Source organism: Cinclus cinclus, chromosome 3 (genome assembly GCF_963662255.1).
Source record: "Cinclus cinclus chromosome 3, bCinCin1.1, whole genome shotgun sequence".
NCBI classification, from domain to species: Eukaryota; Metazoa; Chordata; class Aves; order Passeriformes; family Cinclidae; genus Cinclus; species Cinclus cinclus.
This window is the reverse complement of record NC_085048.1, coordinates 115,573,320-115,715,172: the sequence shown is the minus strand read 5'-3', so window position 1 is coordinate 115,715,172 and position 141,853 is coordinate 115,573,320. Positions and strand designations below refer to the sequence as shown.

Here is a 141,853-nt window from a genome sequence, read left to right as displayed (position 1 = left end):
CTTTTTTGTGTGCTTTTGTGTGCTTTTGCATTCAGGGGCAGTTGTTCTGCGCTTTACAGTGTGTAGCGATGGTGATCTTGGAAATCTGGGGTTATATTTCTTCTTTGGCTCCTGCAAATTCTCTCATGTCTGCCTGTGTTTGGGAAGGCCGTGCTGGGGCTGGGGGAGACCCTTCATGCTGTTTGTGCTGCAGGAGCTTTGTCCTGTGTCCTGAGCAGTGTTTGTTTCAGGTGCTGTACGACCAGAACGGAGCGCTGCGAAGGGAGCTGCAAAGGCTGCGCCTGCAGCTGCAGGAGAGCAGGGCTGAGGGAGGGCTGCCAGCAGCAGGTAACACGCAGGAGGGCTCGGTGCTCATCCTCTCAGCAAGAACAAAGATCCCTCTAGATCCAAGTTTGCAGGGGAGTGTGGGGAGGTTTGTTGTGCCTGAACTGCTGCTGCCAGTTCTGGTACTGGGCAGCCATGGGAGGGAAGAAGGAGAACATGGGTGGTGGGGAGGAGGGAGATGGAGGAGAGAAGGGTTTTCCAACTTGAGAGCTGGTGATGGGACTTGTGAACTAGGCAGCTATGGGTGAACTGGCAGATTTTCAGTGTTGAAGATATTGGGGAAATAATGCAATAAAGAGGATGTAGTCCCAAACTGTGCATTGGAAAATTCAAGCTGAACATTAGATAAAAGCTCCTGGCCAAGAGGGGTGATGCAGCCCTGGGATTAGTTGCCAGATAGAAGGGGCATGTCCACCTTTTGGGGTTGTGTGGACTGGATGAAGCTGCAGCCATTCTGTTCTTTTAAGCCTGTCTTGTAGGTCTACCCTCACAGGGCTTCTCTTCCACCACGCCCCTCTCCAAGCCTTCTTGTTCCTACTTCTCTATTTACAGAAATGTCACTCCTAGTGGAGCAGCTCCAAGAGCAGCTGCAGGACCTGAAGGTGCAGCTGGAAACCAAGGTGAGTGGGGTGGGGGGAGATGTCCTGACTGCTTGGTGAGCACAACTGCTGCAGTGTGACTGGTGAGACATCTGCTCCACTGGGGTTGCTTTAGAGAGAGTTCAGGCTGGGGAGCAGGGTGGTACCTCATCACTCTTGTGGGGTTATTTCATGTGCTTCTCCAGCCTGTCTTAGCTGGTAGGAGGATTTGGAGCCTTTGCCTCACTGGCTGGCAAAGGCTCTCTGACATGTTTGTGTGGGCCTTGTGAGGAACCAGAGATTGCTCAGTGTTGCTGTCACAGTAAAACCAGGGACAGGACCAAGAGGAGAAGCAGCCAGGTGTCTCCTGATGTAGGGACTGTATCAAAGCCCCATCATCCTTGGCTTGCAGCACACTTCTAACCTGCTTGCTCTGAGTGTGAGCCCAGCCTCCTCTGTGAATGCTCATGGGAGAGGCCTCAGTTTCCACATTTACTCCTTTTGCTGTTGAACTGAGAGGTCAGTGATGCTTGCTGGGTTTTGTGTTGCAGTACTGCAAGAGAAAATCCTAAGCTTCCATGCAGGTGATGGGACAGTTCAAGGAGCAAAAAGCTGCCTACAGATCTGCCTGCTTTATAGTCCTGCTTTTGTGTGCACACCAAATCCTGGAGTTTCCAGTGTTCACAGGGGAGTTGTGGGGAGCAGCGGCTTCTCGCCACCACATCCTGACAAGGAACCACTCTGCAGCGGAGGAAGGATATGAGGGGCAGTGGCAGATGATGCCCTGACCTCTCCCTTCTCCTCTCTGGGATTCCTTGCACACAGGAGAATGGGGAGAACCGTGCTGCTTCCTGGCTAGAAATGGGACCCACTGTTTTCTTGTTAGAGACTGCTTCATGAGACTGATTGCTGCCCTAAGTTCAGCAGGGACCAAAACTGCCTGAAGAGAGTCCCCTGTTGAGTGGCATGAATAGGTCAATCTAAATTGGAACTATTGGAGGAGAGGAAAGCTCTCAGGAGCATGGTGCTAATATCCCAATCCTATCTCCTTCCATGGAGGAAGAAATGAGGAAGAAATAGAGTTAATGTGGAAAAACTTTGAGAGGGAGAGGAATGACAGTGAGGAAAGCTTCAAGGCTGAGATGTGCAAGATGGAAGACCAGAAAAGAGATCTTGAAGAAACAGTTGCAAAATACTGGGCTATAATTAATAGCCTGAAAGAGCAAAAATGGGAATGGAGCCTGGAGCTGGAGGAGAGGTTTGAGATGGAGCAGGCCAGGGTGGGACAGCAGCACACAGAAGATATTTGTCATCCAGGGCAACAGCTGGACCAGGACAGAGAAGAAATAAAGACACAGCGTAGGGACAAACCGAGCCTGAGGCCTGGCACCATTCTCTTTCTGAGGCTAAGGAGGAGATTGGGGGTGCACCTCCTGCTCATACCAGAATAGGTTGGGCTGATTTTTCACAGGGCTGGAGAGCTGTTTTAATTTGGAAGAAAATCTGGGCAGAATTGCAAGGCTGCAGTTGTTTGAAGTGAGATATCTAAACTCCCCTTACATGAGTGCTTTTATTTCAAGACTCTACGTTTCCCTACATATTCTACAAGGTTGTGTTAGAGGCAGTGCCCAGAGAAGACTGTATCTTAAAACAGTGAGATATATAAGAGCTTTCGTTAGTCTTTTCTTATTACCTCTTTCTTGGTCCTTTAGCAAACCTGTCTCTACTTGCTAGATGATCACAACTTGCTATCTTAAAAGCAGTTAAAAATGTCTTCAATTTCTCCATATAGGTACAAGAGACTGGCTTGTGAAAGAATGAGGTTGTCACTGAAAAACTGTTTATCCTCTCTTCCTCTGCCTCTGCCCAGCTGTGTCTCCCTTTAGGAGCAGTGTTCCCCTTGGCAATATGCAAGCAGAGGATTTTGGTAGGTCATTATCCCTGTTTTAGGGTTGAGATATGGGGTAGGTAAGGAAGAAAGGAGGTGATTTGGCTGCAGTCTGTGGTAGACCAGGGAAACAAACCCAAGTAACAGGAATACAAGGCATTTAAGCTAATATATCTCTGGTGAATGGCAGAAGGACTGACTGTAGTGTGGAGCTTTCAGAGCTGCTGGAAAAGATATGATGGGTATGAATCTTTGAGAAGTGCAAAAGGTGTGGGAACTTTCTGTGAAGTTTAACAAATTGCCTTGACTTTGCAACATAAAAAAACGTTTGTATTGCATCTCCAGCAAATGAACATTCAGAGGCTGGCTGAGCTTTTCAGGCTGTGATATCTAACCCAGGTCAGCAAAATGGCTTTTATGTTTAGGAAAGATGCAGAGGTTGAGCATAACCAAGAGTTGTTATGGAGTGAATGCCAGCATGAGGACAGCTGTAAGGCTTTACTGCAGCAACACTGGTGTGAGAGGAGGTGATGTCCCAACAATAAAGGCTCCAAGATGAGGCCTTCAAGAGCAGGGCACTCAGGACAGGCAGTAGAGGAAGCAGAAGAAAGACAACCAAGTCTCTGTGGAAGCAGAGGCAGCTCAAGTTGTAAGGAAAGGTTAATGATGAACATGCCAAGATGTGTGAAATGCTGGCTGCTGGGTATAAAAAGATTTAAAAGGCACCAGGATTAAAAGGGAGTTATGCAGAGACAATGAAGCTGAGGGCTCTGGTGTTGAAAGAGACAAGGTGTCTGGAGAGCTGTCCTCTGGGGAAAAAGGAGCTGATTCCCTAAGTCAGATGAGCAGGTAGACCAAAATCTTCTGTTGCAACTTGAACACTGAAGGAACAGAGAAGAAATAAACAGTTGTATGATGGACACACCAGTGCAGACAGTGCAGATGTTTGTTGTAACAAATGGCCTGTTCAGTCTAGAAGCTGGAGCCAAAGTGGAAAGCACTAGTCAGGGAAAAATGGAATCTTGATAGGCAAGGGGACGTGCTTAGCAAGGAGGCAGAGAGGACACAGTTAAATGCCTTCAAATGGCAGACATCTCAGGACATAGACCTGACCTGCAGGGCAAGAAGAGAAGGAAAAAAGCTCTGGGAGACAGAATGGTGTAACAACATAGGAGGAAACCTGACATTCAGAATATCAAAACAGAGCTGAAGAGGAACAGCTTGAAACTGGAGCTGAGGCAGCTCAAAGATGTCATGCAGTAGTTGGAAAATGAACCTGGAGCTCAAGAGAGTGTCAGGCTTGAATGCAAAGGTAGTTTGAAGAACTAACATGCTTCTGCAAAAAAAAAGCAGATGCCTTGTGAGACACAAGGCTGCTTAACACCATGTAGAAGCTGAGTGCTGTAACTGCAGCTGTGTTCTCTCTGGATATTCTAACAGCAGTGATGTTCTGCTGCTCACATGAAGTGGACTATGAATTAGGATACTTCCAATTAATAGATATTACTTGAGCACATGTAGAAAAATCCAAAAGCTATATTATGTCTTTTACTGACCGTGGGAGTGTGATCAGGGAGCTGAGGTGTGCTCCTGTGGCTGTGGCTGGCTGCACATTCATCTCCTCTGCCTCGTACATGGATGTTGGAGATGCCACAGGAAGCACAGCATTCCAAATTCTGATGTAAAACTCAGAAAGCAGCTGCACTGAGGTGGGCAAACACCACATGGACTGGTCCTTGTGCTTCAAGAAGGGAGGAAGAACTTCCTCACACAGCTCCTCTGCGTGCCACAGGCACTGCCACAAACTGCAATGCTGTCCTCCCTGCCAGGATGGATGCTCTGTTACCCTGCTCCTTCCCTTGAGGAATTTGGGTCCTACATGGCCCTGGTGTTTAGCAGCAGTTATTGGATAGGATTGTCCAACATAGGACTAAGCTTCATTCCCACAAGTGCCAGTATGCATGGGAGAATGGGAGTACCTGGAGTGGAAGGAGCATGGGAGACTGGGAGTACCAATAGTCGTGGAAGGATAATGAGGCCACCTTGGATTTGGGGTCACAGCTGTTGTGTCCAGCACTGTAAAGTCAGAGAGGCCTCACAAAAAAGCTGATTCCTCCAGACATGGCTTTATTGCAATTGAGGGGTTGGCCTCACCACCTGTTACCCTGAAATGAAGTCTTGGTGTGTCTTGATAAATCAGTCACTTTGCATCCACAGGACTGCAAAATAATTTTAGCCAGCTGGAAGCCACATAAATTCAATGTGATGCTCTTTGTCCTTATTCCCCTTTATTTGCCTTCCCTTGAAGACCTGCTCCTTCTCTACTATTGTCTCTTGATTGTCCCCACATGTTTTGCCTGAGTTATGGGAAGTTTTTTTTTCTCAGGTTTTTTTTTAGTCCTTGCTGTCATTGGAAACCAAATTGGAAAAGGTCAGGGAGGCACCACAGAATGCCAGAATAAATGGGGCTTGTGCATAGTTTTCTCACTCTGCATCTCACCCTGCATAGGAGACCTGTGCTGGCTGCTGGAGAAGAAGCTTGCTGAAGAGTTAACATGGGATGGATTAGGAAGCTTTAGATAGGTACTGGGGTCACCCACTGAGCCATAAATCTGGGGATGGACAGGTTTCTGGTGTGGATGATCCCAATCTGCTGAGCTGTCCCTCCCATTGTTTTTCATCCCTTGATTTTTAGGCCTCTGAGAGCATTACAGGACTTTGGATGTCCCCAGGCTGTCTGCCCTGGGCTGGGGCAGAGGCACTTGACTCACTCCTGCATCAATTCAGGCCATATCTGTTTTGGATTGGCTTTGCCTCCTGTTGCAGGCCAAAACCAGATGTGGGATTACCCAAAACAGGCCCCTCCTCTGGGGCGCTGTGCTTTGCTGCTCTCTGACCTGAAGCTGATCCTATCCCAGCAGGAAAAACAGGAGTGAGTTGGGTAGAGACAAGGTGGAGGAGCTGGCTGAAATAGCAGTTTCCAGCATTGGTAAGAAGCCATAAACTCCAACTGCCAGGCTCTCGGCTGAAGGATTTAGAAGGACAGAAAGTGCACGTGTTCATAGAGGAAAGCAAAAATGTTTGTTTCAAATGTTGAAACCCAGTCTTGATTTGAAGAACCAGCTTCATCTTATAACTTGTCAAGCAGGGAAAATGTGTGTGACAAAAGCCACTGAAAGTCTTCCAGAAGGGGAAAGTCTTTAATGACTTCTACTACTTTCTTTTTACTCTTTCTCCCTGAGATTTCTCACTCCCAGTCTCAAACCCACATGGCTCTGTCAGTCTTTGTCATTGTCACCCCAAGCCTCTTGTGCATGATTTTTTTTCCTTCTTTTTTCTTTTTTTTTCCTTCTTAACCTTTTCAGAGTGAGAAGGGCAAGGAGGAGCTCTCTCACCCGGATGTCAAGATGCATCAGCTGGGCTGTGAACCCCCTGAGCACAAGGCTGGTCACAGTGATGGCCCCGGCACTGCCCAGCTACAGAGCCACAGGCTTCTGGAGGCTGAGTGGCTACGAGGAGCAGAGACTGCTGCAAGGCTGGAGCACCACCAGAGGCATGCAGCATGTTGGATGGAGATGGAGCTGCTCCAACAGCAGCTCCAGGCCTCACAGGAAAAGGTGGGTGTCCTTCATTGGGTGGAGACTGCTGAGTGGTCTCTGTGATGTTGGTATCCGAATCCTGCCTGGGGCTGTGCTGGACACTCTCCCCCATCAGAAAAAAAGTTGTCCTCTTCGTCTTTGTGGGGGACAAAGAATTCTCCCTGCTGCTTAGATATTGCTGAAGCCAGTTCAGGTGCAGCTGGGGAGAGGTCTTTGCTTGCTTGTCCCTGTGATATCCCCTCTGTCCTTGTCCTGTGTAGGCTGGCTGGGCAGAGGGGATGGAGGCTGAGTGGAGGTGGCTCACACAGGGTTCCTGGAGCTGTGGTTCCTCATGGCTCAGCTGACAGAGGAGCTGGAGGAGTGGCAGAATGAGGTAAGGGTTGAGAAGGGATGTCAGCAGCCAGCCAGGGCTTGTTGAGGGATGGGAAATAAGGTGATCAGAACAGAGTAACGTGGATCACCAGGACAGAGAGAGGAAAGCCAATGTGAGAAACCTTCCAATGTGTTAATATCCCCCTCCTGCATTCTACCCTGGGGACTGGCTTTCCAAACTACAGCTTACCCATGCCAGGCGTTCCTAGGCAGCCCTAGTGCAAAGTTGGACCAAACCTGCTTCCCAGTACCAGGTTTGCCCTTTGCTGGTGACAGGAAGCAGAAGACATGCAGTACAGGACATTTAGCACATCACAGCTGGCCTGGGATGTATCCAAGAACCCGAGTGACCAGCCCCCTGTCTCTTGCCCTCATGGCAGCTCTTGGCACTGCGATTCACTCCCAGAGAATCCCTCCAACAATTCCTGCTCCTTGCTACTCAGCAAGGTGAGCATCTCTGAGTGAAGGGTCTGTTTCTCTTCCTGCAGCTCTCAGTGCTCTCAGTCCCTTGCTTTGTAGGCTGCCCAGTGAGCACCACTCCATGGTCCTGCAGCTCTGCTGTGCCCATGCTGGGGTGAGAGCTGAGGGTGCTGTCTAACCTCTCCTCTCCCCAAAACACAGCCTGAGTCTGTCCCGTTGTTGGCTCAAAGCTGTAAGCAGCCGTCAACCTTTCTGTGTTACAGCTTTTGGAAGCCAAAGCAAGCCTGAGCCTGGCCCAGGCCCAGCACACTCTGCAGTTGCAGCAGGCCAAGGCCCAGATAAACAAAATGGTGCCAAAGAAGCAGTTTGAGCAGCTGCAAAACACCTTGAGAGAGGAGCAGTGCAAGACTCAGCAGCTCCAGGAAAGCCTCCAGCAGCAGGCCGAGCAAACATGCAGGCAGCTGGTCAAGACCCAGGTAAGCAGGGAATTGCAGGAGCTCACAAGGGTACTGTGAAGGGAATACTGTTGGCCTGGCAGCCTGGAAGGCAGCTGTGGTTGAACCCACCAGAGGTTTGGGTGGAAGATGCTAGATATAAAGTACCCACATGGAAAATACACTTACTTTCAAATTCAGCCGCAACTTGAATTATTCATGAATCCTCCAGTCACCATCCTGCACTCAAACAGGTGGATTTATCTCTAGGGCACTGAGCAACCAAGTGTTGGGTTTTTGTGAATTTGTCTTCTGAGCAAAGATGGGGCAAATTAAAACCAAAGGAATTATAATCAGCAGGCACAAGGACTGCATCCAAGGAAACTTTGTCTCTCCCTGAGCTTTCCTGGACATGGCTAGGAGAGGGGAGGGCAATGGCTTATTTTTATAGAAAACATTGCTGGAAAATCTGTGCCGTGTCTTAAAACGGGTTTGGTGCAGACCTAGGGAAGGTTGTGCTGTTCTAGACATCTGTCCCACTGCTCTTTGTATCCTGCACCTCTGATGAACCCCCCTGCTCTGACTCAAGGAGTGTGAGGGTCCATGAACAATGCCTTGGGGAAATGCACAGTCCAGGGTTGCCAGAGGCCAGGAGAGTGCTGGGACAACCCCAAGACAGGTTTCTTGCCTACTGCAGGAGGAACACGAGCAGCTGCTGCAGGCAGCTGTGGAGCAGGCAGAGGGGCTGCAACAGAGTCTGAGGAATGCTGAAGCTGTGCTGGCAGAGAGGGCAGCTCAGCTCAGAGATGCCCAGGTGAGTGCCAGAGGGGCTGGTGCTGTGTGTCCCTGCCCATGCGGTCCCCTGCATGGGATGCTGAACTTGAAGCCTCCTGTCTGTCCCTGCTTTAGGCCCAAATCTCTAGGAACAAACTATTGATTGAAGAGCTCTGTGGAGAGAAGAGGAGATTTGCAATGGCCCTGCAAGCTGCTGAGCTGAAGCAGAAGAGCATGGAGGAGAAAAACCAGCTGTTGGAGGAACAAGCCTCAGCTCTGAAGCAGCTTATTGGAAAAATCACACCAGCATCTCTGAGTGGGTGATGGGACATCTGCAGTGGCAGCCCCTGGTCCTGGTTGGGGCTGGTCAGGTGTAGAAAGGGAGGTAAGGCTGGGTTGGGAAATCAGCCTTGTCCTCTCTGGTCTTGCCAGGATTTTCCTGTGCAGAAAATAGCAAATGGGGAGCCTAGAGTCCTTTGAGGAAAGTGGTCCTGCAGACAGCTGAATTTTCCAACTGAAAGCAGCAGCCTTGGTGCCTTTCCCAGTGGCAGTGTGCTGTTGTGTCGTGTCAGTCTCAGGGCAGCCATCCCACAGGATTTTCTCTGGCAGTGTTTGGTGGTGATGCAGGTGCTACCTCTCTGCAAAGTTGATGTTGGAGCTACAATTACATCTTGAAAGCCAGGGCAGAAGGGCTTGCAGGTCCCTATGCCTGGCCCACTCCGAGCAGGAAAGCTGAGTTTTGGCATTAAAACGTTTGTAATGTTACAACACCTCCTGCTCTCCCCAGTCTGCTCTGTATTTCAGTAACTTTCCCCATCTGCTGCTGAACATTTACTCCTGACAGCTCCTCCTAAAGCCTGAGTCTAGGATCCAAAATCAACCAGATCATTGCCTCTGCAGTGAGCAGGACACAGCAGTGCTGTAATATCTGAGCCATTTATCCTGTTCCTGCATTCTTCCCCAGCTGTTTGCTTTTTCAGCTCCAGTCTGAGATGGGGGCTAAGCAAAGCTCTAGTCTTACCTAGGGCTAATGTTTTTGCAAGTGTTTTCCCAGCGACAGTGCAAGAGCTGAGCAGCTCCATTAGGAAAACCAAACAGGGAATGCAGCTCTTCAGCCTTGTTCTGGTTTTGTGCTAACCAGGATCTTTAAAACCCTCTGCTCCCTTTCCCACCTTTACTCCAAACAGCCCGTAGGCCCTGCCAGACCAGTGCTCAGGGATAACAGGTTCTTCAGAGGAACAGGGGCACAGACCAAGCACGTTGGGAAAAACCCAGGCCCATGACCCAGACTGCAATGAACATTCACAAAGCACCCCAAGAAACAACATTTATGGGTCTCTGATGGGGACAAGGCTTCAGGTCTAATCCTGGAAAGATCCTTGTGCAGCCTTATCTGACACTTGGAGGAGCAGTACCACTGAGATACTTAAATAACCATCACACGGCAGGGTCAGGATGGGTTTGGTTGGAGAGCCAAGATCAGAGTGCTGAATGAACACCACATTAACTCTTAAAAACCCAAAAGACTGAGGCTGAAGGAGTTCTTTATTTTGCAACCATGGAGTTTTGCTGGCTTCTAGAGCTCAGCCAGTTGGTGTCTTACTCCCAACATGCACAGTGTGAACAAAGAACCACTCCAAACAAAAATGAATTCACAAACCCTGGTTGTAGCTGTGGTGCTTGGGTAATGTCCCCCCTGCTATCCTGGATTCCCATATTACCTGCAGGCACCCTTTGCTCATAAAGATCTGTGGTTTTAAGGCATTAAAGGCTGTTAGGAGTGGCAAGGTGCCACTGCAGAAATACTGAGGTGCCTGAAGTCCTGCACACACCAGAGCTCAGCCTCCACCACGGGCAGGCCACCAAGCAAGAGCTGTCCCTCCTATCTTGCACACTTAGGACAGAACATGCTCCAGGACTCCTTGTCTGATCAACTGCTCACATTTCCAGCGGGGTAAAAAGTGCTGCACAGAAACACAGAAAAACCCTCCTTGAATTTGTTAGATCTGTTGCTGGACACAACCAGCTCTGTTTGTTGTGCTGTACATCCAGTGCCTTATGGCACCAGATCAAGCAGAGCTGCACTCTGGACCACGCAGACAGCACGTGCAAGGAGCTGTGTGTGCAGGGACAGGGAGGTGCTGCAGGGCCAGCAGCAGCAGGGGGATGTCATGGGAATGAAAGGGAAGGAAGAGAACAGACTACACTCCTGCCACAGGTACCTGGCTGTTCTTCTTCAACAGTATGGTAGTGCCATCATCGATCTCAAATTCCCCATGGTCTCTTAAGCACCGCACCTGCAAAGTGGAAGCACAGGTCTGTAAGAGTCCAATGAAAAAAAAAACAACAATCACCCCCTCCAGGTAACAGTCCTTAGCATGGGAATGTTGTTTCTAGTTGGTCTAGTTAGTTAAGTTTCTGCAAAAACCTCTTACTGGAAAACTCACCCCACCACAAACTCCCCTCAGACTAGAAATGCCATATCTCAACATACTTTGTGCCCTCAGTAGAAGGAGTAAAATGCTGGCAGGCAGAGTTAAACACAGAAACCTGTGAAAGCTTTGGAATTCTGAAAGGTTTTGCTTGATGAATTGACTTGGGATGGGGATGAAATGTTCAAAAAGAGATAGTCAGGAAGATGTTTATTCTCAGACAGAAACCAAAAATCTTGTACATACTTCAATGTACAGGCTTTTGGGAGGTTTGATGTCCTGTGTGAGGTCCAGCCCCTCCTCTCCTCCTACTGACCTCATGTAGGTAGCCAGAGACTTTTTGTACCGATTGAACCACTCCACCTGCAGGCATTAACAGGGTTGTACCCACAGACAGTGAGTGCACACAAGTATTTACAGAAAGACGTGTTAAAGAGCGGGACTGGGGGGGGGTAAGACTACCCTATTTTGATCGTACTAAATAATTCATCAGGAGGATCGTGTGGAAAGAGGGGAAGAGTTTGAAACGAGGCCCGACTCACTTCTTCAGCAGACATGTGGAACTGGATGGTGTTGGGCAGAACGCTGCCATACTCCCACCTCAGTGCTCGGATCCGTAGCAACCGGTCATACCTAGGGGAAGAAATGGGGCAAACCCACCACCTCTGCTGAGGTGAGTGCTGGCAACATCCCCAGGCAACAGTGATATCCAGTAATCTAAACTTTTAAAGAGCAGGCAGGAGGAAGCAGAGCTTTCTCTTTGCGGTGACATCAGCAATGAACACAAAGAGAACCAGCTCCACAGCTACCTCGCTGCTCGTGCAAAAGCCACCTGCCCTGGCCGAGAGTCCCAGCACCCTGTCCCTGGAGATGCTGGAAGGAAAACCAAGGCAAGACGGACACCCCCCGCCGCACTCACAGGTAGGCGAGCAGGCAGCGCTGGTTCCGGAGCAGACAGCAGTGCCGGAACCGGATCAGGAAAATCAGGTCCGTCCGTCCCGACTTCGCTTCGGACCTGGGGGATGAGGGGAAGGAGAAAGAGGCGTAGGAGGAGAGCTGCGGGCCGAGGAGCACCGCCCTTGCTCTGCGGGACGCGCCGGGATCAGGCGCCCAACTCACACGTCCGCCTGGTTCCGCTCGTACAGCGCCCGCATCTCCTCCAGCGCCTGCCGCATCTCCTCCGTCTGCAACAGCGGGCACAGTCAGCGAGAGCGGGCGGGCGGGGCCCACGCCCGCGTTCCCGGAGCTCACCCGGAAGGGCGGCAGGTGCCCGCCGGCGGCGCGGTGCAGCTCCCGCACCAGCTCCAGGCCCCGCTCCGCCGCCATCGCGCCCGGCCGCGCGCGGGAAACCCGCCCGCGCACCGGCCAATGGCGCTAGGGGCGGGGCCGGCCGCAGCCAATGAGACGCGAAGGGGGCGGGGTTTATACGCGACCACGCCCCCTCCGTTAGCCGCGCTGAGTTGCGCCGGTCCCGACGGGCAGGGCCGACCCCGCCCGTGACCCTGGGGCGGTCACCGGAGACACCCCGAGGGGCTGCAGCGAAAACCACAATTTCTACCGCACGCCTGCCTCTTGCAAGCCTGTTTCCCCCCAGTCCTCTGCCCTATTTCTCCCGCGCCGCCTCCGGCAGCCTCCTCCCCGTGCTCCCCCAGCCCTTCCCGGTGTGTTTTCCCCCTTTGACAGACGGCCTTCAACCCCAAACATGCCAAAGCTAAAGGGAGAAAAGGGGGGGAAAAAACCAGAAAAGATGGGTGAATTTGTGGATGGGAATTTTTTTAGCCCTCGAAGCCCTGCATAGAGATTCAATGATCCACAGCTTGTCCTGCACCAGGGTTTTTGTTTGTTTGTTTGTTTGTTTGTTTGTTTTGTTCCCTCTGGCCGTGTATTTCTTATGGTTACTGGACATAAAAAGCGAGCAGCGTTTCCTGTGCAACTGCGGTCCAGATTGGAAGAGAGCACGGTGGGGCTCTCGCACCACGGCTGAGACATCTCTGTCCTGTGTGCCCGAGACATTCCCGCTGCTTGTGCTCAGGGTGATGTGACACCCGCACAGCCGAGCGGGGACCGTGTCCGACTCTGGCAAGAGTGTTTTAATGATCCCGACCACTATTTTACTTGGGGGTTTCAGGCATGCGGGCAGAAATATCCAGAAATGCTCCAGTGGTCTGCCAGCTGGAGATGGGCTTTTGGGGGGGTGCTGTTCCCCAACATGAGCTCTTTCCTGGCTGCAGTGCTGCTGCCAGATGTGTCTGCAGGGACCCCTTCCCTTCCCTTCCCTTCCCTTCCCTTCCCTTCCCTTCCCTTCCCTTCCCTTCCCTTCCCTTCCCTTCCCTTCCCTTCCCTTCCCTTCCCTTCCCTTCCCTTCCCTTCCCTTCCCTTCCCTTCCCTTCCCTTCCCTTCCCTTCCCCTTCCCTTCCCCTTCCCTTCCCCTTCCCTTCCCCTTCCCTTCCCCTTCCCTTCCCCTTCCCTTCCCTTCCCTTCCCTTCCCTTCCCTTCCCTTCCCTTCCCTTCCCTTCCCTTCCCACCCAGGCAGAGGTGCGGGGTTCGAGGAACCCGAGCGCTGTCACTGCAGGATGGTCTCGTCTGGCTCGTCATTCATCATCGCCTTTCGTGGTGATAATGGCCCATCCGAGCCTGGAGAGATAATAGCAATAAAAAGACATCCCGAATGCCAGTCGTCCCTGCTGAAAATTGGTTGTTGCCTCTTGCCGAGGGATGGAAATGTAGCTGAGCCTTGATTGAAAAATTCCAGGGAGACTGCCTTATCTTACTGCTTTGCCGGATTAAAAAGAGCCTCATACATAAAAATAGACCAAATGAATGAAGAATTTACAAACATCTATATTTTGTGTTAGGAATTGTGTTAAAATTAGGAAAACAGCTGAAGACACTGATTTATACAACTGTGACTATTTCAGGCAATGAAGGTTTACATATCACAGTTTAACAAGATAAAAGATCTCCCACAAAATACATAGATGACAGACGACTCATCTGAATTTGACATAACACAGCATCAAGTACACATGTAATGTGATGAACAGTGCCAGGTCATTCCCCAGTTAGGTAACATACAACCTCTTGAATAAGGCAATTCAAATATAAATCTTAATTCAAATCACAACATACCCAGGCAGCATGCAGGGAAAAGTCATTTATTTTGTATATTGAAATGACACAACTTGCAACATGTTTCCATTTTATGTAGTTAGAGCAACAGGATATAAACCATTCAAATAATATATATATATATATATATATTTATATATATATCTCAAGTCAACAGTTGTCTTTACTGGAATAAAGATTATCTGTTTTTGGTAAAAATAAAACTATTTAAATTCACTAATTAACAAAATGCACAGTGATCAGAAACCCAATTCTTCTCACCATTGTCTTCCCTGGCTCGCTCAAGTTTCCCTGTGACGTGGCAGCTGCTCAGCCCCGGATTCAGAGAGCCCACTGCACAGGGGAACAAAGATTCCCTGGCACCTGCTCCCCATGGCTGCAGTGTGCCACCCACGTCCCATGGACAGCAGTTCTCTCATCACACCCATCACACCCTATGGCTTGGAAACTGCTTTTCCCACCTGCCTTCCCAATAAAACACTTGCACACGTGCCTGACCTTGGGTGAGTCAAAAGTTGAATTGCTTGTGGAAACACATTCACTGGAACAGGGCTTTTATTTATTTATTTTTTTTTAACCAATTAATTCCTCCAGACCTTTATGACCAAGACATTCAAGAAACTGTGAATCTGCTCAGAAGGGGAAAAAAAAAATCTGAGCCAAAAATCTCTTTGAAGTGGTGGAGCCTAACAGACATGGCTGAGGATTTATTTCCACCGCAGCAGACCTGGGGATCACAGGAGATAATGAAGACCTTCCCTAGTATTGACAAGTTCTTTCAAAAGGGAGAGATGAAGAAGGGAAAGAAGATTTGTCTCTACAATAAAAAGAAATAAAAGTAGTAATTTCCAAAAGACTAATCTAGGCAGCTTCTCCATGGTAAGAGGCTGTGATTCCCCCTGTTTTAGTTGGATACCTGCAGGGATGGATCCTCTTGCTGAAGCATCGTGTCCCCTGCTCTGTCCCCATGTGAGGAAGGGGACATGTCTGGATGCCAGCAGGATTCCCTGTGCCACTGGTTCAGGGCTGGAGGGAATAGCTTTGGACTGAAGCCCCACAAAGCTCTGGGTGAGGGTTCCACATGTGCCACAGGGCCTATTAAGGGCTAATAAATAAATAAATAAATCATACCCATAAATAATGAAGAGGCTAAGATTGGATGCAAGGGGGTCCAAATGCCCCAAGACTGGGGATGGGATTCTCAGGAGATTTCTCTCCTTTAAGTAAGCTACACAGCAGCCACAGCAGCAGCAGCTAAGGTCTTCCTGCCGGACAGCTGTCCCAGGCTTCAAACCCCATCTGTCAGCCAGAGGAACTACAGGAGAAAATGGATTTTCAGAGTGATTGTTACTGGATCCTGTTTATCACCTTTGCAGAGTTGTCTCATGCCTCATTACTATTCTATTTACTGCTCTAGTAAAAAAAAAAAATAGTTGAATATTTCTTTGCCCTTAAAGGTACAAAAAAAAAAAATCTTCAAAAGATATGGTGAGAAAGGTCCTTTCACAATGACATTCAGAGCAAGAAGAGAGAAACGACATCTTACAGATCATTAGAGAGCTATCTTTGGCAGAATATTTCAAATAAATAATTTTTACAAATATTTTATGCAGTCATATATTTATTTTGAATAGTTCACTTTCAGCTATAGGGTTCACTACTCTCTATTGATAGGAAAACACCACAAATAGAAAAATATATGAGCTCAGCACAACTTTTAGGCTACCACGACTGTGTCCAATAATTTCAAAAGTTGTAGATTGATACCACAGAAAATATGGAACAGGTTTTCTAACAGCGTGTGTCGGGTTAGAAGGTCACAGCTCGTGGCTGCTGTAAAACACACCAGGGAGGGCGGCTGGGATCGGCGTGGGAAGGAGCTGGAGAAGCCGGATGCTGGGAGCCAGTGTCTGCCATCACCGGCCGTCTTCCCACGGGGAATCGTCTCTCTCGGACCCCTAAGGCTTAGAGATGTCGTGCTGGGTGGTGGCCGAGCGCTGGGGGAGCAGGTGTGTGACGCCGGGCACGCTGAGAATTCCCCATGGATCCTGTGCCCGGCCCTGTGCTGCGCCCCGGGAGCGAGGCCAATGCGGCCGCCCTCGCTCCCAAAGCCGCCCCCTTTCACCTTCGTGTGGGGAAAAGCACCGAGGGAGCCGCAGGCTTCGCCCTTGCATCCTGCCCCAGACCGTGTCCAGAGCCCAGCAGGATGGTGACTCTGCTGGGACCCCCGAGCCCGAGCCGTGGTGGCCCAGGAAGGAGCCTTGCCTGATCCCGATCTCCCCCCTCAGCACGTGCCACCGAGTCCACCAAACATTTAGATTTACATATTTTGCTTTGTTTATACAGCATGTACAGAATATACAGGATCGGACAATTAATTCCCAGTAGACTGGAAGTGTCTCCCAAGATGACCTCTTTTATCAACAAATATATATATATAAATTGACAGTAATAAAAGAGTCGTACCAACAAATATTATGGCTTTTCAAATAGTGTAGCTGCATTGTGCCATTGAATTTTGTGAGGAACTGTGACAGAGACAGAGAGACTGGGGGGGCTCCAGCTGCCGAGCCCGGGGGTGACCCTCAGCTTGGGGCACGAGCTGGGGCAGTGCCAGCTCACGGCACCAAGCACGGTGCAGGTGGCAGAGGGAAGGTGGAGTTGAATTTATGGCCCATGCTCCGGTTTTCTGTCTCCAGGCAAACCAGTTCTCCTGCAAACTCTCAGCCCAGCTTTGGAATAGTTTGGCTCTGTCCAGCAGGGGTCTGCCTGCCCTGTCCCTGGTGTGGGGACCAGGGGGCTGGTTGGGCTGTCAGAGGTCTCTCTTCCTTTTTTTTTCTCTCTCTCTCTCTGTCAAGGTTTGCACAAGATCTGCCCTAGAGTGCCTTGTGGTTGTGAGGGGGGACACACACAGGGTGATGGGTGACAGGATGGCTTTGGGTGCGTCAGGAAGGGTGGTCACAGCCTCCTCTCTGCCTGCCTGCCCCGTGCTGCTCCGAGGGCCACAGGGAGCTCCCCTTGGGCTGCTGAGCAGGGGCACATTGGTGGCTGTCAGAGGTGGGTGGCAGTCAGAGGAGAAAAGCAGGAAAGTGAGAACCATTCTTTCTGGAGCACATGCAAAATTCCAGAGGACAACTTGCCTTGGTGGTGCTGTCCCCAGCCACCACCCTGGCATGGAGCGCCCGTGAGGACGCTCACTGCACGCCTGCTGCCTGCTCCCCTCGTGGGCTGCATCCAGCCACCAGCTGTCCCCATCACTTCTCAGGCCCAGAGACTCACTTTGAGCTCCTCCCCTCCTGCACCCCGCTGCTCCAGGGGATCCTTGGTGTGAGGAGTGTCCAACAACCCTGGGACAGGTTGTGCAGGCAGCTCCCTGCCTGAGTGTCCCTCTGCTCCTGAGAGGGACAGTGGGAGGAGCTGCTGACATGAATCACATCTCTGCCAAGAAAGATGTGTTTCTTTCTGAGATGGACACTCTAGAAGGAGGAGCACTTGTTCAAGTGTGTGGAAATGACTTTTGAGAACTGGAGTGGTCACTCAAGCATCAAGATAATTGGGCCACTTCGTTATAGCAGAAAATACGTGACGGATCTAAATTACCCCTACTGTAGGGTGGTTTTTTTAAATAATTCCCATCTCATTTATCTCTCCTTCGAAATATTATGGCCACTCCTCGCAGGCCTCTCTGGCTGATGGTGCCATGAGCAAGCCCAGGTGTCTCCTTGGGCTGTGCCTGCAGGATGCTGAGCAGTGAGCAGCCCCTCTCTCATGGCAGCGACGTGGGGAGCAGCGGGAGCAGGTACCATGGGGAACCTGCTGCCTTTGAGATGGGTGAGGTTTCCCAAGGACTGCCTGCCTGGCAGTCTGACTGCTTTTTGCTGGGCATATCCTGTGGGCTTGTATTTGGGGTGGGAGGTAGAACATGCTGCGTCTACTCCGTGTCCTCTTCTTGCTTGATAAGCAGTGACATTCACACGTGGTGAACACCAGGTGACCAGAGACCTCTCTGGGCAGCCTGCAGACAGCAGGAGGGATAAAGATGCCCATCACTGCTTAGCGGTCTTCAGGAAGTTCATGATTTGGATTTTACAACCTCACACCAGGTCTTCTTGGCACAGAGACCCAGGATACAAAGGGCTGCATTTTACAGAACCCTGCACTTTGTGGGTCTTGCCAGCATGGCTGTGTGTCTTCCAGCAGGAGCTAGGAATTGTAGGAGAATTCACCACCTTCTGCCCTTAATCCACAAATAAAACTGCTGGATTGCTGAGCAATGTCCTCAACAGGTAGTCTTGAGAGCTCGACTGTGTGCAGAGCTGTGTCTCCTTAATGCTGAATGCATTATGGAAAAAAGAAGTAGGACAAGTATTGTCAGGGTAAAAAATAAATAACATTTTCCTCCATGCTAACACAGTGCCTGTAATGTAAGAGGTATTATTGCCATCTTTTGCTCTCTCGAGCTGCAGAAAGTAGTGTATGTTTCCTGATTAAGGGCAGGACAAGCAGGGCTCCTGCGAGGCTCCCTGCATGGGCACATTTTTCTCAAGAGCTCACAAGATGAAGGAGGCAACATGGGGCAAGTGAGTGGAGACACAAACAGACATGAGCTCGTTCTCATTTGAACGGGGGGAGTTCAACCAAGGGGCAGCTCATCCACAGCTCCTACTGCAAGGAAAGGCCAGGGCAGGGCCCGGGATTGGAGCTGAAGGCAAAGGAGGCATCTCAGCATCGCACAAAACAAGGAGAAATCCACTTGTGCACCTCCCCACATCCCTGGGAGTCACAAAACTATCGGTTTGCAAAACCTTTCAGTAATGTTCCCAGATAAGCTCTAGGACACCGCCAGCATCCAACCTTGCCCATGCCAGCACAGCAATTTCACAGGGACTTAGAATTTCTGATGATGAGCAAAGAAGCTCATCTGCCAGAACCTCAAACTTCTGTGAGCGGGGAGCCTGCCCGGGGCTGTGGGCTGGGGCAGAGGGGCACACACTCCTGGGGATGGCAGGGCCACGGATTGCCATGGCAGTTCCCATGAGGAAAGCAGAGCAATGCTGTGTTCCATGCAGGTCTCATCCTCCCATCTGTAAGAGACTCCTCTGAGCTGGAAGTAATGGAGGAGAAATAAATCCCACCTCAACAAAGAGGTTGGGAGGTGCAGGGAGAGAGCCCTGTGGCAGTCTCCCACATGCTGCAAGGGTTTAGGAGCTCTGAGTGTGGATAAGCATCCCAAGCCATTGCAACTTGCTCTACTTAAACTGCCCATTCTAAGCAAGGGCAGGAAAACCTAGAACCCCCAGTTAAAGCAAATTTGTTTTGGAATCATAGAGGCACGTTTTGGGTTGGGGGGGGGGGGGGGGGGGTGGAGTTGGAGCACCTGTAGGGCTTGATAATGGTGGAAATTCAGCAAAAAATTCTTCCACAGTCTGAAGGACAGTGGCACAAGAAAAACTGTGCCTGTGGCTGTGACTGTGCCTGGGTGATGAGCAGGAGGGGCTCAGCATGCTGGGGCTTGTGTGGAAGTTTTCCTGCTCCTTGGTTTATAGGGGGGTGTGGGGTTGTTCTTTGCCTTGAGACACAGACAGCAAGGCTGAGCTAACAAGTGTCATTGTTCAGAGCAGTGAGAAAGGAAATCTGTCCCACACAGCAAACCTGCAGGTGTGGGGCAGGAGGGAGGGACAGAGAACGCTTCTCTGCGTGGAGCTTGGGACAAGATGGAACGTGAAGAGGCTTCACAGGGGAGGCAAGCACAGAGCAAGCCACAGGCTGGATTGTCCTGAGCGTAGACAGTGATTTTGGGACCTTTAGATGGCTCCAGGCAGAATGTGGAGGACCCCAGCATCAGGTGGGGTCACTAATGGTGGGTCACTAATGGTCCTTCCCATTGCCACCTGAACTGGGGTGGGGCTGCATACTGGGAGGGGCAGAAAGCTTTCCTGGTGCAGTACAACAGGCCAAGGGCTGTTTTGGATCCAAGAGATAAAAATACTGTCTGGGGTTGGTACCCATGGACAGCCAGAGAAGCTGGGGGCTGTGCTGTATCTGTGCAGAAATCGGGGTGCATGCCTGTGCCCGTGACAGCCAGGGCAGGGGAGACATGCTGTGGCAGTGCTTGAACAAGGTTTCCAGATCTGGGGGGGGACCCTTGTCCCTTCCCCATGCCCTCCAGTGCTGGGCATCCCACTGGAATACCCAGCTCCAGCAGTGCTCCACAGCAGCTGCTTTGGGAACAGTGGGTGCACCCAGTGGGTGCTTCCACACCCGTAGTGAGGGCAGCCCCAAGCTGGCATTCCCTCTGTGAAAGGAGAAGAACCCAAGGGAGGGTGCAGAGCTTGCAGGAGAGGGCTGCGAACCACCCTGGGGGCACTGGGTCCCAGGGGCAGGACTTGAGATGCTCCAGAGAGAGAGCAAGACCCTGTGGAGACTCCTTGGATGTTCTCAAGGGCATCCCATGGGCAGAAAATCCTGCTGGTAGCAGCAAGCTCCTGTCTATTTTTGCTGATAACAGCTCCTACTTATCCAGGCAGGCCCCTTTCCCTTGCAGTTCCCTTCCCTCTGTGTGAGGGGTGCTGCTGGCTGGCAAGAGGTTCTTGGCACCTCCAGTTCCAACAACAGAAAGGCTCAAGTCCTTAAAAGGTGAGGAATCTCACTGTATTTATTGTCCCTCGGTGCTTTTTGCAAGAATACGGATGCCTCTGGATGCTTTCCTGTGCAAGTCAATTTTTTACAAGATAAACAGGCTTTTCCACAGCTGTGCTGAGCACGTGTACAGGCATCAGTAGTTGGTCACTGCGTGCTCAGAGAGGCCAGAGAGGTTCCAGGTGCTCTGCAAACACGTTTCTCCAGGTGGGCTTGGGCACCAAAGCCTACAGAAAATAATGCAAGGCTTCGTCCTGGAATGACAGCATCCAGCATTTTCTGTCACTCTCTGGCTATGCTCAGCTCTGTCCCTCCAGGAATGTAGTTGAACTTCCTCCTGAGTTATGTATATGGCCACCAATGCCGATGATTCTTACCCAAGAATTTAAAAATAGCTGTAACAATAACACAGGGGCTCTGGTTCCCCAGTCCCTGCCCGCAGCAGAAATAGTGCAGTGAGTTCACAGCCAGGCTCGTGACCGCGGCGGGCTCAAGGCTTCCCTCCTCCCCTCTGTCCTTTCAGGGAGCAGGGATGAAGATGCACAAAGCAGTCTTGCTTGGAGGTGAGGAGCTCACACCTTGGGATTGAGAATTCCTGTGTTTCCCTGGCACAGGTGGCAGTTCAGCTGGGCTCAGCCACGAGGCACTGAAGATCTGCAGCTCTTCCCTTTTTGTTTTTTGGTGCCTTTTCCAAGTGTTCTGGGATTTGCCTCCACACCTGAAGAGCTAGCAATAGGATTTGTCCAAGATGGTAAGGGCTGTTCCTCCTGCTTGTCCCCATGTACTTGGCAGCAGCCTGTGGAGTTATTTGGGTGCCTGTCTCTGGATGTCCCTTGGACGTGTGCTGCATCCATTTCCATGGAAAGGTTTGCCTTTGTCTGGCAGGGTGATGAGAGGGGGTGAGAGCAAACGGGGCAGGCAGATGGATTGAGGCCAAGGGTTTGAACTTGCTGCTTCTGGCAACATCCATAAACCCAGGCCTTTAGCAGAGATGCTCGATGTGGTCCCCGTGCAGACTAGGGCAGGGAGGCTGGATGAGGAAGAGATGGAAGAGTTCTGGCATGAGACAGGAGCTGAGCTGGGACAAGGAGTGACTGTGCCAGGGATGTGCTTCCTCCTGCTGCCTCCCAGGCAGCGCAGGTATCTTCTCGGGGAGGGCAGTTCTCTTCTGCCTTTGGAGAGGGTGGTTTCAAGAGCAGACTGTGCAGGAGAGCAGGCCTGGCACCTTTGGGAACGCCGCTTCCCCTCGCTGCTTCCCTGTGACCCCTCGGTGAGCCGCTGGGCACACTCACATCACACTGTGCACAGCCTTGGCAAAAATGCCCAAAAGCACTCAGCTGGCAGACAGCAACTGCGTGAACAGGGTTGGCGTTTAGCCTGTGATTTAGGCCTTGTCCTAAGCAAGCACTGCTCCATCATTCCCTTTGGAAAACTGTGAGCAGAAGAGTTATTTACTGCCTGCTAACCTGAGTGGCTACACAAGTCCCATTTGACTTGTTAATTACTTCAGCGAAGGCAATTCATTCTGAAGAAGAAAATGATGAGGGAAAAACACCAACGTCACCTTTCAGCAGATGCAATTACTGGGTCAGAAGAGCTGCTTTGCTTTCACAATCCAGCGCCTGGGAAAAGCACATGGACATCTCTGGCCGTGCTCTCTGCTGGGCAGTGTTGAAGGCAGTGCTTGCCTGGGGCCCATCTCCAGGGCTGGTGTTTGAGTTCAGCTGTCAGAGCTGGACCTCCCAAGCATCGCAGGGAGGGTTTATCTGGGGACAGCTCAACAGATGCTGGATGAAACACAGGGAGGAGCAACATCCCTGGGCGTTTGGAGACTTTTCTCCTCCTCGGTGCTGGCTGAGCTGTGTCGAGGCACACGGGTCTGAAATGGCCCACGGCACCTGAACTGGGGCATGGGCAAGCACCTCTTGAGAGCAGCCCAGCCCCGTGGGGTGTCTCAGATCTGCTCTGGCACCCATGAACCCTGCCCTGGAAATGCATCTCTTGCATTCTCCCTCATAGTTAGCTCGTGGCTTAACCCAGCACACTGTGAGGCTGCAGCAAGAGCAGGAGCAGTTCTATAGAGGACACAAGAAGAAAGAGCTGCTTGGTACCTCGGGGACACATCCACAGGTCTCCCCAAGCCTTGGGCAAGCCAGCACAGAAGCAGGAGGGTGAGTTGCCCTGCAGCTCTGTCCCTGGGTGTTTTCCTGCATCCCCCTGAGAATGGAGCAGGCTGTGAGCCCGGCTGCACCGCAGCACACACCGAGCCTGAGGCACCATGGAGATGGAGAGGGAGGAAGGGCATGAGATGGGGCAGGGGTGGCTGTGCCAAGGCACCACTGCCCCTGCCAGTGGCAGGAAAGTGGTGAAGGCAAACCAGTGAGCCAAGGAGAGATGGGTGCAAAGGGGAAACAGCTGGAGGGGAGAGAAGGGTTTTCCATAGAGAATATGCAGGAGCAGTACTGGATCCATCAGGAATCATTACAAACTTTATTTCTCTGTGCATTGTGTACCATTGATAAGGATCATCACAATTAGTGGACTCGCTGCCTATAGTGGTGGGCAATACACACAAAGAAAAGAAAATGAAGCCAAACAGATGAAAATGAAATCATTGTACATAAAGGTAATCACAAACCTGAACAACCTGCACCTGTGTTTGATTTTCCCCCAAAACAATGAGAAACAAAAAAAAAATTTAGAAACCCCAAAACAAATCAAAAGTGAAAAAAGGCTCGAGAAGGAAAAACCAAAAATCCCACAACTTCATATTCCTAGAGAAAACCTTACAGCAGGTTAATTAAAATTTCCACAGATAGTTCAAGGTGAGTACAAATACCCCCAGCCAGCTGGTTATGGTACAAGCATCAGACATGGTTTTCAGCTGAGTGGGAAGAGCTCACCATGGACAGGCAGGCTGGGAGCTTGCCTGGCTGGAATGTCAGGAAGCCTGGCAAAGGTCGTCAGGGCAGAAGACATTTCTCAGCACCAGTGCTCAGTGTCTCCCCTGTGCTGCACCCTGGGGATCTCTACACCCACATTTCCCAGCCTGCAGTCCTGGCATCAGAGGGGTGATGCCGAGTTACACCTCCCTGTCTCATCCTGTCCAGTGATTTTGGATTCAGAGAGTGCAAAACACGACCTTTTCCTGGGGGGATGCTTCCTGGTTACGCTCAGTGGAGTGGGAGATCTCGTACGGCCCTCCAGCCCTTGCGTTGGATTATTCTGCCTCCAAATGGCTGTGGGAAGGGACCAGCTTTGGGGACTGGTCCTGATGGCTTAACACTCAGAAACAGGGGCTGTCACTACACCTCTGGGGACACAGGGAATACCGGGGGGCCAAGGGCTTTGAGGCAGCCACCGACTCAAAAGGCAGAAGCATGTGAGGTGCTGGGAGTCAGCCACGCTTGTTCCCCTCGGACTGCTCGCCCCACTCACTCCCTGGGACCTTGTGTAAAACCCCCCGTGGGCAGAGGAGGCCTTCACACCAGCTTCAGCACGTCAGAGCACCCCCATCCACACAGCTGGACAGAGCCTATAGTCTCTGGGGCGTGGGTTTTCGTCCCCTGGAAACCTACAACTGCATGGCTGTTATTGCTTCTCATGGACCCACGCCATGAGCAGTAAGTGGGGACAGCTTTCCATCCTTTCCAGCCCCGCTAAGGGGAAACAAACAAACAAACGAGCAAAAACCCTACGGCAAAACCGACCTATCTAAAAATAAATAAAACCCAGTGAAAAGAAAACGCTTGTAATCTGCAATGCTCAACCCACATGGTTGGAAGGACTATCGCTATAGGATGCTATATACAGATAGATTTCATTTCATTCATGCAAATGTTACAAGTACCACGACAGCATGCCCGAGGAGGCGGAGGAGTGGGAGGAAGGCTCCCGCCGCTCCGTGCAGCCTCGGCTTGGGACACTGGACACGAGGCTGCAGCTGTGCACCCCCAAAGCATGGACAGGGAAAGGTGAGGGGCATGTGGGTGGGAAATGCTAGTTGTACACACGCCAGAACGAAACAAAAAAACCAACCCCAAATCAATGACGAAAACGGTTTGTGTTCTATCCTTAGAAAGCTCCCAGTTTCCCCTTGTCTTCGGTTCGGTCTCTCGCTCCTCTCCAACAGGGCCAGGGGGCCCGTTCCCGAGTGGCAAAGGCAGCTGGATGGTGGTGGGAGATCAGAACCCTTGCTTTCCTCTCCTTCCCTTGCCAACTGCTCTGCTTCTCACCAGCTACTCTGGCCTTCCTCACGCTGATGCGCCCCGGTCGCCTTCACATCCGTCTTCCCGGGGGCCAGCGGGTGGGAGTCAGCGATGGGAAGGGGCTCGGTGGCCATCGGCCACTCCTGTTGGTTGAGTTGCAGAAAAGGACCCTGCCCCTGGCTCCTGGCTGGGGCTGCTGCCTGGGGAAGGGTCCTGCTGGCTTTGGGGTCCTGCCTAGTTCAAAGGATGCTCCAAAGCCGCTTTCCATCAACAGGTGTGTGAACATGGCAAATCTCTTTTATTCTTTCTCTGTTCATTTATACACAGCTTTATATCTATATCTATACCTATATATCGCTCTATATAGATATATATAGATATACACATATTTACTATCTCTGATTGTCCCTTTAGAAGCCCTTTATGTGGCAGTAGGCTTCCAGAGATGAGAAGAATATGTACAAGAGCCAGAGGAGGATAAACAGTGAGGATGTGAGCAGCTTGGAAGTCCGCGGCCCGCCCAGCTCACCTCCGATCTCGGGTCTCCGCCGGTAGAGCAGCACTCCCACACTGATAAAAGCAAAAATGGTGAAGAGGGTGACGGAGAAGGCCAGTGTGCCAGGGGAGACTTGGAAGGCTTGTCCGTGCGCCGCGTGGTAGATGGCTGCGATGGACCAGGCCACCCCAATGCCCAGGAAAACGTTCACAGCGTTGCTCCCGGTGACGTTCCCGATGGAGGCGTCCGCGTACTGGTCCTGTGTGGCTGCTACTTTGCTGGCAAATGTGTCTGCAGGGGAAAGATGGAAGAGAAGCAGCTTCAGGAAACAGCTCAGGAAAAGAGGGCAGCTTGGGGATAAATATCAGTGGCAGCACCTGGGGGAAGAAGGCAGCGGGTAAGGAGATAGGGTACAGCCTCTTTGAATGGAAATTCCAAGGAATTAGGGGACCGTATGTTCTTCTGGACCATCAGAAATACACAGGGGGGAAATCTCAATGGTCAGAAATACAGGGCTTCCCCCAGTATGGCCCCCAGCCCCTTTTGCCTCCCTGAAGTCCACTGCCTTGTGCAGGTCCTGACATTTTGGTAAACCAGGTCATCCTCCATCCCTTGGGAAGAAAAGCTGTGTGGGTGGGTGCATGCTTGTCCAGGTGCTTCACCAGTTTTAATACCAGTGATAAAACTTGGCTGGCCATTTTAATGGAAACCCTTGTGTCAGGCAGACCAGCATGACACTGATCAGCACCACAGGGAAGTGCTGATTTTACATCCAAACCCACTCTGGATCTGCTGGGGGGAGGAAGAGCAGGCGGGATTAGCCCGTGGGTTTGTTCAGGTGAGCACTGTCACCTAACAATGAGAAGAGGGGCCTTAAACATATCTGCACTCCCAGATCACCTTGGGTACAGGCAGCTCAGCGTGGCTCGGGAAAAGAAAACAAGGAGATCATATTTCACGTTTTTTAATTCCACAAAATTTCCTCTCCGTTCCTCCCCAGCAGGCTCCAAGGGCAGATGGCAAAGTCCAGCCTGGCACAAAGATCCAGTTCCATGGAACAGGAGGGATGGGAACACGCAAGCACAGTGAGAGGGTCCATTTGCAGCAAAGAAATCAAAAGCCTGCTTTATTTTTTTTTTTAAAGAAGCTGCCATGGAAATGCACCTGATTGCTAAGGGAAGGAAAGGACCTTGATCATGGCGTAGTGACAGAGTTGTGGGACAGTGCTGATGTCTCCATGGCTCTGCAGCTGCCACTGGGGGAGAAGGGATGAGTGTAGAAACAACCACCTGCACTTCTGCAAGTTCGAGCATTGCTTTCAATGCAGGGAAGGTCCCTGTCAGTGTTGGTTTCTCTGCACTCTCCTCTGATGCCTGCCCATCTCCTGGAGTGTTCAGCCAGCACCCAGCCAACACAGCATGGCCTGGAAGCCAAAACCTAAACAAGAGCAGCCCAGTGTATCCTAAAATAGAACTTCTTAAATGCCACCTTATGTCAGCAAAGCAGGAGGGAAGATTTTCACAGTCAAACATATGAAGAAGCCCTGCAAACCTTCTGCCTCAAGTCCCTACTGCCAGAGGTCTAAAAGTTGCTCCTTCTGCTCCTTGCCCAAGACCTGTTCTTTCTTTTGCTTCTGCCGCTTCTTCTCTTTGCCTTTGGTGGCATTAAGGACAATTTCAGGATCTTTGAGCATCTGGGTGCTGATAACTGGAAGTTTGAAGGTGGTGAGGGAAGGTGTGAGCGATGCAGGGGATGGTTGGGGTGGGTCAGAGCCCCGTGTGCAGAACTCAGGCTCCACCTGCCCAGCACAGCCCATGGGAGAAGGTGAGTGAAAGGCACAGGCTCTCTTACACGAGCTGACATGGGAATCCCCGGAGTTTCACAAGCTGCATTTCAAGCAGCTCCCCGAGATCAGCAACCTCACCTTGATCCATCTGAACCTGGTCTCACACAAAGGTGTCCATGCTGCAAAGTGTGCCCCGAGTACGGACTCACACTTAATTCACCCAGGAGCAAGGTTAAAGCAGCAGATGCTTAAAATGCAGGACTGCCAATGCAAGCAGTATTTTAACCAAAGATCAATTCTGACTCTGAAAGTGGATATCACGGAGGCTGCTCACAGAAATAGGTACTTCACAGTCTTTGCAGTGGGATGATCCTTGAAATAATTCCCATGGGACTGAATCCACATCCTGGTTCTATCCTTCCAGCCCATCTGGAAGATGGAGATTGAAAAACAATTTCCACATGTACCTCAAACCTGTGCTTTTGGACCCTGCAGAGCACAGCTGGGTGGGGATGGACCTTCCCAACAAATGCTGTGGTTGTGCTCACCTGGCACCGATGTCCCCAGGGCGACAAACACGACGGCAGTGACGGAGTCCTTCAATCCAATGGTGCAGCCAAAGTGGGATGCCAGGTCGCCAATGAAAGCTGTCAGGAGGCCAATCATGAGGATGGAGACAACGAAGCAAGCCCAGCCATTCCAGTAGTCTGTTGGGGGCACGAAGGCAAAAAGGACCTTCCAGAAGACGGTCAGAAAGTGCATCACGTAGTCAAAGCAGGAGGGCAGCTTCTCCTCCCCGCATTCATCGTCATCGTCGTCTTCCCCTGGGGAAAACCAGCAGTGCCTGATTAGATTTGCTCATCTGGAGCAAGGTTGGGCTCCTGTGCCAACTGCAGCTCCCAAAATGCTGTGCCTCATGATTTGGACCCTGGAAGACCTTGACTTCCAAACATCTTACTTTCTGAGCAATCATCAGAGTGGCTCGATGGCCTTTCCTTGCCCCTTTCCACAGCACAGAGAGACACCCCAGAGGTAATGGTTTAAAAAAACAACCTGCACTTTAGAAAGTGCAGAGCCTCGTGCCAGCACCTCTGCCTGAGTTTAACCATCAGATGCTTTCTGGGACTTTGCCCCTGCCCAAAAGCCCTTCCCCCCGAGGATGTAGGAAATCACCAACCTCTTGCTGGCTGGAGCTGACTGGGGCAGGCAGACCCACTGAGAGCAAATCCTGCCTCGTAGAGGCTCCCACAGGGAAGCCCCCTTTGAGCTGCTCTGAGCTGCTTTCCACAAGCGCCTGCAATTGCTTCCAGCTCTCTGGAAAGGCAGCTGGCTTTGATGGTTGCTGAGCTCTCCGGTGCTTCACCTTACCTTTGCTGCAAACTGGGATCAAGAAATGGATTTTTGCCTGCCCTAAACCCTCTGCTGGCAGTCCTTCCCTGCTGCATTTCTCTGCCCCTTCATGTGCTTCCCTATAAGCTCTGTTTGCCCATTCCTTGATGTCTGGTCTCTCCTAGGTCAGTGGGAACTCCCTTTCTTGCTCCAGGCATTGGCACCTCACCTATCTCTGCAAAACCACTTGGCATCCAGCCTACAGGGAGTCCCCACAGTGTGGGGCTGACCCCACCAGGGAGCCCACTGGGGCTGGTGACCCCTTGCCTGACTCCTTCAGCTCTGAGGAGCTGTCTGGAGAGCCAGTCTGTGCCCTGGGCAGACTGCATGGCAAATGTGGGGCTTCCCCAGCCTGGCAGAGTGCACAATATCTCTGTTGTGGCATAGTCAGAAACTCCTCCTGCTCACACTGGAACTACTCCCAGGCTTGAAGGGGAGTACTGGACACTTTTCCAACTAAGTCAGTGGGAGCTTTCCTGCTGCCCTTAAGAAACAAGGATGAGTTTCTAAGTCACGAATGTTTGGTATTCCAAGGCCACTGTAAATCGTGTTAAAGACATCCCTTTCATTTTGTCTGGTGATTTTCCACGTCTTGATGACTTTTTTTTCTCCCACCAAGGATCTGGACCACCATGTCTCCCTGCATGGCTGTTGGAAGAAGCCCCTTAAGCAAAAGAAGGATGCAAGCTTTGGAGCTCCAAACTCACTCTGGCAGAAAGAGTACAATCAGCGCTATTATTTTGGCAGATATAAATACCTACTCCTGTGCACTGTTGTGAAGATAAGGAACAGTTTTTCCAGCCTGGAAAGCCTATGTTGGCCTGTGTTTTCCCTCAACATGCAGAGGCTGCTAATGGCAGGATATACCATGCCATGCTCGTGCTGCAGCAGGCATTTCAATCCTCTGCCAAGCTCGGGGTGGCATCAGGACTGCTATGGACCTAAATCTTTATGGAGATGATGAAACAGACTGAAAAATGAACATGAATGCCACTGTCGTAACACTCATCCAGATCTGTCTGTCATTTTGTTAAGCAGCCATGATGTCTCTCTTTTGAAGAGCTAGCCAGATCTCGTGGAGGTGACTTGAAACACAGAGTGGACTTGGATGGTGACCCAGAGGTGCATTCAGAAACAGGCCTGCAAGCCCCCGAATGTTTTTGCTGTGGAAGAAACTTTATAACTTTTGGGTGCAGACTGAAGGAGGCAAGTGACAGGCTCTGGACAGCCCAGAATGGCACAACACAACGTGGCACAGCCTTGTCTGCACCTGCACTGCCCTTCCTCAGATCTCACCTTCTGCTGGTCCATCCCCCTGCAAACACTGCCCTGAGTTGATCATTGGGTGGGAAATGGGGGTTTAATGTTTATTTTCTCAGCTGGGATGTTACATTTTGAGGTGCTGACGGGTGACTTTCACTTGGTATCCACTGTGAGCTGTGGGGAAAAAACTTGAACCCAACCTCCAGCGTTTAAGGCACTTTAAGTTATCTTGAACAAAGCTTGAGAAGCTAAAGCCTCCAGGGTGCCTCCAGAGCTCAGAGACAAACGACAAACTACTGATCCACAACTGCAAGGGACAGCTCATGTCCACCAAAATACATCCCATTTATTAAATGCTTGTTAATCATCTGTTATCTCTGATCATGGCTGTATCATCAAGACATGGGGGCAACAGGGTTTCCACATTACTGCATCTTTACATGTGTCACAGAAGTGGGATCCAACCATCAGTGACTATCTTTGCTTTAACATGGGATGCAATTACATAATTGGTTCTGGCACAGATTAGTTTAGCCATATTAGCTACAAAACCTGCAGCAAGGATTGTCTTGTATGATAAGTTCATGCTGAATGCAAAATAATGGGAGGCTCTTGCCTGGAGGCTCTGAGGAGAACTGTGCTACAAGAGGAGGGATCAGAATCTGAGAAGAAAGCTGCTGCACAGAGTCCTGCCCTCGTTTTCCAGAGGCAGAGGGTAAATGGTACTGCCATCATTTTTAATTACCTGGTGCTGGGCAGAGGTTACCTTGTATAGCAGAGTTAGAGGTAGGAAGCTCCCCCGTGCATTCCAGTGCACAATTAGCCAGATGAGAGGTAATTACCTTCCCAAGGGATTTGATTTAAACTGGTGGATTTTGCCCTAATGTGTGCACACAGCCCAGGTGGGGCTGTGAGGTTGCAACATCCATCCAGTAAGTAATAGTGTTTCCAGCTGTTAAAACAACATCTGGGGGAGACCTTCTTTCTTTCTTCTTCCACATACGTGGGAATGATAATATGTCCTGTACTGGGCATTCTGGTTAACGTGGCACTGGCACCTGCGAGTTGGGGCATTTGAGGGGAAGGCGATTCTTCAAGGGAGGGAAGATCAGATCACCCAGGATCTGATTCAGCTACAGATACCATGTGCTGCTGCACCTATGGGGCTGCTGAGCCATAATCCTCCAGCCACAGCTGGGGCAGCAGGAGTTCCAGAAAGCAGGGAGTGTCCGGGGCAAACACAGAGAGCCAATGCCTTCGGGGTTTGCACCCTGCCTGTTGCGCTGTCCTCACCGCAGAGGTACAGGGAGAACCAGGGAAGGGGAGCACTCTTGCTTCACACCAGCATCATTTATGCCACTCTGAATTTCCACACTGTGTTCACCTCTCAGATCTCTCCCACTGAACTGACTTTTCCCCCGCTGCCGTCTGCTGCCAGCCAAGGTGTTGCTCCGCCTGGTGCTATAGACACGCTTCACGCAGAAGGTTTCCTACACATGAGACAAGGTGCCCTCACAAAAGGGTTTAATCAGCTGCCTTATTTAGGCAGACACTGTAAATAACTCTGCCACCTGTTTTGCCTCCTGCTGCTCCTCTGCAGCCTGTGTTACTGATACAGCCAAGCCGAGCTGAGAGCGAGGGTGATCGTAATTCACCTGGAGCTGTGGCCCAAACTCACCCGCGCTGACAGTAATGGCCTCAATAAACTGCTCCCTCCAGCTGTTTGTGCCAACCACCAGGGCCAGGTTCGTCTTCTTAATGAGCTTGTCCACCGTGTTCTGTGGATGGAGATGCAGAGCAGAGAATTAGGGGCTGGATAGACTGGGCTAAAACCCACCAGCACCAGAGCTTATGGCCGTGTGTTCACGGAACAAGCTCAGCAGATTTTAAGCTCAAGAGCCCCAGCAGCAAACCCAAATGTAATTACTTGCACTTCCCTTTGCTGCTGCTAAAAAAGACCTCTGGAAACCTGCTCATGGATGGGAGTTTGAGCCATCTCAGAGCCACAGTAAGGGTGGCCAGTTATATTTTTATACTACAGAAAAATGGAAAAGATAATGAAGTGCCCTGGCACATGCATTCATGGCAGCTGAGCTGCACAACCATTACTTGCATTTGGGGTTATCAGCCCTTTGCACTGGGAGTGCAAGGCTTGGGGCTCACTCAAGGCTGCCTGTGAGTAGGACCAGAGTGTAGAACTCACTGTGAGAACAGGGTCATGTTTTAAAGCAACCTGCAGCATTTAGGATCCCAGTCCCTGTTTTGTGTGTAATTCCATGTACTGCCTCGCTTTGCTCCAGTACCATCAACATGTGCCTCTCAGTGCTGTGTAAACCCAAAAAGAGGGTCCTCAGCCCAGGGATGCAGGATGTGAACAGTACCTTAAACTCATAGGATTCCTCAATGATGATCTCGAGTTTGGTGTGCTCCCCCAGGACTGGGCGCCCCATCTCTGCAATCCGACGTTCTTCCTCCTCCTTGCTGGTCAGTGGCTGCTTTTCTTCATTCTCCTCTGCAAAGCAAAGAGCCCGTGGGTGAACCAGGCCCAGCTGGTCACTCTGGGTCTGGCTTTGTGTCGGAGGGGGAGGTCAGGAGGACTCCAGGTGGGAGTGTGAGTGACAGAACAGCAGAGAAGGAGTTTGTGGAGCAGCAGACAGGATAGTTTTATGAAATGCTACCAAGAGGTCTGCAACTCATCCAACCTCAGGAGGAGTCCCGCTCACCTTGGAGCTGGGGAATAGCTTATTGCTTGGTAATTGCTACCTGTCCCACAGAGATGCTGGGAAGGGGAAAGATCAGGACTAAGGCTGCTCCATTCCCCAGCACTGCACTCCAGGTCTGCACTGAGGTACGGTCAGGGCAATTCCACCAGCCTGTGGAGAACTGTCAGCAGCCCCAGGGCTCAAACACGTATGAAATCTTGGCTCTGCCTCCTTCAGAGCAGGGCTTTGCCTTGGAGAGGGGGCTGGCAGCCAATGCCTGCTGTGATGGCAGAGCTGGAGGAAACAGCACACATGTAGGAAGCCACCCACAGGCCAACACCTGGCTCCAAACCCTAAAAGAGGAGGCAGCAGAGGGACTACAAGATCAGTGAAGCAGGTCTGCACCTCCACTGTCATCTGTGCAACCCCTGGGGCATGGGGACTGCAGGCTGCCCTTTGTCACTGTCCCTTGTGCAGACCGCAGTGAACTCCCTCCCAGTCCACCTGAAGGATGGGCAGAAGGACATCAGGGCTAAAAAAGGACTGGAGTTAATCTGCCAGTGGGCAAACACCCCAGTCAGTCCACGTGAGACTGACAAGGTGCCACACCACAGGTACCTTGGATGGAGATCACGGTGCAAGGAAGAGGATGATCTCTAGCCTGGACCTTCCTGAAGACAGGTTTGCCTATTAAAGCGATCAGCAGGAGATCAGCAGGGGGGTCTGCACGCACTGTCCCCCATGCAGTTAGCAAACTCCACTCTTAAGTCACACGGGGTTAGTGCTGCTCCCTTGCTGGCTGCCCTTTGTCTGCTCAGGGGGCACTGAGCTGAGGGAAAGCCCTTCTCCTCCTGCAGGCAAGAGAGACCCACCTTGGAGCCAGAGCCTTCTAAACCTGAATTGCTTCCAGGGCTCCTGGGGGACGGCTCTGCAACGTGTGGGAGCCAGGACCTTCTCGTGCTTGGGAAGGGAAGCTTGTCTGGCTCATGACAGAGGAGTCTGGGGTCAGACCTGCTGGGTCTGGCTGCTGGGAAGGGCAGGGTCTGCACGTCTGAAGCAGCCGTGGGCTCCTGCACCTCCCGCAGTCCTCGGGCACCTGGCTCAGGCTTGGGAAGTGAGGAAAGAGCCCTGTGTGCAGGGAGGGCACAACTGGAACAAATGGAGAAGCCCACCCCTCTCCAAGACATGGAGTGAGGTTGCTTGTCACTTTGGGGGTGACAGGTCACCCTCCCCGAGCTGGGGTTAAGTGTGTGTGGCAGGCAGAGCACTCTGTGAGAGTTAATGGGACCGGCCGGGGCTCTGAGCCTTCTTACCATTCCAGAGTTTCCCTCCAGGACAGAACAAAAGCGAAGAGGAAACCAAGAGGAAAGAGCAGGGTGAGCACATGGCCATTAAGAGAAAGGAAAAGGGGGACAGGGGAAGAGTAGAAATCCATACCTGTGATGGTGAAGCCACCTAGATGAAACCAAAAATGAGAAGAAGGGGGAGAGAGAGAGAGAGAGAATAAATGAGGATTAGCATTGGCACATCAACACAGACATAGTGGTCCTTCCCTGCCCCGCTCTGGACATGGGGCCTGCTCCCCAACACACACCCCAGGGATAGTGGGGGGGACCTGAACACAGGCTTTTCAACCCACATCTGCAAGTTGCCACCCTTTGGTGTCCAATATATGCTGTGGAAAGGGTAAAGTCTGCCCTGGGGCTGTGAGTGCCTTGGGGAACGAGGGGTTTGGGTTCCCTCCCCAGCTGCACTATCCTGGAGGTGGCCAGCAAGGAAATACAAAGTCTGCTGAGGCTCTAAGTCTCCCCAAGACAGGAGGCAAAATCTGTACTGTCTCTTCAAAAAGGAGTGGCCAACTTTTCTGTCTAGCCTCAAGCACCCCCAGGAAATCCTGTTTCTGCTACGCTGGTTTAGAGGTGATGGGTTAATTTGCATGGCACAGGTTTGCATCTCGGGGTGCTGGCAGGTTTACTCTGGCTGCAACAGCATCCTCCCCCCCCCCAGAATTCTCCTTGCACCACCTCTTAATATTTATAATATTTATATATATTTATTATATATAATACTTATAATATAATATTAATAAGACTTTGGGACTCTAAGGAAAGATGGGGCATTAGGTACCAGAGCTTAATTAAACAGCACTGACCACCCTAAAAGAGAATGCTGTGAGCAAAGAAAAACATCAAGCAAAATCGATCGTCTTCCAAAAATACGCAAACCAGAAAAATGGAAAGGAAAAATGAATGCGCGCTTACCAAGCTCATTCAACAACAGGGCTGTGAAGGAGACAGAGACAAACACAGAAGAAGAAAAGTAAATGAATAATGAAATCAAAAGGGATATCCACAGAAAGACACCAGATCCCAGGGCAGAGATTTCAGATCTGTAAAGCTGCAGGATACCACTAGTGTTAAGAGAAAGACACCAAACAGAAATGTTTTGTGGATTTAAAATTGGGATTGTGGATTTAAAATAAAAACCATTGTAAATATGGGATGGATATGGGGGTTAAAAGACACACTCCAAAAAATTCATTTTCCCCCTTTGAATTGTATGTGCAAGATCTTCCATTGGTGACAGAGGCAGTTCTGCCCCGGGGGGTGGGGGACACAAGATGTCCCATGTGCAGCAGCTACTGGCTTTGACCTCCTCCAGCTGCCTGATGGGGAGCAATGGCTCTGGCAGCAGCTGCACTTTTGGCACAGACAGTGAGAGAAGAAAAGTCTGTGGCAAGGCTTGGCTCGAGGGTCCTGTTGCTCAACGTTTTAGATCCCCAAAAGGAAAGAAAAAGCCTCTCCCTTGGTGCTCTCTTGGATCTTGGGCCCCACCACAGTGATATTCAGAAATGGCCTTGTCTCTCTGAGCTCCTCCTGCCTCACTGCTTCTTGTACCAGACCAAGTACAAAGAAACAAGTTTAAAAGAAAAAAAAAAAAAAATTAAAAATTGCATGGCCAAAGCAGCAAATAGCTGCTTTGAATTGTCCTTTGAAGTTCTGTCTTGCCTTCCACCCAGCGAGCTGGCAAGCTCTCTCAGGTTTCCCCAGTTATCTTTGTGACCAGGAAGATGAGATTATTTTTTTTTCCTTTTCCTTTTATTTTTAGATAAAAATTTCAGCTGGGATCTCCAGAGCTGGGACCACAATTTTTAAACCTTGGATCTGGAAAGTAAGTTTGCTCCTGCCGGACTTGCAGGGTTGAGCCCACACTGGACCCTGCGGGCAAGGATGGAGCTGCTGAGTTGAGTCATCCATGTGTAACTTTATCCTGGCAGTACTGTCCATGCTCCACAGATGCCACCAGCACCATTTAATGACACAGATCCCACCTGCAGTGCCTGAGTCATGCCAGTGTCTGATTTTTCAGCTTTTGTTAGGCAGTCACGTAAACCAGCAGGGGAGCTGATGGAAGGGATGATGCAGCTGACTTAGCACCTGAGCTGAAGAGGAACGTGGCACGTCCCCACTCAGTGTGGGGGACCCTCTCTGTTCTGATCAAATAAATATTACAGCCTAATGCCTGCTGGAGGGAGAGCTGATGTCCCAGAAACTGGAAAGCAGCTCCAAGATAGACAGACCAAATCTTCTGCAAAGGCTTTAATAATGGTCCATCTCTTAAGTAACACTAAAACTGCTTCTTGCTCAGCCACCAGTAGTGTGCAGAACCAGACGTTGCCATTAATCCTCACTTAATTTTCTTGCAAAAAAAAAAAAAAAAAGTGCATGGGAAAATAGGTAAACTCTGTCTTTTTGGGAAGTTTGGCATTTGGTTTAGAAGTGTGATGAGAGAGGAAATCGTTTTTATTATTCCTGTGAGAAGCTATTATCCAATGCAGAGCCATGAAACTTCATTTGAACATAACCTGATTTACCTAAACTGATTGCATCTCGTGGTATTACCTACTTGGGCTGTGATTTTCATCTATTTTCAGATCCCAGCGCCAGTATGAAAAGACTAAAATTACTGCTCTGGCCATGCATTTTATTTCAAGCAAAAGCTGCTTTATCTTTAGATAAAAATGATGCAGCGTTGCCCTTTTCACTTGTCGGGGCCGGATGTTCTCTTTGATTAAATGAAGGTGCAGCAGGGCAGCACTCCCAAAATTTCTCTGGGGGCTGGTGACGCTCCCCGTGCCCTGCCCGGGAGCTCCAGGGAGGTCCCAAGGAGCATTCCTCGAGTGGGATGGAGTCCTCTCCAAACGAAAGAGGAAAGAAAACAGAGCAAAAAGGTGCAGCGGCCAAGCTTCGAAGGAGGGAGGGCAAAACGAGGAGCCAAAGTGCGAGGAGAAAGGAGTGTGAGAGTAGGGAGACACAGAGAAAGCGGCAGCGTCTCGAGAGCTGGTCTGGTTTTACTCTCACACCTTTCACTCCTCGTCGTAGCCACACGGGATCCCCAAGCACAAGGAAGAAACTGCACTCTTTCTCATACTCCTCACGGTCAAGTACTCTAAGGGTAATGAATTTCCTGTGGGAACACAAGACAAAGGCAAACACATGATTGGCGCCGCACGCGCATGCAGGTCACGTCCGCCCGGGTGCTGTGGTGACGAGAGATGGTTGGGTGGGGGGAAAAGGGGCTGCACATCCCCCCTGGGCCATATGGGGAAGGGCAGGAGCATCCTCGCCACCTGGCTGAGATCATGCCTCGGTGGTCTGGGGAAAGGCTGTGCTCAAGGAGGGGGGGGGACAGGGGGGTGGCCTTGCTCCTGCCCTTTTCCATAGGCACCGGGGATGTGAGCTCGGTGTTGCAGGTGCCAGACATGAGTGAGCCAGACAGGGACACACAGGCTGGGCTCAGCCCCGGAGCACATCCCCCACCTTTCTTCTCACTCATCTCCACCAGCCGGGGCTCCCCGATCTCTAGGTAGAAGGTCTTGTTTTTCTCATACTCCTCATCATCTATCACCTTGATTGATATCGTTTTGCTGGAACAGAGAAGAAGAAATAGAGATTCAAGAGTAAGGGGGGAAAAGGGAGGAGGAGAGACAGGGAGCAGAACAGCAGAAGGAGAAGAAGGTAGAGGAGGAGGGTGGAAAGAGCAGGAAAAGGGGGCTGTGGACAGAAAACAGTGGTTTTGGTGGCACAGGCTGGAGGGACAGCACCGTCAAAAGCAAAGGGCAGGAGCCAATGGACCGAGATTGCCTCAGGATGGGCACAGACCACAGAGCACCAGCAGCCTGCAGGTGCCACCCTCCCTGGCATGGCACAGCCTGAGCCAACCACGCCCAGAGGTGTCTTGGCAAGACACATCCCTTTCCAAAGACCTGTGGTGTAGAACAGCCCCTTGACAGCTTGCATGGGCACAAGCACTGGGAACCAGCACAGACCGAGGCCCTGGAAGCATGATGAGCAGCTCAAGCTTGGGCAGGAAAGAGACTCTGTCTCCCCAGGCTCGGCAGATTCATGAACAACACCATGATCAGCTGCTCGGTTTGGGCTTTGGAGGCTCTAATTTACAAGCTTGGAAGGGACGTTGGAGTTAGGACTTGTTCTGTGAAGGGAATGCAAAGGAAAAATGGCCTTTCTGGTTAGGGCAGGCACACGGAAAGCTTCACTGATGGTGAGATTTTTTGCTTCTTAAATTTTACTTTACAAGCAGCACATCCTTTCCCAAGCCTTCAAGATTTAGCCCTCTCCCATTAGAGAGCTGAGCAGCAATTCCCCCTCACAAGACCCAGGGGTTGCTGAATTTGCCCCTGGAACATCATCAGGACAGGTCCAAAGGCAAAGTCAGCGCTCAGAGCACGGCCACAAACACACACCACAGAAACTGAAAGCCTCACAGGAGGCTGTGGTCACCAGGAGTGAGATTTTTCTCCTCGAGCCACCTAATTAAATAAAAATTGCTCTTCGGGGGGGGGGGGGGGGGGGGGGGGGGGGAAAAAAATAGCACAGGAGATTTTCAGCTCTTTTCAGGGACTCACAGAAAAGTGAGAAAAGGGCTGAAAGCTGCTCACCAGAAGGTGGCCAAACCTGGGGTACAAACACGGGGTGGTGAACCTGTGCTACTGTGGTCCTTCCTACAGTGCAAAGTCATTGCAAAGACAACAGAGACAGAAAATCCAGTGACCTCTGCTCCTCCCTGGAGGCTCTGCTCACTGTCATGGCACTGCTGTGGGGACAGGACCTCCTCCTGGCTCTCATCTTGACCCAGACAAGAAATAAGAAGGAGTAACAGCACAAAACAAAAAGCCAAGGCAGTGCTTGCAGTCCTGTGCTTGCTGCCAGCCTTCTGGCTGGGTTTGCTTTCCCCCCACACTCCCCTGGCAGCACTGACCTTCTGTGAAGGCTTTTACTTAAACCAGCTACTCCTGTTTCTCCCTCCCTGCCCAAACCTGAATGCCCTGTCCTTTGAAGAAATGTCTCATCTCCCATCCCTGGCTCCTCTCCTCTTTCCACAAACACCCAACCCAAGCTGAAGCAGCCCCAAGGCTGCTTCAAGATATGATGGAGGAGGTTCTGCTGTTCCTGGCAGGTCCCAGCACTGAAAACCCATAAACATGGAAGAAAGCCATGCTCTAGGGGAGTGAAATTGAGGCCACACTGCTGTGATTTCTGGCTTTACCCTCTCCTTGCACATCTGCACTGGCCACCCAGAGCCCCTCTGTTAAGCTACAAGTATTTGGCAGCAGAGTCAACATTTTCTCTCATTCAGGGTAAACACCTCAAGCAGGAGGAGCAGCCAGGATGATTTCTTGTGCTGTTTGCTGTGAGTCAGAAGTGTATTAAGTTTGCCCTTCATGCTTGTAATGAAACCATTTACTCAAGAGGAAGTGATGGCTGTGAAAAGTGTAACAATGCAGCACGGCTCAGTGTAATCATATTTTATAATGAATATCTGTAATAATTTTTTCGGTTTGTAATTATTGCTGCAATAGGTTTGTATATAGGAGAAATGGTTATCAAGCAGACAGCTGATCTTGCTTTGCATTGATGAGTTAGGGGAAATTATCATGTATTAAAAAACTAATGAAGGATATAAAAATGCTCTCAGTTAAGCTTTCAAAGAGAACCCGATAGAATTACCAGAATGGCACAATTTCAGAAACGTTGCTAACAAAATCAATAATTTTCCTGACAGCTCCCATTAAAATGTACACTGCATCCTGGCCTCATGCAGGAAAAATCCCCTCAGGAAAGTTAATTAAGAGAGGTGCCTTCTTAAATTCTGAGGGCACCAGAGACATCAGGACATCAACTTTCTGTGGGTGTACTCTGGCTTGCCATGTGTGGCACTCCTCAAAGCCCCACCAAATAATTCTCCCTCACAAAAAGAAATCTGTGTGCCAATTAAAAAAAAAAACAAAACAAACAATAAATTTCTGATGCTTAGATACAACATCAACAGTACCTCACTGAATAAAGCAGAGTAATGGGGATTTAAGTGCCTCTGCCAGGAGGTGGTGGTGTTATGCAGTTTTCCAAGTGGTCATTCCGGGGGGTGTGAACAAGTGCTCCGTGTTGGGTAGACCTCTGCTCTGCTGTGTTTCTGCTGCACAAAGCTGCTGGGGAAAATGGGTAGGCAGAACAAATGGTAATTCTGCTCTCTAGGTGAATTTCCAGTCAGCAAAAATTGCTGAGGCAAATTTGTCCCTGGGATGAGACCGCAACCCTGGAGGACAGGATTGCCTCCTAACGGTGTTTGAGGAGCAGCAAGGATGTGAAAATAACACAGGCTATTCTTAGAGTGCTCCTGCTCTCCATCACAGCCTTCTGCCTGCTACAGAGCCCCTTCCCAGGATCCTGCACACACCTGGCAGGGCTTGGTCAGTGCAGAGGAGGAGGTGCAGCTGCACCATTTACCCTGCATTAGAAAATGGGGTCTACACTGGGGTCTCCCTGCTCCTGCTGGACCCTTCCATGTGCTGCTTCTCACTCCTCTCCCAGGCACAGATGTGCTGTGGCTGTGAGGATGGGCTCACATCGAGCCCCCACAGGCTTTCCCTGCGTTCTGGGATGTGGTGGGAATGAGGCAGAGCCATGATGGCTGCCTGAGGCTCACAGAGCACCCACAGCACTGCCTGCACCATCTGAGCTCCCTGCTCCTGGACTTTCCCAGCAGGACACAGAGGGATGGAGAGTCCAAAGTCCCCACGGCACAAGTAGCTTCTGAAATTTGCATTTAAGATCTCTCTCTCCCTGGGGCTGTCTCTCTGGCTCAGGGGCTCTTTCAGAACAAGCTGTGAGAGCTCATATCAGAAAACCAAAGGGACACCTATTAGCACCCTAAAACCCCTCATGCTGCATCACTGCAGGGCCAGGGTCCAGGAGCCCCAAACCCACAAGGCAGAGGGAAGAAAACCAAAGGATTAAAGCAGCCTCCAAACCATTATGCATTTTCTTCATCTCGTGGGAATCTGGGGTCAATCCAGAGGGTGTTTCTAAGCTGACCCTTCTAGACAGATGCCAAGAGTCAGCTTTGATTTGGAGCTCACACTGGTGTTTTTGCCATAATCTAATGTCTCCAGGAGCCAGGTATTTAAGCCTGACACTCAGGATCCCATGAGTGCACAACACCACAGTCCTTGGAATAGCTGGATCATTTTTTTGTCTCTTTTGACCCTCAGTCACACTGCAGGTGGGAAAGAACAGTTTCTGGAGAATCCCCCCAGCACATGAGGATAGAGGTCCTGTGTTGATATAAACCACCAGTCTTGACACACCTCCGTGTCCCTTCCTCCAGTGAGCCAGGGCTGAGAAGCTGCTGGGTTTTCCTTGCACTGGTGTTGGGTCCATCTCCTCTCTGACCTAAGAAGCCCTGCTCTGGCATGAAGACTGAGGGAATCTGTGACCCATCTGACCGTCCTCACTTCTGTACCAGAAATTGCACTTTCCCGAGTCTGCAGTCGAAGCAAGTGCTGAGGGAATTAATTTCATCTCATTTCAGTGTACTGGAAATCAAAGAGCAAACGCGTCTTGCAGAATTTCAGCTCCAGCTCTTCTCCTCTTGCAGATATGCAGCAGCAACAGGAGAGGGATGGTCTTTTTGTGAAGGTGTCATACAAAGCTCTGCACTCGCTCCAAGTGTCTAGCACTCTCCATCAGGGCTTGCTTTTAATTTCAAACCATGCTATTTCATTCAAACTGAAGAAGTCTTTTATCACAGCATTCCCCCACACAACCCTTAGTTACAACAGCTTGTGGAAAAGCCCTCTTGGCTGGGGATGCTCTAAGGAAGAGCTGCTACACCAATGAGCAATGGCAAAAGCAGGACAAGAAGAGAAGCAAAGCTTAGAGCAAAATGCCAGCTGGGCAAGGCACCCTGAGAGCAATTCCATGGATGTGCAAGGACAGGTAGATATGGAATGAGCTAGAGCAGTCTGGCACAGGGTGACAGGAGCAGGACAGAGATCAACAGTGAAATATTTCTCTACGAGTATTTTCTTGACCACAGGAGAGAAGATGAGTGCAGCAAAGGGTGAAGATGTAAGAAGGATCTGGGACTCCCAGCAATCCTGTCTGCACTGGCCTTTTCCCTCAAGGGATCAAATGGCACCAGAAATGATTGGTGAGGATCTCCACGGACCTTTGCATTCGTTTTGAACCTGAATATCTGCGCAGTCATGGCACACCTGCAGAAATCCTGAGCATATTTGCAAAAATCTTGCCATCCTCAATCTACACTGAAGTGCTTAGTTCCATGAAATGGCAGAAACTCCTCTCCTGGCTCAGACAAGCAACCAGCATTGCAAGGACCACGGGAACCTGGAGGGAATCAGCAGCCAGCTCTGGGAAGATTCAGACAGGACATGCTGCAGGACAGGGGGCATAATTCAGGGCACTTCTTGACAGGGCCAGATCTCCAGGAGCAGAGGTGTCACAAGTCCAGCTCTCTTTCAGAAACAAGGTCATTCCGGAGCTGGAATAGCCAGGAAGCTCTGCACAAAGTCACTAATGGTGCCTCCAGCAGGCCAGGAAAACAAAAACCTCTGAACACACAACCAGCTGTTAGAGCAGTCAGCAACAAGCTTGCCCACAAGAACATGGCACGCTGCTGCTGTCTGCACAGACACTTGCTCCTGAATCAACAGAGGGAATGATGCACTTCTGCAGCTTGTCACCCATCCAGCTTCCACTGATCACCCAGGAGAGCCACAGGAGCAGCTTGGAGGATGCTCAACTGCAGATTCACAGCTACAACACCCAGGCTGGGCAGTCAGGAGTGGGTTGTGCTGCCTGAGCCTGGTGCTGCCAGCCCCAGTGAACAGCACTTCCCACCCAGAGGGCCAGCAATTACAGCGAGGGAACAGCCACGAGGGACACATGTTCTGGAGGTGACACTGCAGAGCCACATCCATCGCTGCTGCCTGTCCCAGCACATGCTCCCAGACTCCCACAGAACCCTGCCACATCCATTTCTCCTATGTCTGCCTGTCAGACAGTCACTTAATTAGCTGAAGTTAGAGCTTGCCATGAGAAATGGGCACGTGGCTTGGGAAGCTCCCAGCCTCGCAGAGCTCGTGTAGTCACTGGGGAGTGCCTGCACAGAGGGGCTTGGGGGAAGAAAATTCCCAAATTATCATCATCATCATCATCATCATCATCATCATCATCATCATCATCACCACAGCTGGGCACCACCTGAGCCAGAGGGCAGGGCCCTGGTCACACTGAGGAGCCTGGACCAGATCCCTGGGCATGGCTGGAACCAACCACCGAGAGCAGCTTCCCTGCTGAAATTCCTGACAGATACTCAAGGAAGGAAGTTGCTGGGAAGGAAAAGGAGGTGATGGGGCTTTTATTCCACGAGCTGACAACAAAATTGCATGTTATGGTGAGGAGATGGCAGTCTCACAGAGAGACACCCAGGTCCATGGTGGAGGTGCTTGTCCCGGCCGCAGGGCATGTGTGTGTGATGGGGGACATAGGTGAAGGCCACGTGGACACCTGCTCAGCCAGCTCAGGGACAAACCTTTCTGAAGGACAGAAGAGGAGCAAAAATGAGCCAGATCACATGAAAGACCTTGTGCCACACACACTTTTAGCTGTGCAGCAGTGGTCTCCGACAGAGGAGAGGGTTCATCAGGGTTGCTGTCCCTGCTAAAGCGTTCCTATCTGTGTAAGATGTCCCATGAGTCACCCATGCAGGATCCTTTGCTGAACCAAGCCTTGCTGACAGGAAATGTCTGTACTTAATGAAAATTTTGCCTGCAGTTCACTGCAAACATGACAGGGAGGGAAAAGGAAAACCTGCCTGAAACGAAGCATGACGCATGCTTTGGGAAGCATGGATGTGAGCTGATCTGATGTGGCAGCTTGGTTTGCTGGTCCAGCAGCCCAAGTCTGCATGGGGCTTCACAGTCCAGTGCCTCCCAAAAGTGATTGACCAGCCTGGACACTGCTAACAAGGTGGGGGGAAGTGGAAATGTTGGTCCCTCTATACCTTCCCCCCACCTCTGGAGCCAAAATTCATCTGGCTACTCTCATTTTTTATATGCCCTCCACCTCTTTCCCCAAGGTGTCCTGAATAAATCAGACTGCAGGGCTGTGTTGTCACTTCCATGTCTGCATAAACCAACTGCTCCCCTGGCCTCGGGATGTGTTGAGTTTAAATGACAACATAAGGCTCAAATATGTAACATCGTCCTGCTCCAGAGCATCACTACCAGGAAAATCCTGGAAAAAGATCCAGCCTGCTTGCTCTTCCTTGGCCTTGCAGAAACACAAGGCATGAGAGGTGGTCTGCAGAGACAGGAAGACTGAGGGCTGTTGCTGCTGAAATAGCTGGGAGATGACAGGCACAGCTGATGCTCAGTGTCTCAGAAAATACTTTTTAGGAGCAACGATTGCCAGGTAAGATGATTTCACATGCCAGACTGAATGCTGCTTGACTCTCCTCCTAGGAAGACCATATTGAGAAGGATCTGTCAGATCAGAAATGTTATTCTGGCAAATCCTCAATGTTTGCTCTGATGTGTCTGTGAATTCTGTGCTCTGACTAATGCACTTCTTCATCCATCTGCCACACCTTGCAAGGGACCAGCTGAGCCAAGATGAAGGCTCTCTTCATCTGCCCCAAACCAGTGCCTGAGCCTTTGGCCATGCTCAAATGTTTCCACAGCTCTGGATGTGGTGACACTGGGGCAAAACTGTTTTCCTGCTTTTTCCCAATCTCATTGCCACGCATGTCTGGTGATTATGACCCACAGTCCTTAAAGCTCCCAGAGTGCCTGCTGGAGGCAGGATCCCTGAAGCATCCAACAGGAGAGACCCATCATCATCAGTGTCTGCAGCTCCAAGGACAGCTTGCACAAAGAGTGCAATACCACTGAGGACTACGAGGGAAAACACATTTGATGTGAATTTGATCAAAAACACCCCCAGCAGCAATTACTTAAGGTAGGAAAGCTGACAGAATAGAAATAACTTGTCCCCTGGCTGTGCACAGCCCTGCCCATGCCAGCTGAACACTGCATCAGTCCTGAAAAATCCAGCCTGTGCTGCAAGCAAAGGATTGACTGCCCAGGGCTCAGTCCAACATCCCTACTCAGTATAAACCCCTGCAAATCCCACTTCTAAGCCCCCAAAAACGCCCAAAATCAGGCATTTCTCCACAGTCTGCCTTTCTGGGATTTTTTCTTGACCTGGCTGGGCAGTCAGGTCTGTGGGTAGTGCAGGCAGGTAAATAAGGGGACAGGAACTTGGCACACAGTTGCTTCTTGCACCCAAATACACATCCAGCTTTTCTTCACAGCCAGGTTCCCCCTCATGACAATAATTGCTCTCACCTTTCAAATAAATATGAGTTGCTCTTCCCCGTGTGCACCTGGATAGTTGCCATGACAATGCTTCTCAAACAGAAGACATCACTCTTATTTAAATGGCTTTTTGGCCTCCACAAAATGAATTTCAACGAGCAAATGCCAGCAAAAAAAAAAAAAAAAAAAACAAAAAGGCATTTCTGCAGTTCTGCAAATCATTTAGCAAGCTTTTCTGAGTTAAAGCTGACTAAACAAAACACTGAGGACCACCAGAAATAATAGGTCAGTGTCTAACAGCGTGGCTTCAGCATCAGCAATCAGGATTCAAGGAAGCCCAAAATACATGTGCTGTGCATGAACTGCTCCAGCACTGCCACTATAGCAAGACTTCGCATCAATCCTGGCAGTGCTTCCCTCCCAGGGAAGGCACATTTCAATTCCTGCTTGCCTGGGTTTCAGGGCAAGGGAGAATTTCCCTTCTTATTTGGGAAGACACTTGACGAGGAGTCTTGGTTGTGCCCTGCCACTCTGCCAGGGCTGCTGACAGCCAGCTCTGCTGCTGGAAAAGCAGCTGTACATGGGAAAAGAAGGAGAAGACAAGGAATGCTCAGTGACAGCAGAGGGCATGCCACAAAAATTCAAAGGGCAAACATCAAGACAGAATGTGCAGGTCTGCTTTCAAGAGCAGCATCCACCGTCATTTTAGCTCCCTGCTCAGCCAGGCATCTGTCTGACTCCTCTTATTTGATGGCTGGCCACAAAGATCAGGTCCTGCTTTTCCAGACACTCCTCTGAAATTCTTGGCGTGGTAACCCAGCAGCAGGATCCAAGCCTCCTGGTGGTGTGGCTGGGATAAACACTTGGCCATCACTACATTTATCATCCCTTGCCCAGTGAAGGATGTGAGGGACTGATTTCAAGACTTGAACAGTAGACTCACACTGAACTTTTATTAGAAGAAGTTGTAAGTTATCCTCTGTCAGGGTTCTAGGGAGGCTCTAGTGGAATGCTCACATTTTAGCAATTTAAGTGACTGGATGCAGAGTTCACTCCTGGTCCAGAATCCCTTTGGCAAGTCTCCTATGCTGGGACAGTATCAGAAGCTACCTGATGATATAAAAGATGTGAAGTGTCTGGGTACCAGCACGTGAAATGCTGCCATTTTATAGGATTGAAACATCAGGGATGCTCATTTCTGAAGACCATCAGCCAAGCTGAGAGCTACAGCCATGCTGTCACTATGCCACAAGGCGAGTCCTGCAAGGGGGATGATGCAGATCCTGCATTCTTGTCCTTTCTATCCAGGGATAAGGCCAGCAAGCTCAGACAATGCCCCATAAAGCACTCCAGAGAGGGGCTGCCGCTGGCAAAATGATGCCTTAAGAAGGCACACTGTTTGGACTATTAGGTCAACAGATGACCACAAAAATCTCAGCTCTGCACAAAAGGTGCTGCTTTATGTATTCACACTGCTATTTTCATCCTTTGGGGATGGCTCTGGCCAAGGAAAAGCATGTACTAGGCTTGAGTGACAGCAGTGGGGTTTCTGTGTCTCCAGCCCAGCAAATCTTCAGACAGCTTGGTAGGTGTTTGGTTTGTTGGTTTCTTTCTCCCCTCTTCCTTTTCAATGACTTTCATCTCCAGAGGGCAGATGAAAAAAGTGTGTCAACTGAGACGGGATTTTTCCCCTGTCCTTTCAAACATCTCCAGGTTTTTAGGAGTGGCCAGGGATTCATGCCCTTACTCCCACAGAAACTGCTCCATGAAGACTGAAGGACCCCAGTGTCCTCAGGCAGGTGCCAGAAGGTGTGCAGGGCTGTGGGACCTGGGTGGAGGGTGCTGCTACAACAAGGAGCCATTCCCTGCCCCTGATGAAGGGTTTTGCCACTCTGGTGGCTGCAGCATCCTGACAAGGGCCATTCCAGTGAAATTTCCAGGTTGCTGGACACTCTGGAGGTGAGGAGTATGTAGGCAACTTTGAGAGTCACCACTCACACTGTGACTGACACGCCACCTGTTTACTGCCAAATAAATTAAGTCGTGAAATACATCCCTCTCAGCTGAAACTCTGTGCACAGAAACCCTTAGAAAGAGACACCAGGTATCCTGAAGTTCCCAGTGATCCATGGGGTTAAAGCCTGTGGTGGGAGCACAAAAGCAAACACAAGTTTGCCAAGGATCCCTCCCACTGCTGAGATAGGCAGGAAAGCAATCCCATGAGGAGCATGAAAAAATTCTGCTTCTGTCTCCAGTTACCAAGGAGATTGTTCAAACAAAGCTAAAATAAGAGGAACCAAGCGGCCAAGAGAAATGTGAGAGTGGGAGAGCACTTGAATGCTTTGTGATGGCTTTGCTGGGCAGGGTGCCTGTGATGGGCTCAACCTTGGCCAGCAACTCTTCCCTTCTTCCCAGGGGAAGATGTCCATATTTTGGTACGTATACCTGCGTGAAAATGGCCAAGAGCTTTTAAAAATGGCAGTACAGAAAAGTCCCTGCCCACAGAGGTTTCAGCCATGTGCCAGCCCCATTTCATGGCAACTGTGGCAACAGGACACAGCACTCGATGGCCTCAGCCTGAATCTGTGTGTTCAGGTTCTCACAGAAGATCTCCCTGTGGGAGCAAACTAAATCCAGCTGTGTGTGGGGCTAAAAATTCCATCCTTTGTGGCCAGCTCAGCAGCTCCAGTGTCTGTCTGGAAGACCAGAGTGCTGGCAGATACGTGGAATACAGGATGGAAAAAATCCTACTGCAGGGCACCGTGGACACACACGTGGTGGCTTTGCTCCTGTGACAGTCACAGGATCACAGAATCATTTAGGTTGGAAAAGACATGTAAGATCATCAAGATCCACCATTAAAGGTCAGAAGACAAGCACCACCAGACTGTACACGAGGACAGGGCTTTCTCCAGCCCCACCTCACATCAGGGCTGCACAGGGGCTGCCTCAGGTCCAGCTGCACATTTCTCTTGTGCTGGGAACTGCAGATCTTAGTGGCAATTCCCACAGAAACCCCAGAGCCCCAAAGCTGCTTTCCATCCCTCTGCAACCCTCAGTTAAGGCAAAGCGAGGGAAAACTTCCCAGATGCTGTTTCTCCAGCAGATCCTCATATCTTACACATGCTCATCCAGATGCCTGATGCAGTCAGGGCTGTGAGTTAAAGGCAGTGCCTGTTGTTCAGCTTGCCCACAACTTTCCACTATTTTAGAGTCTGTCTCAGCTGCTTGGTGCTTTGCCAGACTTTAGCCATTCAGAATGAAACTTTCCATGTAGAGTGGCCACCGCTGGGAGAGTAATGAGAAACCTCACTGTCTCAGCTTTGGGGAACAAAAATGCTGCTCTGCCCATGCAAATGTTTTTTTTTTTTTTCCCAAACGCTATATTAAGTAATTCTCTCTTCCTTATGCTTTTCTGCAGAGGACAAAACTTAGCAGAAGGGTCTCTCTCTCTAGTGCTCAGGATGTGCCAATTTCCTTAAATTAGACCAAGTCCTAAGATTCTAAAAACTTGCAAAATGCGTAGGCTTCTTCAAACTGGCAGCTCTAAGTCTTGGAAGATTTAATCTGCTCTGGAAACGCTTCATTCTTTCCCGGTGCCAAAACTGCATTTGCACAGGCTGTGCCCACAGCAGGGCTTTTCCTGTGCCTGGGAGCTGGGAGCTCTGGCAGCAACAGGAAAGCTGGCTGGCCTGGGTACCCATGGCAGGGGCAGTCACCGGGTTTGAGAAATTCCACAGCCACGCCTCCCCTCCTCCTTTACCGCTGGCCTCTGAGCTAGGAATGTCTCCAGGCACATGGCCTCTGCATCACAGACCTTGCATCCTTGCTGCAAGGATGACAGGCTCTCTGCAGTATTTTTGGTAGCCCTCCTTACCAGCTTGTGTAGGTAAATGGTGAAGCTCGCTGGGACACAGAACACTTGCCCTCTCATACTCAGCCTGGGATCTGCAGGGGATGATTCTCCCTTTCTGCCCATCCTGATCCTGAGCCTGGCTCAGTGAGCCATGGCTGCTGGGGAAAGCTAGAGTTTAACTCTGTCCAAAGAGCTTGGCTGGGTAGGTGGAACCTGCTCCTTGTTCTGTGCTCTCTGGCTGCAGGTGGAGTGATGCCACCAAAAAACCCCTGCTGCTCCTGAATTTAATACCAGAAGACTCCGAGGCATTTAAAGCACGAAGAACTGGAAGCACACCTCAGTATTGTGCTTGGGAGTTTCTCCCTGGTGTGGGAACCACTGGGATGGTTTAGGAGCTGTTGGGTGGAAGGAAGGCAGGAGGCAGGCCAAGAGAAAAATGGTTTCCCAGGGAGTCCTCACAGTGCAAAACTGGGGAGGGGGGAGAGAGCGGGAGATAAAAGCAAAGCCACTGTGAGCTGCCTTTGGCTCCAGAAAGCCTCCCTAGTGATGGCAACTGCAGTATTATAAAAGTAGCTTTTAAGAAGTGCTCTAAAGACACTGCCAGGATTCAAGGAAACCGTAGGAAGGTGTAGTAAGGGGAAACCAAATTGACCAAAACAACCAGCCAGGAAATACAAGGTGCTTTTTGTATCTTGCCCTTCTTCCTCTCTGACACTCATTTGCTTTTCCTTCAAGCATGGACGAGTGCTGTTGTGGGGCTATTAATGCTTTCAAAGAAGAGAATGAAATCTCAGCTGGAGACTCCATTCAAAGACAGGCTGAAGTGCCCTTCCAAATGCTCTGCAGTGCAGCTCCCCTGGTGTCATTCATCACATCAATTCACATCATCTCATCATGATATCTGGTTTCCCATTGAATATCAGGATGTCGAACTGACCATGAGCATATTTATTTACTGCAGTCAGGTAAGGATCCTCTAGTAGCCACACACAGTTAAGTTTTATTTTCTCACCAGTGTTCAGATTTTAAAGCTATTTAGGTTAAATTAAACCCTAACCTTAGCAGGGCTCAAGCATGGTGAGTGAGGGTTTCTGGCCATGTGCTGGAGTGTGATGGCTCAGAAGCTGCAGGAGCACCCCAAGTCTCAGCCTGTGGTACCATCACGTGCAGCAAAATGAGTGGGGGGGATCCCCACCAAAGCTGGAGAGAGGGGCTGTGAGCCTGCACAACGCAGATCTCCCCCTGCTTCAACCTGCAGCATGTTTTGGCTGCATTTCAAAATGGATGGGGATGAAGCTCCAGAAGTGTGGCAGCACCAGGAGAACCGGGGTGAACCCCAGCTCTGAGTGCACAGGGCTCGTGCTGGGCTGAGCCCAGGGGCAGCTGCAGCAGCCTTGGAAGCCCACCCTGGAAGTGAACATTTGTTCATGGCTGCTGTTCCCCCAGAGGAACCTCTGCAGAGCACATTAGCAAAAGTCTCTAATTTTATTGGCACTACTCAGGGAAGATGTCTGGGCATGGAAAAAAAAAACAACCAAAAAACAAACAAACCTAAACCCCAAAACCTTAAGAATTTGGAATGGTGCTGCATGCATTTTCTGAGAGAGATTTGCAATTTGCTGTCTTCTTTTCTGAGAGCTAGACAACGTATCAAAGAACATATCTGGGGTGGTGTTTTTAATTTTTTTTTTTTTTAAAAAGAACCCTCTAGCAATGGTCTTTATTGTTTTCCAATTCACAGCTGCCAGAGAGCCTGGAGGATTATTCTGCACAGAGCTATAAATGATGCCCCATATTAATGATTGCTTCCACTGATCTTTGGAGGAAAATTCCAGAGCGACTCGTGAAGATGAGATTTCCATTTCTACATCTCAAATAAACAGCTGCACGTCAAAACCCTAGAAATAGGCAGAAAAACATGTTTCCCAGCTCCCAGAAACCCAGATAGAAATGCCCAAGGTACAAATTCCAAGTGGACAACAACTCGTGTGCAGTGGGGCCTGTCAGAAAATCAGCGAACAAAAATGATTTCCAGCTGAAGAGCAGAGAACCCTGCACCACGTCCTTGGGCTAGGGGGACACCACAGCTTTTCTGGGGGTGGAGTGGGGGGGGGGGGGGTTAGAAAATGCCATTTTTTCCCACCTGAAACGGCTGTGCCATGAAAAACATCAGAGGGAGGCTGGTTTGAAAGCCAACGATGGCGAGATTTACTTCTGATTTGTAAAAGATCTGGGTACAGGCAGCGATCCCTCTGTGTTTGCCACGAGGCAGAGGCAGTCACACACTTCCCTGGTACACACCCTACCTGTGTCCCGTGTATATTTAATAGGCACAGGCACAGCCTGGAGGCACTCGGCCCCAGCACTTGCAGCCTCCTTGGGTTGGCTTGGGTTGCTTTTGCCTTTTGAAGGCTTGCAGCAGCACCGTTTCTTCCCTTCTGAAATTCGTGGCTACCAGCCAGGAACAGGTAAGGATTTGTTTTCCAGCACACTCAAAACCCTGTGAATGTGGAGAAGGGCAATGCCACGAGCAGCACAGACCTGTTTGCTGATGTGATGGGACTTCTAAATACCATGACTTTTTGTCCTTTATTAGGCCTCCTCTGTCCACTCTGATTTTGATCATTCCAGCCTCGTTTTTTTCAAACTGCAGGGAAAGGCAAGAGCTAATCAGGATGAATAATTTTTGGGCTGGCACCCTTCACCCACCAGCACACCATGGAGATACAGTGGGTGCCAGGGGAGCCACGATTTCCATTCCAGGGTTGTTAAGAGCTCTGGAAAAATGAGCAATATCCAGGCAAATCAGGACCAGCTGTGAAAGTTGCAGCCATTGGGAAAATTTTGACAAGCCTGTAGGGCTTCCCCTTTTCTAGCATGTTGATAGCTACAGGAAACAGACACTTTTTAAAGTTTTCACAACCGGGTTTCAGGAGGACCCATCAGCCTTACTAAATATAATATTTCCCTCTGTCAGCCATTATTTATTTATTTCTCTTGGCCCTGCTGTCCCCACAAAGCTGCCTGGAAGTGAGGAAACTTGGACTCACTGCACTTCAGGCTGAAGCAATGCTCTGGATCTGCATGCCAAAGGAAAACAGAAGTCAAGTTAAAAATATGCACATATTTTTGTGCATATATATTTGTGATTATTCTTAGTGGCAAGGGTTTGGGAATTTTTTTTTTTTGCTTTCAACAGAGCTGCAGGAAGGCCCTGGCAAACAAAAGAAAGAAGGCTGGGAAGTGAGGGATGTGCAAAGCCTGTTTGAGCTGTTTGTAGCTGTTTATTTAATGAAGATCTTTGCACAAGATCCATGTATTGATGCAGCCAAACTAGGTGCCACCCAAATTTGGTGAGTGCATTCAGGTGTCAGTTGATTTCCCACTCTCTCCATGCTGTTTACTTCAGCTACATGCTTGGATCACAAGTGGGTTTGTCCAGCTCCTCCACAAGAGCATTTAAAGTCCCCGAATGCCTCAGAGGAAAGGAAAATGACTGACTTTGGAGCTGGCTGTGCACAGCAGCCATTTGCACCAATTTCCATGAAATTTGCATTTCATCACTAATCACAGCTCAAATGTATGGAAAATGCAGTTTTAGTCAGCTGACTGTGAGTAAACAAAGTATCCCAGTTTTGAACCAGTGACCTTCTGTCCTGGCATCAGAAATGACATAAATTGTTACTTGGATGGCCTGGGCTTTTCCAGCCTGAAGACACCAGGACAGGCTGCTCTGCCCATTCACCCTCCTCTGGTTCCCTTTCCCTTGAAGTGATAATTTCTTCTAGGAAAAGAGGCACAGGACTCATCCCAGTGCTTCCAGAACCAATGGATTTGCTCTCAGCACCCCCCCTCCATCACTGGACAGTTCAGAATGTCCAGGGAACAACACTCAGGCAATTATGAAGCCAAACACTGTGGATCACTGAGTGCACACTGGTTTTCCTGCCTCCTGCTCTCCTTGGGACATCCATGATGGCCTGGACATTTTAGCCACGTTCAAAAAATGCATTTTGGCACAGTGTTCTTATTAGACATTAGGAAGCTCTGGCCTGCCAGCAGAATTCTGGGGACAGAAGCGGATGTTCGTGAGCCTGGGGCTGAGATATCCAGCAGAGAAATCCCAGCTCTGCTTGTGACTGACTGTATGAGGTCTCAGGAGGATGAGCCAGGCCAACATTTCGTCGCAGCCTTTGGACGAGGATGCTGAAGTCACCCAGTCAAGCTGGCCCAGGGCCCAGTGGCCAGTGTCACCCTAGTGGGCGATGGGCCAGTCCGGCAGCGCTGCAAATGCAGCCTTTTTAACAAAAGTATTGAACTGGATCAGGATGTCTGGCCTTAACAAGCCCAGATTAACCAAGGACTGACTCCACTCTGCTGCTATTTTTAGCTTCCAAAAACAGTCTGACCATGTGAATGCTCTCAGCCTGATTTGGCTCAGAGAGGGGTTTGGCACGAGCATTCCCGTCTCTGTCACTCATCCCCAGTGTCCCCACGGTGCTGATCTGCCATCTCTCCCCGTGTCAAGCCCACTCTGAGCTGTGTTTCCATCCACACGGCTGAGTGGGTGTCTCCAAACGCTGGTGGAGTGGTTCCCCAGGAGCTGCCTTGGAGCAGTGGTGCTGCCAGCCTCAGTGGGATGCTTCCCAGCAAAACCACCCGGACACGCAGGCGGTGTCTCCTCCGAGCCTCGGGTGCTCTGCTGATTTAACAAACTGCTACAGGCACTGCTGCTCAGGTTCCTTTGACTGAAAATAATGACAAAGCACCCCTCTGCAAGCAGAGGATGGCGTGGGCTCATGCACCAAAACACCTCACCAGACAGGAGACCCAATGGGACTGAAGTGGCTGTGAGGCAGGAATGGCAGGGCCACGCTGGATTTGACCAAGCAGGTGCCAAGTGCAATGTCCCAGCCAGCTGGTGGCATGGAAAGGGCTGCTGGTAGCTGCTGGTATCTGCTGGTATCCGTATCTGCCTGGAACACGCTGGAAAAGTGATGCCCTTCTGGGTCCAAGCCAAACAGCTCCAGCTCCAGCTGCCTTTGTCTCAACACCTCCGGGGCTGAGTGCTGGTACACCAGGCAGGAAAGCCATGTACCTCTTCCCAAATAGGTAAGGCACTGCACAGGCAGAAACTCTCTGATAGCGAGGTGTGAAATCCAGCACTGAGCCCATGTTTAAAAAGCAAAGGTCCTGCAGGGCTCCTTATCTCTCCTGCTCCATGAAATGCAGTCAGATGAAGATGCGAAGAAAAAAGCCATGTTCCTCCCCCCCCCCCCCCCCCCCTCCTTGTGATTCTCAGAGGAAGGCAGCGTTTTTAAAAGCATAGGCAATTACTAGTGATCTGCCTCTATTTTTTTCCCAAATCTCAGTCCTTTAGGAGGGGACAGTTAAGTTTGGATCTAGATGTGAAAATCTACTCGAAAGAAACACGTTCTACCCAACCCCAAAATTCTTCAGTGTGAACTTAAGTTCCTGCTGGACAGGGAGCTGCTGTCGCTACTGGATTTTATAAGTGGAAGGAGAAAGTTTCTTCCATTTGAATTCAGCAGGGTCGGTGTGTGGTTTTTAATTTTTTTTTTCCTTTTTGTTCAGAAGGTACAAGATGTTAATTTACTACAAGTATGTATTTCCTGCAGAACAGATGGGGCCCTGTTGTGCAGATCTGAGCACTAAGCCTTTTCTGCACCTCACTTTGCAGCTGTTGACTGTAACTCCCCAAGCAGCAGTAACACACAGCCCACACCTCAGCCCTGGACACATCTGGTCTCATCTGCCTCAGGATGGTGGTCACCAGTGGGATGCACACACAGAGAGAAAGTCAGCTCTGGTTTAGTTTAGCCTGGTAACAGCTGCCCCCAGTTCTGGGGGGTTTGGCAGCACAAGTGACAATGCCCTCACTGACACTAAAGGCTGAACTGGCTCTGTTACCCCTCCCATCCTCAAAACCTTCTTGCCCTGAAGGAAAAAAAGATGCTGGAGGATGGGAGATCACCGGAGACCCATTTTCTCAAATATGGTATTTATGATGCAAAATACGTGGATGCCTCTTTTATTAAAAATTATGCATTTCCCTATGTCTTAGGATCCATTTAATGTACCTTATGCTATTGGTATTGCATAAGCTGAATGCAATATTTATATTGCATTTGCATTAATATTGAGCTTATGCAATATTGGTATTGCATAAGCTAAACGCTTATGCATTTAGTTGATTCATTTACAATCTTACTTTCCAAGTTTGTAATCACATAGGGGCCACAGTATCCCTATGAACACGCTCACAAGATCCTCAAAATGACTGAAACTCTCACTTGTACAAAAGCACCCCCCCAGTCCCAAATCCAGCTGTCCGTATATCCTCATTAAAGCAGTCCAACAGATCACAAAAACTGTGTGGCCCTCTGGCCCAAATAAGAGAACTCCGAGGCCTTTCCTCACATCCAAGGCAAACTCTGGGGCTCCCATTTTTGTTGCACCACTCATCCTGGTGGTTTCCAGCTCCAGCCCTCTTACATCACTTGGTACTCACAGCTCGACTCAGCAACCCCAGCCAACAGACGTGAACTGAAGTCTGTGATATGACCAATCCTCTAAAAATACTGCTGTTTCACAAGGGGGAGGGCCTGGGTGGGAGAGTGCCAGCAGTTCTGCTCTGGCACATTTTGGTCTGGCCCTTGCTTGGTTTCCAGCCTGCTCAGCAGTGTGGAACAGTGATCCCGCATCCCACAATTAAACAGGAACCACTCCTTCCTGCCGTGGGGAGAATGTGCGTGACATGGATCCCCTTCATGTTTGCCATCTCCAGGACATCTGCAAAACCACTTTGCAAGTCCCTTTTTGTCCCCTGCTCCTGTCTGCTGACATCCTGGCTCCCAGGTGGGAATTGCGTGCGGGAGGTTTGGGGACACCAGGCAGGAATTTCATGTCACTGTGAAACCGGAGGGAAATGTGCTGCCTGTGCCAGGTGTGGCAGCGCTTCCAAGTCCTTCCTCACAGCCTGTTCCTGCCAAACACACCCATGCCATTTGGCTCTTCATTCCACGTCAAAAGCAAGGGCTGCTGGTGCACCAGCCCCGTGGGCAGCAGGCAGCACCCCTGGGTGTCTCAGAGCTTGACAAAACTGGACGTGATTTCCCCTGAGTGAGCAGATCAGTCATCTCACAGAGCGCTCATCCCCCTGAGTAAAAACGTTGGTTTGTTGTCCCTGCAATCCACGCACGGAGCAGTGCCAGCTGCCGGGTACCGTTCCAAAAGAAGCAGGAATGGTGGGGGAGCCCCTCTTTGTACTCCCCTCCCCAGCAGGTTCACCACCGAGCACCCCGAGCTGAGGTCACCCCAGCTCCCTGGCATTTCTCCTGCCCTCCCTCTGTCTCTGCAGGGGCTGCAGGGCAGCCCTGACTCCTCTCCCAGGAGGGGATGCTGAATTATGCCAGGGTCAGCAGTGAGGGCTGCCTCGTTGGCTCATCCCTGAGTCTTGGTCTGCCAAGACAAACCCAGGCCTGTCACAGAGGGCTCCTGGAAACGTGCCCAGGTGCTCCTCTCGCTTAAGTTTATTTCCTCTGAGTGCACACCTGATGGAGACAGAATTACAGAAGCCATACCCTCTCTCCAGGTACATCCCACACGCTGGCCCTCCATTGAAAGAACAATGAAAATGTAATTAACACCTGGCCCTTCTTCCAGCGTTGACGTTTCTTTCTTGGGAGAAAAGGGGAGTTGTGTGATGGCTCCAGCCCTGCCAATGAAGGTGCTGTCACACAGCTGAGCCTGGGGACACGCCAGGAGTTGGCCCAGGCTGTCCAAGCAGAAAGCAGAGAGCAGAGAGCAGAGCCTCTGCTGTGCCACAGCCAGCCAGGTATTCTGTCTTCCCTCCCTGTCTTCCCCACCATTGCTCCATCGCTTTTTCTGCAGCAAGGAAAACCTTTCCTGCACCTACATCAGTTGTGAGCTGCCCCAGGTGCAGAACAAGGGCGGAGTGGGGGCTGTGGTGCTGGATGTTTTGGCACAGTAAACGTGGGAGGAAACAAGCAGGTCGCAGAGTGGCCCCAAGGAGGGGATTACAGAGCTCCTGTTGCACGTGGGACTTGACGTCCAACATAGTTAATGCCTTCTTAATCACTCATAAGCCATTCTGCTCTGAAAGAATAATAATAATAATAATGATAAAAAACCCCCTCTTTAGTCTCTTTGCATTTTGTTTTCCTGTTTGTAAATCCTAAGGCCTTCAAAACACTGTCCCTGCTGAGTGAACTTCACCATTAACCTACAAAGAGCCACTGATGATTATGCCTCTGAAAATAGATTTTATCCATTCCCTCCACTCGCCTCTACTGATCTAGACACAAATGCTTAGTGATTGTTACTTGGCAACCATGGTAAAAATGTACTGAGCCACACGTGGCTACAAAAGATGAAATCACTGTCATGAAATTTCCAAAATAAGTACTGTAATACCAGAACACTTATTCCTAAGAGGAACAAACACACCTCTGTCTTATATATTGTTGTTGCTGGTTTTTTTAAATACATATAATTTTTTTATTAGCAAGGCACGTTTTTTATTCTTGCTTCTTTGTGACTTCATTCAGCTTGTTTCGCTGTAGTGAACGTCATATACATGCGGATATGGACACACAGCATCCAGGGAGGCACAGATGCCCTCTGCTGAAGCCTGGACAGAAATATGGAGTTGTAGGAGGGCTCACAGGTGAGCAGGAACCTCAAGAGGTCTTTGGTCAAAGCAAGGCCCACCCCAAAGCTAGGGCAGGGTGCTCACATGGGTTTCTGTATAGATGCATGCATGTGCACACTTTCTCAGAGCTCATAATAAAAGGTTAATCCATCTGCTTTAAACTAGAAATTACTAGTGCAGGAAAAAGCTGGGGTGGATACCAGTTATTGATTAATCAAAAGCTTGGACCTACAGTTGTCAAATGTCCAACTCAAGTCTCTGTAAATCCATTCTTCTCCTATGGATAAGCTCCTGTATCCAATGCAAGATGGTCCCATGGGCTACGAAAACCAAGATGCCACTTGCAGGAGATACTTCTCCATATAACAAACATCTGAGCTTTAGTCTTTGATAAAATATTTCCTGACGGGAAAATACACGTGTCATGGCTCTCACAATGAAGAACTCTGTGCCTTTAGACCTGACTGAAAGCTGTCCTGGGTAGCCTTTGATTAATACATGTTTCTCTGTTGGTCTCTCAATAAAGCGGGGAAGAAATGGATGTTTTTGCTTTGCTCAGAGACCCAGGGGCTGGGCTGGCTTCTGGACAGACTGAACTCCACACAATCAGAAAGATCTGAAACCAACGTACACCAAGCTGAATTTTTCAAACACGAGCCTCTTGAAGTTGTCTAACTTCTCACCAGGGAAATTTTTAATTTCAGAGATTAAACACCGTGTTTGGAGATTCAGAGGCAAGATGCAGTGCTGATTAGCATTTGTCTCAAAGCCTGATTATTCACACTGTTCCTCTTTTAGGGAACATACTTCTTTCAAGCTCACACATAAATTTGTGCCCACAGATCTGCTTTCTCCTCTGATCAATACCCATTAGTTGCAACTTTTCCTAGACTTGAGCAGCAAGGGCATCTCTTCCTCCCCAGACCAGTGCTAGACTGGATCAGCAATCTGAAATCAGATTCACCCCTGTTTTCAACACATCCCCTGAGCCCTGCATGCTGCACTGGTGCTCCTGGTGAGGACAAAGGAACACAAAGAGGTGCTTGTCCCTCTCTGCCACACTCCCCCCACCAGTGGGAAAGGCTGCAAGGGGCTTTCAGCTCCTGCAATGGGAATACCTGCTCAGGTCCCTTCTGCCTCTGTAAGTGGAATTTTATTGGCAGTGGAGAGACCTGCATCATCTCTCCCTGCAAGAAAGGGCTCAGTGAGCAGGGTCTGTCACCATCCTAGGATGTTTCCAGGCTGATGCAGGCACTGCAGCATGCTTGCAGCATGCCAGGGGTTGAATGCCCTGCTTTGCAACAGAAGAAGCCTTTCCCTGCTCTACTGCTGCATAGGAGTGAGAAGTCCCGGTGGCAAACACTGTTGTATGAGCCCCGCAAGGGGTCCAGTGTGGATATCCATGGAAGATGCTGCCGTGGATATCCATGGAGGACTCTCCCCAGGCACAGGCAGCAGGGCTGGTTCAGCCCATCACAGCTGGGGCTCTCTCCCTGAGCCCTCTGCCCCTTCCATGGCTGAGCCTGGATCCCTCTGAGCCCTGCCTTGGTGATGGGGGCTGTGCAAGGAAACCTGTGAGTCCCGGACAGATCCTTGCTGACATCTCCCATCTACTCTCAAATGCTGCTTTCCTACTTTTCTGTCTGTAACCTAAAAGAGACATCCCCCTAGCCTTCCTCTGCAAGGATTTGGAAACAGCACTTGGAAATCTCTGTGAGGTCCTTGCAGACCAGGAAATGGTGGTGAAAGCAGCTTAACTGACTGAAATGAGATGATGCCAAATAAAAATGATCTTCCCTCTTTTCTGGGTTCATCCTCCTCACCAACCTATGCCTCCCCCCTTACACTTGGCCAGCGGGTTCAGGCTTTTGGGTCAGGGCTTCCCTGATAGATGCATGGCCCATCTTGCTGGGATTTTTTACCTAGGCAAAGCCAGGAAGGAGGCTTCCCAGCTCCCTGTGGTTATTTCATGCCCTCTCTCCGAAGCCTTTGAGAAGAAACTGGCCAGAAATCCCACAGACACAGGGAAGAGCTCTGGGGCTCCCTAGCTCAGAGGAAGATGCTTTCATCTGTAAAGTGAAATGAAACAACACTAAGAAGGGAAAAGATCCATGCAAACGGTTTTAACTTCCCTGCCCAGGCCAGTGACACAAAACCAGTCTTAGACAACAATATCCCACAAAACCACACACAGCATTTTGCATCTGTTTCCTGAAGCTGGGCTCAGGGTAAAGCTAGGCTTGAAACTCTGGCAGAAATAATTACTGTTTCCTACTGGCACTTTAGAAATGGGTTTGAACACTAGCTTTTTAGTCGGTGAGAGGTGCCAAGCCATATCAAGTTTTCCATACTTAAAAGCTGATTTTTCACAAATGCACTTGTAAGAGATTCTTCATAAAGAAAATTAAAAAAAAAAAAATCCCCTGACCTTCTAAATTGCATCTGCTTTCTAAACTCACAATGCAGACATGCAGAGCTATGGGTGACTAATAGGTATTTAAGCTAGTTATTATTTTCTTCTGCAAACAGTGGCAAACCACAAAAGCTAATAATCTTGGATTTCATTATCTCGTGTGCTAAAGGCTTGGTGCTCCAGACAGCTGAAAGCAAAGGGAGAAATTAAAACTCTGTATCTCAAAAATGCAAACTGTACAAGAGCTGGTTGGAAGAATAATGACCTCAACACATTTCAGCAGGGTTAACCTGTTAGCTGACAGATTCCTGATGCTTCCTGAGTGGTTTGCAGGAATTTAATGCTTTGATTGCCCAGCAGCAGGGCAGTGTGACCATGCAGACACAGCATTGCCCCCACGACCTCCTTTTAAGTGCTGTCTTGCCTCAAGCAAGTGCCCTGAGAATTTCACACTGTATTCTCAGTGGCTTGGCAGTCACTGCACTGCATGGAGTGTGTGGAGAGCTACCTGTGCACAGAAGTGCCCACAGGCAGAAAAGCAAAGTTGTCCCCACAACCTTAATTCTGTAAAAATTCAATGTAAATCTGACATCCAGAGTTTCCTGAACACACTACACCTCCAGCCATCAAGTGTGATGGTGCTGCCTGCCCAAATCTCTCTGAGCACACAGCAGGGCCAGCATGTGCAACTGAGTGCTCCTGGGAGAACAGGAGGGAAACAGTCCTTTTAAACCATTTCCACACTGAGCTGCCATCACTGGGAGCACTCCCAGATCAGCATCACTTTCAAGATTCAGCCATAACTAAAGCCCATTTTCTGGCTGACAATATTGGCATAAAAGCTGAGCCCTGCGTGCCCCTGCTCTGCATGGATAAAGAGCAGGGGGAAGGAAATATTCCTTCTGCCTTACAGGCAGCAGGAGGAGATTTCTGTAAAATTTTAGATGTTTAGGTTGTGTTTTCCCCAGCACCTGAAAGAGAAAAAAGAGAAGTTTCCTATTTTAATTCCCCAAAAAACTGATGACCACCCTGTCTCTGGGTCAGCCCATTCTCCCACCTGCCAGCAAGTGACAGATTAAAAGAGCTACTTTCACTGCAGTTCTCCAGTCTGGCAGCTTTTTGAATCAAGATGAGACAGGCTATTTGCCAATTCACTTCTCCATAAAATGTGGCTTTCAGCTGGGGAAATGGCAGCACCCCTGGCTCCTGTGCTGTGCTGGCAGCCTGTGACTTGGGGTGAGAGACACAGCAGGGATGTGGCAAAGAGGTGGCTGAGGTATGAGTTTTGTGAGTCCTGTGCCCACCTACTTCAACACGTCCACCCTGCTCCCATTTGGCTCCTCTCTGTCCTCCTTTCTGCCTCTGCTTCCAGCTCTCTCAGGGACCAAAATCCCAGCAAACAGCCAGGCCAAGCAGTGCAGCAGCAGTCATGGGCAGGAGTGGACCTGCTTACCTTGGACAAGTGAGGATCAAATTTCCTCTGCAATGGGACATGGACACAAAAACCTGACCAAACACTTTTGTGAAGGGTCCTTTTCCATTCACCCACTTCTCTCTCCACCCTTCCCCCTCTTTCCATCCACTGGAGACAGCATCAGTCCATGTAGGGAACCTAACAGCCTGTCCCCAGACTGTGTGTGTGTGCGTGTCCCTGGCACAGGAGCCCTTATACATCCATTAGCTGAGCCAAAAGAAGGCTGCCAGAAGAAACTGGTTATATTTTAATACAGTTTATGATTTCCTCATGAACCTGGCAGCCCAGAGGCTCTGGTCAAGGCAATTTATCTTTGTGTATGGGACAACATCCTACAAAAGGTGATGAGCTGCCCCCATCTCCACAGGCACCTGGGACACACGCCGACAACAGACTAAAAAAATATGTAGCCTTGATGGCTCTAAAACTGCTCAGAGATAAAGAAAGATGTGAAGGCAGGAGGTGTTGGGAAGGCAGCAGCTGTCAGAGGAGCCAAGGGATGGATTAGTTTGCATAATTCATTCCTGCACTTCAAGGGGAGGCTCAGGAGCCAAGGTCTCCTCTTGCTGAAGTTGCTCTCCTCCGTCAGCATGCAGCAGAGACACGATCAATCATGGCCACTGCAGCTCCCCAGTGACATTTCCAAGTGCTCCATTGAGCGGGGATGAATTAGAGATTGGCCATGATGTAGCTGTGGGGTGCCCAGGTCTCTCTCCTGGACTCCTGCAGCCACCGAGCTCCACCCTCGCTCTCCCCTCCACCACATTTCCTGAGACAGATGGGATCAAGGAGATAATGCTTGTAGGTAGCTGCACCAGTCCTGATAACAAGCTATTAACAAGAGGCATTTTCCTACCCTACTGCTCTTAACAGGGGACTGACAACTGTGGAGTAAATAGCAGGCAGCAGATAAGCCCCGTGTGCTCCACTGCCTGTACGAGGTGCTGCTCCAGCCCAGGGCAGTGCTCAGCCTGCCAGCCACGTGCTGGGGAACTCTGTGGTCTGCTCCAGCACACATCACCCCTGTGCCAGCCTCTCTGTGACTGTGTCCCCCACCTCTGTGACAGCACGACACCAGGCAGGCTTTGTGGAGCACCTGGGGACCTCTAACCTGGAAGTGCTGCGTAAGACTCTGGATGTTGCTGCAAACTGCTGAGCTACTGCAGACTGGCACTGATGGCATCCTTAGATGGTGTATGGGATGTGGATGGCAGCGTGACCAATTGGGATTTGGCACCCTGAGCTTAAACAAGGTCTTGATTTCCCGTGTGAACACTTCAGCCCTACTGGCATCAGATGTTCCTCAGTAAGCACAAGAGAAATCCTTTGCCAGGCACGGTGCACTGCCCAGCTGCTCTTCACCCTCTGCTTGTCCAAGCATCTTGATCTCAAGAAGAAAGCCCTGAGCTGTGACACATTCCCTCTGAGCTCTCCTTGGAGCCTCAGCTCCCGCGAGGCGAGAGCAGGAGACCTGTGAGTGCCCTTTGCTCCAACAAGGGCAAGGACTGCTCCATCCTGCAAGTGTCTGCTCGTAACATTCCAGCCTCTGCCCACAGAGTTGTTTCCCCTGCTAGGGCCACGCTGCTCAATGACAGGCACAGCTCCCAGCTACAGCTATTTTTTTCTTTCTGGGTGACTATTTTTACTTGATGATGCCTCCGCAGGTCACACAACCTTCCACTTTGTCTCTGCCCAAGGACCCACCAATCTGCTGGGCAGCTGTTTCCACAAATGGGAAAGGAGCAAGGAAGGAAGGAAGTGCTAAGGACAGCACAGATTGAATGTGATGCTTTCCCTTCAACACCTGCCACGTCCATTCCCCCAGCAGCTTGGGGGACCTTCAGTTCCCACCATCATTACCAGGGTCACAAACCTCCTGCATGAGGTCCAGAGCACCTGGAGAAGGCAAAGGGGTGATCCCACCTCATCATCCAAGCTCAGAAGAAGCACAGACCTTCTCCAGCTGATGCAAAAGAAATCCCCCAATAAATTTAGGTGCCAGTGAATCCCTGAACATGCTAGGCTGGATCAGAGGGTCAAGCACATCAGGGATGAGTGAGAAGGCAGACAGCATCTCCAACTTCAGGGTGAGTACAAGAGGCTCTCTAAAGCTGACAGGGGGAAGACTGCTCCTGCAGGAGGAAACCAGGTGTGAGTGAATGAAGCTGCTGAGTGAGGAGGTGATGGTGGTGCTTGTGCCTGCAAGTGGAAGGTAGCAGCTGCAGTGGGAACAGGCAGTTCCCAGGGATCCATGGACTCCTCTGCCATGGAGAGGAGGCACCTGGCCCTGGCACCAAGAGCTAAAATTACCCCACTCCCAGCTGGTGCCTGGGAAAGAGCAGGATTCCCATGGCACAGCCAGAAAAGCAGAGGGCAGGCAGGGTGGCACAGTGGCACCAGAGCTGCTGTGCAAGCCCACCACCATCCCTGGGAGGGAGCAGGGCTGGGAAATGGATAAAACAGGAGGAAAGCGTGCAAATGATTAGTGACTTCCATCCAGTGGACAATCCAGATGCTTCAAAGACAGGTCTAGACCTGACACCACAGCCTCGGGTGATGGCTGAGGTTTGAGATTTTGTTTCTTTCCCTTTGGAAGACCCTGTCTGTTGCCAAATTTTTTCTACCGTGGCTGGAATCTGTCCAGGCTCAGTGTCAGCCCTGCAGGGACCTTGGCTGGAGCAGTGCACCAACCTTTCCCAAAAACACACCCGTGCACAAAAACACATCACTGCTGGGGTGACAGAACACCCCCCTTCTGCAGCTCAACTCTCAATTCTGCTTGAGGGGGCGAGTCCTTGCCAATTCACATAGCCACCTGCCAGGTGAGGGATTTAAATAGATTATGTGCATTAAACAGGGGGAAGGGGTGCTGCTTATCAGTGCAGCATGTGAGATCTAGTTTGCCACTTGGAGAAGGGCAGGTTTAAGTCACAGGCAGTGGCACTTTTGAGGTTGCCTGCTTGGGTTAGCATGAAGGCACGCATGCTATCTACACTCACTTTGTTCAGAGGCAATGTTCTTGCCAATCTCAGCAATACAGAGTGATGTAAGTGTATCATCTATTATTACTATTTTCATTCTTGACACATGGAAAAATTAATTTTCTTTTTAAAAGTGATATATGAAGAGCCCAGATTTGCCTGAATAATATACGATCCTATAATCTGGCTGCTACCCTTTGTCTGAAGCATTAATATTAGCAGAAGGCAATTTAGGATGATTGCTTTTAAGTTGTAAAGCCAATGTTCAATTAGAGCATGAAATGAAAGACTTATCACTAGTACTGGCATAGAGATTTATTTGCAGAGTATTTATTTTCAGCCACAAAGATGCTGGTTTTGTCAAAAGTGACATGTTTAGAACAAGCTGCTTTTGTCTAATATTACTGTAAAAAATGGTTTGGAATCAAACATTTTTATATTTAGGATAATGACAGCATTTTGTTAAAAAAATTCAAAGCCATGCTTTGAATTTCAGTCACCGAGTTTGGTTTCAGGGGGTTTCCATTCCTCTGCAAGCTGTAGAGGATATTGTTCACATTCTCCAGCACCTTTTGCTAGGGTGAGGGTAGTGCAAGTGATACCAGGAATATTTTAATAACCAACGAGAGCTCCCAGCAGTCTCCCACAAATCTGAATCTCTGTTGGATCCCAAACTGAACCCTGAATTAAGCCTTTGTGAAATGCTGGGGACCAGAACCATAGGCAGCCTTCCCTCCAGCAAGCAAAGAAGTAAATGTAAGCCCATGTATTGTAAAAAAAAAAAAAAAAACAAAAACCCAAACATGGTTTGGTACCTGCCAGCACTGCTAGCGGCGCATGGCAGCACAGGAGCTGGGGAGCCCTGTGTGCAAACCCTAGGGCTTTCAGGCTGCTTCAAAATGGAAATTCCCATTTTGTCTGCACCTTTGGATGGCCAAGACTCCAGACTTTCTGGTGAGATCTCAAGAGAGGCATGGGGAGGGTCAGGTTTGTGAAGATCCAGCAGCTCAGCCGGGAAAAACCGTGCACGCAGCGCATGAGGTTTCACTGGGGAGATAAAAGGGAAGGCACTGACAAACAGCCTGCTGGTCTGGAACATCATCACACAGCAGCTGCTCTGTGAGCTGCAAGTGACTGTTTTGTCCCAGGTAATGCTGATTTTCTGCACACCGTGGTCCCCAGGCCCCAGAGTCCATTTGTCCCAGTGCTTTCCAAAGGGAAGCAGTTTGTGGTTGAGGCACTGGCTGCAGACCGGTGGTTTGTGCCGGATTGCTGCAAGAATAATCAAAAGAAAAAGGAACTTTGGTGCTGCTATGCCATGAGCTTGGAAATATCTGTAGGGAATGAGCCACAGGCAGGGGACAGCCATGGTCAGGAGGGCTTGTGCCACCCAGTTCTGGTGGTGGGGGAATGGAGAAGGTGTAAATCTCTGCAACCTGCCTCTCCCTAACTCCCAATACGACCCTTAAGTGGAGCTTAAGGGATTCTGAAGCTCCTGGAGCTGTGAGAGAGCAAGGCCACCAGGGCTGAACTCTGCCTGGGAACAGAGGAGCCTTTCCCTTCCCTGGCTCCCTTGGGGGGACAGCCAGGATTCACCTGGTCCCTGGGAAACTCGCCAGTACATCTTGTTCCTGCTTGGCACTATTCATTTAGCTAAGCAGGCAGAGCTGGCAACACATTTGCGCAGAGTCCTGCACTGAATAAAAAGCCCCGATGTTGAGACACAATCCAGGGCCAGGATGGAACAGTGACCTCTCCTCTTGGCCTGGCACTGCCCTCCATGCCTGTGGGTCTATCACCAGCACACTTCTTGCCCCTCCAAAACGCACTGCTGCTGTCTCCCGGTCTGTTCCCCGTCTAGAAGCTGGGATCCAGCCTGGAAGCACAGATCAGAGTTTAACCTCTGGAGATGGCAGCCCCCATCGCTCTCCGATCCTCTTGCAACATTTCTGTAAACAATATGCATTCAAGCAGCAAACACACACAGCAGCTCTCTGCCAGCACAAGATGGCCAAGTCTGCTCAACGGAGAGGCACTGATTTTTTTTCCAAGGCGAAGGTCTGAACCTGAATTGCCACTAGGACTTTTTAGTAGATGAAGAATGGCAATTAGAAATGTTATTCATGCATGCTTTCAGATGGGTTGGCAGTTGTTTAGTTCAATGGTATGAGACGGCTAGTTAGAGCAGGACAGCTGGGCATCTGCAATTAATCTGTGCTTGAAACACACTGAAAATGAGCAATACAGTCTGGTTGGGTCTTAGGTTGCTGATACAGAAATCCCAGTGGAAAGATTAAAGGAGAGAAAGGTCATATCTCCAAGAGAAGTTTATTCCCACAAAAGAAATCTCTGGGTTCATTTACACAAAGCTGTTTCTCAAGGCTGTAGCGATTATCTCCTTCCTGAGATATTTTCCAGCTGCACTTTGCAGAGGTTTGGATGGATCCGAATTACACCTTGGTTCTGAGCAGCCTCTGGCATAAGTTTACAGTGTCAAGAAATGGAAAAAAAAGAGAAGCACTAGAAAGTTTCTTGCAGTGGGAACATTTGTCACCGAGATGTTTCACGGAATAAACCCTGGGCATGAGACCAAGAGAAGTAATTGGACTGGCCGTGCTCCATGTTTAAGATACTTGTCTTGGGCTTTTCAAATGTGCAAAGAATATCACTTCTTTCTTCCAGAGAGCAAGGATGAGAGAGGTTGATGGCATTTGTTTCTTCAGCTTGCATATCCTCTAGGCCTTTACCCCAAAGTCGCTTTGTCCCTTGAAATGCCGCCAGCGTGAAAACCTGCTTTTTATTGCTGTCCTGAAAGCCCTGCAATGCACTGAGCTGCCTGCACAGTGCTGACAGAGCAGGCAGGAGCAGGCAGGAGCATGCCCAGGTGGGAGGATGCCATGTGGGAGTCATTCTGCAGCACGTGGCAAGTTCAGCCCCAGAGTCGTGCAAGGACAGCGTTCCCAGAGATGCTCCTCACCACATGCCTCGGGATCAGGAGAGCCAGCAGAGATGCTTCCAGTGTGCTTTTTGCTGGCACCTCCCCCCAGCGATCCATCTGTGACCTCAGTCCCAAGGGTGTCTCCAGACTGCCTTTGTGCACAGCTCCCATCCCTCCCTGCATTCCTGACAGCTGAGAAAGGGAGGGGAGGACTGCCAGCACAGGGAGAAGCCAGCCTGGAAAGGTGTCTGCTTCCCCACTCCCAGCTTGGAAAGGTGTCTGCTTCCCCACTCCATGCTGTGGGTGAAGCATTTGGGCTGGCTCGTGTGATGGGCCATGCTGCCTTGGGAGCTGAGCAACCATCGGTCTCATCTCAGAAATTACTCTTGTCATGATGTCAGGCCATGCAGATGGGCTCTGCAAGAGGCTGTGAGAGAGGAAAATAGCAGATTCCCAGCATCAGGACTCACCTGGGACAGCCCTGAATTTATCCTTGTGCAGGCAGCCCCTCTTGGTCTGCTTGGCTTGTGGCTGGTTTTGGGAATCCAGATCCTGTTAAAGGTGTGAGAAAGCCTGAGGGTGGCAGGGGCAGGATCCATCCAGGAAGTTCAGGGTCCTACAGGTCTTTGGAAAGACTGTGCCTGGCCTGAGCAGTAATGGCTGAGCAGTCCCTGCCTGGACTTGGGAAGCTGCTCCTCCTCACCGTGCTAGTCTCTCAACACAGAGGCTTCCAAAGCTCTTCTGCCATCACAGCACCTTTCTCAGCAGGCATCTGCTTTTTAATTTATTTTTTTTTTAAAGTAATCCTCCATACTAATGCATGCCTGGCAGGTTTTGAAGTAAAAGAATAGCAGCTAAGGCACCAGCTATTCAAGCAGCTCCGCAGAGGGACTGGCATCTCTGCAATCAGAGCCATGCTGCAGTCCCTGCTGAGGTGACCTGGGCTTTGGAGGGATGTTCCAAGGATCAGCTTACTAAACACTGCACCTCGCTGCTGCTGTATTGCCACGAAGGTGAGTACTCAGGCACAGCTTAATTGCCATCTTCAGGAGGTAATTAAAGGGACTCTGAGCCCCCTCTCCATCTCAGGGAGCACAGACCACACGTCTCGGCCATGGCTGCAGCTGCACAAAGTCTCTGCCTCCAAACTGTGGCAGTGAGAGGAGATGGATGGATTTACACAATCTTTGTTTGCCAACAGGCGATCTGCCATCAATATTTAAAGCTGAATGAGTCTCAAGAGTGGGCTGAGGAGAGCTTGATAAGGCAGCATCCATCATTTTGGTTTTTAATTTTGCGCCTGCTCACTCGGTGCACGGCATTATACTCATACTGAGTAAATGAATAATGGATAAATAATTCACCAGATGGCTCGTCCTCTTGGTTCTGCCAGCTATCATGGAGCTAGGGTGCCTGGGCACAGGGATCCTGGAAGCACCAAATGCAGGGAGGTGGTTTTGGGGGGTAGTACCACGGTGATAGATTACTCAGCACTTCTGGAGTCGCTCTGCTAACAGCTGTGACTCCACAGCTGTCCAGCTGCCTTCATAAAGGTACATCAAAGCCTTCTGTCTCCCAAAACATTTTGGGGGCTCACTGGAGTCTCGGCAGCCCCACAGCCTTATCTCTGTTGACTCTGTGCATCCAATGGGTGCTGGACACCCATCCCTGTTATTTCCAGTGTGCTGCAAGGAGGGTGTCAGCAGCACCATGGGCAAAGTGCCCCAGAACCTCCTGCTGTCCCATCTTTATGGTCCGAGGGTTGCCAGAGAAATCCTGGTCCTCCTGAAGCTTGTGCTGAAACTCTGTTGGCCAGACAAAAAGAAACTCCAGCCTCTGTTGCCATCACTGAATAAGGAGGACAGGCTTTTGTCACCCCATGGGGCTGTTTGGCACAAGCAATTGGACGCTGCATGTGACAGCTCTCAGCAGCACCTTTAAAGGTGGCACCTTAGTTGAGGGGAAAAGGGACAATGATGCCAGAGTCTGCTCTAGGAAAGGCAAGGAAACCAAGGATGCAACAATTTCAGGAAGCCCTCCCCATATTCCTGTGAGGCAACAAGCTGGCTGCACCCCACTCCATATTTATTCCTCCTGCCCCTTCCATATAAGTACGGGGGATCAGGGAGCTGCATTAGAGCAGAAGGGTCCTGACAAATCTTGGTCAGCAGCTTTCTGCTGACCCTTCACTTTCCAGAAAAAGCATCAAGGTCTGGAGAACACGTACGCCTAGTTCAAATATTGCAAGATCATTTGCTGGAGCACCCAGAAGCCTTATCTGCAAGAAATGCTGCCAAATGTATGGGAGTAAGAGCATGACAGGCATGGGAGGGGCTATGGAGCAGGGATTTACCCCACGTAACTTTTCTGCCAGGCATCTTCAGGGATCAGACATTGATCCTCAGCTGCCCCACAAGTCACACTGGGGAAGACTTTCATCCAAGAGACCTTCATCTGCTTCCACCAGGTCTCAGCAATACCCTCTCAGTGCTCAGCTGCCCACAGCTCTCCTGCTGGGACTGAGGCATTGTGATCTCTGGGTATGAACCATCAGGGCTGGGCTACCCAACAGACCCTCCAAACTGCTGGTGGCCAAAAGCAGAGCTGTGAAACCCCCAGAACCCTGATGCCATGGCTGGAAAGGCTCCACCTTGGCAGCTCTTGTTTGCTGGGTGTTGCCATTCCCATAGCAGGGACTCTGGCACAGCACTGACCTTTTGCAATGATGGATGGCCAAAGCAGCAGCCCAGCTCTGGCTGCAACTCTCTTTTGAGATGTTAGACTTAGCTTGCCCCAAATGTACCACCAGAGAAACTCATCCCTGCTGGGAGAATCCCTCAGGACCCTGGGGGAGAGGAACCCTGTCAGCAGTGCTGCAAAGCTTCTCCTTTTTGCCTACCAGACACCACAGCTCAGCTGCCTGGGACACACTTAGGAGACACCAAGTCTTAGTTTATGGTGACAAACAGAAAATCAACTCCAAGTGTTTGGTACAAAAGGCTTGGCAGTTCCTGCTGGAAGTGGATTCTCTCCAGTAGAAATCAGCAGGCTCTGAACCTCTGCAAAGCAGTTTGCTTTGTGCTGAAAGCTTTTTAGTTTCACCAGGACTTCTGGAAAACCTGGTCCCAGGGGGATGTGCAGGCAGTGTCACCTGTTCCAGAGCAATCTCAGCCCCTCTCTGCCTGCAGATGTCCTGATCCGATGTGATGTGATCCAGGTCTGCTTTGGTTTCAGACCTGGTTTGTGAGAGAGCTTCCTCCTCACAGCTTTGTGATTTCTGGGTCTCCACATGAGATGTTAGAGGAAGCCAGTATTCATGGATACATGGCATGTTTTAAAATTCAGCAACCGGGTTCCTAAAACGTGGATCTTGAAATGTGGAAAACAGATTTGGTGGGCATTCATTTCCAATGCTCAACCACTTCAGGCCATCCCCAGTGATGCCTGGCTGGGGCTGGCTGAAGCATTTTCAGAACAGTGACACACAAAGCCCACGTACAACCACGGGTCACGGGTACCCTGTGACGTGAGGCAGCAAAGGGATGCACAGAAATGCTTTTGGCTTCCTTGGGGAGCTTTCTGCTCCCCTCCTCAGTCCTATTCTCCTGTATTTCTCCCAGCTGCAGCTGCCACACAGAAGAGTGCAAGAAAACTCATTGAGGCAGTGAATGTGTTGCTCAGCTTCATCAGGAAACACATGCAGGAAATCCCTGGCAAGCCGAGCTCATCCAAGCAGTGGCAAGGGATTGGAGCAAGCCTTTCCAAACCACCTCACCAGAAAAAAGGCTCCACCTCGCTCCAGTTCCTGCTGTGCCCCTGCAGTTTCAGCATCAGTGCTTGCAGGGGATGTAGAGATGAAATACCCAAGGGGTCAGCACTGGGATCTCTCAAGCTCTGGCAAAGCCTGGCAATAAAATTTGACATTTGGGGTGGAAACAGTTTTTATTTTTTTGTTTGTTTGTTTGTTTTATTTGGTTTGGTTTTGTGAGCAACAATAAAAGTCAGTCTTTTGGCAGGTGCCTGGGGCTGTGTTTTGCCATATGAGAAATGGTTCAGCATGTGATAGACGAGTTCACGGGCTTTGAAAAGCTTGGAAGAGCAGTGGGACTGTGTCTTTAATGCATTTCTTTTAAGGGGAAAATTCACAGAGGGGCAAATGAGCAGAAAGCTGAAGGAAGTGATGTAAGAGACCCTTTGCAAGCCCCCATGGACAGGGCTCCCAGCACTGGTAGGGTCCAGGTCCCTGGCCAGCTCTGTGCGCAGAATGAGGACATGTGAGCACAAGGGGAGAAGGGCACTTTGCTTCCATTCCTCCCCTCACCCTAGTCTAAGGAAGAGAAATAAGAGCCCAGTATCAAAGCAAAAAGCAACCAGATCCACTCCCCTTCCTTGTTTCATTTTAAGCTGACCTTTAATAATTGCAGAAGGGAAAATGGGCTGGTCAGTTTGCATTAGAAATTCACTGGAGTGGCTGGTGCATTCTCCTGCTCATCAAATAAGCAGGATAAGCCCTGTGAGCAATCAGTGCTACAACCTACGGCCAAAAAATTTTAGAAGTACACATGCATATATTTAGGAAAATGTTGATTAATTTGTTCTGATACACTCCAGAAAAAAATCCCCTCTCAAATAGCATCACAGAGCTCAGGCAGATTATAAATTGTTATGCTCAAGATTGTAAATATTGCATCCATGCCTCCCTGTGTGTTTTAAAGACATTTTCATGGGTTGTGCCTGTGTAGAAGGTATTTGTTTTAATATTTTACTAAGGAAAGCATATTTCATCTGTGTGGTCCTTGCAAGTGAGGGATTTTTTATTTTGAAAAGCTTCTTCAGCTGTGAAGAGAGCAAGTGTGGATGATACACAGACACGCCACTGCAATAAGGCAGGATGCTGCAGCTGCCCTGAGATGTGATTTAAAATGCACGGGGCAGATGTGAGAAAAAGAGAGGGGAAAAAGAAAAAAAAAAAAAAAGGAGATCAGGAAAAATAGAGCAGGCACTGAGCCTTGAGTCTCTCACCCCCCTGATTCCACGTGTGCCAGGGGCCAGCCAAGGATGAGCAGAGAGGAATCTTTAAACACCGACTGCTGCTAATTCAGGGCAATCACCCCTTGCCATCAATAGCCAGGCATTTACTGATCAGAGCTGGCATGGCATTTACCATCAAGGGATCTTATCTGGATCAGGGCATGCCCAACATGAACAAAGCTACTTTCTTTTTGTTTTGCAAACATAACCAAATTTCGCCCTATACGCTCGCAGAAGAAAAGCTGCAAGTGTGGGCTGGGTACAACGTGGCAGCTCTCATGACATGTAAAAGTACCCTCCCAAATGTCTAATTCAGGGCTGCTCTGACCCTGGGTCTTCTTGCAGCACCGGGGCTGCCTGAACTGAAACTCCTGCACTGATCCATGCAAGCTCCCCCCTGGAAAGTTTCTGTCTCCTGCCATGAGGGGCTGCAGCTACACCTGCTCAGCTGTGTGCACGCACACAGCTCCCAGTAAGACATTTGCTGGGGGAAGCAATGAGATTGAAGGCTGATGCATTTCTGGGAGCAGAAAGGATTCCCCCTCCCTCTGCCCCCAGCCCTACCTCACCAAAGTCAAGGATCTACCTGATCAGAGGGTTCCTCTTGCCAAACTGCCTGAAGAAATATCCCTGGCTTGGCACTCCCATCACACTCGAGCTGGAGGGTGACATAACCCTAGGAGACCCTACCACAGAGACAAATCCAAATGCCAGCAAAGCTGCAGACAGCTGCAGGACTGAGAAGAAAACGGGGCCCATTCAGTGCAACAAGCAGAATTTTAGGGAGAAAGTAAGGCAGATAGACTGAAAGACCTGCTGTTCAAAGAGCTGCTAACATTTGCAGTATGCCTTGAAGAATTTTATCTATTTTTGTGTTGTGAGCTGAGCTCTGCTGATCTAAATCCAGATCAGCTCCGCTTCACAAATGCAGCAGCTCTGAATTCATCCTGGTTTAGCTCTGGTCTTTTATCCTTGGGAAACATGTCTCGCTCTGAAGATGGGAGGAAGCACACAGAAGAGCACAATGCTATGAAAAGCCCCAGGAATTCAGCCCTTGGAGCCAAAGAAGCAGGCACATGCTGCAGGGGGTGAAACCCACGTGCAGCCAGCCGCAGTTATCCTGAGACACCACGAGCAAGCAGCTCGCTCAGCAGCCAGCCCAGCCATCCAAGACATGGAAAGACCTCACAGAAATAAGGACAACTCTCTCCCAGTGCTACCAGGGGTGGATTTGGCTTGGGTGGTGCTAAAGGTTTGCCAATGGCAATCTGCCACTAACAGCAAGATGCAGGACATGCTGAAGAACTGGACCAAAAAAAGGTCTGTTCTGCACCTCTGAGACCTCTCCAGCTTCCAGCACCTGATCCTCAGTTTGGCCTTCTGCAGGGCTGCGCTGGGCACTGACAAGGTTTCAGAGCAGCACAAGCACCAAGCAAAGCCTGTGTGCAGCTGCAAAGAGCCTGGCGCGTTGATCCTTGGTGCATCCTCAGGTCCTCCTCTAAAAACCCCCCATGCTTTTTATTGTGAGTTGGAGAAATGCTGTTAAACAGAGAGGAGAAGTGAAACATTGCCAACAATTGTCTTCTGCAGGGGTCAGGGCAGACCTCAACACCCTCAGAGCTCTGTCCTGGCACGTGCTCGGATGCATCCCTCTGGTGACTTGCTCCTGGTGGAGCTGGTAGCCTGCCTTTCAGCTCTCTGCTTTCAGCTGGAGAACACCAAAGCAAGGCAGAGTGTTGCTCCATGGTGGAGTGTCTCCAGCATGCACTGGAAAACAGTGTTTAGAATGCTCAAAATGCACCTAAACCCAACTGCTTATGTGGGAGCAGCAGGAAAAGGAAATGCCTTCCACTGCTGCACAGCAGCTGCTCCTCAATGACTCTTCCAGGTACTGGCAGCTTATCTAGCACACATAATCTGCCTGAGATTGTCTGCATTTATCACGTTTGCCACGGTGTTCGTGCACCTTGCGAGCTTTACCAGCTCTCTGCAGTACAGGGAGCTGCTGCTGCCTGCTGGGAGAGGGTGGGGGACTGGTGTGGATAACATGTGTGAGTCCTGGGGATGGGAGATGTCCCCCCTCAGCCCCTCTCTGCCAGGCCGCCCAAAACTTGCTCCCCTTGCCAGTAGAGAATGACTAAAGCGTGAGCTTCTGCCTTACCCTGGGGTAAGCAGCAAAGACCACCAGCTTGATCCCTGCTCCTCTTTTAACCTAGATTAAAAAAGCCTTTAAGAGCTCCCGCTTCAGCCTCCTCTCCTTGTCTGCAAGCAAAAAGCCTGCAGGGCACAGAAAGGACAGCAGGCAAGGCCCCTCAAGCAGCCCTTGGGGGACACCAGCAATGTCCCCAGCCCGATGGGTGACAGTGACCAAGCTTGCCACTGCCTCTGCTGAGCGCGGGCGCCCCGAGCTGTGCCACCGCCGCTCTCCGCTTCTGTGAGAAATCCTGCACGACATCTGGACACAGATGTTTGGGCAGCCACACTCCCTGCCTGGCCTGCAGCAGCCAGCCCCTGAGGAGAGGAGCGAATTGCTTCCCCCCCAAAGACATAAACTCGTGCCTGGATGCACAAGGGAGGTCTCCAGCAAAGGCCAGGCACCACGGGCAGGGCGCCGCAGTGACCCAGGATTTAGTTGTTACATCTGCCCCTGGTTTCATCCCTGTCAAGTGGCATAAACGATCAAATTGGCATTAGCAAGGGCATTTGGTGGAGGCTTTTAGGTTCTTATCTTGCTTTTAATGATTCATTCAGCTTCCCTGGGCTCTTGCAACTCAAGCCCTTTCCATTCTTCCTGATGAAAACCTGCCGGGAGCCACCCCAGCGCTGGCTGGATAAATTAAAGGGACCTGGGCTGTGAGGACTAAAGGTCTCATAAGGGGAGGATGAGTTATAAGGCACATTTGCTTGAGCTTATGATCCCTAATGAACAGCTCCATGGGCATGGAACCATGATATTGCTGCTGCCACCACCTTACAGCCATGCCACATTTCCTGATGGAATCATCCTTGGCAGCCCCCAGCCCTGTTCTGCCACTCTGCTGCGGCCCCATGACCACACCAACGCTCTGCTGAGGAGGAGGACACCACAAAGGGGACAGGAGAGCAGAGAGGGGGACATTTCTTCCCCACACCGCACCATTTTAATGTCTCCATTTCCATGCCCCACACCTCTGTGTCAAACAGTTTGAGCAGCTCTCAACCCGGGCAGAGAAAGCCTCCAGCACATCTCACATCTGTCAGGCAGCTCTCCCTGCTCCTTGATGCTCATGTATGGTCTCCTTGTCCAGCTGCCAGAGGAACCCCTTGTATCAGACAGCTTTTATCTCAAAATAAGCTCTGGAAAAATAGCACAGGCTTTATTTGTCATTCACTCTGGGAAAGTTTTGAGCTAATAAATAAAGTGAAGTTATTTTAAAGAGCAATAGCTTTCCTAAAAACTTCAGCTCAGGACTCTGACAGAAAAAACAATACCTCCCTTGCCTAAAAACCCATCAGCTCAGCTTCTGCAAAGAACAAAACTTTGCAAATTAATTTGCTACACACTCATGTAATTAGCAATTAGCTCCCTGGTGGACAATGATTCTCCCACAAAATATTTGGGTGAATCATACCCAGGTGGGGTTTTTAAACTTGTTTTGTGCACGTGCACATTAAAAAAGACAGAGGCACACCAGAACCTTGGCCAAATTCTTCCCTTTGATTTGCTCTTCGCTCTTTGATCTGCTCCTCATCTGCAGTTGAGACCAGAGGTCTCAGCTCTTAAACCACAGGAAACTTCAAATGTTAATGTTGGTATTAGCAACCCCACTGCCCCATTGACACTAAAATTCAGAGGTGGGGTCCTGCTTCCTGATGTCAGACCAGGACTCCTGAGGACAGCTCAAGAATTCCTGCCCATTTCTTGGGAGCTATTTACAGTGCTTGAACAAAGAGGTGAGAATGTAACTCCCCCAGTGGAGTGCAGACATGCAAGAAGCACAGCACCCTGCAGGACAAGAACCCTTTGCCCTGAGCTGGACTTTGGACCCTCATTTTTACATGACAGATCAGGGCTTGTCTTCCTCTCCTGATCCCAAGCTCAGGTGTGGCATAAAAAGCTTCCAATTTTCTTTTCAGGGTACAAAGTGGCTTTGAGCAGTAACTGAATTAAATTTGACTCACTTTTGCCTAAACCTCATGCAGCAGCTTCGGGAGACACCCCTCCAGCAACAGCTGTATTTCTCCCTATTCTCCTTTTCCTGTGATGGCAGACATGGCCTTTCATCACTTGCCCAGATGGGTAGATTGGCAGGATGACGACAAAATGAAAGAGCCTCAGTAAATTCAGCCAGTGATGCTGGCCAAGTTTGATTGAGTCCCCCCTGCTGAGGACACTGACACAACATTGACACTCAGTGGAGCCAGTACAACCATGTACATCCACGCCTGTACACGTATTTTTGTGTTTTCATAGAATAATTGGATGTTCTGTGTTGGGAGATTACCTAATTCCAACACTCCTGCCATGGGCAGGGATGCCACCTACTTGAGCACGTTGCCCAGGGCCACCTCCAACAATTCCAGAGATAGGGCATCCCTAACTTCTCTGGGCAACCTGTTCCAGTGTCTCACTTGAGGTTATGAGGGCAAGTCATGTGAAGGTGGGCTTCAAAGCCGTTTAAACGCTTGGGTTGGTTCAGTTCTCAAAACAGCAAGAGAAACAGCCTGAAGGCTTTGCCCTGATAGAGGTTTCTGTACACTTTGTGTCTAATCCAGGAGTCCTTAGCCACCTCTCAAAGGTAACAGAAACCCCCGTGGCTTTGCAAAGCAGCGTGGCATCTGTACCCACGAAAGAAATGTAGGATGGGAGCCACAGGGGGGTTGTGCCTTCTTCTCAGGCTGGCTGAGACGGGGACACTGTGGGAGCAGTGGAAAGCCACCTGCAGCCAGTGGGGAAAGCGAGCACCACTCTGGCAGGACGATCCCGTTACGTGCAGAGCTGTCCCTGGGCTTCACTCGTGTGCAGCCTGCACCAGCCCATCTCCTGAATTGTTTCAACACACAGCTCAACCAGAGCTGCTAACTTCAGGCAGTGCTTTTTTTTTTTTCTTTTTTTCTTTTTTTTTTTTTTGTTGGGACTGGTATCCCCGTCTGAAGGGAAATGTGACTTTACTGAAAAGCGAGAATTCTGAATTCTGCCCTCTCCTACGCACATTGCAGTGCTGCTTGGGGATAAAAAAAGCTCATGGTCTGTTTTTATGTTCTCTTTCTCCTCTATACTATTTAACATTGTTTTACAGTGACTCAATAACAGTGTGCATGATACGCTCCATTTCCCCCCGGCATGGTGAACCCAAATTTTATGTATCAGAGAGCCTCTCCCTGTGCTGAATGAGACACCAGACCTCACTAGAGTGGAACACTCCCCCCCTTGAGTTGCCACTGGGAAATTCGCCACAAAGGGACTCAGTGAACATGAGGTTAGCTCAAATTTAAAATAAAATAAAATTAAAAAACAAAACCAAAAAAACCCCACCAACCCTTAATAAAATGAAGGAATCTGGCTCCTCTTAGCGTGGCCCTAAAGCTGGAAGGGTACAGCAAAAGCAAGCAGGGCAGTAGCTCTCCTCATGTTCACCCAAGAGGATGCACCACTCGTCTTATTTCGGGATGTAGAGGGGCCAGACAGCCTCACTGCCTTATGTGAAACTTGCTCATGTTGTTCCTGGCCTCCTTAAGGATTCCCAAAGAAGCTGTCCATCCTCCTCTGCTGAGGGAGGCTGTCTGGATCTGCAGCAGTGATATCACTTCATGGCCCACCTGGAAAACACAGAGCCTGGCCCAGGTCCTGCATGGACTGCTTCACTGGCTTCAGCAGGGCTGTGGTGATTTACACTCTGGAAGGAGCTGGCTCTATTTCTGGATGGGAATTAGATTTGATTACGTGCTTGCTTGTTTGGGTTTCTGTGCACCAAGTGTGGGGTGAGTGGCCAGTGGCAATGGATCTGCTCAGCCTCAGAGCAAAGAAAAGGCCTTTGACCTTTTGTCTTCCACTCCTGCCCCTCCCAGCTCACCTGTGGCAGGAAAAGTTTCCAACCTCCTTTTCAGGGTACAAAGGGGCTTTGTGCAGTAACCGAATGAAATTGGAACAGAAAGTGAGCCATCAACCAGAGGTGTCTGGTGTCAGAGCAGGAAATCTGAGGATAAGCATCTGAGAGCACTCTGTGCATATCTTGTGTGTAGTTCAGGTGGCTTCAGCCTGGTCCGGCTCCCATGAAAGGACGGCAGAGAAAGCCAGCGACAATAGTTAAGGGATCTGAGAGAGGCTGAGGCTTTGAAAGTGTCCCAGAAGCGGAAAATAAGGAGGAAGAATAAGTGGTAGGTTTTGAAAGGAGCGAGCTCACCTGTGGGGTGCGTGGGAGGACATTACAGGGCTGCAGAAGCTCTTGCACAGCCTGAGAAAAATGTATGGGTGTGTCCATGCATGTATCCACATACAAATGGGCTAATGCACATGCATATGCATATTTAACTCGAGCTTACAGAGAGCTGGGAGAACCTTCAAAGGCACCCGAGGAGGACAAGGGAGTGGGAAGATGAAGTCTGAAGAAACTAATGCAAAGCAGCACACATACATACCAATGGCAAAAGACCCAAACTACTCCTACATGCCCTACATTGTAAATCAGCTGAAGCTGCTCCTGAAAACGACTTCCCAGCAGTCAGCCCCGCGAAGAACTTTGACATCATGAAAACAAAATACAACCTTTTGCTGTGCAAACAGCAGATTGAAAAAAAGAAAAATAGTATCAAACCAGCACAATAACATTCAGTAAAGCAGCTGCAAGGGCACATATGAGGTTTCTGTTATTCCACTTCAGAAAGGGAGAACATCAAGTAACAGGGTGACAACTGATAGAGGAGTGCAGAGATTTCCATACTAAGCCAGGCCGCACACACAGGATTTGTTTAGCTTGAAGATAAAGCAATATATAAAAGGTCTGCCTGACACCTCTCATTTATTCTTCCTTGACACAAGAATAAATGATCTCAGTGAAATGAAAAAGCAATGGATTTCAAAGAAACAAAAGGTTTTTTATATTGTTACCTACAGTGCACCAAACTGTGGCACTGACACATTGCTGAGATCAGGAAATTAGCATGATTAAAGACAGAATCAGATGTTTAGGAGGAAAATACAATAACTTTAAATGAAAGTTTAGGAAAAAAAGCCATGCAAGCCCTTGTGCTTTTATGAGGAAATATTAACAAATATGCTTTCTCATTCGGTCCAGGCCAAACAACTAGGAACAAAGAACTGGTCCAAAGATGCTGGAAGGTAGCCCCCAAACAAGTGATTCTGGAAATGGTGCAGCTCTCTCACCACCTTTCTCTGTGTCCTGAGCTGGGTACATAAAAAGAGGAGACAAAGATGGGTAGGGATATGAGAGCCCAGCACCAGTGAGACCACCAAAAGGTCCTTCAACTCTCATGGCCACCTCTCAGCATGGTTGTTCAAGGGCCTGGTAAAGGCTGAGGACCAGTTGAGGTCTGGAAAGCTCACCTGGCAAGTGTGGAAGGAGGCAGGGAGGCCTTCTGCTACTTTGGGAGGGTGTGACCTAACCTGCATGGCCAACAGCACAGCAATAAGGGGATCCTAAGGAATCCAGATGATTATTTATGATATAAACAAGTAACTGCATGCAGTAATATGAACACACACACATAAAAAAGGCTATGTCTGTAGAAAGCCAAAAGGGTTGAATTTACTGGATAAGGGGAGTAATTTAACTCCCTTTTCTCTGAGCCATGTAAGACTCAGCATAACCCATGGAGGAGGGTTTCCCCTGGCTCTCAGTGGATAGGAGTTGAGCCATCAGCTGTTTTTATCTTACATCAACCTTAGTTCCCCATGCTCCCTCCCTGGCTTGACTCCTTTCAACCTTGTTCTTCACGGCTGAGTGCCTGGGTTGGAAGAGAAGGGTTTGGAAATGAAATCACTGCAAGATGCACAGGGCAAACAGGCAGCCCTGGATGCAGTTGCAGAAGTCACATCCTCCTGTCCTTTCCTATGGGAAAGTGCTCTCTAGATCTGCTCACACCCTTCTCCAGCAGTTTCAGAGCCCAAAGCTGACTGCCCAGTCACAAGACTGTGACGCCTTTCTCCAGCTGGGGTACCCTGGGCAGGGCTGCTCTGCACCAGGAACAAAAGGCTTTTTCCTCTCTCTGTCTTTGCTTTGGTGTCCCCTAGAGTCAAAATGTGACTCTCCCTGAGAAAGACTGAGCAAAGGGGCTGCTCCTTATCAGTGGCGGGGGTACCGAAAGGGACCAGAACTTCCCACAGTGGGCTCTGCTTTTTTGGTGGGAATGAAACTCCAGCCCCAGGCAAGATCCACTAGCCAAGCCTAATCAAACTGCTCACCGTGGTAGGGGGATGTTTGCAGAGTGAAACAGCTTAATTGCTGATCTTTGTGTACCCTTGGACATGCTGGTATTTTCTTCTTGTGCCGTAGAAGCACTGACATCTTCCATGTGGAACAGCTCTGGGATGATGGATAGGCAGGAGAAGCAACACAGGAACAACGTGACTCTGCCAAGGTCCTGCTCAGCACCTGGACTGGGCACAGGACTGAGTCTGCTGGAGGGCTCTGCCCATCTGGCCCACCCCTAAGAGTGCTCTCCAGCAGTGACTTCTTCTGGCTCAGGGCTTCCCAGCCTCAGGAAAACATGGAGCTTTGCCTGGTACAGAGCAAGTGCAGCCAGGGCCTGGGCATGGTGGTGCCTGCAGCAAAAGCACGGGTCTGTGGGCCTGCTGGTCACTAGAACTGGTTACTTCTTCCCTTTCAGTGGTCCCACCAAGAGGAAAAAGGACCCTAATGCTGTTCCCAGTTCCAGTGGGCCACCACCACCCCTTGACATGTTTGTTACAGGGTGATGAAGATGGGCGACATGTACTAGCCAGCCTTCTGGGACTGCCTGAACACACACACCCAAAGATTTGCCCACAATCTCTTTATAGAGAGGCTGGAAAGGTAAGACCCATATTTTCAGCTGCTGCATTGCTCCCAAAGGCAGCACGGTCTACCAGAATGAGGAGATCTACATTTGCCCATGTTCTCTCCAAAGCGTTGGACTTGCTGGACTCTCTTCATCCTGTTTGCCATCAGCAAGCTTAGACTGGCTTTCAGAAAATGTAAGTTTGTGATTTTCTTCCAAAGGCATCACATGAAAAATGTTTAGAGGGGTTTAGCCCCTCTAGAGCAGCTTTCAAATGGTGCTACAGAGGGGCTGAGGGTTTCCTTCTTGCTCCCCATCAGGGCTGTTTTGCCAAGGGGCAGTGGGAAAGTCTCCAAGTCCCTTCACTCCCCTTGTATCATCCCTGTGAGACAAACAACCCCTTGGTATGAGAACACGCAAGGGGAATCGAGTCTGGCCAAGACCCTGTTCCACCAGAGCACTGGGGCCAGGAGAACAGATGTAACATAACCCCATGCAATTAAATGGGGCCTTGGGAGGGGCTCTGGTCCCTGGAGGATCCATGGAGAGAAACTAGACTTGGTTCATGGCAAAGGGAAACTCAGAGCTGGACCACGACCGAGATAGAACGAAGGCTCTGGGTTTTGCATGGGCAGAGAGGAGGTGCACAGACTCACATCGGAGGAGGTCGGCTGGGCAATCACACCTCCAGGAATGGCCAGAGAAATAATTGTCACCAGTGGCTTCAGGGTCCTCCCCACCCCATAAAACCTTGTAAGAAAAGCAGGAAAAGGGGGTGGAGGGCAGCAGCTGGTAGGAGGAAAGTGCCAACAGTGAGAGTCTAAGACTCATCGGGACAGAAACGCAGCTGGGCCTGCCTCTGGCACATCCCCAGCAATTCCCCCAAAGATGGGGATAAGACAGCTTTAATATAGGGAATCCTGATCCTTATAGAAGCTCCAACCCTACACCAGAGTCCTTTGGGAAACAAAACCAACCGTGACAAGACCCTTCCCTTTGGAGCAGGAGCAGGAGCTATGGCTTTGCATCACTAAGCACGTCAACACACATTGGACATGCTCTCCTGCAGTCCCAGCTACTATTTCTGTCCCTGGGTTTCCACAGCTTCTTCCAGAGATGCCAGTGTGGTATCCAATTAACTCATCAGTCACAGCTCCACGAGCTTTGCTGGGTGCAGACTCTCAACATAAATAATAAATAGGAAAAAAAAACCCAACATCTTGCTTCTGTTCCTCTGCTCCTTTCAATTGCAAATGCATTTGGTGCAGTCACCTTAGTGCATGCTCTCTCTCTCTCTCACACACACACACACACACACACACACACACACACATACATGCACATGGAGACACCAAGTGCCTGCACTCCTCTTTGATTAATTGTGCATTTGGTGACGAGTTCAGCTTGTGGCAAGGCTGTACACACAACTAGAAAACAAGGCTGGCTTTAATGGACCTAATTTTCATTAATCTTGTTGCCTCTCTCTGCCTCACTGCTGAAAGGAACTGAGGTTAATCAGAAAAAAGGAGTCTCTTTTGTAGAGCTGGTGGGAGGTTGCAACAGGGCTGCATTGGTTATTTTCCACACTCCCCTGAGGCTCATGTAGGAACAGACATTTAGCCCAAACTATATTACTTGGCTAACAAGATTTACAAGCAGTTTGAGATAATGCAATCACTTCCAAAATTAAGGAAAGGCATTCTCTAAAAACTAAAGCTTGGGAGGAGGGAGCTGAGGGCTCATTTTCTCAAAATTCATTATCTGCAGCTTGGGTTTTGCACATGTGTGTGTGTGCTGCTTTCAGACTATGATGACTGAATTAAAGGCCAGTTCCATAGATTCACAGCTAAATTTATGTGCAGCATCGTTTTTCATCTTCATCCAGATCTTTTCTGCCCCTCCCTCTGCTTCCCATGAATCTTACACATAAAAACAACAGCACCTGATCAGGGTGTCCAGCCTTGTCCCATCACCCTCTGTGTGTTACCCCAGGCAGCCTTCGCTTGCAAGGAGCAACGCCAGAGCAGAACATGCATCAATACCAACAGGAATGCTGAGCTCATGCAATAATCCTTTCCCAGATGGATGCCTGCTTTACAGTGTGTCAGATCCCCAGGGAGTCTGCCTGCTTCCTTGTTCACCTGAAGCTGTGGAGTAATGTGGTTAGCTTTCCAAAATGATTGATGGTCGTTGAGTCACAGAAATCGGAGATGGAGAAACCAGCTGCATTGTGCTGCTGTCCACCACCTCACCTATGGATGCATCCATGCCTATACACACAAGTTTCCTGCTGCCCATACAGGGTCCCTCCCTATGGCTGAGTATATTTGGATTTTAAATTACTCCAGTGGAGGGGCCCCCAACATGTCCCTGGAAGTCTGTGAGCTAACCATGCAGACATCACCCACTGGACTGACAGCCCTTCCTTCCCAAAATGACTAATTTTCTCTTGCTCCATCACCCTTGCTGAGCTCCAGCATCCTGCTGAGTTCCCTGCCAGTAAACAGACTTGTCTTGGTTCCACCAAGCTCTGCACACACATTTCTGCTGTTTCACTATAAGCAAATCCCTCAGGCTTCCTCTACCCACGTCTGTGCTCCTCCTGGGCTGTGCACTGAACTGTGTCCATGTAGGCAGCTGAGGTTTCAGTGCAGAAGGATGAGGAGATGTGGGTAGTCTTGGTGGAAAGGGCAGGATGGCCAAGGCAAGGAACTCCCAAGGACTGTGCTCAGTGCAAGATGCACTGAGGTGTGACTGGAGCAGCAGAGGGAAGAGCGAAGGATCAAACCTTGCTCTCCCCTCAAAAAAAAAAAAAAAAAAAAAAAAAAAGACAAACCACCTGCATGCACTTCATCTGCCAAGTTTCACATGCGCAACAAGGTCTGGTAAGGGCACAGGATGTTTAATATTAAATGTGCAATTCATTATTTACACCGCAGAAAAAGTGCACACTAAGGAAGCTCTTCTGAGGCGAGCAATGTGCCAAGCCTGGCCCCAAAAAATGTCCCGGGCTCCTCCCAGCAAGACCAAGGGGAACAAACTCTTTAAAAGTCTGGGAACGCATCCACCAGCAGCAGGGGTGTATGTAGGTCATGGTGATGCAGTGGAGCCTGGGGCTGGGGCCAGGCTGGCCAATGCTGCCTGGGGCCAGCTCTGTGGCTGGGGCTCTTTCCCCAACCTCCTCCTGCCAGCCAGCTCTGCCTACAGCATGGTGCCCCTCTGTGCCCTCCCTCCTGACCCAAACCATGGGGGAAATGTCCTGCCCTTGGTCTTTGCTGATTTCTGGCAAGCTGAAGGCAGCGAGGGGGGAAATAAACAATTTCGAAAGAGGACAATGACATCAACACAGAAAAGGGATGAGAGAGGCTGGACAGGGAGCTCAGCAACCCAGGGTGTGAGCACAGGGGAACCCTGGACTCTGGACACAAGAGCAAGAGAATGGGACTGTGAGGCTGCAGGGAGGGATTCTTGCTAGAGGTGGTGAGGAAAACTCCAGATCTCTTTGGAAAATCCCTCTCGTTTCACACGGTTACAAAAAACAGAGCTGGGTTACCAAACAAATACAAGAGAGTTAAAGCTAAAGGTACCTACCAAAGCCTTAGATCCAACCCCAGGCAGTGCTTCTTTGAAAGAAGAAAGCGTTTTTTTCTTAACTAGTTAATAGTTCAGACTCTGGCCAAATTTTTAGGAGCCTACAGAGAACCTGAGGATCAGCTCACGTCATTTATATCTGCCCATTATCCTTGTGCTGCTGCTGGGAGCATAGATGGACCCTGCCTCCTGTGGCAGTTTTCTCTTGGGGTTGTGCCAGCCTGGCCCAAGTCCAGCCTCGCCATGCCCAAAACCACCCCATGGCTCAGGGCTAGGCAGGCAGGCTGCCCCCCCACCCCCAATATCTCTGAAAGTCCTGGGTGTTTTATTTTGAAAATACTGATAGCAGGAATACTGTTCTGAAGCAGAGAGTGAGCTCCTGAATTATGCCACCAGCAAGGTTTGTCTCCCAGCACACCACCAGGATGGCTGTGACATAAACCATGTTTTCCAGGGGGTTTCGTGTTGATGCATTCAGAGTACCTCATTGCCTGCCTCCCAGACACAGGAGCTGTTTAGGAGACATGACTTTTCAGAGAAAGCAGCTGTGGTATTTTCCCCTTGCACGGAGAGAGGGGGAAAAAAAAAAAAGGGAAGAAGTTTCCAGCAAGAGCCAGCAGCACACAGTTGAAGAGACTTTCAGCTGATCCCTTTATTTCCACCACACTGTGATGAACCAAAGTTGGACACTTTCATATCAGCACTTCTTCCACAGAGCTTCCCCCAGAAGCTTCTTCAGCACTTCAGTGCTTTCCATTCCTCCCCAGACTTTCATTTGTTGATGAGGAAATGAAACTCAGAACTCCAGAAAATGCATGTGAAATCCTATTGCACCCAAACTCCATGCAGATCAGACAGAGAATCTGCCCCCTCGAGACAAATGCCCATGTGCTTAGCAGCAAAACACAGAGCTCTGGAGAAAGTTCCTTACCTAAATGCCACCTAAATTCTGAATATTTCCAAGTGTACCTGTTGAAAGCCTACACCCTTCAGCTTCCAGGTGCCCAGTGCACTTCCAAACCACTCACTGCTCCTTGGCAGCACTGCGTTGCTCTGAGTCAGCAGAAGCTGCCTGAGACGCTAAAGCTGTTCAGGACTCAATGTGATGGAAGAAGCAGCAGGCAAAATCCTGTAACTCATCAGACAATGTAAGATAACGTAAGAAATAAGCAGCAGTGGCAGTCTACAAAGTGGTTTATAAAGGGCCTGATGAGTAACTCAGCTGAGCCTCTGGATTACACACCCGACGAATCACTTCATTTCTGTCATGCAGCAGCCCATCTGCAGTGTGCAAGGAAGCATCCCTGCTTCTCACATCTCAAGGGCTTCGGATAAAAGGGTGAGAATCGCTGCCAAAACCAGGAAGCACAAGGCAAATTTTTCACTTGCTTCTGAAAGAGACGAGCGATTCCGTATGCCAGGTTTCTATAATTGGGGAGCACTTGGTATGCACAGATGTGCAAAGCCTGAAATGGACGCACGACTGTGAAAAGTTCAAAAAGGGGGACATGCTGGTTGGTTGCTGCTCCCGAATTCAAGACCAGATTTGGCTGCAGCCACTGTCTTGAATTCTCTAAAACTGCACTGATTTCCGCCCTGTGCAATACTGCTGAAATTCAGGGGACCAAATGCCTGCAAGGGGGACCCAGAGTGAACCTGCACACCGTCAGGTGCAGGAGCTAGAGGCACCCACTTCCCTGATCCAATCACCATCTCCAGCATTAGCAGTCCTGCTTCCTCAGCAGAGCCTCCCTGGCTCTCTGCCCAGGGGATCCTACTGCCTCGGCTTTCCTAATCTCCCTGCATTTTTCACCAGACTGTCTCCATTCTGGCTTCTCACAGAGGGTCCCTGAGTAACCTGCTCTCTACTTTGAATTGCTTGAATAATTCAGAGACATGGAGAAGGCAACAAAGAACTTGCCTGATTCTCCTGAGAGATTTGAGTCAGCATCTTTGCATCTACCTGCAACAAGGAAACCTGCAGCATGTGTGTTACATCCTAGGCACGTGCTTCCTTGCAGGTTTGCCTGGAAATGCACAGCCAAGCTGGTGTGCCCAAAAGGCACTTAGCTCTTTGCAGAACACTCACTGATGGTGAGCATTCACCCAGGATCGACAGGACTTCAGCCCTGATACTCCTCTGCTGGCACAGAGACAGTGTGGGAATGGGGTGGGCACCTTAACATGAGCCAGCAGTGTGCCCAGGTGGCCAAGAAAGCCAATGGCAGCCTGGCCTGGATCAGGAATAACGTGGCCAGCAGGACAAGGGAAGTCATTCATCCCCTGTACTTGGCACTGGTGAGGCCACACCTCGAGTGCTGTGTCCAGTTCTGTCCCCTCAATTCAGGAAGGACACCGAGGGGCTGGAGCCAGTCCAGAGAAGGACAGTGGAGCTGCTGAAAAGTCTTGGAGAACAAGTCCTGTGAGGAGCAGCTGAGGGAGCTGGGCGGGGGGGGGGTGTTAACCTGGAGAAAGGAGGCTCAGAGGAGACTTTATCACTCTCTACAAATCCCTGACAGGAGATCTGACCCAAGGTGGGGGTCAGCCTCTTCTCCCAGGCAGTTCATGACAGGACAAGAGGAAATGGCCTCAAGCTGATCAGATTGGACATCAGGAAGAATTTCTTCACAGAAAGAAATTGGTACTTGCTGCCCACGGAAATGGTGGAGTCACCATCACTGGAAGTGTTCAAGAAACAACTGAACGTAGCACTCAGTGCCGTTTAGTTGACATTGATAGTGTTTGGTCAAAGGCTGCACTCACTGATACTGGAGGTCTTTACCAATCCTAATGGTTCTGTGATTCTAAGCAACAGTGCACTCCTGGGCTCTTGCCAGGAGAGCTGGGTTCATGCCAAATGGAAAGACATCAGGACAAAACATCTTCAGGATGCTTCGGATCACCGCCTCGCACTTCAGCCCACTGTGCTGAGGGAGAGCCACCCCAGCACCCTCCCTTTTACATCCCCGTGTGCCACCCCACCAGTGCCACTGCCTCAGGAAACCCCTGGCTGGACTTTGGCATGGCTGATATGCCTCAAGCACGGGGACAGTGGGTCCTAGCTTACTCCAAGGACAGCCATTTCCTGAAACTCATCCATCGCTCACACATCTCTCTGCTGCTCGTTGCAGCACAGAGAGCATCCTCCAGCCCCCACAAGCTCATCTGCCTCCTGCTCAGCAGCAGCAGGCTGGTTTCACCAGCAGCCCCAAAGTGCAACTCTCCATTCTATGACATTTCCAGGCAGCCCTGCTGTTCCAGCGCCTCTTGCTCTGTATGGTTCAGCACTACCCAGAGCTGATTTTAAACTTTGAAGGGGTTGCTTTTCACCGTGCCACAGAGCCCTAAAAGGCACAGCTGTGCAAGCCAGGCTGGCTGGAGGTGAGACCAGGAGCACACTAAGCTGGACCTAAGGAGCAGTCTGGCTTCCCAAAGCATGGTAAGATAAGCACAGTTCAGTCTTCCCTCCAAACTCACAACCATGAAATGTCTGCTCTTTGCTGCCTTTGCCCATCCACTCCAAAACAAAGATCCGCATCTCTGATGTCAAAAAACAAGATGGGAACAGCTGCCCTTCACCCAAGAACACAAAAGCTACCCAGGGAAGTGTGCAAACCTTGGTTTCTCCTGCTCTACAGCTGGGGGGCTGTCAGTAAGGAGATGGGAACCCCTTCTGGCTAAAAGACAGCTTCCAAGAGGGCTCTGGTGAGGCAGAGAGTTTCTAATCTGAGCCACATCTCATAAGGTCTCCAGCACACAGCTGCTTTCCCAGACCTTGCTTTAACTTCTCTGGAATGATGGGAGGGGAGGGGCAGGCCATGGAGCCCTCCTTTCTGGGGGCTGCTTTTTGGCACCATGACATTTGGCTTTCACTTTCAAGGGGGCACACAAAAGTGCCAGAGTGCTGGGGGCTGTGCTGTTAATCAGTTCAGTGCACCTAATTCTGCAGCATCAAACGTGTCAGGCTCTCCAGTTCTCATTCCCTAATTTATTCTCCCCGACTCAGATGGTTGATTTGTGCCTGTGTAGCTCCTCTACAAGGCAGATTCAGAGACTATCCCAGCTGGGTAGTAAACCAGGATAACAGTGCATTGCAGCAGAGGAATTAGCAAATGGAAAGAAAAGCAGAGCAAGGCGATGAGCATGGATAAGAGCTGGCATGAGCCATCACGTCTGCAGTGATTTATTTTCAATTTCACTTATGAAAACCTCCCTGGATGCAGACTGCCTTTCCCCACGTCGTCTTCATTATCACTCCACCTTGAGACTGGGTGATGTGGGCGTTTGATAGACTACCTGGAAGCCTGCTTTATTTCCCTGGTGTTTCCCCGTGGTGTGATGAAGCCTCTGCTTCAGAGAGCTGTGCCAGCCATGCCAGGCAAAGCCCTTGCTGTCCCCAAGACAGGCCTGTGCTGCAGTGCCCTAAAGAACAACTGTGTCCTCACCTCTGAGAACACATCTCAGCTCCTCCCAAGTGGAGAGCCTGCACACCAGCCAGCACTGGATGTCTTTGTGTGGGAAGCAAAATCAAGCAGGGAGTTTCCTCCTCTTGCACTGATAAGAGACCACAAACATCTCCCTTGCAGGTGGCAAGCTGGTGATCACTCCCAAATGTGCTGTGGCCTGGACCACGCTCAAGAAAGCATCTTGTCACATTAATAGCATTATCAGTTATCAATCAGCTTGCTTTCTCTCCTGCCTTTTTGGTCATCAAAGTGTTGAGGGCTGGTGCTGCTCAAAAGAATTGGGTTCCTTCTGCAAGGAGGGCTCCTTCTGCACCCATCCCTTCTTCCCAAACTGCTCTTGTCTTCAACATGCCTATGGGTTTGTGAATCCAAATCAGCCAGACCCAGGAGCATCCGCCATCCTGCATTTTCGACCCTGGAGAGGACAAACTGCAGCAAAACTAAATAAAGGGCACAGATTTCACAAGCCAAATGCTCCTTTGGAGCAATGGAAAAACACCTCGTTCCCCAGTTAAACCAGGATTTGTACATCTGCCTTCAGAGTCTCTCACAAGGAATTATGGCTGCCTCATTGGCAGGATTTAGAGCTGCAGTCAGCTCAGAAAGATCACGAGGCTGTGTTTATTTTCTGACAGATGTATGGGTTTATCACATCCTCTCCTTTGAATGCATATCCCCTCGAGTACACAGACCCAAGGTGTCTTTGGGCAGAACTCTGACAACACGAGGGAGAGAAGAGCCTGGCTTTTTCCTGGGTTAAGCACCCTGTCCAAGCACAGCAGGAGTGATGGTACAAGCCGTGCTGGAAAACGTGTTTCCTCACTTGTGCATGTACCATTTTGGGTCTAATTCATCCTGGCTGACAGCTACTAATTTGACAACTACTTTAACCAGACATGTTTTTAGAGTGCTTCCCTTGCTCATGCGTGCTGGGCTACACGGTTGCACACTGTGATTGTGCATCTAAAATTATGGTAGCTGATAAACTGAAGGCAGAAAAGGCAGTTAGAGCTCAAGCAGAAGCCTGCCAAGTTTCTAATAAAATTCAAAACACAGCAATATTTAAGAGCGTACACGAAGCCAGCGTTTGTCTGTGTTTCAGTCTGCCTTGAAATCCCCTGAGTAATCAACCCACATGGAGGCAGCTTAAGGAATGGAAAAATCAGTCACTTCTATTTCTCATGTCTTTTTTAGTCTGCAAAGTACAATATGCAGTGGGAAAATAGGATCCAAACCACTTACTCTGCAACAAAAAGCGATTTTGGTTGTTTTCAACTTGAGAGAGCCAATGATACCACTTCCAAAGGCTTGTCATGACAGAAGTCCATGGATGCCTGACCAATCACCTATGCTCAAACATGATGTTTCTTAAGAGAAACCCCCAAGTCCCCAAATGATCCTTTAGCTCCATGTGCACTAAAGAAACTTGCTTACAAGTCTAAGTAACAAAAAAACCCCCAAACAAACAAACAACAAAAAAAATCAATTCGTCCCACTACTACTACTGCAATTCTTGGCTATTTATTGCCCCACTCCCAAGCACAGGTTTTTAGTCACCTCTTGTTAAGTATCCAGAAGGAGAGAGACATTTGTGCTGCATCTGTGTCCTCCCTCTCTTACAGACCAGGTTTGGGAGATCTCAACTCCCAAGGTTCCTGTTCCCCCCTAGTCTTGCAATGAAAACAGAAGAAACAGCTCTCTGCTGCCAAAAAGTGCCCCTCAGAGGCCTTATCCAGGCCTAGATGGAAAGCTGGAGAAATCCTTATGAAAGCTTTCCCTAAACCATGCCAATGGTCTTGGCTTGCAGGTGACATTTTCTGAGCTCTGACAATGTCAAGTTGCAAGCTGGTCTTTGGCAAAAGCCTTTAAAATCACCACCTCGTGCAATAAGATAATTTTTCTACATTTCATAGGTGACATTTTAGCTGCTTGTTTTACCAACTGGAATTCCAGCTCGTGTGGTATGAGAGGTAGTGCCCTACAATGAGAAATACCTTTGTTTGTGAAAATTTTGGCTCTAAATTTCACATCTGAAGTACTAATTGCCCTTATGGTTGGAACTTTTCCCAGTTTTCCTTCTGAATATAAGGGATCTCAGATCCTTAAACAAGGCAGCATGAATCACTGCATTTGAGTGGAGGCCACTCGCAGCTCTGGCTTAAGGAAAATCTTTTATTTCCTCTCAATGTCCACAGTTCTCCCTAGAAGAACGATATTTACTATCAGGCCTGCCCCAAAATGTCTTGCTAGAAGTTTTTCCCCAAAACTTATCTTGGAACTATTTTCTGAAAATGTCAAGTCCTCTCTATTCTTCAAACAAAATGCTTGAGTACCACATTTCCCCTAATTTTTACAGTATTATTTTCAGTGCTCTTTTGAATTCCTATTGTTATTACTATTATACCTATTTCTCTGCCATTACTTTACATCCTCACTGTTGCTGATTCCTACCAATTTTTTTGACTTTCAGCATTTCACTCATTTTGAAAAATTAATTAACTGTCAAAAAAATGGAGGAGAAAAATGACTGTTGTCTTAATTTTCTTTGTTAAACAGCCTTCTACACTCTGAAATGCTACAAGTTGCATGGTTTTACTTTTCATTTGCCATATCAGAGATTTCTTCCCATAAACTCAGGAAATTCTGGGAAAAATGGAGAGTAGAAAAAGAGACGTTTTAAGAAGAAAGTAAATAAAGAATTTCTTCCCCACCCCTCCCAGGGCCTTGACATTCACATATGGTCCTGTTTGAAAAGATTGAATAAGAGCCAGAAAACAAAGAAAAGGCAATGATTCTAGGTTTTGGGCTGGTTTAGGGATTTTTCCTGGATTAATCTGCCATTTTCTTATTTCAGTGCTCCGAGGTTTTGTATTTTTCCAGCTAAATTTCTTTTCTCCCCCTCCAGTACGCAATTCCGACCATGCCATAACTAGTTTAATGTTTAATATTTCACCAGCTCACCTGGCATTTGCCTCCAGAAATAGTGCTCAGCACTGACTGTCAACAGTTATGGGAGTAATCAACTCCCCCGTTGCAAACCTGCATCGCGCACCGTCCGTCGTTCTTTGTGACAAGAGAGCTGCGAGGCACGGGGCACAACCCCTGCCCTGGTGTCAGGTCAGGGTGCACCCCAAAGGCTCTGTGCTGGGGGAAAGGTTGTCTCCAAGGCTAACCCAGCCCCGGGAAGCCCAGGCATGGGCAGTTTCCTGGAGACAAGGTGTTTGTGTTCCGTACAGAGCATCCGCTTCCCGCCGGTGAGATACGGGGCACGAACACTCTGGGGCGTTATCAGCCTAAGTCAACACATACTATTAATAATCATTACTCCTGCACTGCATATTGCCTGGCACCTCGGCCACATTTAGCTCTGCTTTCTGCATCACAGCCCTACACACGCTCATTACCGCACAGTTTACAAACAGTGCAATTACTTGGGTGATTATTAAAGCTACAGATATGGCAGAAAGATTTTTTTTTTTTTTTTTAAATCTCTTGAACCATCAAGAGAACCTCCAGGCTGAAAAAGAAACAACCGTACCAAACAAATAAAACCAAACCCAACAATAAAGTGATTGTTACAGGGATTAAATGATTTTTTTTTTTCCCCCGAGCTTGAGTGTTTGCCTTTTTCCTGGTTGCTGGTTATTATGGATTACTGCCCTAATCATGCTGGCAGCAGCATTGCCAGGCCCTGTTTATTGTGGTGAGAAGGGGAACAGAGGAGTGTGAGCAGGTGGGTGCTGCTCACCTGAGGAAAAGGAATTCAGGACAAGACACCTGAGATGGGCCAAAGTGACCAGCTCAGACAGGGACAGAGGGAATCACTGCCCAGTAATTGCAAAGCTTCAGCTATTTTCAGAGGACAACTAAGACTGTCTGCTTTTAATTCTGAAGCATAACTCTAAGAGTCCTTTAAATTGTCAGAATCAAGAGAGGTAAAAAAGCCCAAAACCAAGCAAACCAGAAAACCTGGAATAAGGACAAAGCAAACAGAAATTACCATTCAGAGAACACTCCTGATACCTCTCAATTTCTCATGCTGGAGAGGAAGAAAAATGCTAAAATCTTAAGCTTTCCTACTTCCACTGTCTCTCACAGACAGAAAATCCTGGCTTTGCAGTGGAACACCGTGGAACCACACTGTTTGGACAATGATACCACGTTCCTGGTGTCCAGTGTCCTGTCCATCTAGCCTGACCAGCCATGCCCTTGTTTGGCCCATCAAATCAATGCTCTTACATTTTTGGGAAACCCTGTGTCTCCCAGGTATATGGATCAGGACCTCCAAGCCATCAGCAGCTGCCCTGGTTTTCCCTTATAATGCACATTAAGGCACGCAGACTAACTAGGAGGCGGGTGCCAAGGAATACGAAAGACCTCAAGGAATTATTAAAAAAAAAAAAAAAAAAAAAAAAAAACCAACAAAACAAACTATATCCCAAACCCACGAGGTTCTATTCCAGGTTTGAAATGGGCTGCTTAATTTCTGAGAGCTCACCCCAAAGCCCCTGGGCTGGCAGGGGGGTTGCTGCAATGCTGCAGGCTGCCCCCAGACCATTCTGCCTCCATTTCCCATCTTCAAGGGCAAGATTTATGGCGGGTTTAAGGTTTGTAGAAAGTCTGCAAAGTCCCGTGAATGGGATGGTGCTGGCATGGCATTGGGTGTGGACGTGCTGCTCCATCACCTGAAGGAATAAGCTACAGTGGGTTCTGGGAGAGAGCGAGTGGAGAGGTGATGCGGGCAAACTGGAGATGCTGGATGCCACACGCAGCAGGGCAAAGATTTCCCCCACTGGCCTCAGACACCTATTTTTAAACTATTGCATATGTTTCCTTTCATTACCAGTCATACTCATTTGCTTTGAAAGGAGGTTACAAATAAGGAGAAAGTCCCTCGTTAATTGACTGGATGATTTATTGCATCCTCCCTCTCTTAGCAGCCACGCAGGCTTAAAAGCTGCATGAGGAATAGCTGCTCAGCTTTTGTTTGGAAAGGGGCTGGGAGAAGACTAAGGTGGAGGAGATGGGAATAACCCCAGTCACTGGCTGCCTGGTTTTTAAATATCGACAACTCTTTTGTGGGGAGGGGTCCCCAAAAAGGAGGTCCTCCCTGCACTGTGCTGGTCACAGCTCAAAATCTGTCAGCAGCGTGTCTGGTGCTTGCTCTGGAGCATCAAAACTTGCTCTCGCTTGGCACTTCTGAAGGATGTAAGTACAGACAGGATAAGTGGGCAGAGATTTTCTAAAATCTCATTTACAGGCACCTTTTTCAATGCACAGAAGTACCCTTACTATCTGCTAACCCAGAGGGCAACTTGTGATGTACTTCAAGTCAGTTCCAGAAACTGATTTAGAAAACACATTTCAGGATGCTTTCAGAAAGGCCAGAAAGTACCACGGAGAACTGGGCTTCCCTGGTAATGAGAGAAGGAGAGGAAAGAGGTAAAAAGAAGTCTAAAGGAAAAGGAAAAATATTTTAAGGAGTAACATAATGGAACGGAGAAGGGAATAAAGAAGAGCATGTGGAAACAAAGTTTAAAACAAGCTTTACAAGCCATCAAGGGAACAGAAACTAAAATGAACCCCTGATCTCCAACAAGGTGTTGAAATGTCTTGGTTCTGGGTATGCACAGAAGAGCTTGGACAGGCAGGGCAGAGGGATGCTATTTGCAGCAGCTTGCTGGCTTTTCCCTGGAGTTTAATAATAGCAACTGTATTTATACGACTAAAATGTTTTTGTTAAAAGGCTAAGTACTGGTATGTCATGCTAGTCACTTTAATTTAAAATAAATTCTAGAAGTTCTCACTGGAAAGGCTTGCAGCTAACTATAAATATATGCAATATGCTGATGAATTTTTTAAAAAGCAAATTTATTCTTCTTCAGGAGCACTAAATTGCACAACTGTGCAGCATTTCTGTGGGGGCCCAGGAGTGAGGATTTCTAACTGATCTGACTGCATTTTTATTTTTTTTTTAGCCCTACTGCATGTAGTGGCAGCTCTGGCTGGTTTGATGTGGATTTTTGATACATGAAGAGATTCAAAGAGATAGGTGAGAGAGAGAGGTAAAGGGAAAAATGAAAGAGTCCTGGGGAGCGTGACAGCACTTTTCATCCCTACTACTCTAAGCATTTGTATGACAAAAGTCCACTTTTTACACTTCCTTCCCCTCCTTCCACCGGGAACTCATTGCTGGTGGCCAACAGGGAGCGAGCAGAGCCCAGGTGAATCCTTTGGGTCCCACAAAGTGAGCAGCACCAATCCCCCTTCCTATGCCCTGTGTGGCCACAGCAGCAGGTTTGCCCTTTGCACTGACCACTTCCATCTCCTTTGCCAGCCTCGGGACGCATTTCAAAGCCCAACTTCTGTAAAAGTGGCCCAGCCCTGGTCACTCCAGCAGCAGCAGCATCACCCTGCCAGCAAGGGGAAAGCAACCAGGTAGGGTCAGGACTGCAGAAGCAGCCCTGGTGAGTCCCTCACAAGGACTCCAGCCCCCAGGGAACTCTCTGGTCCATGGTGCTCCTCCATCCCACTGGGGCAGCCAGAGGACACGCTGCATTCGCCATTGTAAAGGATAATTATGGCAAATTCCTTAGAAGGGGCTGAAGTCAGCCTGCTACCAGATAACAGGAAATATTTATAACAATCACTTCCAACTGCAGCCTTTCATCTGAAATCTAAACAGAAAGCTGAAATCCCAGGCCTGTAAGTTGATACCTTGGCTATATATGGTCAAAGAACTCCATGGGGGAGAAAAAGATGCTAAGTCCCCAGCACTCCTCACACACACAGGGCTCCAAGGAGATCCATTAACCTCTGTAAAATTAGCAAGCCCGTATCGTCAATTAGCTCTGAAGTATGATTGTCATGCTGCTGCATTAAGGGCTCTGCTCTCCCAGGGATGTCTCAGCACGTCACACTCACAGCCACGTGTATGGCAGGGAGCAGCATTCTCCAAGTGCTCGGAGTCCCCCAGCCTCGTGTGCCTGTGACAGCAACTGGGAATCATAAAGCACTCGTAACTCCTGCAAAGTTATGGGGTGACCCCTTGCACTCCTGCAGGAAAGCACTGCCAGGCAGAGGCAGGGCATTTTACAAGACACAAGAACAGAGGAATGGTGTTTACTGGTATTCAGGCTGGCAAAAAAATGAGAGCAAAACCAACTCCTGCATGAAAAGGGACCCATAAAATCACAGGGCATTGAAATGCATTGCCTTAGACTCTACAAGTGGCTATGACTTATCCTTTTTGAACGAGTTCTGATAGCAAAAGTCCACAATTTGCACTATTTTTTTTTAAGAACTCCCACCACACGTTCTTATGCATCAGCAGGAAATGAACTGCAGAGTTTCGCTCACAGAGGTGCTCCCAAATTGTGTCCCCCCTAGTGTAGAGAACAGGGTCCTTCTTCTCACCCTGGTGCATGGGTGGGATCAAGGCATTTCCTTGTTGCCCTCCTCTTCTTTTACCTAAACATTTGCTAACAGGAACAGGTTACCCAGAGAAGCTGTGGCTGCCCATCCCTGGAAGTGCTCAAGGCCAGGATGGATGGGGCTCTGAGATAGCTGGTCTAGTGGAAGGTGTCCCTGTTCACAGCAGCAGGGTGGGACTTCAGGTAGGATCTTTAAGGTCCATTCCAAAGTAAACCACTCTATGATTCTACGGTTCTATGACGTATGTTCAAAACCAGTCAGGCCTGAAAATACAGCACTGCAGCCTTTCCTTACAGGGGGGAAGAACAGGTTCATGGCCCATGAAGAATCAACAGCTTTGGCCCTGTGGTATTAAAACTGTGCTATTAAAACACTGCTGTTCACCACAGAGATGGCTTAAAAGCAAGGAGCTGGCATTCCTGCTCTCAGCCTGCTGCATGAAGGCTTCTAACAGCTCACCCATAATGTTAATCTCAAACCAGTCAAGTGAGCTTGCCAACACGTATAAGCCTTGAGCTGGAGCTCACAAGGCTTGGTCCTCATCAAGACATCAGCCTCTGCACAGGACATCTCATAGAGCATTCTGACAGGCATGTGCCTCTGGGGCAGCCTTTCCTTTTCATTGCAGTTGAATGCCTTCCCACTACTCGCAGCTGAATTTCAAGAAGACAGCAGTGAACATCTCAATTAAAAAATAGAGATTATAACCGAAAAGTCACGTTTGCTTTTGTAAGATCTAACATACTGTCTTCAACCTGCTTATTGTTATTAAGCAAACAGCAGCAAATTCATTTCTGCGTATGTCCCTGCCATATGGGGTGTCAAAACCATGAGAACCACTTCTATTTCAATACCAGCCTTTGCTTCTCTTTCTGTAACTCATGCTGCATCTCACAGGGCGTGATCACGAAACCCCTGACCAACCAAATTTTGGTTTCTCTCAGTGCCAAAGCAGCAGTAACACCAGGCAGCTGAGACACAGCAAATGGTCAGTTCCCAGGGTAGAAACAACCACTGGACACAGCAAACCTCTTTGCAGTGATGACAAATAAGGACATGCAGGCTTGAGAACTGCAGCTTGAAACAGAACCCCCCCACCCCAACAGGGGGGTTTTGCTGGTAGCTATTATTTGTACTAGTTGTTACTGTGTGGGCTGCATCAGAGGGCACTATTGGGCTTATCCTAGCAGTGCTGGTGCATTCCCAGCCGGAGCCCATCCTGCAGGCAGCACCAGGCTGGATGCACATGCACCACCACACATCCCACTTCAGGCCAGAGGGCACCAGGGAATCCTGATTTATATCCCAGTAAAACACAGCTCATTCTTTCACTTGTGGCACCTGAGGACCAAGCCTGACACACACCAGTCCTCTCTGCAGGGAGCCTGCAGGGCCAAGCCAGGAGCAGCATTTCACCTGTGTGGGTACTCACAGTGCATTTTAAGGCAGGATGACCCGTGGTCTGAGGCAGGGCACGAGCCTCCTAACCCTGAGCTCATCACCCAGCAGAGGACACTGGGATGGCAGGGCAGAGGGGAGGCTGAGCTTGAAATAGGGGCACGGTGATGAAAGACAAGAGGTCTCCGTGGGAAGAAGGGGTTTTCCAGCCTCAGGAGGAGGATTAGGTGTAGTGAGGAGAGACCTTGATGCCTGCTGCCTTGTGTGAGAGCCCCTTTGCTGCCAGCCCTCATTCCACGTGCCTGGCTACCTCTGTCCCCCAGTGCACACTGCTCCCTGCCTTGCGTGCTACGGCCAAACACGCGGCGCTCCAAACACGGCACAGGGAACACGGAAGGACAAATCTGTAAAGAAAGGCACATCTGCCAGATACGTCCAAGCACAAGGCTGGAAAGGAAAAGGAGCTGTCCCCAAAAGAGCACAGTGATACTTGCATGCAGGCTTACCCTCCCCAGCTGCAGGAGCAGCCGTCTCCACTCATTCATGTGAATACGCGGCGTCCTCGGTAGAAATCTGCTACAAATATTTGTTGGATCTTCTCTCGACAATCTCAACAAATATAACCCAGGGGTTTAGCTACTGGGGAGAGCTCGTCAGGTTTATCTGCAGTCTTTTATACTCCTCGAGACTTCAAAGATGCAGTGCCTTTGCAGCTGGGATTTTTGAGATTTGAAAGGAGCTCCTTTGCCGAAAGAGCAGCCGGAGAGCCTCCCAACAGGAGCAGCGGCCAGGGGCATAGCTCTCCTGCTCCAAGGCATATTCCAGCCCCAGCTGTGGCTCAGCTGGCTGCCCTCTACCAGGCTGCAGCCACCCTTACAGCTCGCGTGGCAGGAAGAGGAATTATCCTCCCTTCACCTGGCAGGATCTGCTCCCCAGGCCCCAGTGCCCACATCTCCAAGGCACAGGCACACCAGCCTCGTGTACCCTGCCAATACATTCCCCTTCCTCCACTTGGCCGAGACAGGCCTATTAACAGGATAATGAGTAGAAAGAAGTACAAGCCTGAAAAATGCATCTCTGATGGGAGCATTTCAAAAGGCAGCCAGTTTCCAGAAGGCAAGAACTATTCTCCACATCAATTATCTACAGAGATGCAAGAAACTGGATGACAATGAGAAATTAGATAATAAAAGCTCTGATTTAACTCATTAAGTTATGGCTCCAGGTATGTGTAGTCCCAGTGCATGCCAAATTTTATTTATGCCTGCATTGCAACCACCTCTAGAGAGCATTGCTACAAGGCACAGAGCGACTGGGGAAGAAACTGAAGGCAATTTTGTTCTGCATCTCAAGAAATGTGAGCCATTTCCACTGTCACAGCATGCAAACAGACCTCCACCTCCCTTCTCAATGGAACCTGGAGCAATGTGACTGTACTTCCATGGCAGGATGATGTCCCAGGGCCCTCCCAGCACTGTAAATCTCTGCAGGTCACTCATCCTTAGTATTGCAACGCAGGTTTCTGTCATCAGGGACTGAAGTAGGCAAAAGTGGCATTTTCTTTTGTAACAGGTCTTTACTCTGAAATACAAGCCAACAGCACCTCTAAATCTATATGGTTTTTTCCTCCTCCAGCTTTTTAAATGAAAAGCAGGTATGCTTCTGTGGAGTTTCCAATTTTCCTCACTTTCACTGAGAGGAGAAAATGCAGCAACGTACTCGAGAGGGAAATCCTCAATCTAATATTTCCTCAGTTTCTGCTGTTGCAGGAATGACAACCAACCTCTGTCCCACAGGGAGGTAAGCCAGATGATCTTTACAGACCATTCCCAGCAGCTGTGGCGTACGTAGCTATGTTGAATTTGTAGTTTAGACCAATTTGAGATGAAGAATTTCTCTACAGCCTTTTACGTTATAAACTGCTGGCCTTCATCTCAACCAAAACCTGCCTGCAGCCAGCAGAGACATCCCACAGAACAATGAAGAAAACCTTGCTCAAATATCAAGGTCACCCAGGCTGCTTGGTCACTCCAGCAGGCAGAAGAGGCCCTAAGGAGACCCACTTCACTCCTACTGCAGCGTGCCCACACCCTTGGGAGCACATCCCTGAGGGAAGGGCTTCCCTTTATGGTGCCCTCCAGCCTCCTAAACTCATGCAGTTAGTCCCAGCTTTGTTACAGGTGTGCCATAAACCGCTCTATCCCAGATCCCCACTTTGCTACAGCAGATTCCCACCGCCCTGCTGCATTAATGACACACTGCTCTTTCTGTGCTAGAAGTCATTAGTGCAGTGGTGTTGGGGAGACAACTGCTGCCAAGCCAAGGCCCCTGCTCACAATAGCTGGTGCAAAGAGAACATCGTCTTAGTTCATTTTTAATGACCCAAATGCAAGCCTAAAGCTACCCGTGTTCAAATGCGTTAGCTGAGCTCACCAGCTCTCCTCTAATTAGTCCGTGAGTCGAAGCTCAGAAAGAAATAAATGAGTAAAACTGATGCCACAAAGCAAAAAGGCACTGCGCTCAGCCAGGACTGGAGGGCAGGCACTGCTCCCCACTCCCCATGGAGGTTGGGGGAGGTCACCATCTAGGTCCAAAGCTGGCACGTGGCTTTGACACTGCCACCTGCTCCTTTGCAGGATTTCCCACCTCAAAACTGGGGTGCTAGAAGCAAATCCTTACTTGCAAAGAGCTGTTGCACAAGCTGCCTGACAATCTATACCTTCCCAATGTATGGGCTTTCACGGGGACGTTGAGGTGCTGAAGTGCTGTTGCTTCACCTTCTGTCACAGTTGCTGTTAGCAGAGTTTCTCAAAACACTTGGCCTGAAATGCATCCCCCCTGCTAAAGTTTCCACAGTCAATAAAGGAAAGTTTGGTTCAAAATGCAAAATTAATCTTCTGTGAAGCAAGAAAGAAATTTCAAGGAAAATCTGACAACCCAAAAATTTCAATTAATTTCTTTAGACTTCCAAATTGGTTTATTCAGGTTGCAGATTTCCTGAAAGGTAAATCTTTCTTCCCTAAATAATAACATTCACACAGATCAGTACATTTTCCCTCATGTGCAGGAAAGGAATTTTGAACCTCTGCTCTGGCTGGGAGGGAAGAGTTTAACACAATATTAAATACGGAGCTCTTCATATTATCCTTTTTCTTTTCTCTCTCACACGCACTGCCTTGGCACCAAAACGCTGATGAATAGCAGGAAAATGCAGATCAATTTATTTCTTCCTTTCCAAGACAAGTGACTTTTCTTGGCAAGGCTAGAAGTATTCTCTTTTCCTCATTGCTTTTACCTTTGATGCCTAGTGCCAAGCCAGGCTTCTCCTGGCAAACACACGGAACATGAAACTCGATAGCTTTTTCAAAGTACCTGTTGCAAACCTGAGCAGCACGACCTTGCTCTAAGATTTGATGGGACAGGGGGACTCTGGAGAGGACCCAAGCACTTCTCAGCTCTCAGATGCTCAGCAGCAGCTAAGAAGAGGCATTCATACAAACTATTGTGATTTTGGCCCCTCTTTCCCTTTTTCCTTCCACTCCCTTTCCAATTACTAGTATTTTACCTTAGCCCACCTCATCCCCACGGATGCATTTCCCTGGTCGTCCTTTCAGCTACTCTAATGGCTGAGGCACAGGCAGGTGCAGCCCTCAGGTATTTGTGCACCTTGAGGTATTTGCACCCCTTTTGGAGGTGGTTGCAGCTGCTGCCTGAGTGAGCACATGTACTCACACCCAGAGGAAGGGGCAGTGGTGTGGAATAGCTGCCTGAGCTGTGCAATAGCTGCAGGTGACACATGAACTGTGCCCGTGAGGCAGAGCAGTGGCTGAGCAGTGCCACACTGCCTCTGATGTATAGGATTAAAGAGCCTGGTTTGTTTTTTTTTTTTTTTTTTTAAGCCCTGGGAGCGTGACTGGATTTTCCAGAAGGCCTCTGGTTTATACTGGGCGTGTGGTTAAGTAGGTTGCTGTGGTCCTCCCTTGTCACTGGTGCTGGCTCTGCTCTTCTCCACTTCACACCAGAAACCCGAGACCTCAGCACAATAGCAGCGTGAGTGGCCCTGAGATTACAGTGATTGGGGGTTCAAATCAGCCCCTCCTGTGCCCCACAACCACAGAAAAGAGAAATTATTCTCATTGTGAGCGAGCCCACAAAGGCAATGCACGTCTCCTCTCCCAGGCTTCCTCCCAGCACTGCCAAGCCTCTGGGCCTGGCTCACAGCTGGCAGCTAACAGCTTCCCAGCATCTCCCCTAAAAATGCACTCCTTCAGCAGGGTAATGAGCTCCCCAGGTTGAGTCTTTTACCGACTCCCCACAAATCACTGAAAGGACAGGCTGCTGGTTTGGTTCATTAGCAAGCGCTTTGTGGAAATCTGTTTGCGTATTTGCAAGACACCAACATGCTCATTCATACTAATGTAGGAAAGCTTGAACTGAGAAGCAACTTAAGCCTTCTGCCTTTCCTTCCAGCTCTGGAGGACTGGCAGTTGAGAGCAATTCTTCTCCTGAAGCGTGGCAACTTCTTCCCTGGCACACCAAGGACCAGACAGAGCACACTAGATATTAGTCAGCACTTTTCTTAAGACCACAGCTCTTGGAGTCCTGGGATTCAACAAGAAATTTAATTTTCACCTAAAACACAATGAGTGACGGATGCCCTGAGGTTTTAGGTCTTGGCACAGCAAAGGAAAACATCACCAGAAAGGCTCAGACAAATAAAATGGACCTCAATGGCACGGTCATCGCTTTTGGGTCTTGCACCATTTTAAGAAGCTGTGTCACCAGGGAAGGAAGCCGTTTGTGACAATATCACAGATGTGACTCATGGGCTTTGCACATCGAAAAGAGAAGGGCTCCTTGCAGGCAGAACGTGGGGGCAAAGGCCAGGCAAAATATTGTTCAGGAATCTTTGCAGTCTGACCATTCAGGAGCCACTCAGGGAGTCACAGCTGCACCACCCAAAACCTTCACTGCTGGGACCAAAGCCCCTTGGCAGCAGGAGGCTCCAGTGAACCCCCAGGTGCCCAGAGCTCCACACACCACACTCACACAGTCAGACAAGATTCTCTCACCCTCTCAGTCCCAGCTTTCCTGCAGATGTCTGGTTCTTTAAGTAATTTAATTGAGGTGCAGTCACACTGTAACAGCTGAGTTGATGCCTCCAGGGACAGTGAAGGAATCCCTGGGCTTCTGCACCCTTACAGTCTGTGCACCCATTCCCCTCCTGCTCTTTACGCCCCTTACACTTGATATATCTGTTTGGGGTCTTCTGCTTGTTTATTTGGGTTCTATAGAGTCCCCAGGGGACTGGCCACCCCCAGCCAGTGCTGCAGGTCCCGTCCCTTTGTCAGACAAAAGGTTGGTGCCAGGTCACAGCCCCTTGCCAGAAGTTCCACTCATTTCCCCCACCCCTGGCACAACCTGCAGCTCCCACTGCAGCTGCACAACAAGAGACCTGCACCAGGTGTGTTCCTCAGCGAGAACAGGCCATCCTTAAGGATGCAGGAAAAGGAGCCCTAGGTTTTCACCTGTGCTTTTCAAAGCTACTGCCTTTCAGAAGGTAGAAGCCCTCTGGCACTTCTTATTTACAAATTAAAACAGCAACCACTTCCTTTGGCAGCCAAGGCTGAACTAAAAGCCTTCCTTAAGGGATTGAAGATACTGAGGAAGAGGAATTTTGGATAACTTGAGGCTGGTTCTGCAGCTCTAATCTGTCAGATGACATGAATTCATCCAAGCTTTCCCTCGTCGTGATTCGGCATTAGCACCCAGCAGCAGCTATGGGATGAGAGCTGCAGCTGCAGTCCACAAAGCTTGCTGGCTCAGCTGGCACAGGCAATGTTTGAGCACAAGGCAGGCACTCTACAGGGAAACTAAAGTGCCCTCCTGGCTTGAAGAGGACAGGTGAAAGGATCAGAAGTCAGGGACTCCGTATGGGATGCAGCAAAGGGGCAGGGAGGGGAAGTAGATGCTTTAGTGGCCGGATGGAACTTGCAAGAAAATAACCTAAGATACCTTTGCAGGTTTTGTGGAGCAAAGGGGAACATTGGCGTGGTGCTCCCTGGAGGTTCTAGGATACTCTTGGCTGGCAGGCACAGGAGCAGGAAGGAGATTTTTCTCCTGCACACTGGGAGAAAAGGGCACAAAGCTTGTTTCTCAGACCAAGAATTTACAACCCTCTCTGACTTCCCCTACATTCTCAGGTTCACCTGTCCTTGAGTAGGTGCCTTCAATGGTCTTGCCATGCAGGAGCAGAGCAATCTCCTTTTCTGTTCCCAGGAACTGTGTTCCCATTACCTGTTCTGGGAGGGGGACGACACTGTGCAGGAATAAGGAGGTGGTAGTCCAAGGGAATTTTCCTAGCTCTTCAGGTGTGTGTCCCAGGTCAAGTTTGATAAGTGCAGCCCCTTAGCCTTCTGCTGCCTTCAGATCTACTCATTAGCACCTTTGTGAGGGCTTTCCAGGACTGCCAGTTCTCAGGAGGCTGAGATACAGTGTTTTAATTGCATATAATTAAATACTGCTCCCTTATCTAGATTTCAAAGTTTACTGTTGGGGCTTCAGTACCAATGCTCTCTTCCCCTCTAATTAGCTTCCTTAATCTGTGCAGCCTTGCTTCTTCCCCCAAGGGGACAGGGCTCTCCTGCAGGGAAGCTTGGATTGCATCTAATTATTGGCAAAGGAGACAGATGGCAGCACTGCCCCTGCCCCAGATATCCCTTGAGAGCAACAAGCCCAGAGTGGGTGGCCACAGGGAAGCTGTGCAGGTTCCATGTGGGCATTTGGTCTTTCTGCTCCGTCTGTAGGTTGCTTTAGATGTTATCCCATCACAGGTTTGTGGCAGAAGACCCTGCAGGACAAGGGGCCACCTGGCTGAGGTGCAACTCACACAGACACTTTGGCCTGGCTAGCACTTTGTGAGAGAAGAGAAAGTTCCCGAGGCCTCATCGGTGTATTAAAAGAGACAATACACCTGGTACCTTCAGTAAGATTTTGGGCAGTGCCTTCTATGCTGTTTTCTGCTGTTGACAGAGGCCACCCACTCCCCCAAGAGAGAGCATGAGGATGGTTGCCCTCCTCTTGAATAGCTTCAGGATGGCATCTGTCTCATTCATTGCAAGAGCACAGTGTTGTGAGCTCAGATTTGGCTGCCAGGTCATAATGGCACTCCCTGACTTGGTTGTTCCCCTTCCACTTAAATTTGTGTTTATGACTTTTCTTACACAAGCACTTTACGGCATCTTGCTTCTGTTCAGGATAATTCATATCTCTGTAAATCCCCCTCCTACCTCTGATAATGTTTTCAGACTCCATTCTCTTTAGTCTCTGCAAGCTAAAACACCGATTTTCCCTTTCCCATGGCCAGCATGCTCCATTTCAGGACAAGCACCTACTGAACACCTTTTCACCCCCATCCAGTGACACATTTCTCTTTCCAGACAGATTAGACCCCATCACCCCAGTGGCCCATTTAGCCAGGGCTTGCTTATGACAGTGCTAAACAAGACAACATTAAAAGCCCTTCTGAAGCTCACTGATATGACAACACTGCTTCTCCCTTACCCAAAAGGCTGGCATAAAAGGAAATTAGGTTGGCTTGATAAGATTTGTTCTTGACAAATATATGCTGGCTGTTATTCATCTCCTTGTTATCTTTGAGGTACTTACAAATAACGTGTTGATTTATTCTAGGCTCTTTTAGGTACAAAAGCAGACCTAATCTGGATGAGATGCTTTTGAAGGCAGCTTCTGAGCTTGCCTGCACATGTCACCCATTGCCCAGGAAACCTTCCTGAGAGACTGCTAAGAGCCCTCTATACACTCCCCTTACAGCAGGAGGCGAGATTTCTGTGTGCCTTCTGTTCTGAGGACAGGCATGCTGCATCATCTCTGTCCTACACCTGCAGACTTCATGATCACAGACATCACAGAGGGGCATGCTTCTTGGCAGAATCTGCTGTTTAGCCCCCTTCCTCTTCTTCCTCTGCATTGCTAAGGCATGAATGTCCAGAGCATCTCCTTCCCGTCTAGTTCTTGTCCACTTCATGCTCAGCCTGATTCTGACCCACCCCTCCCACACTTCTCTGTTACAATCCTCTCTACTAAACTGACCCATTTTCAGATTTTTGTATGAGTCTTTCTGAGTTCCAGGTCACCAGAGAGCTCATGAGTCAGGTAGATCTCCTGCTACATTTCACTCCTTATTCCCAGGATGATATATGCCTAGGGCATTGATATTGACTATGTTTACATTATTTTTGCTCTGTGTAGGGGTGATATCTTATTCCCCTACATCCTGTCACATACCCAGTCACTAAAGAGGAAGATAAATTTCAATAACCAAACCAAAAGTGTGAATGGAAATCTACTGAACCAAGCAAACACTTGGCTTCTGTGCAGACTCTGGTGCCAGGTAAAACCTGCTTCCTACCTGCCTGAGCCAAAGTAACAGGTTTTGTTTCAGATCAAGCCTCCTCTTCTCAATGAAACCAGGGCGTCTCTCCCCTGCTCGCTGCAGCTCAATTCATTCCAGACTCCCTGCAGAACTGGCGCTTTTTTTTTTTTTTTTTTTTTTCTGCCTTACTCGCTGTGACAGGGCTGTGAATTTCTGTGAGAGCTGTGCAGCGTGAGGACAGCAGAGCCTGGGCTGCACAGTGGCATCACTGAGGGCAGAGGGAGGGTTCTGGCTGAGGACACACAGCTCCTCGGAGCACAGTGTCCACGGTCTCCAGACAGGAGTGTTGCCTGCCCTTATCCAAAGGCATGCCAGAATAAATAGTCTGTCACAACACTGGTGCTCAGGGTGCATGGGGGAGGTTTTGGGGCAGAGGATGGCAGAGCCACGGCCACATGATCATTATGGAGATGGGAGGGCAAGCACCAAGGATAAGGCCAGGCAGGGGGGATGCTGAGAGCCTGCTTGGCAGCTTTGGGGGCTGCTGAGTGCTCATGGATCCATAGGTTTATACTCCAAATTGTTTGTAAAACACACTATTTTGTTTTGTAGGATCACTTGTACTGACAAATTAAACCAGGAGCATGCAAGCACATCTCAAAATGAGTTTCTTACCAGGAAGGAAGCAACCAAGTTTGGAAAAGAACTCGTAGCAAATCAATCCTCTTTTGTCTTCATGTCCTTCTTATGTCCCAGCCAGTGAGACAACAGCTTTGCCACCTGGTGACAGTGCATCTGGCCCTTGGGACAAGGGTCTCCTGCAGGGTGTACTGGGCTTGTGGTTGAATTAGAGCCATATTGCACGACCCCAAAATAGCACAGTGTGTGACTACCACACATCGGTGTTTTAATGGGAGCAAAAAACCAGAGGAATCACTCAAGCCCTCCAAAGAAGCTACCTGATAACAATGCCATAAAATTTAAACCATCCCTCGAAAAACTCCAAAGGTTGTGTCTCTGCACTGGACTCCACTCAGCTGGGCCCTGTCCCTGTCCCCAGTCATCTGCACACAGGGGACTTTTCCCAGGAAAGTGTTTTGCTCTGTGGGGGCAGGAATATGCCATCAGTTCCACCTCTATCCTTCCAGCACCCAGCTCACAGGGATCCAGCCATGCCCCCATTCCTTGGTATTGCTTTGTTTCTCACTGCCAAACACATTTGATTGTTACTTTGATTGTGTAGGAAGCAGTCCAGACATTATGGAAATGGAACCATATAGGTACTGGGCAGAGGAAGCTCATGCTGGTCACCCTCTTACTTACACAGCAGTGGGAATATTTTCTCTCTTACACTAAGATATTTTTAAAACAGAGAATGCTGTTACTGTTTGTTGTCACCCAGGATCCAGCATTGCCATTCTTGGAAAACAGCACAGTGCCTCTAATGTCATTGTCAGAAACTTTATTAGTAGAGTTTTTGATGTATCCCAAGATGTCCTCAGGCTAACTGGCATGTATGACTTGGAGAGGATGGACCCTCACTCCAACCATGCTCATGACTGCAAAGTGGAGGACATACCCCACAATACCAGTGCAGCGAGGCCACGCACACACCACGGCAAACACTGTGGCTGTGACAGGCTGTTAAACAAAGCTCCTCATCTAGGAGTACTGGGAAAACACAGCTGGTTCAGCAAGACCAGACTGTGAAGGTTAAGCTAAAACAGCTCCCCTGTGGTGCTGGAGAACAAATGGAAGGAGCAGAGATGAGGGACGGGTTAGGTGACTTTCCCCTTGCGTGGCAGCGATGGGCATGTCCTTGCTAGGGGACGCATGGTTTTGTCCCTGCTGTGAGCAGAGCCAGTAGAGACACACAGAAGTCTGATCCAGTCATGGAAGACTGTGCATCTGACAGGGGCAGGGCAACTTCACATCCCCCCGATGAGCAAAGAGCTGGCTGATCACACTCTTTCGCCTGCAGCAGGCGGGGTGATGCCTCCAGGCTCAGCCTCTCCTTCTGAGGAGGGGCTGCTTCTGACTCAGTCTGCCAGGCCCAGCTTTGGATGGCAGCAGATGTGTTCTCTGCCCGTCTGTACAGATGCTTGGATGCTGGCTGTGGTCAGCTGTCTGCTTTTTGTTCTGTCACTCTCATTTTGAGCCCACGGATTCAGCCCTGCTGCTGGAAGAATACTGAGTGCCATCCACTGAGTTCAAACCCAAGGGCGAAGTGTCAGACGACAGAAGTCTGCTTCCAGGGCAAATGCCCAGCTTGAACTCCAATTGCATTGTGATCCCGTGTATTACCTCTCCCTGCTCAAGGATTTGCCACAGCTTTGGATCCCATGTGCACATCTGGGAGAGGGGTAGATGCCTGCTCTGTTGTAAAAACTTGCTGGTGCCAATGCTGCTCCCAGAGGTGCTCAAGCACATGCCAGGGAAAGAAGGGTCTGCAAAAAGGGATAGGACTTCTCCTACCCCCTATTCGTGCCTCCCTATCAGGGAGCTGTGGAGCAGTGCTTCACTCTGAGATAAATTTCCCGTGCCAACAAGCTTTGCTAGGGATGTTGTTTTAATTTCTTAAAACAAGCCTAGATCCTGCATTTTGTAAATCACTACAATGCATTTAATAGGTAGCCTTTTCATAAAGGATGTGTACACGGGCCCTGATGAAGCTAATAACTACCTCTCAATGGCTTTCAGGGAGTTATTACATATTTAAGATCCAAGCTCCCTTAATCAACCACAGAGATGCAGCTGGCAGCAGTAAATTGCCAACAACAGTTCATTACAAATAAGGAAACATTGGTTTTTCAAGGACAAAAACTGTGTCAGCTCTTCAGCTAACTCTTGTCCTCACCCTTCTCCCCCCACCACTCACCCCCAGTGATGTGCTGGCACAACTTGCTTTGTCCAATAACATGACTTCACTGCCTAATCCCCTCCACGGGGGACATCATGCAATCAAGTTCCTGGATTTCCTGACTTATTTGGGCAAACAGCACGTCCTGCATCCTGTGCTCACCCTCCCCGAGGGAGCCACCAGCAGGATTTGTCCCACAACACCGCGATGATCTACGTGCCACAGGAGTGGCACCCTCGGTGGCTTCACCCTGGGGAGCAAATGAAGCCATGGGACACTGGGAGACAGAGCTCTTCAGGGGATGGAGACCTGACGTGGCACTTGGGAATATGTTTTTCAGTACCTGCCATGTCCTGGGCACAGCATGAAGGGGAAGATCTGTGGACATCACATGGCTTTATTCCCTTGCTGTCTCCTAACACAGACATGCTTGACCACAGCACTTTCAGAGAGATGCCTGTGCCTGGGAGATACTAAGGACAATATTTTAAGAGCATTCAGGAAAGACTAAACATTGTTTGAATGAAGAGGACAAAAAGACAGATGACCCTCTTCGATTTGTATCTTCCCCCTCTGAAGAGATGACAACCAGCGTTTGGCATTCAGGAACCAAAGAAATTACACATTTCAGGCCCAGAGAACTTCTCCTTCTCAAAAGGGCCCCATCCATGCCCCAGCGTGGTGCAACACACGTGGCTCTGAGCCCTGCTGTGGGCTCAGCCAGGGCCACCTCCTGTAGGAGGGATCTGTTCTGGATGGACCAGGAACACTGGGTGCTTCTGCCAAGGATCCAAGCCCTAGATCCAGCTGGCTGCATCTGTACTGCCTGCAAATCCCACTGGGCCAAGCAAGACTTCCAGCAGCAAGGGGAGAATACTCTGGAAACCCCATGCTGGGCTCTGGAAACAGGCCCAACAAGAGTTTAATCATTGTTTGGTCTCCTTTGATATCTCACACTGTGCTGCCAGGCATTAACCCTGTGCGAGCTGGGGCTGTTGAGTCAGGGGATGCACAATGGCCCAGCAGAACAAAGTGGGACCACAAAGAGGAAGAGAGTGTGCTCAATAGCGAAACCTGAAAAGGGGAATATTCCTTTGCTTCCCTTCCAGCCTGGTTTACAGAATTCTCTCTGCCACATCAGAAGACATCCTGCTCTTCAGCTGCATCCTAATGCAAGGCTGCTCATGCTGGAGGTTTTTTTTTTTCTCTGAAACTGCAGGCCACAGATAAGAAACTGATATAGAGGGCTTCCAGGACTGAGTCAGGGTGTTATTTTTGCTGTTTCTTTAGAAACACCTGACCCAACTTCTTTTTTGGAAAAGAAAAGGGGCACTTCAAAAAGCCATACCTTCTTGGTTCCCCTAATCTATACTTATTGACATTGACATTTTTAAAGGGCTCTTGGGAGGGAGCCTATGTGGTTTCTGGGAACACTTTCCCCCCCCAAAAAATATAATGGGATGTAGGTGATGTTTGTATGTCTGTTAGTATTCAGCTCCTAAATTTATACTTCCAGAGGAATGCCAAAAATCACTTGGACAAATCAAATTCAGCGGGCAAAGAGTGTCATTTTCTAAATCTGCAGCAGACATGTTTTATAAAAACAACTAAACTGTGTATCATGAACAGCAGGATCATTTGACATAAGATTTTCCAAGCATTTACAGGTGTGACTATGTAGGTGAAATGTGAGCTTAATTGGTTGTCCATATGTGCCATCTTCCTCACTGACATCAATGCAGTAAAATCTTTTTTTGGGGGGGGATGTGTGCAGACATCTGGAGTGCAGATTGTAACAGATCTCTAGCTGCAATGTTATCCCTAGGAAAACTGTGTTTTTTGAACATGAAAGAACACACTGTTTTCAAAGAGCTTTGCAATCACATCTGGAAGAGGTGCTCCTCCTGATGCTTTGAGACAGAAAGGAGAAGAGCTGATGGGATACCAGCTGAGGGAACTATTGCTTCCTCCTCTAATATGGGAAGCTGGACTTCTTTAGAATTATTTAGCATTCAGTCAGGAGATAAAAATACACTGGCTGGATGAACCAGTGACCTCTTCTATGATCACAATAGCTGTAGTAGATGGGAGAGGGGGCAGGAAGGACACATCTTCTCCATGTTCTCATGCAGAAAGCTTGGATCATTAGTGGAGATGCAAGACAAGGCCAGAGCCACCTCGTTGAGGGTGGCCCCAGGGGGAAGGCTCTCTTGCACTTTAAATCACAGCACCTACACCAGTGTCTCAGAGCCCTGGGTACCAGCAGTGCTGGGTGAAACGTTCCACAGGAGGGCCAACATCTTCTCCACTACACATCTCTTTTTGGTAGCATCAGAACGAGATGATTGTTTAAATGCACAGGAGCAGCATGGCTTCAGCAGTTAAACTGCTGTTTTGTGTACTCTGGGAAGGGGGGACATCAACAGATTGCAAAATGGGAAAGTCTCTCTGGACAAACAAACAGCATGTTACGTAATTAGGTCTTTTGGGAACCAGAGGGAGGTCTCCAGAAGATCAGGGCCCTCACAGCACTTTCTAATTTTACTGGGACTTACCAGCAAGCCAGCCCTCTAATAACAGAGGCTTGTACATGCTTTTCTTTCATCTTCATGTTTCCCTGTACTGCCCTACCTTTGTTATTACTGCCCCAGAAAAACACATCTTATTCACTTTTATTAAGCTGATTCATTCAGACTTGAATGGCAGAACTGAAGAGGCACTAAAGACCTTTACAAAGGACAGCAAAGACATCTCTTGGCCATCAGAGCATGGGAAAAACCGGAATTTTAGAACTTTATTGAATCCAATGTGTTAGGGAATTGCACCATTCTACATAACCGTGACTTAACTGAAGTACAGCACTATCAAGCAATGACAGAGCAAAAAATCTTTAGCTCCATAAACCCACATATTGTGCTAGTATATCTTCTTTATTGGAGCAAATTCTTCCAAGGGAGGATGCCCGTAAGCAGCAGCTCAGCATCAGGAACACTCTGTCTCTGTGCTGCATGGTTGTCCTAAACTTGTGTCCAGGCAAAACATGGAACTGCAGGAAATCTGCCAGTCAGATGGTACCACCCAGCACCTGAACACGGACTGTAGCAGCTAAGTTTCAGATTAATACCTGCTGCCTCTCAGGCACACGGGTAGATTGGAATATTTACCATTCTATCAATGTCCTGTCCCACCTGAATGAAGAAAGCCCCTTGGCCAACATCTGTCCCTGCAAGTCACCACCTCCTTACACCCAGGCCCCAGGCTGTGGGCACTTCTGAGGTACCATCACTCACTGTGGTTCCTGCCAGAGATGGTTTAAAGCCAACAGAGATACAAGGGCATCCGCACAGAAAAAGCACGCTCGGGTTTCTAAGAAAGCTTCTTTCCCCTGTTTCATGCTTGCTGTGCACATTCTGGCAGCCAGTAAGAGGGGGAAGGAGGAGGCTTGCAGCCCTGGTGAGGGCACACCAGCACAGATCCCACAGGATGTGGTCAGCTCACTTCCAGCACACCCCTTGGTTACTGGGCTGTTGGCAAAAGTCAGCAGTGAACAGCTCAGAGGAGAGAAGGCCACCCCCAGAGGCAAGCAGGCACAGCAGTGCCAGGAAGAACACCTCACCTCATCACAGCCCAAGCACCAAGAGGCAGCACAGGCAAGTCTTGGATGAAGGACAGCACAGAGATCCTGGCCACAGTGATGGATCCAAGGCAAGGCAGGGAGTCCAAGCTCCTCTGAGTGCCACTTCAGACCCTGTGGCCCTGTGTTTGGCCTGCCATGTAAACATGTCACATCTCATGGGAGCTGGGAAAAAATGTCAAATCTAACTGCCACTAGCCCAGTTTTGCTAGTTCTGAGTGACCTGGATAAAAAGCGAAGAGCCTTTGGGAGATATCCTTATAGCCTAGCTCATTGCACCTCTTCAGACATCTCCCTGCTTCTCCCAAAATAATAAAAAATTATTCAAATAACTGCATTCCTCTCCACTGCATTTATTATTCAGGAGTCAGAGCCTTGTGCTCTTGACCCTTGTGTGAGCAACATGCCTGTTGTGGCCTCCAGATTGTAGAGCTGTAAAGTTTTTGCTCAGTTTTTTCCTGAGAAGTCAAAATCCCAACTGGTATAAATCCTACCTGAGAACTACAAATCACCTTTTTTCCCCCCTCCATCTACTTCAAGAAGTTTTATGAAGAAGTTTCATTCTCCCTGTGCAGATGCAGCAGACACAGGTGACAGAACACAAGGACCACTCTGGGCGCTGGCCATGGTTTGTCTCAGCTCCTAGGAGACCAGTAGCACAATAAGTAACACCCAAGCCAAAGTTTAACTCCCCCTTGACACAGCAGTGCCCTTTATCAGTTACTTCTTTCGGTTCTATGCAGTGTTTTTGTGCTACAGAACTTAGTCCCTGTTGGCGGCAAACACAGAATTCACTGTAGGAAGAGCCTCAGGCTGAAATAGCACAGCTTCCAATCCTTACTCCTCCCAGAGCACCAGCTAGGCAAGGAAATGTCTTCAGGACATACCCAAGGGTAGATGTTTTCTACCATGATTTACTGAGCAAATTATTATCATGTTCTCCACATAATGTAATAAGGCTACAGCACTAATAATTTCCCCACCATCCAAACAGCAACACTCAGGAACAGTCTCCAACAGCTTTCAGCCTCCCTTTTTCACTTGCAAGCAGCTGAATGTGGCTGCAGTTACCTCCTAACCATGAGGCTTCCCTGCATGACAACACTTTTTCAAGACGTGTACTGAACAGTGACCCAGGACTGCACCCTTTAGAACAGCAGGAGGTGAAGCAACCTTCACCAAAGCCCTGAGCAGAGCATCAGCAGGACAGGTTGTGACCCCATACCTCCATGGGAACGAGGAAGCAGGTGCCACAGTTCACACATTGAGTTTAAGCCCTTTGCAGGACACGCCCTGGTGCCTGTGTGGTCACAGCCACCTCGGCTTTGTTCTCTGCCCCGCTGCAGAGCTCAGGCTGTAGAGATCTGCTCAGCGCTTGGGGACAGCTCCCAGATCAGCTCCACCTCCCTGCTGCTGGAAGGCTGGAGTCCCCCTGACCAGGCATCACTCTCCAGTCTGCTGGCAAGGCAGGGCCACAGTGTTTCAGGCTCCCCAAAGCACCTAGGGCCATTCATGGCTTATTGCAATGCACTGGCACCCAAACGCCTCCAGTGCAGCTCTGGGAGCTAAGTGCATTTCGTTTCAGAAGAAATAGAGATGGTAAGGAACAAACAAAACCTTGACTTACACTATCTCATCATTCTGGAACTCCAGCTCCCCGCAGGTGTCTTCAAAGTCCTCTCCTCCACCTTTGGCCGTGCCTTCGATGGTTTTGTAGGGCACAATAACATTTCCTCGTGCTCCAGAGGTTCGCAACACTTTCACTTCCATGGTTCCTACACTTTCACTGATGTGCGTTACTGGCTCCTCGAAGGTGAAGATGCCGGCGTGGTCATCGTCAAAAATGGTGACCGTGGCGGTAGATGGTGATCCCAAGCAGGCAAGTGTTGAGACACGACCGGCCTCAAGAACGCCCTCGTCTGAGGCCTCGGTGCTCACACGGACGTTGCTGAGATGGACCAGGAAGTTCTCATCCTCCTCAAATATGTCGTCGTCAATTATGCCGACACGGATTTCCTTCTGGGTCTCTCCAGGCTTGAAGACCACTGTCCCTTCAGTGAACTCGTAGTCAGAGCCGGCGTTGGCCGTCCCGTCCTCTGTCCGGAAGTCGACGTACACCGTGTTGGTCAGGTCTCCTCCCCGGCGGACGATGGTCAGGGCCACGGTGCCGCAGTTCTCCAAGCACTGGTAGGTGCCCTGCTCGAAGTAGAGCTTGCTCACGGGGTCATTTTCGGTCACCTCGCTGTTGACCTCGTGCATGCTGACGGCTTTGCGGGCCTGGTCTGCAGCGTGTCTCTTCAGGATGTTGCCAGCGCCGGTCATGAGCCGAGTGGCCTGGATGCGGTAGAAAGCCCTGCTCTTCTGCTGCTGGCTCAGGACTTGGTAGTTGGCCAGCTCTATGAGCTGCTCGATTTCCTTGTCCGGGTGCTTTTGTTTCAGCTCCTTCAGGATCCGAGCCATTTCCCTCCTGGCTTCCTCGTCATCCTGGTCTTTCTCATCCACCTCCAACACCAGTGTCCCATCCAAAAAGTTCTCCACGTGAGAATTAGCAACCTTTCCATCCATCTCGATGTCAGCCTTGGAGGAGGGCCGGTCACCCTCATGCTCGATGATCATACCTCTCTGCTTGCCAGCTCGGTATTTCTTGTAGACGTACTTGTAAAATAAAAGCCTCCTGTCAGCTATCCAGGCAAACACTACACAGATGGGGAAGAAGAAGAAGGTGAGCAAGCCTTCCCAAACCTCCACAATCCCAGGAGAAGATACAGATAAAATAATGTAAAGCCAAGTGTAGGCAAAGATGCTCCAGGCCGCTGTAACAAAAAACACTCGCAAGTGCTTGATCTTCCTTATCTCTCCGTCTGGCACCACGTACACACAGATTGCAATGATGACAAACATGTTGAAGGCAGCACTCCCCACGATCGTGCTCGGCCCTAAGTCCCCCGCTGTGAAGCCATGGCCGCACACCTCGATAACAGACAGGAGGATCTCCGGAGCAGAGGAACCCAAGGCCATCAGCGTGAGGTTGGAAACAGTCTCGTTCCAGATCCTCACGGTGGTTTTGCTGGTCTCGCCGTTGGGCTTCTTGATGGTTATTTCCCGCTCTTGGGACGTGATGACTTCGATGGAGGACATGAAGCGGTCGGCTATGATGGACACACCCAGGAACATGTACACCATTGCTACAAAATACACCGTTGCCCGAGCGATTTTGTCCCCAAACGAGGGGTCCTGGGGTTCCCATATTGGTAAAATCACACCCTTTTTGCAGATATAGGAGCCAGCGCACTCCTCGGTGTCGTTGGCGGGCAGTTCACTGGGGCTCTCTGCATGGGTGCCCTCTGCATGGACGAGCAGCACCAGGACAAGGCTCAGGAGCGGGAAGCTCGCTGGGAAGGTGCGTGTTTGAGTTACTCGCGACATGGCCGCTTCCACCAGACAGCTCCCAAACATCCTCAACCTGAAGAGGCAAAAAGGAAAGATGCATTAAGTGAGGCCAACCAGACATAACAGATTTCCCTCTCCAAAGATACGATCGAGTTATCCTGTTCCTCAAGAAGATGCAGCTGATGAGCCCATTTTGTTATGATTAGTGGTGTCTTCCATGTAGAAATCCTCTAGTTCAGTCATCTGAACCAGGATGGATTCAGATGGTACCAGTGAGCTAGCACCTACCCCCTTTAGCTACCATGATGTTTCTTTTTCTTTGTTGAAAACCTATTTGTTCAATTGCATTTTCTTGTTTCTCTAATCTAATTAAAGCCCATCATTCTGCTTCATGGCTGGCAGAAGTGTTTCCCATTTCAAAATTACAGTGCACTCACTCGCTCACTGGAATTCAGGGTAAGAGCAGGAGAGGACAGGGAAATCTACTATCTCCTCATCGTGTTTAAAAATATTTTTATACTTTTAAAATCACTGTACGCTATGCATTTCACAGTATTTTCTTGCTAACAGTCCTCCCAAACATCTACTCCGCAAGGGAAACCTGCACAAAATGAGCTTGAGCCCTGGCAAAACCATACTCTTAACTGTAACTTGGTCACAAGATGCACCAGAAGGGCAGCCTGTAATTAATGATTTTGGAGCCATTCCTTCCACAGTGCATCACTTTGCACCTTCCCAAAACTGGAAAGAGCCCCATATGCATCGAAGGCTGGCTCTCTTGGCATGCTTCTAGAGGAAACATGTCCCTGTGCTCTCTTCCCACTAGGTCAGCTTTGACGGCTCCCCCTTCAAGGGCCTTTCTCACTCACACACATTTACAGCATCAGTCATCAGGCATGACAGCTGTACTTGCCCTTGTCCTGCCTCAGGATTTTCCAGCAATGTAGAAGAGCTGTTAAAGAGGTTTGCAGTTAGTTAACAGTGCATAAACCCACAGAACAGATGCCTTTAAGTACAAAGAGATGTTTAGTGAAGAAAAAAAAAAACCATATGAGCATGCTCAGTGTTACATTTTCAAATTTACTAGCCAATAAAAGCCAGATCCCTAGTTATTAAAGCTGTATTTTCTCCTCAAGGAGAGCCTTTGCTATACCAAGCTTCTCCAATCCAAGTCAATTTAGTCAGATGGTACTTAAAAATGTTTCAATGAAGAGAGGAAAATGAGCACGTCAATACCTCGACTTCACTGGGAAATACAAAAAGCTGAGCTGATTTTCCTCAGAAAACCCCCACACACCTGAAAGGAAAAAAAAGCGAACAAAACTCAGCCATGGAAGGTTTTAACTCCTCGTTAGGGCAGGGGCATATCATGCAGGGTCAGGGCTGTGTGCAAGGGAACAACTGGCTGGAGGAAGCAGTGGAAAACATCTCACACCCATCATATGGGATCTGCTCCACAAAGATACTGGGGTGCATCAAAGCCCTCTCCTCTGTTTGCTTTTATTTATGGATGCTGTAGTAGGATTATTGGTCTGGAAGAGCAATACTGAGACTTTATCAAGATGGTTTAATACAAAAGGCATTTTCTCACCAGAAACTGTTGGTCTGCCTCCAACCCCCCACTCCCTGGTATTGTAATTAAGAAAAGAAAAAGATACATAGTGGAGGAAGTGAGTAAATCGGAGAGCTGGGTGATAAGAACAAATAAACTGAACAAGAAAAAGCAAATCTCTTTTAGGAAGACAGATTTAAAAGAAAGTTGTTTGCATTGGGAATCCTGCTAATGCTACAAAATAAGCTCTCACTACCAGACTCACTGCCCCCCTGATCATAGTGGCTGGGCACCTTCTGCTTTCCCAAATGTGAGCTGTAGCCACCGCTTACAATCCCAAAGTGAAAAAAATTCAAGCATGATGTTTGTAAAGAGGAGCACCTTGTTGCAAGCCCTTCAGTGGATGGCTAAGCTGAAACAGATGTGCATTCACGGTCATTGAAATTTAGCTGAAGCATGAATTAGTCCCCCAACATCTGTACTCCTGTGTTTCACACTGCTCCAAACCAAGTCATGGAGACACTTGAGAAAGGGCAGACTTAGTACCTACTCTGTTTATCTCAGATAGCTCCTAAGTTTTGTTTCCTTTTTAAACATGTAGGCTTAAAAAAAATCATAATGGGCATAAAATATTACTCAGCTGCATGGTTCTTCACCCTCTCCTTCTAAAAGATAGTAGTTTCTCCAGAAAACTCAAGAACATCCACCTGTCCTTGTTCAGTTTATTTTTCTCCCTGTGGCAAGTTATATCCCTGCACATGTACAATTATTCAGAGCAATCAGGCATTGTGAAATCCCCTTGGCAAGAAGAGAAAACAGATGGTTCTAGAAAAAATGTTACGCTTTGGGTCACTGATTTAGGTCATGAAGAATAGGAGAGTCCCATCACACTTTGGACCAACTCTCCAGCCTTAAAAGGATTTGGGTACTGGAAGTCTCATTCAGAAAAAAAAAAAAAAAGACACCCACTAAATCAAACGAATAAGTAATTCGAACTTTATTTACCATGTGTTTCCCCTTTCAAACATTCTAACATAAGTGAGGTTTTGTTTTGTTTTGTTTGTTTGAAATGAAGTCCTATACTAGGTTAAGCAGGAGGAAAAAAGGCCTTGAGGCTTGCATCTGAGCAATCCATATTTCTGGCATTCCCAAACCAACACTCCATATACAAACAATATTCTTCCCTCAGATGTCAGGAGGTAAGAAATGTGGGGCTTTTCTGGAGAGGGATAAGAAATGGCTGGAGCCTTGGAAGAGACATCTACCAGCTATGCCAATGTGCCTCCTCTGAGCAGGGGCAGCATCCCCCAACTCTGCTGTACTTCCTCCAGCATTTTGTGGTGTAGTCATCAAGGAGGGTTCATACACCACAACCAGCTTTCCTACTTAAACCAATCCACAGTGAGGCTCAGGAATTAGAAGAGTTGGAAAATGCTTGGCCACAACATACTAGTTACACACGTGCAGCCAGAGCCTGACACTCAAAGTATCTCTGAGAAGCACCTGCTATTAAATCATCAGCGTTTCTTTATTTGTACAATCCAAAATAAACAGCTTGGTCCCCAGAGACCCTCTTGCTCTGCATTTGCCTACAGTCTCAGCTCATGGTCAGCACACTGTGGCATAGCATAGGAATACACCCAGAAAAATAATTTCCAACATGCTGTAAGGAGAAACAAGGCTACCTGAGGAGCAGCCCTTCCTCCAAACCGAACTTTGTTAGCTTTTCATTAAGGTGTCTCGATTGCATTTCCCATCCTGGCCATCACCAATAAAAGTGTGTGCAGCAGCTGATGCCCAGTGTCAGGCTGGCAGCCCTGGCCAACCCTGCTTGCCATGGTGCTCGTGGCCTTGGTGGCACTGCCCCGGTGCCTCTGGGGCCAGAGGGATCAGGGCAGCACAGGGCAGGGGCACAGGCTGCTCTCGGGCTCGGTGCTGGCCATACACGTGTGGTGAAAAATCCCAAAATACTGTCCCAGGCCGTAAGCAACACATGATGCCCAGGGACAGCATCCTGAGCCCTTTTTACCACTGCAGGAGGGGAACTGTCCTGGTGCTGCTGGAGGCCTCTCAGGGAGAGCTAAAACTAACCAGGAGAGACAGAGCCCAAGCTGGGTTCTCCTGAAGTAGCACTGAGCCCCTTTCCCTTTCCAGACAAGCTCCACAGAGGTGCCAGCAGGTGTTTTTGCAGAGTCAGGGAGGAAAGCCTGTGAGAGGTTCCATAACAAACTCAGTTTAGATGGAGCTCCTGGCCAAGGGTCGTCAGTCCAGCCTTTCTTCCACCCTTTGGTGCTGTGAAACACCAGCAGGGCAGCTGTTGCCCACAGCAGGGCTGGGAAGGTTGCAGAGATATTTGCCTCCCTGCTGGACGTGGGAGCTCTAGGTTTTACAAACTGGTGGGAGAGAGCTCCTGCTGCCAGCTCATGCTCCTGCTCCCCAGCTGAGGAGCTGCCAGATGGGGAGGAAACAGCCTTTTAGACTCTGCTCTGATCTTTCCCTGGCAGCATCTATCCTTCAGACTGACTGGTTGCTGCATGCAAAGCGAGCCTGAAAGCTGCTCTGCATTTAAACAAAGCACAGCTTTTTCTTTGCTGCAGCCTCCCAGAAGTCCCATCTCCATCGGGGCACTTCAGCCTTGAAATATCCACTGTAGGACCCTCCCCGTTATTTTCCTAAAGCTTTGTATCACACACGGGTCTGTGACCATTCGCAACACACTAGAAGCACCATTCTTTTTAAGAGCACTAAAAAAACACTGCTGGTCCAGGCACTTTAATTACAGAAGGACCGGGCAAGGAAGAAAATGTCTTGGGCTCGGGAGTAATGAGTGGCCACACGAAGAAAGACTGAGAGGCTTTCCAGGTGGAAGTTTTTTCCCAGCATCCCATAGAAAACCTTTCCATAGCAGCTGTCACACAGAAGTGTTCACACCATCACAGCCACCGCCAGTGCTACCCCACGGTGCCCACCCCACTGCGACACCAGCTTCACCATCGACATCATTACTGCCAATTTACTGCCAGCTCGGATGGGAGAAGGTGTCCCCACAGCTGTGTCACCTCTGTGCAGGACGTTGGAGCAGCACCCTCTCCCCACGGGGTGCCCGGTCTCTTACTGAGGACCAGTAGAAAGTTTGCTCTTCACGCCAGAGTGGCTGCTTTTCAACTCGGTGTGGGAACACAACCGGGAGTGTGTTGCAACACCACGGGGATTCCCAAAGAGTCTTTTCCCATCCTACAGTCAGAGCTAGACAAGTGAGGATTTTTTTCCTAGCGAGGGTGCACTAGGGAGAGATAGGGAAGGCAGCTCAAGTCACCCTTTTCTGGTGTCACAGGCTGGAGAAAGTCTCCAGCCAGAGGGGCCAAAAACCAACAAAGAAGCAGCTAGTGGTCACTGCTAGGACAGCCAGCCTGCACGATAGAGAAACAGCAGCTCAAAGCAACTCAGCTGCTCCTCACCCTGTCGCCGGGGGAAAAACAGCAATCCCCAAAAAGGCAGATTCTCTCCTACCCCACAGTCAAATCTGAAGTCCCCAGGTTTCTGCTCCCCCCCAGTTTCTCTTGCAGAAGAAGGATCTACTGCAATCTTCCTGGGAAAAAACACTGCATCCCTTGCCTCCATGCATGGGGCTTAAAGCCAAGGCCCTATCTCTGGAGGAATAGTAAAGTTCTCCCCTGCATCTGACCCTGCCTGGCCGTGCTCAAGCCTGTACACCTGTGCCTCACTGAAATCAGCAGCCAGCTCCACAGCAGACAGCTTGGGCAAAGCCTGGACTGGGAAAAGATATGGCTGTAGGAAAAAAAAAAAAGAAAAACAAAACCCAAACAAACCATCTGGTCTCTGCCCATCACAGCTTCTTGCAGCCAAGGGACACAAAACGGATGCCAAGAGCCCTGCGAGGACGTGCACGGTGCTTGGAGATCTGTCTGGGCAGCCACAGGCTCTGCTGGGCTCCTTTCTGATCTTGGTGCTGTGGTAAAACTGAGCTCCTGACAGCTGTGAGATTCACCTGTCAGAGCAGGAAAAGGACCCTTCTGCTGCACTGGCTGTACATTCAAACCGTGGAGGAAAGCTGCTAAGTCCAAAGACTGTGTTGCCACTCAGGGCTGCATAGCGTGACGGCACTTTAAACACTGCTTGGAAAACCCTTGGCTCGCTTCCCTGCTCTGGCTCTGCCTGGCTCCTGCTCCCTTTCACCCAGCTCTGCCACTCCAAAGCAGCCACAGCCTGTTGGCATCCCCTACCCATGACCCTGTAGATCTCCACATCAGGAAAATGATTTCCAGGCCATCAGCATCCTGATTGCATCAGTACAAAAAACATCGAAACCTTTCCAAATATAGTCAGAGGCACAAGCCCTCCATGAAGCCGATCAAGTAAAGCACACATCAGGCCACCCTGGTTTCTGTAAAGGACATTAAAAAGTAAGAATAATTATCAGCCTGCAACTGATTTTTCCAAGTATCCTATCTCTTCAATGAAACATCCAATCTCCTCCCACAATTTCCCCAGCAACTTTCCAAAATAAACAGACAAATAGAGAAAATAAAACATCCCTGACATAAAATTTCAACCACATTGGATGAATTTGGGGGCAGCTTGCAGAAAATGAGCTTGGAACTGTTTGTCAGGGAGACTGCAGTCTTGCTTTTCGCACATGGAGACCAAGTGTCAAGTTGTCCCTTTCTCCCACGACTCAAGATCACAGCAAGGAATATGCCAGGAAATAAGAAGCAAGGGGGAGATGCTACATTTCTCTGGGACTGGGTTTTGTTTTGTTTGTTTTTTGGGGTGTTTTTTGGTCTGCTTTTTAAACAACTGTCTTCCTACTTGCTGCTGTCTTCAGACCATTTCTTTATCCTTACCACCTGCCTTTGGTCTCTTCTTTATCAAGCAGCATCAGGCTCTTCCCCTTGTGATTCTTCTTGGGTTGCTGATGCCTTCCCCTCTGCCTTTGCATGTCCCTTGCTGATTTTAGCACAGTCTGCTCGTTCTCCAGGAGCCAGCCCCGAGGCTGCCAGGCTGGCAGACTCCCCGTGCAATCTCAGGGCAGCCCTGCCTCTCCCTGTGCTCCACGACTCTGTGTCCAACAGGAAGAGCATCTCCTGTGAGTGCTGGGAGAATAAAACATTGCTAATTAGCCTGAGGCTCTTGGGCAGCCTGGGGAGGAAGTATCTGCCCAGAGGTGCCCCAAAGGGGCCAGAAGGGAGGAATTTTCAGGTCTATTGCTTTCCTCCATGCCTGGGGAAAAGACATGTCCACTCTTCCCTCTGGGACTATTTTTGCACTGGGTTTGCAGCTGTGTGTGGGTCTTCCGTGCAGCAGGATGCTCCCTTGGGTCCTGCAGGAACAGAAAGCTTCAAGGGAGAGGAGATAAATCCCCAGCTCCCTGTGACCGTCCAGGGATGAAGAGGTGGAGCTGTCCATGGGGATGGGTGTGGGGAAAAGACTGGTGCAAATTCAGGTTGTTGACCTGAGCAATTCAGGCATGGTAAGAGACAGGAGCTGGGCAGGTTGGGCTGGGCTGGGGGCTTGTCCTGGCATCTTCCATCCATCTGCTCCTGGCTGGGGAAGGGTGGTAGCACCTCCCAGCAGAGCCATGTCCAGAGTCACAGCTCTGGCACGGCTGACTCTAGAGGGAGCTGGATGCTAGTGCCGAGGAGATGGCCAGCTTTTAGACCCCCCCAGACCTCAGGCAAGGGATTCTAAGCCCAGGTGTGTGCCAGGCCTTCTTTACCTATCTCAAACACAAGTTTAGCCACCCCTTCCTTCTCCTCAGACTCCCCCGTCTTCTCTGTCTCCTCAGGAGCTCTTTGCAGCACCAGATCTCACTGTTATTTGTAGTCAGGTTTCCTTAGGAAGCCAGGCACATGAAATCACAGTTTCCATGTCTGTCTGTCTGTTCACATCGCTCCCCCCTCTTCCCAATTTCAGTTGAAATCACCAGAGGGATAGAGATAACAGCGAAAGTCAAGTTCCTCCGAGGTTCCTGGAAACAGCTGGAGAGATACCACTCACACCCTTGGCAAGGGAAAGACGAGTCAGGGAGCTCAGCCCACAGTGGATGCCAGAGTATCAAGAGCACGGCAGCCTGCAGCAGCCCCAGGTGCAGCCAGGATTTGCACAGCTGCGTGCACCCATGTCCAGGAGCTGGGAGCACTTGCAGACCCCAGCACCCTGAACTTGGACAGAGCTCCGGGTTGTTCCCCGTGCCAGTCACAAGGAGAGCCACTGTCACTTGTGCTGTCTATGGCCAACCTCTTGGTTGGTTGTCCAGTGATGCTTGGATCTTACAGGGATTTAAGTTTCATTAGGATGCTGGAGAACAGGGGCTTTTTTTCCCAGGTGAGCAATCAGGACTGTGTCCCCTCAAAGCCACAGCAGAAACCCAAATTCTGTCCCAGATGCAAAGCCAGAAAATCACAACCCTGAGCGCCCTGAGCGTATCGGGACACTGGAAAAGGCAGAAAAGTGGCTGTGCCTATACAGCATCATTTAAGGTGCTGTAGAGACTCCCAAGAGCAAGAGCATAAACCAAAGTTTGTGCCATGTCATGTGCAGCAGTGCCAGCAGAGAAGACAAGGTGTAGCCTGGGCAGATACAGGACAGTGAGTATTTAAGTTTCAGGAGCCATTCACAGCCAATAAATTACAAAAGCTTTAGTGAAAGTGAGGGAAGGAGAAACAAGTGAAGCTTCATCAGGTTAGAACTGTGCTACTCTGTGCTGGCACTCAGGGATGCTGGGCACAGAGAGTACATCCAACCTCCTTAGGTATCTTGAATGCAACACCTGGTAGAGAGAGACAAAGCTTTGACCAACGTGGCTCCTCAGCACTGATTTAGGAGTTGTTCACGTCAACAGAGTTGGTGGGGGCATAAGAGGAGTCAGACAGCTTTCCTGGGAGTTGGTGGTGGGGGTTCCTGGCTTGTCTGGCAGGTGATGGTCCTATAAATGCTACATTATTTCCCTACCTGGCCTAAATGTCTGCGCTGGACAAGGGGGAAGGCTGCAGTTGAAGAACCAGTCAGAAGGAAAAGGTGAAAAGGAACAGCTAATGGACGCTCCCGAAGGATCACAAATGCCTTTCATCCCCAGCCAAAGCCATATAGCACAGCTCTTTCTTTCCTGGATGCCACCACCACATCAATATGCAAGCGTCTCACCTTCCCTTCTCTAAACAAAAGCGCACCCCTTCTCTTTCCGATGGTGACAGAAAGTGAATTCCTAGGCAGGTGCCAGGGAAGCACACAGGGAACCCCAGCCTCTCTCAGCCTTCATTTCCATCGCCTGACTTGCGAATCTCCAACATCTGGGACTGGAGGAATGAACAGGTTCCTGCAAAGCGCAAGCGAAAAGGAGCCCTGAAAGCACACGCTCACACGCCCGTGACCTTGTGATTTTACTACAGCTTTCATTTTCAGACTCCAGTCCCCACTACTGCTTGCTGCATTTCTGCAGCGTTTTGGCAGTTTGCTCTCGCCTCGGAGACAGAGCGGAGCGTGGAGTTGTTTTTGCACGGCTCGGCGGGGAGGGAAGCAACAAGGCTGTGAATAAAGAATTAAACTCGAGATGACGGAAGAGCCCCAGCCACGCTTCCACCTAGACAAAGCCTACGTGATGAGCGCTGCTTAATGCCAGCCCTTAATAACGCAAGCCGCTCGAGACGAAAATGGGAATTTCGGCGTGGCCGCAGGTGCCTCCGAGCCCTCACTCACCTCGGGAAGCGTTTCAAGGCAGGAAAAGCGGCCCCGCCTGGAGGCACGCACAGCCCCGCCAGGCGGAGGCACCGCACCCCGCCGCGCTCGGGGGGATGTGCCCCAAATCCCCCCGGGGAAGGAGATTTGCCTCAGCCCGACCCCACCTGCCCGGCAATGCCCGGCTCTCGGGCTAGGGGGGAAGCGACCCCCGCCTCCCGTCGCGACATGTCGCGATTGGCCGCCGGCGGAGGGCGGCGAGCCCCTTCGCTTGCCTAGAGGTGCCGCGGCTGGGTCGTAGAAAGCATCGCCGGGTGCGTGCTGTGAGTGCGAGCATCCTACCCCCGCCTCCCCATCGGCTCCCGCACGGCCCCGGGTCCCCGATGCCGCCCCCTCCGCAGCCTCCCCCGGCACTCGGACCGCGGTGCGGGGAGCAGCGTGGGGCTGGGCAGGGTCGGGGCTGGGCAGGGTCGGGCTCGGTCCTACCTGGCGGGGTGCAGGAGCGGGTGTCGCCGTGGCCGGGGCTGGCTCAGCAGCAGCGGCAGCAGCAGCGGCGGCGGGGCATCGCGGCGGGGCGGGCGGCGGAGCCCCGGTGCGCGGCTGCGGCGAGGCGGCGGGCGGGAGGGAGGGAGGGAGGGAGGGAGACAGAGAGAGGGAGGGAGGGAGGGAGAAGGGAGGGAGGGAGGAAGGGAGGGAAGGATGGAGGGACGGATGGAGGGACGGATGGATGGATGGAGGGAGCGCGCACACACACGCACACACACAGGCGCGCCCCGGGGATGCGCTCAGCCCGCCCGCCCCGCAGGCAGCCTCCGTTCCCTGCGCATCCCTCCGCCGCGATGCGCGGGCAGCCAGAGACCCGCCGTCCCTCCTCCTGGGGAGCTGCTTCAGCCCTCCTCCTCGTCCTCCCGCTGCTGGAAATATTTCCCGAATTCCTCCTCGGATCGAGGGACTTTGAAAGGCAGGGCTGGTTGCGGACCCACCCCCCCAGCAGCCCTGCCCTCCCTGCTTGGGGCAGTCCTCATCCGTGCCCTGCCTGCCTCCGGTCCAGCCCAGCACAACCCACCCCACCCTGGCCGGTCAGCCCCTGCCCACTTCTCCCCGGCCGACCTGCAGCCTGCCAGGGCGATCCTGAACCCATGTGAACCCTTCCGGAGGGAGAGAGCCCTGGGAAAGATGGAGAGAAGGGAAACGTCTGTGTGTCTGTGTGTGTGTACAAAGAGTGCCTTGCTGTGTCTGTCCCCGTGCCCCACAGTGTTGCCTATGGCAGCTGTGGGGAGGAAGGAAGTCAGTCAGGAGCATCCCAAGGAGCCATGGGTTGATGTTCACCATCCCCCTCCTCACGTCCTCAGAGTTGTGGCAGGGGTCAGCAGGGGACATGGGGTGACAGGCAAGGAGCATATGGGTCAGCTACGACCCTCCCGGCAGCTGGCCTCACATCTGGCAGCTGGGTCAGTCCCTGAACCCACAGAGCCTCCTGTTCCCACAGGAGGGTCATCGTGCCCAGGGATGTCCTGCAGGAAGGCAGCAGCCTGGCACAGGACTTGCTGCACCTCAGGCTGACCAAAGTGTCCTTCCTGTGGGCAATTCCCCTTTCACCATGCCTGAATGACTCCTCCACCCTTCGCTGCCTCCAGCAAGGAGCAGATGAACCCATTGTCCCACCCTCCAGGCAAAACTCTGTGACTTTAGGAACTTAAAATAGGACCAGAGCTAATAACTCACACACTGGTGTGCAAGTACCCAGCGACCTTGACAAACCCTCTGTGCCCAGGTCCTCAGGTGCAACAAGAACTGTGGGGAAGCAGAGACATTTTTTTAGCTCCTGCACTCTCTTACACTCTCTTCCTCTTATCTTAGCTCTGCCTATAATTTTGGTCACCACTGGCAAGAGAGCAACCTGGAATTTTACCATTTTACCTTTGAATTTCATTTGTGCTTTTCTTACTTGCTTTCAAAAATTTTTTCTTTTGAAGATTTTTGTGCTACCGTGTCCTTCAGCAGAGATGGAAAATTAATTTCTCTGTTCAGTGTGAGGGGTAAGTCACGGACAACGTCACAAAACTCCTTTGTAAAGCACTTTGTGATGAGCTGACCAACCAACAAACCAGCCACTTATAATTAGTGTTGCAGCAGTTATGGATATCATTTCGTTTTGGTCTCACTTTTAGAGTTTATGGTCTACATATGGAATGAAAGGCTTTTCCATATAAGAATTTGGTTTAGGAAAAAAAAAAACAAAACAAAGCATAATTTTGTGTCCAACAGCTAACTCCGATTTTCTGCCTCACCTCTTTTGATTTAAAACTCTTTAGAGGAGGGATAAGTTTGCATCTGGCCATGTGTGGTACTTTGATGGTACTCAGTTCTCCCAGCAGGGCCATTGATATAAAATGAGCACAGCTAAATGTGTACAGCATGCACAGTGCTGTGCTGGGCTCAGGAGCTGAGCAGAGCATTGGATGTATATCGGTGGCCTTTGGTTTGGAAGTGGCTGCAGGATGCAAGGCAGTGCACACAAGCTGGCATGGCAAAAGGACAGCGTGAGCAGGAAAAATTGGCATGGCTGCAGCAAACACAATCCCTGCTGGTGCTTTTCACCCTGCCCACTGAAATCCAATCACTGCACCCGTAAACAGCAGAGCTCAAATTTTAGTCATGGAGTTCTCCCTAAAACTCCCTAATTCCCTCAGTAATGTTGCTGACCTACTTCCCAGCTCTTTCAGTAAATACAGTACCCAACTCCTCTGGATCCCCAAGACTGTGCTCATGGGCATCCACTGGTGAGCTGCCCTCTGAGGAGTCAGGCACGCCCACGGCTCCTCCAGACTCACCTCTCTCCACACCTTGCAGTGTGTTCCTGTCTCCCAGTCCTGCCTCCTGCCAAGACCCTCAGAAAGGCTGCTTCAGCTCTGGGATTTCTGTGACATTCCAGGGGAGCTGAAGAAAACAAAGAGTTTGTCAGTGTTTGTGGTGAGGCTCATTAGTCCATGAACCCTTTGTATCCAGCCAGCCCTAATAGCAATGGGACAGAAAAGGTGAAGCAGCATTATCCCATCTGAACACGAGAGCAGCTTTCGTCTGCTTGCTTCAAAAGAGACTGGTTAGGAAGAATATGAGGCTGGGAGGCTTGGAGAAGATGTGCCCCACTTCCTGGTCCCTCACACACCCCTCTCCAGGCACATTTAGACTTTTGTTTCCAAGAGAAAGGTAGGGCTGGGCTCTGAAGGAAAGGGTGGAAGTCAGGGAGCGGGAGAGGCAGTGAGTCCAGTTGCTGAGAGGAGATGTTGTGTTCCAGGACTGCTCCCCACTGCCGTGGCCGTGGTTCACGGTGCTTTTTCTCAGCCAAGCCAGCTGAAGTGGTGGCTGTGACAGAATGGAGCTCTGCATGAGCTGTGAAATCTGTGAAATCCTCTACCTACCTGGCACTCTTTGCAGCCGTGCAAGTGAGCACCTACCACTGCAGCCATGCTTACGACCACTGATTACTCCTCTCAAAATCATGGAGATCCTCATGCCAATAGTAGCGAATGGCTCATTCATTCCCTCATTCATTCATGCCCACCCACAGCTCTCTGACAGCAGCCTGCATCTCTCTGCAGTTGCTGGAGGAGGTTTCTGGGTATTGTCTGCATGTGCAGAGCACAAAGGCAATTCCTCCTGGCAAAGAATGGGGTTAGTGGGCTGTGGAACCTTGAGCACAGGACAGAATGGTGCAGGCCAATTCCCTGCTCAGTGCCTTGTGGAAAAAGACATCTGAACTGCTGCGCAGTTTGGAGGAGGGGGACACAAAGCCTCAGGCACTTCTTCTTTTTCATGAAAAGTTTCTGCCTTATATTCCCTGTAAGAGAGAAGAGGTCAGGGCAATGCTCAGCTCAGCCAAAGCATGTTCACCTCTGAGGAGCTGTCCTACCACCCTTTCTCTTTGGAACACCTCCTCAATGGAATGCTTTGGTCTCAGATGGTGCTGGAGGACAACCAGTGAGCCTGCTTTGGCTGGTTATCTCTGGTCATGGTTTTCCTCGAGGCCCTCAGCAGATGCCAGAGAGGTCCTGCAGAAGCAGATGGGTTGTCACCTCTGCTTGCCATCCATCTGCCTTTGCTCCTTGCTGCAGCAGACTTGAGCATGCGCTCCCTGAACATTCTCTGGCTCCCCTATGCATGTTCTTGGCAGAGACCTGGAGATCCCTGGAGAGTGGTGTTTCTAAAAAAGATGCTCAGAAACATCGTTTCCAGCAATTTGATCACTTCCTTCCACTGACACCTTCAAACCAGCCTTTGCTGTTAGGAGGATAAATCAGGCATTTAGAAATGTGGCAGATGGAGTGGGACACAGCAGTGAGTAGGAAGGGTAATTTTGTGTGCTGGACATCAATGTATTTCCTTTTGAGCCCTCTAGGCAGTGCCTCCATAACAGTTTCCAAGTACCTGGTACAGTCTGAGTCCTGATGATCCTGTGAAGGTCTGATTACATCACAGATGTCCATCAGCCAGCCAGGGGGCTTGGATGTGAAAGATGTCTTCTTCCCTGGAAAGCTGAGAGTACAGACTGCACCCCAGGGAGGAAGGAAGCAGTGCTCGATGGAATGTTTTGGCACACCTGTGAAAAATGGGTAGTGTGTGATTTGCTGTCGCTCCCCTTCTTTGAGAGCCTGCAGAAGTAAATGGGGAAACCAAGCTTGTGCCACTTTAGAGATTCCCCCTGGATATTTGCTCTGTGCTGTGTTTTATGCATGTTTAAACAATAAATCCAGAGCACTAATTCATGAGTATAGCATTTAACAACTTGGGAGAGAACTTTCCTGGAAGCAGCATGCATTGACTGGCCAAATTTTGCAGATTTTTTTTTTTTTTAAATTTGCTTATGTGTAACAGACAACAAAAGTATACTTGTGCTGGAAACCACCTGCTGCATGGGGACTGAAAGAAGGAGTGGTTAGAGGGGCTGAACTTGAGTTTAGGAAGCTTGGAAATGGGCAGAGTTGCACATATTTTGCAAACATTTAGGCTGAAAAGCAAGCCACACATTTTTCTCTTCAAATTCTTCTTCACCATCGTACTTTTCTTTTAGGAAAAAAACTTCTTTCTGGTCACCAGGCATGTACAGGAAAAATTCAATATGTGCACAGAATGACTTCAGCAGCTGGGTTTATTGTGAGAGATGTGTGTACAAGGTGCAAACTGTCTCCTCACTCTTCTCAAAGGGGTAGAAACAAAAAAGCCTTCTGGCAGCTGCCAATTGTCTCACCAGCAGTGCATGCTAATACCAGCATCTCACTTCCACTTCTCAGGCAAAAAACAGCTCCTAGCTGGAGTCAGTGAATCACTGGAAAATGAAGGACCAGATGTCCCCTGCTGAACAGGCTGTCCCTTAGCATCTTCTCCTATCAAAGCCACGACACCAGTGAAGCTTTGTTTTGCTGTCACAAGACTTCAGAACGCAGGGACTCAAAATGCAGGGGCAAGGGTGACTGAAATGCGTTTCCCAGTGAAAGCCATAGCCCAGTGACTCTGCTGCTTCCTTGCAGAGGGACATGGAAGTGCAGTGTACCAGCCCTGGGGCAGCACTGCCATCAGATAGGCACTAGCACTCTCCAGCTGACCCTCCAGTATCAGCTCTCCTGACTCTCCTCTTCACTACCAGTCCAGGGCCTGGAAACATTTCAGTTGGAAAAAAAAAAAAAAAAAAAAGGAATCAAGTACAGAATGAAAAAGTAACAAATAACACCTTCTCTGGATTTGTCTTCTGCTTTTGAGCCCTAGAGTTTGGTGCATTCCAATTTACTTGGCAACAAGAAGTAAGTTAAAAAACACTAAGAGTGTTTTTTTTTTTTTTTAAGAGTGTAAGAGTGCTGAAATAGGAATCACATGACTCCAGGAGCTTGGACTTCCAGAAAAACAGAAGTGCAAGTACCATGTGGCACTATCTGGGAGCCGTGTCCTGCAAACTGGGGACTCTGAGGCTTCCTCAACAGCTCTGGCCCTATTCCTCCTTTGATCCACTAGCAAAGTTCCCATAGTTACCAGTGGGAAGCACAAGGCAAATCAGATGTAGTTCATGGCTCTGGCTGTGGCCCCTGGTTGTGAAAGTAATTTGGCCTCCTCTGTATCATCTGTTTGCCAGCCTTCATCAAGGCTGGGTATTCCAGGGAAAATAGCCTTTTTTATTAAAAGTGAGATGTGACTGGCCTCAGCTGCACAAAGCACCATATTTATATTTCATTTATGCCTTCTAGATCAAGAAAGCTGCTGGAGCACCCTGCAGAAGCCAAGCCCATTAGGTGAGAGGCTGTGCAATGATTTCTCCTAAAGGGAAATTTTCTTCAGTGTAGTGGGCTCTGATCTGCTGTCCTTGAGGGTGGTCAGAAATGTTCCCTGACTCCTTTGACTTTGCCAACCTCTGCCTCAGCTCTGCTTTATTTCACCTCCAAGTGGCTTTGCCTGGTGAGGTGTCCCTCCAGCACAGAAGAGCTCTGCCAGAGATGAGTCCTCGAGTCCTGGGGACAGAGGAACTTGTTGTCTCTGTCAATCAGTCAATTTTTGGCCACAAGGTCCCGTGTGGCTGGAATTTCTGTGCTCCTTGGTCTTCCCAAGGCACCTTGGAGAAATCCTGTGTCCTCGCTCCTTGTTGACTTCCCCCCTGGGACAGCTGAGACAGCAGCAGGGTTCTTTTCCCAGTTTCCTTCCCCACAGCTTAGTCTGCTGGCCAGGGACTCACACTGGTGCACAGACAGATCTTGATGTCTGGGCACAGTGTGCTCTATTTCTTCTGTTTTCATCTGAACAAGTATGAACCAAAAATGCTTATCCTCTCTGTGCTGCCTGCTGGGGCAGAAACCAATGCTGTGTGCCCTAAACATAGGAGTTGAAGCCCTGCATGTAAAGAGAATTTACAAAAAACCCCAGAAAACAAAAAGCAAAAAAAACCCACCACACACCCAAAAAAAAAAAAAAAAAACAAAAACAAAAACACAAAACCCCCACAAAACAACAAAAAACCCCAAACAAACAAACAAACAAACAAACAAAAAGAAACCAAGAAAGCCAGGTGTAACTTCCTGATTGCTTAGTGGTTATGGGTTTGAGGGTTTTGCTGGACACTTTGGAGATATGAAACTGCACCATTCGTAAGACTGGATTCTCCTTTCAAATTTCCATGCTGTCACATGCCAGTCTGTTCCCCCCCCCTGGAATTTCAAACATGGCCTGTTTAAAAGCTTCTCTGAGCTGAATGGTTTTTTGGATTGTGATGGTGCTTTAAAATGATTGAAGATACTTCTTTGCCACCTGCCCCGTGGTGAGAAATCCCCAAGTCCCTTAAGGAAATTTTCTGCTCTTATGGGAAGCTGTGCCCAGCTTCCCTGCAATCTGTTTTGGTTCTGAGGCTGTAGAACCAGTTCTCTGGTGTGTAGGCAGCTGTGTGTTTGGCAGAGCAGTGTCTTACAAGCCTGATGGGAATACAGGCTTTCCCTTTTCATCCACCTCCCTTCCACTTGCACCTCAGTCACTCAGAAACTTTCTGCCCCCTGCACCTCAAGACACTAGTGTGGTATTTTGGTAATTGTGCCAGGGCTGCTAACACCACCTGGATTTTATTTGCTATTGGTACATTCCAGAGTTAACAGCTGTATTTATATGACCAGTGGCATCAGGAAAATCAGGCAACAGATACAGGAGAAATAAGAGAAGTAGGAGGTCTTGAAGACATGATTTTGAGAGGAAGCATTGCAGGAATGCAAACTGACAAGTCAAGAGGAGACATATATCCTTGCACATCTGAAAGAGTGGATGCTTTCCATTCCTGCTGCTGACATAATAAAAAGTCAGGGGGTTAAACTATAGGCAGGGACACTGAAGTCTGTCACAAGGAAAAACTTTCTCTAGCCATGAGAGTAATGGTGTAGGCAGCTGGGTTGTCTGCAAAGAGGGAGAAGCATGTATTCCACCACTGAAAGGTTTTAAGATCAGGATGAGCAAACTCAGATCAGGTGTTGGTGACCTAGTTCTCAACATCATTTCACCAGAAAAAGGAATCTGAGAGATGAACAATCAGGAGACATCTAGCACATCACAAAGAGAAAACTGAGGTTGTTTTTAGGCTGAAAGGAAAGAAGATGCGCCTTTAGGCTTTGGATAAAAATTTGGTGTTGCAGAAGAGTCAGAACGTTGGAAATTAGGCCGTGCTGGCAGAGCATAGAGAAGTCTAGGTGGCAATACTATCCAATTTCACACAACCTGGGAGCAGACCGACCTTCCTTCCAGGCTGGCAGCCAATTTCCTGGGTGGATGAGCCATTCAGCTCCTGGGACACCAGGGAAGAGAGCTGATGGCTGCTCTGAAGCCCATGGCACATCCCACTTGTGTCTTGTCCTGTCAAGGCTTGTCCCAGGCTCTTGTAGTTTAGTAGTGGTATTTTTCAATTTAATACAGCCACTAAAGCCATGTGCTGCTCCCACCTCCCAGCTGGAGGCACAAAAGGCAAAGATCATGGGCTGAGATGAGAACAATTTACTGGAAACGGCAGAGAGATAAGAAAATGAATGGCAACAGAAACAATATTAATTTCAAAAGTGCACAAAAGAGAGAGAGAGTTATTCACACGCCAATATGCTCACAAGAGAGACATTTTTTGGACAGGCAGATAGTGATAGAACAATACTAAATCTTTTAAACTCAAAGAGAAGAGTTTTAGATTAGATATTATTAAGAAATTCTTTACTGTGAAGGTGGTGAGGCACTGGAACAGGTTGCCCAGAGAAGCTGTGGATGCCCCATCCTTGGAAATATTTCTGGCCAGGTTGGATGGGGCTTTGAGCCAACTGGTCTTGTGGGAGGGGTCCCTGCCCATGGCAGGGGGTTGGCACTGGATGATCTTCAAACTCCCTTCTAAACCAGACTATGCTGTGATTCTATGAAAATAATGTATTTGGTTAACCCTGACTTATGGCTGTCTAACCACATGAAATAAAGGTATGAGAAGCTACCAGAACTGCAGATTGTAAGAAGCAGCCAGCCATGTATGGTCAGTAGCTACACTGACTAGACAGCAGCAGGAAAAATGGCAGGAAAGAGAAACATTGCTGATAACAAAAGTGGGGTACCAGCTTAATCACTGGGTTGTCTGGGTGAGAGGGACTGGATAAAGAAGTAGAACCCGTGAAGAAAAAAAGAGACAAAACCAAAACACAAGGTAAAGCAAGTGACACAGTCAGGAGTGATCTGGGGCCTTTGGTCAGCTGCGTGCTTAATTATGGCAACGTGACAAATGAGCAACACAGGCGTGAGGCTTCACCTGAACTCAGTCAGGTCACAAACATCTGCCACGTCCAGCACACCCCCAACTCCTCGAAGAGCCTGACTCAGCACAGGGCTTTCCTGCAGATGGCTTTGTGTGGCAAAGACCCTGCTCAAGTGAAGTGTCTGCATAAGACACTGCCACAAAAGAAGGGACAAGCATCAGATGACATCCATGCCAAAGGCAAGAAATGAAGTTGCAGCTCAGGATGAAGGCAGTGCATCTGTGCTGGCGAAACATCAACTTTATTAAGGTTAGAGCATTCAAACTTGTCTTGCTCTGTGATTTTCCGTAAGCTGCATACATCAAGGCACGTTTCAAGATAATCAGACTGTCTCTTTCAAAGAGAAGAACGTTAAAATTTGTTCTTATCAGCAACATGTTCTTATCAACACGGACAGAAAATGTCTAGAAAACATTGGTAGTGGCACAGCTTGTAATGCCTACAAACTTGTCTTGTTTTGTAGCGTTCTTCCGGGTCTGTTCCTCAAAGCATGCTCAAAATAGTCTGCCTGGCCAGTTTTAAGCTAAGAACTTTGAAATTTAGGGTAAAAGGCCAAATACGTTGTCAGTGCATTATTGTGGAGGTACATCTTCAGGCATTTTAACACCTTAAGGCTCTTTCCAGATACACATGAAGAAGGTGCACGTATAAACAGACTTGTCCTGGCCTCTAAAAATTCAAGGACTCTCACCAAACTGTGAATCCTCAGGTGAGTCTTTGGTGATTAATTTTGGTGGTTTTAAGAATCTAGAAAGGTTCTGACTAATTTTTCTAAAACAGTCATGACTTGTCCTGTGTCTTAACTGATGATTGATAACTTATCAGACAAATCATTGCCCACTAAGCAGATTTTCGGTGGCACCAGTACAGAGATTTATCTTCTCTGACAATAAAAGGTTCACATTCTGCACACGCCATTCTCCTCCACGTGATCCCCATGCACATCTCCATAGATCTCATGCACACTCACAGCAGAGAACCTTCGGGATTAACTCTTTTGTCAAGATCAATTTGGACACATGTCACACTTCAGGGGAAGGGTGAGGTTACTAGCAAGGCTCTAAAAAAGTCTAAAGTGTCGGTTACTCTTGCTCTCAAAACTTCACTTATGATCAAATCAACTCAAGCCAAAAGGCAAATCTCTCGGTTATTAAGAAAGATGCTTTGTGGAGCGTTTCCTTTCCCCAACCAGTGGCAAAAAAAGTAGGATCACAGGATGTTTTAGGTTGAAAAAGGCCTCTAGGATCATGAGTCCAGTTGTTAACCTAACACACCAAAGTCCATCACTAAACCATGTCCCCAGCTGCCACGTCTACATGTCTTTTCAATCAATACCTTCAGGAAGGGTGATTCAACCATTTCCTAAATAAATAAACAGGACTTGTCCTGATACAGAGGCCTGGGGAACCCCTAGTGATGAGAGGAACTTTTAAATGTGTTTGTTTTCCAAGCTGTGCTATGGGCTTTGTCCAGGACGGAACACAAGGATATGCTGGAGTGCTGGACCTTGTTGTGTTAAACCTTTGAGTAATGCAGCCAGAGAGTGAAGCAAGGACACCTCTCACAGCTGCCTGTCTCTCTTTTAGCATTATTTTTCTCACTAATTAAGGCTACCAAGGAGATTTGGAAAACATACTAGGATTCCACAAAGAATTGGTTCATCAAGGACTTGGAAAGCAGTGCATAAGAGGTAAATGCTAGAAACTAAACTTATCTCTTTGGTCAGGATATGACTTCTGCCCTGTGCATGTGGCTTGCATCTGAAAGATGTCATAGCAGGCAGTACAGCAGCAGTAAACATCATTATTGTGGACACTCAATAAAAATGGGGACCTACTTATCTAGATAAAAATAGGGCAATCCACAACATCTGTCTTGCTTCCAAACTAGGCATTTTTCCTGGACAGAGAATGCTTTCAGAGCCTTGCTTCAAGTAGCTGTGTTCTAGACCTGTGAGTTCATCTTGAAATAATAGTTGGCAGCCCAAAGCGATGTAACATTTAGCATGCTTTAAAGGACCATATGGAATAAGTTACACTGGAGTAAAACAAACACCAGTCTCTCACATCCAGTGTTATTGTTAACAACTTACTGGGCTGTGTGTATTTTTCAGCAGCAAGGATGACTCACTAAATAACAGGATAATACCATGGATCACTAACATGTTGTGGTCTGTGGCCACAGGAAGGGTTTACTTTTATTGTGTACATGTTGGCAGTCTCAGCACACCAGCAGCAAATCCAGAAGTTTATTGCTGCATCTAGGGCAGAAGCATAAGATCTCTGTTGGAGCCTTTCCGTAAGCCAAAAAAATAACATGGGATAATTCTCCTATCATGCTTGCCAGGCTACAGCAAAAGCAGTGGGCTGGGAATTAGAGGCTGGGAAAGTAGTTGTCACCTTGGATTTGCTTCCTTGCCCCAGTGTGTGGATATGGCAAATGCTGATGCTGGGAGGGGGCTCTTTCAAAGGGATGGGATCCCTGCTCCCACACTAGAGCCTGAATGCCTCTTTTAGAAACAGGTGTCAAATCAAGCAGGTTTGGAAGGGTGAAGAGGTTGTAGGGCAAGAGATATATTCATCCATCAAACCCCAGGCCCCTGCAGAAATCCTGAGGGTGGTGAGGGATGCCTTAAGTGGACTGGCATGACCCATCAGCTGCTTTCATGACTCCTCAGGCTTCTCTGCCTGAGGCTGAAACCATGCCCAGGTCACTGTGGGCCAGGCCCCTTCATCACCTCCACTGAGCTCATGTGCTGTCCCTTGCTCCCTAAGGCTTGATGAGATGTGAGATCTCCCTGTAGCCTGGGAGACCTCAGTATTTGCAGGGATGTAGTAGCCAGAAGGGGACATGGCTGGGACCAGAAGGATTTTTGGTACCCACTCACATCATCACCGGGAGTAAGGGGAAGGGAAACTCTCCGGGGCAGAAGGGGTTCCCCCTTGATGAGGAAAATGTGGCTGAGGGAGCCATCAGATACTACAATCAGGTTCTATGTGAGTTGTTTCTTTTCTTTTTCTCCTCTGACATTCCGCATTATTGCTGTTACTGTTCATTTTCTTATCCCATTGTTGTTTCCAGTAAACCATTCTTGTCTCGACCCCTGATCTTTGCCTTTTGTGCCTCCAGCTGGGGGGGAGAGGGAGCAGCAGGGAGTGCTTTTAGTGGCTGTATTAAACTGGGGAATACCATTCCTAAACCACAAGAAGGGAGCATTTCCTGTGCTGCTTCCAAGAGCAACTCAAACAAACCTTTGCCTGGGGGGACACAGAAAGGCAGCAATAGTTTTGCAGGCCCCATTCCTGCACTTTCCATGTTTTGTCATTTTTACATTTTCCTCTATTTTCCTGCTTTTGCTTATATAAGAGGGTAAAAACCTCCAAATTCACGTTCCAGTGGAGGAAGGAACATCTCTCTGGAAGAGCAGGAAATGATGTGTGGTGGTGTCACGCAGGATTAGTCTGCAACCTCTGGGCCACACGGTGGGATAACCTGGGAAATACCACAGGGACAAAACTTCTGGTGAAACTCATCCTGAATAGAGCTTGAAAGCCCTGGGGGACTGATGGCAGGAAAAGGATTTTATACACTATTCGGTGCACTTTATTCCCATGGGAAGTAAAGCAACCCAAGTGATGAATCTCCTGCCTGGCTGGGGAAAATCTATACCTGAACCGCTCTCTGTGGCAGAAGTTCCTGAGCATTTGTCCTTTTTGGTTATTTAGAGAAAAGTCATTAATCATTGTTAAGCTGAGTGGAATCCAAACTAGTCTTCCCATTGTATCTTTACCCAATACTCACATTTTGCAGTATACCAATTCTGTTAGCGTTTTCTTTCTCCTATGCCCACCTTTCTCCATAAATAAACTGATGTGGAATCCTCCAGAGTGAAATCTCTTCTCTTCTCTTCTCTTCTCTTCTCTTCTCTTCTCTTCTCTTCTCTTCTCTTCTCTTCTCTTCTCTTCTCTTCTCTTCTCTTCTCTTCTCTTCTCTTCTCTTCTCTTCTCTTCTCTTCTCTTCTCTTCTCTTCTCTTCTCTTCTCTCCTCTCCTCTCCTCTCCTCTCCTCTCCTCTCCTCTTCTCTCTTCTCTCCTCTCCTCTCCCTCTCCCTCTCCCTCTCCCTCTCCCTCTCCCTCTCCCTCTCCCTCTCCCTCTCCCTCTCCCTCTCCCTCTCCCTCTCCCTCTCCCTCTCCCTCTCCCTCTCCCTCTCCCTCTCCCTCTCCCTCTCCCTCTCCCTCTCCCTCTCCCCTCCTTGTCTCTGGAAAAGACTCAGCTAGAGATGTCACAAACTGAAACCTGCATTTTATGATAGCAACATCAGAGTTCAGCATTCCAAGGATTTGGGAAAGATCCTAAAAACAAACATCCTAAACTCAGGAGGAAGTTCAGCATTAAATGTAAGACAAATCCAAATATGTTAAAGAATGGAAATCAAAATAACTTCAGCTTTTCTCTGCAGTGACCCCATGCAATAAGAATACATTTATGATTAGATAACAGTGATGGTTGGAGCCCTAAATAGGAACAAACTGACTTTTGAAGACCTCCAGGTTTACTGTATTGTTGCTATGTTTCCCCCCTATGTGTTGCCAGAATAATAGCAAGTTCCCCAAAGGATCAGCTCCAGAATGAATGTTCACTCATAAATTCCCTGCTTTACTTGTAAACTGTCAGAAAACTCAACCACTACTTAAAGTTGTCACGTAGTTGCGTCTTCCTGTAAGAATAGGAAGATGATGGTTTTGCAAGAAAACCAAAGAAGAGAGTTGGACATCTTCAGATTTTTTTTTTTAAGAGGTATCAATTCCTGGGCCGTATTAAATTTCAATTGGCAAATGGGTCTGCAATCTTCTAGGCTGTGAGCAGGTGAAACCATTGCACAAAGCCCATTTTGCTAAAACATAGGCAATAATGTGTATCTGGCCAGAGAAGTGGATCAGTCTGTCAGCGTCTCTTCAGAATCTTCTCCCATCTTCTGACTTTCTAGAGAAAAGACAGAGATGGTGTCCAAACACCATCCTTCAGGAACAACCATAAAGACATTGAGGTGTCTGGAGAAGAAGAATATGCAGTGGGCTTACTTCAAGTCAAAGCCAGTTTGCAAAATCCTTACTGGGCGAATTCAGGGTGTAGCTCTTCTCTCTGACTTCTTTTTGGGGGTGCTCTCTCCTTGGGTACACTGTAAACCACAAAGGTGACTTTGTCTTCTCACATGAAAGTCTGAATTCGGGGACTAGCTGTGGAAGTCTGGTGCAAAGACTTTCTTCAAATGTGTTATCTGAAACCCAAGTGTGTTTGGCTTTGTTTTTTTTTAAAGCCACAAAGGTTTGGGAGCACAAGCCGCCAGTGCATCTAGGAGTCCCGTGTGCCTTGACTCCTTTCATGAGCCACAGAACATATTCCTGCTCCTTCCAAGTGCCACCAGGGTGAGGACAGCTTTACCCTGGTCAAAGCCTGCAGGAATAGGCACGGAGCTCAGCTTTGCCCTTGATCCTTCACTCCTGGTGTGTGTGCTGATTATTGTGAGGAAGAGCAGAGCTCCCCCTTCCCCCTCTCCTGCCTGCTCTCTGGCAGAGAATGGAGCGTGGGAGGACCTCGCAGCGGATGCTCAGAGACTGCAGCACTCATAATGACTAGTCACTTATAAAAGATGTTAGTGATACTATCACTGATGCTTTATGTGGCTCTTTATATTCATGGCTGGGGTCTGAATGGGATCCCATCGGCTCCACGCAAGGGGCCAAACCAATCCCAGCGGTAACCCCTGACTAACCAATAGTAAATATTAATAACAGCCAGCACGCTGATAATAGCAATAAATATCAGTGATAACACGGCCTGCCTGAAAACGCTCCTGATAGAGCAAGGGGGGCACAAAGGGCAGTCTGCCTTGGGGCTGGCAACCAAGAAATGACTCATGCCACCAGGGCTCTGTCTACCAGCCCTCACTGCCCCAGGCTCTGGACCAAATGGAAACAGCAAATTAAATAAGTCTCAGCTTTTCCAGCTCCATCCTCCCATCCTGTTCCTGGCCTGCCCAGCACAGCTGTTGGGTAACGCCTTGCTCGGGGACCACACGTATCAGCTGCTCTTTGTGTCTCCTGGGGAAAGGAAAGCTCACAATCTGGGGTGGGGGGAGAGAAAGAGGAAAAATTGAGAAAGAATTTTCATGGATCAGCAGGTTCACAGCAACCTATGAACTAGGACCATATCAAATAGAAAATGGAAGCATTCTGAGTAAGAGTGAAATGTTATTTCATAGCATTAGCAGCTAAAAGGTTTATTTGTTAGTGACTCACTACCAATTTAAAAGCTATCTATTGACTCCAATTATTAAAAATTGATTTCTGTGCTAGCATTCCTGTAGGCAGGTGGCATGTGTTTAAAAGGTGCCTCTCAAAAGAAGCAAAGTTTGCTGAGCACAGACAAAGGAAACCAGACAAAGAGGAGATGTGTGAAAACTGAGGACAGTGTGAATATCTGTGGAGGTGCTGGCTAAATAAGGGAAGATGAAGGCATTGGCCCTTTCGGCTGCAGACTCTGCTACGGGGTTACAAGCAAACACTTCCATTATGTTCTTCTTATGTAAAGACAAGGGAAAGCATTTTCATTCATGAATGGAAATGTTTATGACATTTCTGGT

The 141,853-nt window shown here is 49.3% G+C and overlaps 2 protein-coding genes across 22 annotated transcripts; both read right to left on the bottom strand.

The window, feature by feature from the left end:
* Positions 1-9,916: 9,916 nt before the first annotated feature.
* Positions 9,917-12,165, bottom strand: GINS1 (GINS complex subunit 1). 3 transcript variants are annotated; one of them, XM_062489484.1, is made up of 7 exons: positions 12,073-12,165; positions 11,941-12,005; positions 11,741-11,836; positions 11,364-11,454; positions 11,068-11,184; positions 10,612-10,686; positions 9,917-10,353 (listed from the first exon to the last, which is right to left on the bottom strand). In XM_062489484.1, exons 1-7 carry the CDS (start codon positions 12,145-12,147, stop codon positions 10,285-10,287), a joined length of 588 nt encoding a protein of 195 aa, XP_062345468.1. In that variant the 5' UTR covers positions 12,148-12,165; the 3' UTR covers positions 9,917-10,284. The 3 variants fall into 3 exon arrangements, with proteins under 3 accessions (XP_062345468.1, XP_062345469.1, XP_062345470.1); XM_062489485.1 differs by lacking the exon at positions 11,068-11,184; XM_062489486.1 differs by lacking the exons at positions 11,364-11,454; positions 11,741-11,836; positions 11,941-12,005 and having other exon boundaries at positions 12,073-12,147.
* Positions 12,166-25,207: 13,042 nt separating this feature from the next.
* On the bottom strand, positions 25,208-116,731 carry SLC8A1 (solute carrier family 8 member A1). Of its 19 annotated transcripts, XM_062490669.1 has the most exons (10): positions 114,903-116,731; positions 37,254-37,360; positions 34,695-34,715; positions 33,871-33,888; positions 33,747-33,761; positions 33,052-33,120; positions 32,113-32,243; positions 31,410-31,509; positions 27,628-27,903; positions 25,208-25,584 (listed from the first exon to the last, which is right to left on the bottom strand). In XM_062490669.1, the coding sequence occupies exons 1-10, from the start codon at positions 116,729-116,731 to the stop codon at positions 25,208-25,210; spliced, it is 2,943 nt and encodes a 980-aa protein (XP_062346653.1). The 19 variants fall into 19 exon arrangements, with proteins under 19 accessions (XP_062346653.1, XP_062346654.1, XP_062346657.1 ...); XM_062490670.1 differs by lacking the exon at positions 33,747-33,761 and having other exon boundaries at positions 33,052-33,121; positions 33,857-33,888; positions 114,903-116,701; XM_062490673.1 differs by lacking the exon at positions 33,747-33,761 and having other exon boundaries at positions 114,903-116,650.
* Between the last annotated feature and the right edge of the window lie 25,122 nt (positions 116,732-141,853).

Excerpts from the sequence above, each read along its gene's own strand:
- SLC8A1 (XM_062490669.1), bottom strand. The coding sequence starts at position 116,731 with ATGTTTGGGAGCTGTCTGGTGGAAGCGGCCATGTCGCGAGTAACTCAA. Across the intron at positions 31,510-32,112 it reads AGGAATCCTATGAGTTTAAG|AACACGGTGGACAAGCTCAT; the intron begins GTACTGTTCACA and ends CTCCATCCACAG. Across the intron at positions 25,585-27,627 it reads CCTGGGGACATCGGTGCCAG|ACACATTTGCCAGCAAAGTA; the intron begins GTGAGCACAACC and ends TTTCCCCTGCAG.
- GINS1 (XM_062489484.1), bottom strand. The coding sequence starts at position 12,147 with ATGGCGGCGGAGCGGGGCCTGGAGCTGGTGCGGGAGCTGCACCGCGCC. Across the intron at positions 12,006-12,072 it reads GGCACCTGCCGCCCTTCCGG|ACGGAGGAGATGCGGCAGGC; the intron begins GTGAGCTCCGGG and ends CCGCTGTTGCAG. Across the intron at positions 11,837-11,940 it reads GAGCGGAACCAGGCGGACGT|GTCCGAAGCGAAGTCGGGAC; the intron begins GTGAGTTGGGCG and ends CTCATCCCCCAG.